The 144,179-nt window shown below is 39.1% G+C and overlaps 2 protein-coding genes across 2 annotated transcripts; one reads left to right on the top strand and one right to left on the bottom strand.

The window, feature by feature from the left end:
• Window positions 1–15,178: 15,178 nt before the first annotated feature.
• On the bottom strand, window positions 15,179–16,102 carry LOC126061514 (olfactory receptor 5AC1-like). The gene has a single exon (XM_049858088.1). It carries the CDS (start codon window positions 16,097–16,099, stop codon window positions 15,179–15,181), a length of 921 nt encoding a protein of 306 aa, XP_049714045.1. The 5' UTR covers window positions 16,100–16,102.
• A 39,970-nt stretch (window positions 16,103–56,072) lies between these two features.
• Window positions 56,073–143,848, top strand: GABRR3 (gamma-aminobutyric acid type A receptor subunit rho3). Its single transcript, XM_049857864.1, is given in 18 exon segments — window positions 56,073–56,126; window positions 58,963–59,071; window positions 89,300–89,367; window positions 94,510–94,605; window positions 94,608–94,701; window positions 94,704–94,740; window positions 107,209–107,268; window positions 108,986–109,008; window positions 109,711–109,851; window positions 112,796–112,804; window positions 122,788–122,835; window positions 123,046–123,141; window positions 124,011–124,013; window positions 136,107–136,215; window positions 136,217–136,280; window positions 143,562–143,680; window positions 143,682–143,814; window positions 143,816–143,848. Coding segments are annotated over 18 exon segments (1,296 nt in total).
• Window positions 143,849–144,179: the final 331 nt, after the last annotated feature.

The raw sequence follows: 144,179 nt of genomic DNA, 5'->3' as shown, positions 1-144,179 counted from the left end.
AGATGATTGCCTTCCGGCCAAGGTTTACTGGCTGAGTAAGGTGTCTCCAGGAATGTATCAGTGGAGCTAAAGAGCTTTGGAACACTTGCAAGAGTAGGGCGGACAAAGGGCTGCGCCAAGGACCACAGGGGCTGAGAGGTCAAGGAACCAGGAAGCAGAAGTTGAAGAGACAAGGATCACAGGAAGCAGAGCTGCCTCAGTCTCAAAGGGAAGTGCCACAGCTTCTGGGGTCTCAAAGGTTGGAACCATGGCCTGCTTGGTCTCAAAGGGCGGGGCCATGGCCTCCTATGTTTCAGAGTCAGACCTTCACATACTCAGCTCTGGAACGTGGGACTGACTTTCACAAGTCCAGCAGGATGGGGCCAGATCTGCTGCCCAAAGCTGAGGGAGCAGAGCTGCCATACCCAAGGAGCAGAAGAACAAGGCCTGCTGGTGCTGAGGGAGTAGGGTTCCACTCAGATAGACCAAGAGAATGTGGTCTCCCAAAGCCAAGAGAGCAGAGTTGCTATTCCAGTTGGTCTGGAACGCAGAGCTGAAGCCCAAGTCTAAGGATCATCCATTCAGAATCTAGAGAGTGTGGCCAACACCCAGAGTCTGGAGGGTAGGACCATTGCCTAAATGGTCTCAGAGAACAGAGAATTACTTTCAAAACTTGAGAGCTAATATAAATAGTTCTGCTGGGTTTTTAACCTGCTTGATGCCTGTTATTGCTTCTTTCCCTCCAATTTCTCCCATTTGTGATGGAAACGTCTACCTTGTGCCTCTTCCACCATTGTATTTTGGAAACAGATACCTTGTATTCTAGATTTTGCAAATGAAGAGGGTTTTTGCCCAGGATGGAATTTGGAATTGGAGTTGATTTAAGATTTTTTGCATGATATGACAGGGTGAATATGCTTTACGTGTGGTGAGGACATGAATTTTGGAGGGCCAAAGAGTGGAATTTTATGGATTGAATTGTGTCCCCCCAAAATGTGTATCAATTTGCCTAGGCCCTGATACCCAGTACTATGTGGTTGTCCACCATTTTGTGATCTGATGTTAATATCTTCTGTGTTGTTAATTCTACATCTATGATGTTAAAGAGGCAGGATTAGAGGCAGTTATGTTAATGAGGCAAGACTCAATCTAGATTGTTTCTTTAGTCTATCTCTTTTGAAATATTGAAGAGAGAATCAAGCAGAGAAGAGAGGGAACTCCTACCACCAAGAAAGAAGAGCTGGAAGCGAACCGTATTCTTCAGACCCAGGGTTCCTACACTGAGAAACTCCTAGACTCAGGGAAGATTGATAACAACAACCTTCCCCCAGAGACAACAGAGACAGAAAGCCTTCCGCTTGAGTTGGCACCCTGAATTCAGACTTCCAGTCTCCTAGACTATGAGAGAATAAACTCCTGTTTGTTAAAGCCATTCACTTGTAGTATTTCTGTCACAGCAGAACAAGATAACTAAGACAGATGTGGAGACTAGGGGTCACTTTTCACTGAAGGGGACAGGCAGGCAGAACCCCGTGCAAAATGTGATATAGTTGCCATACATGTTTGAGTAATGAAAGCAATGCATTCAGAAATAGATTTATCAGCAAACAGAAATTACTAAGTTAAACACAAACTATATGGTCACTGTGAAGATAGCCACTGAAATGGTGCTGTGTGCCATCAAGTTCATTCTGACTCATAGCAATCCCATGTGACAGAGTAGAACAGCCCCATAGGGTTTCCTAGGGTGTAATCTTTATGGAAGCGGATCACCAGACCTTTTCTCCTGTGGAGCTTCTTGGTGGGTTTGAACAGCCAACCTTTCTGTTAGCAGTTGAGTGCTTAACCATTGTGCCACCAGGGCTCCTTGTCACTGAAATCAGAGAGTGGATTTTCCAAAAATATAGCATAAAAGCACAAAGATACAGAAAATTCCAAAGAAAATTCCCCCAAACTAAAAAAAGATCTAAAAATCTCAACGTCTGTCTAGAAATATTAGAGAAACACATGAGATAACTGGCCAAATAAAATAATCTAAAAAATAAGAAGAAATAAAAAAGAAAAAAAGACCTTCTTGAGCAAGAGAAAAGGAAGAAGAATTGGAGAGAAGTCCCTATACCATGACATAACCTAGTCAAATTTTAGGATGAGGCTGTCATGAGTCACAGTCAACTCGATGGACACTGGTTTGGTTTTTGGTACATAGAAATAAGAGTAGGCTTGTCATCAGACTTCTCATCAGCAATAAGTCATTCTGGAATACACTGGAGAAATATCTTTGAAGTTCTGAAGGAAAAGGGTTGCGAGGCCTAAATTTAATAACCACCTAAACTAGGGCAGAAATAAAGACATTTTCAGACATGCAAGCACCCACAAAGTTTTCCATATACTGGCCCTCTTGGAAAATATTATTGTAATATAACAAATGATAAATGAATCCAAGGACAACAGAAAATAATCGAATAGAAATTTGCAAGCAGCATAGCTGCACATTAGGGAAAGAACAACAAATAATCACTATGAATTAGAATGATTGGTTATTTATTGGTATGGCAGAAAAGCATCTAACAGGAACAGTGAAGTTCAAATGAAAAATAAATCATCAAACTTTATAAGCATGAATAAGTAACAGCAAAAAGACAACCTGTAGAAACCAGGATAAAATATCTAGGCCAGGAATATAAAGCATGTTTCTAAAATAAACTTACATGAACACTTGCCCTAAAGAAGTAGCATTGAGCCTAACCAATGAAAAAAGGAATTATCTATATAAAATAAAATCAGACAAAAGAAAATTTTAAAGTTATAGTTTTGCTGCTCACAAACTGACGTTTACAAAATACGTTGCATTATTGACTTGTCTGAGATTACATTCTGTCATGCTGTCTGCTTTCCAGAACCAACTTATTGTGCTTATTTGGATTTTCCATACGAACAAAAATCGTGGAAAATATGGAGAAGGGAGCATCTAATGGAAATCAATTATAAACAAAAACATGCAAACAGTAAAGCTACAACCTAGGATGCCTTGTTAGAAGAACTGAGATAACTGTCCTAAAAGATTATTTTATGTGTGCTTTTCTAAGAATAGGTGCTGTCCTGTGGGGAATAAGCCAAAATCCTCCACATCACTGAAAATAGATAAAAGAAATTGAAGTAGAGTTACTAAAGTACATGATGAAAGATATCAGTAACACGGGGCACACTCACATAAAAAGGAATACCTGTAATTTTTTAATTAAACATAAAGATCATGGAAATATCCCAAGTAAGTTGTTGAAGGTGCTTATCATATTTGTTGGTGCTATTGTTAGTTGCTGAGTTCTTCCAGGGTATTTTATGTTAGTTAAACCACTAGTTAGCATTATCATCTTCACAGGAGAGCTTTCCAAGGTCAGGGTCTGGGTGATATTAACATGCCTAGCACATGGCGTTGAGTGGATGAATAAATAAATGAATAAGTAATGAATAAACAGACAATCCCAAATTAGTAATTCTTAGCATAATTCTTTTTATTTTTTGCCCTGAAAGTTATGTTAAGACTAAGTTTTGATGAGCTAGTGAGGAGGTCAGGAACTCCTCCACCCTAAATATTGTGAACTATCCAGATATGATCAGGTAGAACTAGTCCTGGGAATCAAGATACAAACTATCAGTATATGGCCTATATTTTAGACAATATCTATTTTTCTGACCAGTGTGTCCCAGAACTAGTAGAGAATCTGGTCCATGGTAAAAGCTAAATAAATACTAGTTGAATGAGAGAATGAGCAAATTGCCTTTAAAGATTCCGTATTCCTACGTTTCTTAGAAATTAAGTAGTTTACATTTCAGCCAGGATTTAACTTCAAGATCACATTTTTTCCTTTTCTAAAAAAATAGATACAAGTGTGTATTATGCAGAAAGAAACTGAAGGACTGAGCTCTCAATGCCTTGACAAATAAAAATGTATAAAATATCTATCTCTGAAACAATGAATCCCTGCTCTGTGAAAAAAAATTTGATGCAACTCTAGAAAGCTACTTCAACTCACAAATTTTTTTTCTCATCTTTAAAATGGATTATATCTGAGCTGTCTTTTAGCTCAAATAGTCTATGAGCAAGGTTATGATTCTTTCCAATATTATTTTAATTTCCACGTTGAGTTTTTGCTTCTAGTAATTACTGTTTATACTTTAAAATGTCAATAGAGTTTCCATTCTATATTATTTCAATGTCTGCATGTAAATTAAAAATCCAGTCAATATTATAGACATGCTCAAAGTTATAGATTTTATATTATATAGTGTGATCATTAAGGCTATGTGTCAATTTGGATGGGCCATGATTCTCAGTCCTTTGCCAGTTATGATGTAGTTGGGTAGTCAAATAATGATGTGATCACCTCCATCATGATATTTGATATAATGTGATCACTATCATGAAGGGATCTGCTGTGAGTAGCCAATCAGATGAAAGAGAATTCCCTTGGGGGTGTGGCATGAATAAAATATAAGTGGACTTTCTGGCAAGGCTTGTTTGCTTTTGCTCACACTAGATCCTACAGCTGGCTCCTGTTGGTCAGGCTTCCAGTTCATGGGACTTGAGCTAGAAACTTAGCTGCTGTCTTGCTTCTTGATCCTAGGATTCGTCTGTCTTCACAGCCTGTAAGCCAGAGCTCTGCACTCTGACCTACCGATCTTAGGTTCACCAGCCCCTGTGGCTACAGGAATTGGGAGAAGTCTCCAGCCTTATCCACGTTCCAGCCTCTATAACCGCATGAACCAGTTCCTTGATGTAGTTCTCTCCAAATATGTATTTATACACTTTACTGGTTTTGCTACTCTGGAAAACCCAGCCTAAGACATTTGGCACTGGAAGTGGTTCTAGAGAAACAAAAGTGTAAGGCTCAGTTTTCTAAGTTGGTGGGTCTGGTTAGTCTTGAAGATGTTGGTGACTCTGCTCCCAGTAGTAAAGAGGGTACTACTAATCCATGGCATGAGATGGCAATAGAAATACACAAAATATCACCACCAATAGATCAGATATTGGTGAAAGGAGATGCTGGAAGTAATGGTATGTTTAATACCTTCCTACAATTTTGTCATATGACAAGCATAAGGAAGCGGATTGGTTGGTCCTACTTTCACTAGACGAAGTGGTAAAAGAGAGAGATGAGGTCAGGGCTTAAGAATCAAAGCTCAAACCCTACATAAACAACCTCAAAATTTCCACTTGTGCCTTGAAAGAAAGCCTTATCCCTTGCAGTAACAGAGCTGATATTGTCAAACACCAAATCCAGAGTCTTACAGGAAGAGTGGCTAAACAACATCAACTCAATTCCCAAACTCAAGTGGTGTCTGAAGTTGAAGTGAGGGCACTGATTGGAAAGAAGTGGGATCCTGAAACTTGGGATGGGGGCATATTGTCAGGTAATGAGGAAGCAGGGGGCAGTGCGTCCCTCAATTCCATTGAATCATTACTGCCAAGAGAACCAGCCCTCTCACTTCCATCTGAAGAGATTACTCCATCTTTGTCTGCTAAGCCACCCTTCCCAGTAAAACCATTATGCCCACATTCCCATCTGATGAGATTAACACAGCTGTGTTTAAAGAGCCTTTGTCCGAGTCATTGCCCAGGACATCACCCAAGGCAGATGCCTTACAAGACAATGTTGAATGTTTTTATGACACATGCCCATCACCCATTTTGGCTTCTAGACCTATAACTAGACTTAAGTCCCAGTGAGCACCAAAAGGGGAAATACAAAGTACAAATTTACCAAATATCAAATGATGGTTAATTTCCTTCTTTTATTTGAGGGTAAAGGTGCAGATTTAATTTGATAAAGAACAACATTAATTTGATCATAATGTTGAGATCAGTTGTCATAATAACAATGTAATGTTTTGATAAAAATACCAGCAGTTACAGAATATTCGTGAAACTTTTAGCATCCATTGGTCAGAACTGAACACAAATAAGGGAGTATAAACTATATAGAGCAAATGAGTCACTACTTTGAGAAACAGTCAGTTACATGCTCTTCAAAGTTCCTTCTAGTGATAGTTTATGATCCTAGAATAAGATTCTACAGCGGTTTGGGTGTGAACCTAGCTGGTACACTTAGAAGTGCTTTTCAAACTTTAATGTGTGTATGAGTCATCTAAAGATGTTGATGAGATACTTATTCTGTGTCTAGAGTAGGGTCTGAGAGTCTGTATTTCCAACACGCTCCCAGGTGATGTCTGCTGCTGTCACATGGGCTGCATTTTAAGTAGAAAGATTCTAGGGAATATTGTGAGGCTTGTGGTAGCCCAGAATGTGGGGAGAACTAACTGTCTTTTGTTTGTTTGTTTTTCCTCCTTGGCTTGGCTAAAATTGATTTCCTGCTTCAGAAACTTCTCTGGGATAAAGGATATGAAGATGATTGAAGATAAGATTTTCCAAGATAAGAATCATTTTTATTCCCTCATCATAGTCAAGAATTTACTGCTTTTATGCTCAAATCATCCCCCAGAACTTATCATCTTCAAACTTGACTTAGAGTGCTGTGTTATAAAGTGAAATAGCTTCTTTGTTCTTGGCTATCAAGAGCCAAAGAGTAGGAGTCTCCCTGCCTTGTTTGCCTCTGTATCCCCAGCACTTAGAACAGTGCCTGGTACAAAGCAGTTTCTCAATAAATGTTTAAGGAATTCTCACCACAACAGATTGCTTAACTTACCCCAAACCCAGCATAGTTTGTACCACCTTTTTATCTTTGCTCAATTTGTTTCATCCACCTCTAATGCCCTTTCCTTCCCCAGGTTTTTGCCTATTCTTCCAGTTAAAAAGAAGATTACATAAAAGATAATTAGATAGAATTACTAACAGCATCTGGACAGCCTCGGAAATGTGCTTGAGATAAAGGGAAAGGAGGGGACATGGAGAACAAGTATGTGTATTTTGGAGATAGAGGTAGATATGGTGATATAGGAAAGAAGTGAAGGTGGTCCTCAATCAGGATAAATAATGATCATAATATAATGTGAACTTGGAAACTCTGAAATTTTCCTATGCTAGACATTTAGTGATCCCTGTTTGTTTTCCCAGAGAGACTGTCCTACAGTGCTTGAAAGAAAAAGTAACCCAATTTCCAGAATTTATAGAACACTCCACTCAACAACAACAAAATTCACATTCTTTTCAAGTACCTATTTTTTTATATAGATATATGTCAATATAGATCACATCCTGCATCATAAAACAAACGAACAAATTTAAAAGAATATAAATCATATTCCCCAACCACAAAGCACTCAGACTAGAAATCAGCAAGAGGAAAATCTCCAAACACTTGGAAAATAACAGCATACTTTAAGTAATTCATGAGTCAAAGAGGAAGTCTCAAGAGAAATTAAAAAAAAAAAATGCATTAAACTTAGACAAAAATAAAATACAGCATAGCACAATTTGTTGGACACGGCTAAGGCAGTGCCAGGGGGGAATTTATAGAAACAAACGCATAAACTAGAAAAGTAAGGAAGTCTTAAATAATCTAAGTTTTCACCTAAAAAAACTAGAAAAAGAGAAGCAAAATAAAGAAACTAGAAAAAAGAGAAGCAAAATAAATTTAAAGCAAGCAGAAGGAAAGAAATAATAAACCTGAGAATAAATCTTAAAGAAAAATCAATTATGTAACATCTGGGACTTTGAGGGTGTAGGGACAACATTATGTACAAGGAAACAGAAATATTTGACTAATTCTTTATAAGAAATAATGGAGCCTAGAAATCAATTGAATGGTACCTTTAAAGGTTGAGGAAAAACACTTGACAATTTGCAATTTAATATCCAATGAAACTATTTTTCAACAACGAAGAATAAATGAAGACATTGTCATACAGATAAAAACTGGAAGAATTTGCCTTCAACTGGTCCATACTATTTTTCTCCCAATTTTTACATCATATCCTCCTACTAATATAGACTAGCAAAATTAAGGCTCAAAGACAACGATGAGGTTTAAAAGCAATTTGGAAAAGTTACTTATATTTGTATGAATTTATTGAAAGATATTAAAAATAAAATAATTAAAGTAGTTAAAATAACTTTCTAGTGCTATAATGAGAAAAGTTCTGTGTTCTTTAAAAAATTTCTACCTTTAAAGTATTAAATAATCTTACCAGGCATCTTGTTCCAAATGCACATATAACAACTCAATACATGTTTTCTGGAACTGGTAGGTGTACGTGACCAGTTCATAATTATGTAACTTAAAATTTATTTTATCTTTACCAAAGCTATATATTTTTCCATCACACAATTTTGGCTTTTTGGCTTCCTGAATTTCTTACATAAGACCTTGTGAATATCCTGTGTAAAATAAAGATTTCTCTATGTACATAACACATTTCTCTCATCGCCAGCCTTTTTTTTTTTTTTTCCCCAAGAAAAGTAATTAGTCAGTGGGGCAGGCTGGTTGTAGGCACAGAGACACAGTTTGTTTCGGCTCTGTTTCCTCAGAAGCTAGTTCTTCTCACTGCATCTGAGCTGTGCCATGTGCTGTGTGGTTGTAACATCTCTGCAGAAGCTCCTGTCTCCATCTCTTAGTCTAACAATATTATTTTAATTTGCATATTGTTTGGGTCATTGTAGATATTTCCTAAAGAGGAGTTTTGAAAAATATCTTGTTTAAGAATTGTTTAGGAGGAGGCAGAGCCAACATTGCTCTATAGACAGAAGTCACATAAGGAGAGGAAACAATAAGAATAAGCTTTGATTACTCAGCAGAAACCATGCAGGCAAGAAAACAATAGGATGACATATATAAAACCTTGAAAGAAAAAAACTGTCAACAAAGAATAACATATCCTGCAAAACTCTTGCTCAAATAATGATGGTGAAATTAAGACATTTCCACAGAAACAGAAATTAAGAGAATATGTAAAAACAAAAGCAAACTTGCAAGAATTATTAAAGAGAGTCCTTTTTTAGTTAGAGAACCAACAATATCAGACAACAACGTGAATCTAGGATGCAAGGCTGCAACAGCCAGATACCAACCCAGGAAATGATTTCTCAAGGATAAAACAAAACTAAAAGGTTTACAGAATGGAACCAGAGAGATCCATCTGTAAATGACAATGTCAGATCAATAAAACAGGAAATAAATGGTATAGACATAGAACTTTCAAATCTAGAGGAAGTTAAGGGGACATCAAGTAATAAAAGACTAGTTCAAACACGGGAAAATAGGAGTAAACTTCAAGGTACAAAAATGAAAGAAATGAAAAAAAAAAATCCACAAGCAAAAGGAATTCAGCACAGGAGAGTGAGAATAAAGGAAACGTCAGCACCACAAAAAAAAAGCACTACAATATGATAGCAATAAACTCACACCTATCAATAATCACACTGAAAGTAAATGATTTAAATGCACCCATAAAGAGACACAGATGACAGAACAGATGAAAACACAGGAGCTATCAATATGCTGTCAACAACAGACACAGCTTAGATATATTATTATATGTTTAACAGAAATATATTAAAAATCTAAGAATGGAAAAAAAAATAGATAAAGCAACCAAAAAAGAACAGGAGTGGCAATACTAATCTCAGATAAAATAGACTTTAAGACAAAATCCACCATAAAAGACAAAGAAGGGCACTATATAATGATTAAAGGGACAATCCATCATGGAGACTTAACCATAATAAACATTTACACACCCAATGACAGGTCTCCAAAATACATAAAACAAACTCTAATAGCATTGAAAAGAGAAATTGACAGTTCCACATAATGGTAGGAGACATCAACACTTCACTCTTGGTAAAGGTCAGAACATCTTGAAAGAAACTTAACAAGGGTTTAGAAAATCTAATGGCCACAATCTACCAAAGTGAACTCATAGACATATATAGAACACCCCATCCAATAGGTGTACAGTAGAAATTCTTCTCCAATGCACATGGAATGTAGTTCAGAATAGACAACATCTTAGGCCACAAAGCAGCCCTCAACAAAATCCAAAACATTGAGATAATACAAAGTATCTTCTCTGATCACAATGCCATCAAAGTAGAAATTAATACAAGAAGAGCAAGGGAAAAAAAAACAAAAACACGGAAACTCAATAACACCCTGCTTAAAAACCACTGGGTAATAGAAGATATCAAAGGTGGAATCAAAAAATTCCTGGAATCAAATGAGAATGAAAGCACGTCATACCAAAACCTTTGGGACCCAGCAAAGGCTGTGCTCAGAAGTCAATTTATAGCAGACGCACACATCAAAAAAGAAGAAAGGGACAAAATCAAAACATTAGCTACACAACCCAAACAAATAGAAAGAGAACAGCAAAAGAAGCCTACAGCCACCAGAAGAAAGGAAATAATAAAAATCAGAGCAGAAATAAATGAAATAGAGAAGAGAAAAACAATAGAAAGATTGACAAAAACAAGTTAGTTCTTTGAAAGGATCAAGAAACTTGAAAAAACATTGGCCAAATTGATAAAAGAAAAACAGGAGAGGACCCAAACAACCCAAATAAGAAATGAAATGGGGGGATACTACAACAGACCCAACTGAAAGAAAAAGAATCATAATAGAGTACTATAAAAAATTATGCTCCAACAAATTTGAAAACCTAGAGGAAATAGACAAATTTCTAGAAACACACTACCTACCCAAACTAACACAAACTGAAATTGAAAACCTGAACGGATCCATAACGATAGAAGAGATTGAAAAGGTTAACCACCACCCCCCCCCCCCGGAAAATCCCTGGTCCAGATAGTTTCCCTGGAGAATTCTACCCAACATTCAGAGAAGAGCATACACTAGTACTACTCAAACTATTTCAGAACATACAAAAAGAAGAGATACTGCTGAATTCATCCTATGAAGCCAGCATAACCTTGATACCAAAACCAGGCAAATACATCACAAAAAGAGAAAACTACAGACCAATATCTTTCATGAATATAGATGCAAAAATTCTCAACAAAATTCTAGCCAATAGAATTCAGCATCATATCAAAAAAATAATACACCGTGACCAAGTGGGATTTATATGCAAGAATGGTGCAACATTAGAAGATCAATCAACATCCTCCACCACATAAATAAAAGAAATACATGACCATCTCTATCGACTCACAAAAGGCATTCAATAAAGTCCAACACCAGTTTCTGATAAACACGCTCAGTAAAATAGGTATATAAGGGAAATTCCTCAATATAATAAAGAGCATCTACATAAAACCAACAGCCAACATTCTTAATGGAGAGAGGCTGAAAGCATTCCCCTTGAGAACAGGGACAAGACGAGGATGCCCTTTGTCCCCACTCCTATTTAGCATTGTGCTGGAAGTCCTAGCTAGAGCGATAAGAGAAGAAAAAAGAAATAAAGAGCACACAATTTGGTAAGGAGGAAGTAAAACTGTCCCCATTTGTGGATGGAAAAAAAAAATCTTTTTTTTTTTTTATGATACTATACATAAAGAATCCAAAAGACTCCAAGAGAAAACTACTGGAACTTAATAGAAAGATTCAGCAGAGTAGCAGAACAAAAAATAAACATACAAAAATCAGTTGGATTCCTATACACCAATAAAGAGAACTACAAAGAAGAAATCAGGAAAAAAAAAATTTATAATACCCCCTAAAAAAGTAAAATAGGAATAAATCTAAGCAGGGATGTAAAAGACATATACAAAGAAAACTACAAAGCACTACTGCAAGACCAAAAGATACTTATATAAATGGAAAAACATACCATGCTCATGGATAGGTAGACTCAACATTGTGAAAAATGTCAATTCTACCCAAGGCAATATACAAATACAATGCAATCCCAATCAAAACATCAACATAATTCTTTAAAGAGATGGAAAAACTAGTCATTAACTTTATATGGAAAGGAAAGAGGTCCTGGATAAGTAAAGCTCTACTGAAGAAGAAGAATAAAGTAGGAGGACTCACACTACTTGCCCTCCGAACCTACTATACAGCTACAGTAGTTAAAACAGACTGGTGCTGGTACGACAGACACATTGACCAATGGAACAGAACTGAAAACCCAGATTTAAATCCATACCGCCTATAGTCACCTGCTCTTCAACAAGGGCAAAAAGTCCATCAAATGGGGAAAAGACAGTCTTTTTAACAAATGGTGCTGGCAAAACTGGATGTCCATCTGCAACAAAATGAAACAGGACCCATACCTCACACCATACACAAAAACTAATTCAAAATGGATCAAAGGCCTAAATGTGAAAACCAAAAACTATGAAGATCATAGAAAAAAAAAACTAGGGTCAATGCTAGAGGCCCTAATACACTGCATTAACAGAATACAAACCATAACTACAATACACAAACACCAGAAGATAAGCTAGATAACTAGGATCTTCTAAAAATTAAACACTTATGCTCATCAAAAGACTTCACCAAAAAAGTAAAAAGAGAACCTACAGAGTGGGGAAAAAAAATTTGGCTATGACAAATCTAGCAAAGGTCTAATCCCTAAAATCTACAGGAATATCCAACACCTCTATAACAAAAACACAAACAATCCAATTAAAAAATGAGCAAAGGATAAAAACAGACACTTCACTGAAGAAGACATCCAGGCAGCCAACAGACACATGAGGAAATGCTCCCGATCACTAGCCATTAGAGAAATGCAAATCAAAACCACAATAAGATCCCATCTCACCCCGGCATTACTGGCATGAACCAAAAAAAAGGGAAAATAACAAATGTTGAAGAGGCTGTGGGGAGATTGGAACTCTTATCTTATGTATCACTAGTGGAAATGCAAAATGGTACAGCCATTTTGGAAAACCATATGGCACTTCCTTAAAAAGCTAGAAATAGAAAATGCAATATGATCCTGTAAACCTACTCCTAGGAATATATCCCAGAGAAATAAGAGCTGTCACACAAATAGATATGTGCACACCACATTCATTGCAGCATTATTCACAATAGCAAAAAGAAGGAAACAATCTAGTTGCCCATCAGCAGATAAATGGATAAACTAACTATGGTACATACACACAGTGTAATACTATGCATAGATGAAGAACAATGATGAATCTGCAAAACGTCTCAAAACATGGATGAATCTGGAGGGCATTTTGCTGAGTGAAATAAGTCAATCACAAAAGGACAAATATTGTATGAGACCACTATTATAAAAACTCATAGAAAGGTTTACAAATAAAAAGAAACGACCTTCGATGGTTACAAAGGAGGGGAGAGGTGGAGAGAGAAAAATACTAAATAGACAATAAGTAAGTGGTAACTTTGGTGAAACCCTGGTAGTGTAGCGGCTAAGTGCTATGGCTGCCAGCCGAAGGGTTGGCGGATTGAATCTGCTAGTCGCTCATTGGAAACTCTATGGGGCAGTTCTACTCTGTCGCTAGGAGTCAGAATCGACTCGACAGCAATAGGTTTGGGGTTTTGGGGGAAGGGTAAGGCAGTACATAATACTAGGAAAGCCAGTACAACTTGATAAAGGCAAGGTCATGGAAGCTCTGTAGACACATCCAAACTCCCAGAGGGACCAAATCACTGGGTTGAGGGCTGAGGAGCATGGTCTTGGGGAACATTTAGATCAATCGGCATAACATACTTTATAAAGAAAATGTTCCACACCCTGTTTTGGTGAGTAGCATCTGAGGTCTTAAAAGATTGTGAGCAGCCATCTAAGATACTCCAGTGGTCTCACCCCATCTAGAACAAGTGAGATGAAGAAAACCAACGAGACAAGGAAAAGATTTGTCCAAAGGACACATGGACCACAAGTACTACAGCTTCCACCAGGCTGAGTCATGCACAAATAGGTGGTGCCTGCCTACCACCACCAACTGTGCTGACATGGATCACAATAGAGGGTCCCAGACAAAGCTGCAGAAAAATGTAGAACAAAATTCTAACTCACACACACACACAAAAGACCAGACTTACTGGTCTGACAGAAACTGGAGAAACACTGAGAATATGGCCCCCAGACACATTTTTAGCTCAATAATTAAGTCACTCCTGAAGTTTATCCTTCAGCCAAAGTTTAGACAGGCCCATAAAACAAAACTAAATGGACATACCAGCCAAGGGACAAGGACAAGAAGGCAGGAAGGGACAGGAAAGCTGGTAATGGGGAACCCAAGGTCTGGAAGGGGAGAGTGTTGACTTGTAGGGTTGGCAACCAATGTCACAAAACATTACGTGTATTAATTGTTTGATGAGAAATTAGTTTTCTCTATAAACCTTCATCTAAAGCACAATTAAATAAATAAATAAGAACTGTTTAGGAATGTATGAATACTTTTTAAATAGGATTTACACAGGCGGAGTCTTATTTTAAAAGACTAGAAGCTTGGAAACCTTTTTAACATGTGTGTCCATAAATGCAAGAGTTCATTCATGTTACAAAAAATAGTACTTTGGTGATTTGTTCATAGAAAACTAAGTTCAAGTTTTATGCTTGAGTATGGATTTAAAACAATGACAAAAAAAAATGAGTAGAGTCTATCCTTAGAGTTTTACAAACTATTTTAATAATAATTTATAATTAAGACAAGCTTATATAGCCCAATTTTTTTATTCATTTATTTAAGAACTATTTACTCATTCGTTTAAGAACACAGGACCAGTGCCCATTTCAATCAAGGATTCTATAGAGGAATTCTGATCAAAACGGGGAAAACGCAGACCCAAATTTAAAATTTTCATGGACTCCAAACATTCTGGGGCCCCTAAGGCGGGATGAACCCTTGAAACTATCACTCTGAGATAATCATTAAACCTTCAGCCAAAAATATCCCCTGAAGTCTACCTAAAACTAAACAATTGTTTAGCTTGAATGGTAAAGAATGCCTGCCTTGAGCAATATGCTCTTTAAAAAATACCTATATGGGATCAGATTGACAACTCTACTTAAAAGATTAGACAGGAAACTTAGGGCGGCAGTGAGTTTATGTTAATGGGGGAGGAGCAACTCAGAATAGGGAGGTAAGAATGGTTCCACAGCTCAAAGGATGTAATTGATGTCACTGAATTGTACAAGTAGAAACTGCAGAATTGGTGCATGTATTGTTGTGTGTGTCCTCAACAACAACAAAGTAAATGAAATACAAAGAAAAAAGGACACAGTACCAGGTATTATGATTTATTTAAGCAGAAAGTGAAATGAAAAAAATAGTAAAAATTTCCCTGAAAAATATTTATTTCTTTATGACTTTTCTCAGTGCAGCTAAAACTTCCTTGTTTCTTAGGCTGTAAATAAAGGGGTTTAGCAGGGGAATTATTATGGTGTAAAACAGTGAATACATCTTATCCTGATATTTATCTGGGCCAGACCCAGGATGCACATACATGAAGAAGAGAGTGCCGTAGAACAAAGAGACAGAGAGCAGATGGGCACTACACGTGGAAAAGGCTTTCCTTCTGCCCTTTTCAGACTTCTTTTTCAGGATAGCAAAGAGGACACGGGTATAAGAGACTACAATGGTCATAAAAGTAAAAGCTTGTATAAAAGCAGCAAAAATGAAAACCACTAATGCATTAATAGATGGGTCAGTGCAAGAAATTGTATATAGTGGCAAGATTTCACAGTAGAAATGATGTATTAGATTGGTCTGGCAGAAGGTTAATCTAAATAATAACCCTACATGAATTATGGGATGCAGAAAACCAATTACATAAGACATACTTATTAACCAAGTGCACAGCCTGTTGGACATCACCACTGGATACAGCAAGGGGTTGCATATGGCGACATAGCGGTCATAGGCCATCGCTACCAGGAGGAAACATTCTGTGGTTGAACTGAAACCAAAAAAATAATATTGGGCCATGCACTCAAAGAGGGATATCATCTGACTCTTGTCTAAGATATTGACAAGCATCCTGGGAGTCACAGAGGATGAAGTACAAGCATCTGCAAAGGCTAAACCACCAAGGAGTAAGTACATGGGTGTGTGAAGATGGGGGTCCTTCCAGATGAGAGCTATCAGTCCAAGGTTCCCCCCCATGGTGACAAGGTAGATCACCAAGAACACCAGGAACAGGGGGACCTGCAGAGAGGGATTATCTGTAAGTCCTGTGAGAACAAACTCTGTCACCAGAGTCTCGTTTGTCTCCATTGTATCCACCCAGGCTGATCACTGCATGAGAGAATAGGTAAAGAAAAAATCAATCAAAGTTTGTGTCAAATGATACTGGACTGCAATGTTATATTCCTCTGTACTGAATATCTGTTACTCAACAAATATGCAGAAGCAGTGTTTCTCTTTTGAAAAACACACCTAAAAATGTTATGTATTCTATACATGATTTTGAGAAATAAGGTTTAAATATATATATATATGTGTCTATATATACATTTTTTTATATACATGTACAGATTATATAATTTTAATAATATGTAATTTGAAGGGTTATGGGAGAGTAGGTATCAGTTGACATGGTCTAAAAACTTATAACTCAGAATATCTTCAAATTGAATGCATTAACAAGGAAATTTTATATAGAATAAGTAATAAAAAATACATACTCTATTTTATGATAAAATCTCTTAAAATTGGACTCTGGTTCTTGTTTAAAAGTGTTTTCTCACTTTCTTAGGAACTCTTTCATATCTTTTGTACTAAAAAAAAGGTATCTATCTTTGTTACTAATGATATATGTTCTTCATTCTTCCTTAAAATTCCTTGGACATTAATAAATTGACTAATAGGACAAGGAATTAAATTCCGTTTCTGCTGTCTTTTGTCTGTTGCCATTATGTTACTTAATTACACAGTAACCAAAACCATCACAAATTTTAAATAGACTTTTTAATTTCCCCCAATAAACCCTCATATGTGAATACAATAATTCATTCATCAACAAATATTTGTTGTTATATCATATTGAGTATCATATTAAATATTTATAGACAACAAGTTAAAGGCACTGTCATTCTTACTTCAGTCGCACACAGAATTTCCAATTCTGGCATTACACAAATGATGGGAAAATAACTTCTATTTTAAAAGGAGAAAAAAAACAATAAAACAAAGACACTTGCCAGCTTGTTTGCCAATTTTAGATTGAAGAGCTATCATTAAACACACTGATGTAGGTAATGATTATTCAGTTAACTAAGAATATCTTTTAATATTTCCGAGACACATAATTCTAAACTAATCTTAAGGCTTTGCTTTACTGCTCTTTTTAGTATTTTTTGAATATCAGGGCCAGGACTATCCAAGTTTTGTCAGGAAACATTACAAAAGACATAACAATGGAAACAATGGCCAGTGTTTTTAATATTTTGATTCAATTTAAATGATAAAAAATCATATATTTTGCTTAAATAACAAATTACATGAAGCGAAAAAATAAACCACATAATAGGCAATGACTGATAAAAAATAAGTAAGGCTGAAAAGGCCCCAAATCAAAAATGTATCAGTGAGTTGTACAAGCCTGTGGTATCAGTGAGAAATACACTGTGGAAACCAAAAGGAAAATATCTAAAAGTCAGCACCATTACAATTTATTTCTTTACAGACAAAAGTTGTGCCTAATTCCAGACAAAAGATGTGGTTCATATATTTAAATTCCTTCCTTAATAATCTAAAGCAAGATCTGCCAATTAGATACAGCTGATCAAAATATATAACCACTCAAGGGAATATTTACAAGTCTTAGATTCACAACGTCCAGGCTTTTATGACAAGATCAGCCAAGTAGTTATCACACACACACACATTACTACTTCTATAATTCACCACTTCTGTATAGACCCAGCTGAAGACTGCACTCCCCAATTCTAGCCTGAAGCTAATTTTTTTAAAGTACCCAGTTTTTATTGCAAATAGAAGGAACAATGGTGAAAATTTAAGAAACAGAGGGTTTGAAAAACAGAGTTCTGGCAGGAATAATCCTTAAACAGTAAACATTTTTTGCATATTTTTATATATGTAAAATATATTTACACATATTTTACACAGAAAGGCACTTAGGTTTTTTCCCTTAAGAAGAGAGTAACGAGCCAGTATCTTAGCACTTTTCATGGAAAGAATAATAACAATAAAATTAAACATTACATTCTCACCCAGTTCCTAGAAGTAGATGTACAGATGCCATGAAGGTATAAATTTTCATGAAGAGATCTTGAAATACAAGAGAATGAGGATGTCAAAGACAATTATTCTCCCCATATTAATTTTCTCTAAGAACTGCAGTAAAGAGGGAATGATATTTATTTCTTCTGACTTTCGTGCATATTTGTAAAGATAATATTGAAACTCCCTCAATGCCTCCAAAGGTTTCCCTGCAGGATAAAGTCAATCTACTGGGCATTGTAGACTAATCAACAAATCACCTTTGATAGACCCATGTGTCCATGTGTAACTATTATTTTTACTGTTTTTTTTTTTTTTCTTTTCTTTATTTTGAAAACAAAAGCATTTACGGTCATTGTAGGAAAAAATTGAAAATGTAGAAAGCACAGAAAACACTACTAATACTATAATCTCACTAACCACTGATAACTCTTCCAACTTTTTCCCAAACATCTACCTCTATTTATGAATTAGATATTATGTGTTATGTATGTATTTTTTTTATGTATTTGTACAGACTTTTAAAAATAAAATTCTGATATTTCTTTACATACTTTTTCATGAACTATTTTTAAATTAACAATACATTATTTTTTTACTTTTCCATGTCATTATTTTGAAAAAACACATTTGCTTTTTTATCTAGCTGTGTAACTTTTCATGAAGATATGGAATTATAAAGTCCTACAATTCAAATTAATTTGTCCAAGTATGTGAAACTGTTATGGATTTATTAGAAATATGCAACGGGCTCTCTAGGAAAGTTGTACCAATTTATACTGCAAATTTTGAAACAGCCCATTTCCTCCAATTCCCACTAGCCAAAAAAGAAAGAAACAAAGAAAACTACATGTGTGTACATATATATGTATAATTATATGCACAATTATTTTTTTACACATAATTATACACATATATGAAATATACACACATAGTTATACCTATATATGCACACATAATCATATATACAGGTAGATAGATGGAAGGGTGGATGGATGGATAGATATATAGAAACAATTAAATTTATCAAGAAGTATGCCCAATCTGTATGTATATGGTAAAAGCGTAAAACTTTACTGAGAAGTATAAAATGTGTTTAATTTATGGAAATGGAAAATTTTACCTAAATAGGAATACTCCCTCTAATAAAGATGTTAATTCTCCCAAATTAATATATAAATATGATGCACTGTAAAACAAAGTCATGAAGAGATAATTTAACTGGAAAATCCTAATTCATGTGAAAAAGAAAATAGATGAAAATAGCCAAAAGAATATTTTCAAAAAGAAAAAACAAGAGGAGAAGAGATGTTCCCTGTCAGGTATTGCAATATATCATAAGTTTGCTATAAAAATTGAAATCATGCTTAATGTCATCAAGGTTCACTATGGGTACAAATTCACTAAAATTTGAATGTCTGCTCCTAGAGGAAGGGGAGGAAGAATAGTAAAGTAGTTAAGAGCATAGACTTTGGAAAGACACATAAGTCAAATATTGGCTTTAACTCTAAGACTTTGGTCAAGTAACTTAAATTCTCTGAATCTTGACTTCCTCGTTGGTGAAATAGTTAATAATGTACACCTACAAGGTTGCTACATGAATCAAATGAAAGGATGAGTGTAAATCCTCAGCACTGTACTTAACAGATAGTAAGTGCTCATTGAATGGTACCTATAACTATTTTTGTTATTTTAGTATTAACACAAACTGGTTAAGCTCTTTTGTGAGAATTGTGTTTAGAGTGAGCAAAATTGAGATACACATTGTTATTTTGTGACAATGGCAATTTAACTGTGCACTTAAAATAACTTCTACATCTGGCTCATCATCCTCAAATTGGCACAGAGACCAGAAAAAAGTGAATTATGTGGAGGAACCATGACACATCTTCTGAAAAGAAAAAAAAACCTGTGGGTAAAACATGATTTAAAGAGAAACACCTAAATATTTTAATAAAAATTACAAACCTTTCAAAACTAAACACTTCAGACTGAATCTTTATAATATAAGGACATTTTCCTTCCCTACTACAATATCATTATGGCATCTGACAAAACTAACACTATTCCCCAAGGACTATCTAATAACTAGTCTATACTGAAATATGTCCAGATGATCGCAATTTGTCTTTTATATCATTGCATTACATTTGTTTGTTTTATATCTCAAGACTTACTTAATCCAGGACAGACTCATCTGCTTTTCCTTCCTTTACTTTTTTTTCCTAATAGCAATGATTTACTGAAGAGCCTGGGACAATTGTCTTGTGGAATGCTCCACACTCTGGATTTGTCTAACCAACTTATTTTTCTATTCCCAGTGAAAATTATATCTAAGGCTTGAGTAGATATTTTGGGCAAGAATATTTCATACAAAAATAGACTTCACTAAAAAAACCCAGTAAGTCATTAAACAAATAAGCAAGCAAATAATAACAAGTTTCAGAAGAGGGAGAAGAGTGCCCAAAGTTTCTACAATATGTTATATAAACTGTCCGGTTTCAAAAGAAAAATTATAAGGCATGCAAAGAAATATAAAAGCATAATCCATAAAATCAGAAAAAAGCAGGTAACAAAATTTGCTTGTGAGAGTGACCAGATGTCACATTTTACAAAGACTTCAAAGTACCCATTGTAAAGAACAAAAGGAAATCATGGTTAAAAAAGTAAAAAAAAAAAAAAAGCATGTTGACAAAAGGAGAGGGGAGGGCAAAAAAAGTACAAAAAATATTCAAAGAAATAATGGTTGAAAATTTCCCAAATATAAGAAAAACATTCATCTAAATATCCAGGAAGCTCAACAAACTCCAAGTAGAATAAACACAAAGAGGTCCACAAACAGACATGTCATAGTAAAAATGCTGTAAGCCAAGGACAAGGACAAAAATCTTGAAAGCAGCGAGAGAAAAACAACCCATCACTTGCAAGTGAACCCAATAAGATTAACAGCTCACTTCCAAACAGAAGCAATGTCAGCCAAAAAGCAGTGGGATTACATATTCGAATTTATCTAAGGGGTTAAAATAAATAAGTAAATTTTAAAAACCTGCCAACTAATTATTCTAAATACAGCAAAGCTGTTTTTAAAAAGAGTGAAATGAAGGCTTTCCAAGATAAACAAAAACTGAGAGAATTTGTTGCTATCAGACCCACCTTACAATACTAAAGGAAGTAAATCAGGCTGAAAGCAGATGACCCCAGAGGGTAATTTGAATGTATATGAAAAAACTAAGAGCACCAGTAAAGATAATTATGTAATTTAAAAAACAGTATAAATGCATGTTTTTCTTCTTTTCTTAACTGATTTTAAAACCAATTGTATAAATAATATATGTATATAATATATTGTTAGACTTATATAGATATGTAATACATGGATATTTACCAACAATAGCATAAAGGACATAGATTGAAGAAAAGCTGAAATGTGTTAAGGAAATTACTACAGATGGTAAAGTAATAATAATAAGAATGTATTGTTGGGTTTATAATGTAATTTTTATATATGTAATATGCATAGCAATAATATCAAAAAAAGGAGGGAAATGTATCTGCTTTGTTGAGTAGCTCATCTTACCAATGATAAGATGTGAAAAAAAAAAGGACAGTCATAAGGACAGTTAAGTGGTAACTGGAATATGTTGGAAGTTGGGACTACCTGTATTGATATTTAATAGTTCCTATTTTTTATAGCCAGATTTAAGAAGCCCTGGTGGTGTAATCATTAAGCATTTGACTGCTATCTTGGAGGTTCAATTGCACCAGCCCCTTTACCGGAGAAAAGACCTGGAGACCCACTTCCATAAAAATTACAGCCTAGGAAACCTATGGGGCAGTTCTACTTTGTCATATGGGGTCACTATGACCCAGAATCAACTCCATCGGCAAAAAAAAAAAAAGAGCAAAGCTACATTTATCAATGTTGTTATCATAAGGTGCCATGAGTCAGTTCTGACTTATAGCGACCCTATGTACAACACAATGAAACATTGCCTTGTCCTGCTCCATCCTCACAATCATTGCAATGTTTGACCCCATTGTTACAGCAACTGTGTCAGTCCATCTTGTTAAGAGTCTTTCTCTTTTTTTCTGAACCTCTACCTTACCAAGAGCCCTGATGGCACAGTAGTTGAGAGCTTGGCAGCTAACCAAAGGTCAGCAGTTCCAATTCATCTGCTGCTCCTTGGAAACTACATGGGGGCAGTTCTCCTCTCTCCTATAGGATTGCTATGAGTCAAAATTGACTCAATAGTAGTTTTGGTTTTGGTTTTCTACTTTACCAACCATGATGTTCTTTTACAGGGACCATCCCCAATGATAACATGTCCAAAGTATGTGAGAAGAAGTTTCGCCATCCTTGCTTCCAAGACGCACTCTTGCTGTACTTTTTCCAGGACAAACGTTTTCATTTTTCTGGCAGTCCATGGTATATTGAATATTATTCATCAATACCATAATTCAAAGGCATCAATTCTTCTGCAGTCTTCCTTATTCATTGTGAGCTTTCACGTGCATATCAGGTGACTGAGAATACAATGTCTTGGGTCAGACAAACCTTAGTCCACAAAGTGAAAGCTCAGCTTTTCAAATCTTTATAGAGGTCTTTGGCAGCAGATTTTCCCAGTGCAACACATAGTGCGATTTCTTGTCTGCTGCTTCCATGGGCATTGACTGTAGAACCAAGTATAATGAAATCCTCAACAACTTCAATATCTATCATGATGTTTCTTATTGGTCCAGTTGTGAGGATTTTTGTTTTCTTTATGTTGAGGTGTAATCCATACTGAAGACTGTAGTCTTTGATCTTCATCAGGAAGTGCTTCAAGTCCTCTTTGCTTTCAGCAAGCAAGGTTCTGTCACCTGCATATCAAAGGTTTAATGAGACTTCCACCAATCCTGATGCCAAGTTCTTCTTCATATAGCCTGGCATCTTGGATTATTTGCTCAGCATACAGATCGAATAAGTACAGTGAAAGGATACAACCGTGAAGGACACCTTTCTTGATTTTAAACCATGCACTATCCCCTTGTTCTGTTCGAACAACTGTCTGTTGGTCTTTGTGCAGGTTTCTTATGAGCACAATTAAAGTATTCTGGAATTCCTACTCTTCGAAATCTTGTCCATAATTTGTTAGTATCCATACAGTCAAATGCCTTTACATAGTCAATAAAACACAGGTAACCATCTTTTTAGTATTCACTGTTTTCAGCCAAGATCTGTCTGACATCAGCAATGATATCCCTCATTCCACATCTTCTTCTGAATCCTACTTGAATTTCTGGCAGTTCTCCGTCGATGTACTGGTACAACTTGTTTTTGAATTATCTTCCGCAAAATTTTCCTTACGTGTGATACTAATGATATTGTTCAATAATTCCTGCATTCTGTTGGATCATCCTTCTTTGGAATGGGCACAAATATGGATCTCTTCCAGTCAGTTGGCCAGGTAGTTGTCTTCCAGATTTTTTGGCATAGACTAGTGAGCACCTCCAGGGCTGCATTCGTTTACTGAAACATCTCAATTGGTATTCCACCAACCCCTGGAGCCTCGTTTGTCACTAATGCCTTCAGTGCAGCTAGGACTTCTTCCTTCAATACCATGGGTTCTTGATTGTATGTTATCTCCTGATATGGCTGAATGTCGACCAATTCTTTCAGTACAGTGACTCTGTGTATTCCTTCCATCTTCTTTTGACATTTCCTGCATCATTTAATATTTTCCCCCACAGAATCCTTTAAAATTGCAACTCGCAGCTGAATTTTTTCTTCAGTTTTTTCAGCTTGAGAGATGCTGAGTGTGTTCTTCCCTTTTGGTTTTCAAACTCCAGGTCTTTGCATATTTTATTGTAATACTTTACTTTGTCTTCTCAAGCTGCCCTTTGTTATCTTCTGTTCAGCTCTTTTACTTCATTATTTTTTCCTTTTGCTTTAGCTACATTCAAGAGCTACTTTCAGAGCCTCTTCTGACGTCCATTTTGGTCTTTTCCTTCTTTTCTGTCTTTTTAATGACCTCTTACTTTCTTCATGTTTGTTGTCCTTGATATCATCTCACAACTCATCTGATCTTGAGTCATTAGTGTACAGTCTGTGAAATCTTTTCTTGAGATGGTCTCCAAATTCAAATGAGATATACTCAAAGTTGTATTTTGGCTCTCGTAGATTTGTTTTAACTTTCTTCAGCTTCAACTTGAACTTGCGTATGAGCAATTGATGGTCTGTTCCACATTTGGTCCCTCGCCTTGTTCTGACTGATGATCCTGAACTTTTCCATTTTCTCTTTCCACAGATGTAATCGATTTGATTCCTGTGTTTTCCACCTAGAAGGTCCAAGTGTATAGTCCCTATTTATGTTGTTGCAAAAAGTATTTGCAATTAATAAATTGTTGGTCTTAAAAATTCTGTCACGCAATCTCTGGCATCGTTTCCATCACCAAGGCTTTATTTTCCAACTACAGATCTTTCTTCTTAGTTTCTAACTTTCGAGTTTCGATCACCAGTAATTACCAATGCATCTTGATTGCATGTTTGTCTTAGTCTGGAAGCTCCACTGAAACCTGTCTAACATGGGAGACTCTGCTGACATTTGAAATACCAGAGGCATAGCTTCCAGCATTGTAACAACACGAAAGCCACCAGAGTACAACAAACTGACAGATGTATGGTGGAATTAATCAGTACAGCCAGATTTATCAATATCTTGAAAAAAAATTTTTTTTCCACTTACTGATAGTCAATTGAAGAACTAAAATATACACTTTCCTAGCAAAAACAGTACACTTTGCAATCTGCATGCTGTTTCACTTGTAAAATTTAAACACGAATTTTATGATCTCATAAAATACGTGAATTAAAGTCATTCAAATTTTGTCTTTCAATGTGTTCTTACTGTTTATTCTGAATCGAACATTTAACTATAGGAATACGTAATACCACAGGGTTTGGAGACACGAAATGCTACTTAAATAATCCCAAACTTTTACAAATTTACTCCTTTGGGTGAGGGAACAGTCTATTTTACTTTTTTCTTAGTAAAGGCCTCATTGTAGAGAAAAGCAAAGGGTAGGGGGAGGAATTTGAATCAAATACCTTTGGGAGGAGGCCCAAGCTTCTCAGAACCCCTTGTCCCTCCCCACTTTGGGTGCTTGGGAATGGAGTGAGGGAGGGAAAGGGAAGAGGCAGGGCATTATTGAGAAAGCTAATGAGTAGAAAAAAAGTCCTGGTGGGTTATATTTTGAGTCCATAAGAGGGAAGGACATGGGCCAGGCCTCCAGAGAGCAGAGTCTGGGCCCTGCAGGTGCACTCCTGGAAACCCACTCCACACTTCTTGTTGCTGGAAGTGTAGGGGCCCCAGGTCTACTCTGTGCACCTGCTCCCTGAGCCAGCCTTATTAATCTTGTCTTTTTTTTTTTTTGGCCACAGTGGAAGTGAATGCCAGCAGGAGAATGAGGAGGGGGAAGTCTAGGTGCCTGCTGACTGTCTTACTGCTTTGCTTTCTCTTGCTCCAGGCCACAAACTTACTCTTAAAAGGGGTTCAGGTAGCTGAATCCCATTGGTCTGGATGAACTATAAAACTGAGAGTTCTCTGAATAAACTTCTAAATAGAATGGAATGTTTATTAATGTTTGAGTAATAAAACATGCTAATTTGAAACACACATACTAGTACATAAGTGAGATCTTTATATAAAAAGACAAGAAAAGGCAAATTATAGAGACCAAAGTTTATGAGTGCTTACCAGGGGCAGGGGGGAGGGGAAAAGGGGAGTTAATGATGATGGAAAAATCACATTGATTAAGGGTAGGTTTGCACAGCCTATTACGGTAATTGCTGTCAATAAGTTGTACTTCTGTAAAAAGTTGAACTGGACCAAAGGGACCACAACTACCACAGCCTCCACCAGACTGAGTCCAGTACAACAAGATGGTTCCCAGCTATCACCACCAACTGCTCTGACAGGAATCACAATAGAAGATCCCGGACAGAGTGGGAGAAAAATCTAGAACAAAATTCTAACTCACAAAAACAGTCTAGATTTACTGGCCTGACAGAGACTGGAGAAACCCCTAGACACATTTTTAGCTCAGTAATGAAGTCACTTCTGAGGCTCAGCCTTCAGCCAATGATTAGACAGGCCCATAAAACAAAACATGACTAAAGGTGCACACCAGCTCAGGGGCAAGGGCTAGAAGGCAGGAGGGGACAGGAAAGCTGGTAACAGGGAACCCAAGGTCAAGAAAGGAGAGTGTTGACATGCCGTGGGGTTGATAATCAATGTCATAAAACAGTATGTGTACTGACTGTTTAATTAGAAGCTAGTTTGTTTTGTAAACCTTCATCTAAAGTGCAATAATAAAATTTTAAAAAAAAATCACCTATATGAGACTAAACAGTCAACAACTACTTTAGAACAAAGGTGAGAATGTGAGGGAGCAGGGAAACTACATTAATGGAAAGGGAACAACCAGAATGGAAATAATGAGAATGTTCATGCATTGTGAAGAATGTAACCAACGTCACTGAACAACTGTGTAGAAGTGGTTGAATGGGAACCTAAACTGCTGTGTAAATCTTCACTGAAAACACAATAAAATATTATTTAAAAAAAAAACTAGAGCTGGCAAAAATTGTGTGATATATTTACAAAAAAAAAAAGAGCAGCTGCTGAGGCTGCTTATGTACAACCAATCACCTTATGGGATTTGGTTCCTTGGTCTGGAGGTTTAGGGTCATAGTTTCATGGGACATCCCAGTTAATTGGCATAATAACAAATGTAGTACTTCTACTTTCTAGTTTGTTGAGTACTGCCTTGAGTCTTAAAAGCTTGCAAATGGCCATCCAAAGTGCAACAACTGGTCTCCATTTGCCTAGAGCCACAGAGGAAGAAGAATAGGGAATAGGAGAAAATGGAATGTATGGCTAATTAATTGCCTCTATGAATAACTGCCTTCTTTACCATGAGACCAGGATAAACTGGGTGGTGCCCAACTACCATTACTGAACACTTTGATCAAAGATTCCATAGAAGAACCCTGGTCAAAAAGGGAAAAATGCAGAACAGAATTTCACCAAATTCTCGTGGACTTCAGACTTCCTAGAGCTACGGAGGGTAGATGAATACCTGAAACTATTGTCCTTAGATAATATTCTTAATTCAAAAATATCCCCTGAAGCCTTCTTGAAACAAAACATTTAGCTTAACCAGTGGAAAAAAAAAAAAGTCTGCCTTGAGCATTATGCTCTTTTAAGAACCATCTACATGGGGTCAAATTGACAACAGCAACTCAAATGATTAGATTGGAAACTTAGGAGGCAGTGAGTTTATGTTAATGGGGGAGGAACAACTCAGAAAAGGAGGGTGAGAATGGTTGCACAACTGGAAGAATGTAACCAATGTCACTAAAGTATACATGTAGAAACTGTTGAATGGTCTTTGTTTTGCTGTGTATATTCTTAACAAGAACAAAAACACGTGGTGTATATTCGTAGAATTCAACAGGAATAGTAGCAACCCTTTCAAATATAGACAAACAAAATATTTTTCCAGGGGGAGTGTTTCATCACTGACATTGTTTAGAATTGCTGACAAATAGTGATAATAAAAAGCAAGCTTGGAGGAGAATTTGGAATCTTCATCCATTGCTAGTGGGACTGTAAAATGGTAAAGTACTATGGAAACTGACAATTCCTCAAAACATTAAACCTAGACTTACCATATGACCCTCTTAGATATACAGTCAAAAGAATTCAAAGTAGGGACTCAAGCAGATACCTCTACATCAATGTTCATTGCAGCATTGTTCATAATAGCCAAAAGGTGGAAACTATCTAAATGCCTATCAGCAGATGAATGGATAAACAAAATATGGTACATACATACAATGAAACACTACTCAGCCATAAAGAGAAATGATGTCCTCATACATACTACAAAATGGATGAATCTTGAAAACGTGCTAAGCAAAATGTTAGTCACAAAAGGACAAATACTGTATGATCCCACTTATACATGAAGTATCTAGAATAAGCAAATATATAGAAAACACAGTTTATTAGTAGTTACCAGGGGCAGGAGGGAGAAAGGAAGAGGAAGCCATTGCTTAGGGGTACTGAGTTTCTGTTGAGGGTGGTGGAAGAATTTGAAACAGAATCAGACAGCGGTGATGGTTGCACAACATGATGAACATAATTAATAACATTGAATTATAAATGTGAAAAGTGTTGAAATGCCTTGTTATATATATATATATATATGTACACACTTACATATATGAGCTGGCCTATAGGGTTTCCAAGGAGCAGCTGGTGGATTTGAACTGCCAACTTTTGCTTAGGAGACGAGCTCTTAACCACTGTGCCACGAGGGTTCCAATATACATACATATATATATATATACATTTACAACAAAAAAGTAAACTTGGTTTTTACCGGTTTTATTGCTTTAAAATTCCGCACAGACAATGCATCTTCCTTATTGCTTACACACAAGACAACCACTCCCACAGTCCCATCCTTGGTACGCTGTGGTGCAAAGTTTAACTTTTGTACGTGCTAGGAGGGTTCATTTTTTTAAACCTGGCAGAAAACTGGACCAGTGACTCAAAGGATTAGGAAGGATTCTTAGGTCGGGAATAAGGAGTAGACATGAGTTCATTTTATAAACTGAGCACTGATTGTTCAGGAGACATTCTGACAGTCAATGAAATGTTCTCATCAATTCATGTCATAGTTGAGTTTTAAACAAGGCTAGGTTTCATGACACGGATAGAGCTCAGAAGTGAAAAAGAAAATGAGAGTCCACAGCTGACAGAAACCAAGTTTGAGTAAGTAAGTGTGAAACATGTGCTCCATTTTCCCACTCTGAATTGGTCATTGCCCCAAATAATTTGAATGTAGATGTAAAGTTTTTCATAATCAGCTCAAACCTCATTAACGGTTTGAGGACTGATAGGGATCCTACTTACGAGTAATAAGCTTTACTCCATGTGTGAGAACCAGAGAATTATTTATACATAGTGGTTTGTAATTTTCTCTCAGCGAGCTTTTACTAATTTACCTTGTGTACATTATCATCATGTCAAATGATTGTCATTCTCATAGAAACGTAATATTTTTTATTCCAAAAAAAGCAAAAGTAATCACCATCTAACCAAGGATGCAGCTAAAGGCTTTGAACACTTCAATCACTACAGTCAGTTCCATCCTTGGTCGAGCTGGTTTAGAGAGCACACTCAAAGTCCTAAAGTACTTTATTTACAAAATAGGGAGAACTCCCTTGTGATAACATCTCCTCAGTACAAGAGGCAAGTGATTTTTCCTGGGCCATTCTTTTTTCACTCACTAATTTAGGTGTTGGCCCCAAAGCAGTTTCTTGGGAGGTGAACTGGCATCTCTAAGAAGCTTCTTCAGCACCCTTTGTTGTTGCTGTTAGGTGCCTTCAAGTTGATGTCTACTCATAGTGACATTATAGGGCCTCTTCCTTTTTTTTTTTTTTTTATTCACTTCAGAACTTCTTTTGCAGTTTTCTGGTCTGTTATGGGTTAAATTATGTCTAAAATATTCAAGTCCTAATCCCTGACACCTATAAATGTGACCTTATTTGAAAATAGCTTCTTTGCCGATGTAATCCAGTTAAAATGAGGTCATACTGGATTAGGGCAGGCTCTAATCCAATATGGCTGGTGTCCTTGTAAGGTGTTTCCTGCGTCATTCAATATTTTGCCCATAGAATCCTTCAATATTGCAACTCGAGGTTTGAATTTTTTCTTCAGTTCTTTCAGCTTGTGAAATGCCTAGTGTGTTCTTCTCTTTTGGTTTTCTAACTCCAGGTCTTTGCATATTTCATTATAATACCTTACTTTGTCTTCTTGAGCTGCCCTTTGAAATTTTCTGTTCAACTCTTTTACTTCACCATTTCTTCCATTTACTTTAGCCACTCTATGTTCAAGAGCGAGTTTCAAAGTCTCTTCCGGCATCCATTTTGGTCTTTTCTTTATTTCCTGTCTTTTTAATGACCTTTTGCTTTCTTCATGTTTGATGTCATTACACAACTCATCTGGTCTTCAGTCATTAGTGTTCAATGTGCCAAATGAATTCTTGAGATGGCCTCTAAATTCAGGTGGGGTATACTCAAGGTCATATTTTGGCTCTCATGGACTTGCTTTAATTTTCTCCAGCTTCAACTTGAGCAATTAAGGGTCTGTTCTGCAGTCAGTCCCTGGCCTTGCTCTGAGTGATGATGTTGAGCTCCTCCATCATTTCTTTCTACAGATGTACTCAATTTGATTCCTGCATATTCCACCTAGCAAGGTCCACGTATATAGTTGCAGTTTATGTGGTTGAAAAAGGGATTTGCAATAGAAAGTTGTTGGTCTTGCAAAATTCTATCATGTGATCTCCAACATTGTTTCTATCGCCAAGGCCATATTTTCCAACTACGGGTCCTTCTTTGTTTCCAAATTTCGCATTCCAATCACCAGTAATCTGAATTTCAGACCTCAGAAGTTGATAAAAATCTTCAAATTCCTCATCTTTGGCACTAGTGGTTCATGCATAAATTTGATTAACAGTTGTATTAAGTGGTCTTCCTTGTAAGTGTATGGATATTGTCCTATCACTGACAAAGTTGTACTTCAGGATAGACCTTGAAATGTTCTGACAGTGAATGTGATGTCATCTTTCTTCAATTTGTCTTCAATTAGTCATTCCTGGCATAGTATACCATAAGATGATCCAATTCTAAATGGCCAATACCAGTCCATTTCAGTTCACTAATGCCTGGAATATCAACCTTTGTGCACTCCATTTCATTTTCGATGATTTCCAATTTTCCTAGATTCATATTTTATACATTCCATGTTCTCATTATTAATGGATGTTTGCAACTGTTTGCTCTCATTTTGATTTGTGTCACCTCAGAAAATGAAGGTCCTGAAAACTTTAGTCCATTCACATCATTAAGGTCAGCTCTACACTCTCAGAGGTCAGCTGTTCACAGTAGTATATTGGGTACCTACCAACCGGAAGGGATCATCTTCCGGACTATACCAGACAGTGCTGCTATTCATAAGGTTTTCACTAGCCGATTTTTTCAAAAGTAGACCACCAAGTCCATCTTCCTAGTCTGTCCTAGTCTAGAGGCATGACTGAAACCTGTCCACCATGGGTGAACCTGCTGGTGTTTGAAATACCAGAGGCATAGTTTCCAGCACCACAGAAAAACGCAAGCCACCACACAGTATGATAAACTGACAGACATGTAGCAATCACATACCTACCCGAAAACCTAGTACCTACTTATTTTATAGCACTAAACCTTGCATTAAGGAGCCCTGGTGGCACAATGGTTAAGCATTTGGCTGCTAATTGAAAGGTCAGCTGTTTGAACCCAGCAGCCACTCCATGGGAGAAAAAAACCTGGAAATCTGGTTCCACAAAGATTATAGCTTAGAAAACCCTATGAAGCACTTCTACTTTGTCCTATAGGGTTGCTGAATTGCGATCAACTCAACAGCACACAACAACAACAACTACCCTGTATTAGAGTTGTTTGTTTACGAGTCTATCTCCTCTTAAGATTGTGAACTCCTTCAGAGCCCTGGTGGCACAGTGATTAAGAGCTCAGCTGCTAATCAAAAGGTCAGCAGTTCGAATCCACCAACCTCTCCTTGGAAACCCAATGAGGCAGTTCTACACTGCCCTATAGGGTTACTATGAGTTGGAATTGACTCAACAGTAACAGGTTTGGTTTTTTGGGTTTTTGAGAGTGACTATGAAAAATTCTCTCCATAATCAGTGATGACCACAGTGCCTGGACCCTACCAGTCGTTCAGTAACTGAATGAGTGAACGAATTGGTATAGGTGGTACAATGCAGAAGTTCAGAGGGGTCAGTGGTCACAGCTGATGATCAGGCCTCTCAGGGGATTTGGAAGAGACAGAAATCAGGCTGAATCTTTAAAATGAATAGTACTGGGAGAAGCACAAATGATAAAGAGCTTTCCATTTGGAGGCAGAGGGAACAATGGGAGTCGAGTCAGGGACACAGGAATGGGTGAAGCCTCTGTAGTAGGCAACGTAGACCTAGGTAGCTAGGAAGCAGAATCCGGGTATGTGAGTGGTCGCTTTGTCTTGGGCTCTACACATACGTACAGACAACTGGAAAATATGTTCAGCCAGAGGAAAAAATAGAAAAAGCAGTGTCTTATTAATACAATTTTGGAAACAGTATATGGAAGAGAAGAAATTAGGGAGACTTGGATCCATGAGGCTGATTAAATTCTACCTTTGTTGTTATTGTTGCTAGGTGCCATCAAGTTGGTTCCAATTCATAGCCACCCTATGTACAACAGAATGAAACACTGTCAGGTTCTGCGTCATCTTCACAATCATTGCTATGTTTGAGCCCATTGTTGCAGCCACTGTGACAATCCATCTCATTGATGGCCTTCCTCTTTTTCTCTGACCCTCCACTTTACCAAGTATGATATCCTTCTCCAGGGAGTGGTTCCTCCTGATTACATGTCCAAAGTACATGAGACAAAGTCTCACCATCCTTGCTTCTAAGGAGCATTCTGTCTGTACTTCTTCAAAGACAAATTTGTTCATTCTTCTGGAAGTCCACGGTATTTTCAACATTCTTCACCAACACTGTAATTCTAAGATATCAATTCTTCTGCTGTCTTCCTTATTCATTATCCAGCTTTCGCATGCATAAGAGGCAATTGAAAATATCATGGCTTGGATCAGATACACCTTAGTCCTCGAGGTGACATTTTTGCTTTTTAACACTTGTAAAAGAGCTTTTGCAGCACATTTGGTAGTAATCTTGATCAAAATCACCATGTTGAGAATCCAAAGACTTTATCAATAGAGCTGAATGGGATTGTCGGCTAACAATATTGTGTTAACTAATATACTTACAATGTACCACACATTGTACTAAACACATAATATTACCTCATCAATTGTGACAATAATCCTAAGAGCACATACCCCTATTGAATATATAAAGTAACTGGCTCAGAAATATTAAGCCGTTGCCCATGTTCAAGCAACTAGTTAGTGGAAGAATTAAGACCTGCGCCCAGGAAATCTGATGCCAAAGATAATGTTCTCAATCACTATGTTTTATTGCCTTCTCAGGGACTCAAAAGTCACCTAAATTCATCTGCTTTATGAATATGGATCACTGGGTGGTGCAAACGGTTAACCCTCAGCTGCTAACGGGAAGGTTGGCAGTTCGAGTCTAACCAGAGATTTTTCGGAAGAAAGATCTGATAATCTGCCTCTGAAAAGCCAGCGACTGAAAACCCAGGGGAGCGCTGTTCTACTAGGACACACATGGGGTCGCTATGAGTTGGAATCGACTCCACAACAACTGGTTTCATGAACACAGAGGAGGAAATCAAAGTCCAGGGAGGCTAAGAAACTTTCTAAAAATCAGTAACTGCCACATCCAGTTCCAAAGCCAAGCCTTCTGGCTCCTTATCTAGTGCCCTTTCAATCTATTACCCTGGACAGACAGTTTATTTTGATAGAAACTTTACTTTTTCGTAGTGTTCATCTCTACCTCTTAACAATCCCAGAGATAAAACACCATTCTTAATTCTAGGTAACAGGTGAAACCTTAAACGTATGCTTAACATTCAATCAGAGAAATCAACAAACACCATTAGTCAATCGGTTCATTCAAGGTAAATAATTACATTTTCCTCAATAATACGAATGTTTTGCCTCAATTATTTGTCATTATATCATTCATCTCATTTAATTTTGCCTAATGATTTGTTGGCAAACCGCAAATCACTCAGCGTGCACTTCGTGGTTTTCCTTCCTCCCTTAAGGAACAGAATACTTAAGCACCTGCTCTTTTTTTTTTTCTGGGTAGGAATGTGTGTCCTATGCTTCCATCTAGTGGTCATATTGCACTACTACACTGTGATGAATCCTGCCCTGCTTAGCGCCAGTCAATTCCCTCTAAAAAAAAGCAAAATTCTTCAGCGTCCTCCATCAGGTATTCTCAGGAACCTAAAGGGAAGGGAATAAAATAAAGGTACTGGAAAAAAGAGATGCTCTATTGGGGCTCCAGTAGTTCTGAGAAATGAGAAGGAAAACATGATTTCAGTGAGTGCAAAGTGTTTTGGAGGGATAGCAAATGCCCCCAAATTGACTGCTTTAATTTGCATGACCGGGTTATTTTATATTTCCAATATACCAGTACAAAATAAATAGGAAAATGAATGCAAATTAATTGATCACTTAACTTCCCGAATCATAATTTCTTTACATATTAAAAAAAAAAGAGGAGGAGGGATGTAGTCGGAGGCCCTTCTGTATAATGTTCTATCACGCTGTGGTTGCCAGCTACAGGTACTTGGCCTACATGACATCATGCAGACACATTGGGAAGTTTCTGGAGCCTTGGAATTTCCTGTTGTTTTAAAAAAAATTTTTTTTTTTTTTTTATGTCAAACAATCTTGATGCAATCTAAATAAGACCTTAACTTTTCTTTTGGTTTCTGTTTTTAGGCAAAATAGTAGTTCCACATCCCAAAATGAATACTGGGAACTGAGCCTGTGCTATTCAAGTTTCCTCTTTGGCTCCTAGCCAGAATGGAATAGAAATTGGCTGACATCATCAGAGTAGAATAAGAGCAACAGGAGGCAATTTATGAGAAGGAGAAATTAAACTCTTACAAAATTCTCCAGTGACCCTGTGTTTCAATTTGTTACCTTATACTTACCATTTTCTAATATTGACAGGATGTGGCTTTCTGTTTTTTTATTAAGAAACTCTAAGAGCTAAGCTTACTTGACTTGCAAAGGAAACCATTAAAGGTATAACACTGGAGGCAGGGTCAACATGGCACTATAGACAGAAGCTCCAAGCCATCCTTCTGCAGCAAAGACCTGAAAAATTAAGTAAAACAGATACGTCAATCCTGGAACCCTAAGCACCACATGAAAGAATAAAAAACTCAGTCAGGTACCAAAAAGAGTAAGAAAGTGACAGAGAACAGAGAACGAGGAGAGCTATGGAGTGGAGGTCCCATACCAGCTAATTTGGCTAGATTCACTATCTTGGGCTACAGCCACCAAAGAACTCAGACTGAGAGTACAGGAAGGCAACTTCACGGAGGTGTCAACAGGAGACAGAGCACCTGGTAACCAGGGATACATGCTTTCCCCACCCCATCTTTCTTCCCTCTACACAGCCTTTGTTGCTTGCCAACGGGCCATGGTTGTTCAGGCAGAGAGACTCTAGCTCACTGCTGCCAGGGTCCACCCTGCCCCACCAGCCAGCCCCTTCAGTGCCATTTTTTTGTTCATTTTCTGGTTTGTATTTCTGTTTGTTTATATCTTTTTTTGGCTTTTTGTTGTTGTTGTTGTTTCTCTCTATTTCACTTCCTTCATTTCCTTTCTGCCACCAAGCTAGCCACGTGTACCATCCCCCCTTCTTGATGGACTGTGATTTTTTGGTTTGTTTGCTTCGTTCTTTTTGTGTGTGGGTGGGTGATTTTTTGTTTGTTTGGGGGGGCTTTTTTTTTTTTTTTTGGTTTTTGCCTGTTCCTTCCTTTTCTTTCTCCAGTTCAGCTAGCCCCGTCTGCCTTCCCTTCCCATTCCTGACAAGCTGTGATTTTAGGGTTTGCGTTTTTTGGTTTGTTTATTTGTTTGTTTTTGTTGTTGCTGTTGTTTCCTTTGGCTTTTTTATTGCCTTTCTCTCTTTCCCTTTCTTCCTTTTCTTTCTCCCATCCAGCTAACCCCTTGTGCCATCCCATCCCTTTCTTGATGGACTGTGATATTCTTGGTTTGTTTGCTTTGTTCTTTGTTTGTTTGTTTTTGTTTGTTTTTTTTTTTTTTGGCCTTTTTTGTTGCTTCTCTCTCTCCCTTTGTTCCCTTCCTTCTCCCATCCACCTAGCCCTGTGCACCAGCCTCACAACTTCTTGAGGGGCCCTGCTGTACAGCTTGGTTGGAGAGTCACTGCATGTGGCCTCCCCAGGTCTGTGCTGTCATCACTTAGTGCCAGCTATCTCTGCACCATTCTATTTATTTATTTAGTTTTTGTTTGTTTGGATTTTTTTTTTAAGTTTCTTCTCTCCCTCTCTCCTTCTCTCTTTTCCTTTCTCCAATCCACCCAGCCAAGTGCACAGCCCCCAACTTCTTGGTGGGCTGTGATGTACCACTCAGCTAGAGAGCCTTTGGTACATGGCCTCCCCAAATCTGCACTAACCCCACAGGCCAGCTTTCTCAGCGTGAATTTTTTATTTTTCATTATCTTTCCCTTTCTCCATTTCCTTCTTTCTCTCATCTAGGCCCTGTACTGCCTCCACCCCTTCCTAATGGGCTGTGTAGTGCCACCAGCCTGAAAGACATCAGCTTGTGGTCACCCCAATTCCACCCCATCCCCAACAGCTGGTGCCTTCACCATCATATTTTTTGTTGTTGTTGTTTTTATTTTTTACTATTTATTTTTATTTGTTTGATTGTCAGTTTCTTCTCTCTCTTTCCCCTCTTTCCTTACGTTTCTCCTGCGTGCCTAGCCCCAACCACGCTGCTTCTTGACAGGCCAAGTCACACCACTTGACTAGAGAGCCACTAAGACATGATCTTGCAGGTCTGCCCTGCCCCAACCCACCAAATTCTACCACACTGCCATTTCCCTTATTTTTTCCTTTTATTTACTTTTTTCACTTCATTTTTGGCTGTTCTTATTTTTTACTTATTTTGCCATTGTATCTCTCTCTTCTTTCTTTTCTTTCACCCACCCTTTTAGCTCTGACCGTCACATTCTCTCCTTTCCCTCCTGCCTATCTGCACCATGTGCTGAGTGACATGCCCCTGAATGGTAGGAATGCAGTCACCCAGATCCCATTCTACACTGCCTGCCAGCTCCACCCCATCACCCCTAGTTTGTACCACAAACTATCCATTCCCATCCCTCCAACGCTGCTGGACCCACCTGCAGCACCATAGCAGAGTGACTGGCCCTGCCCACCTGAACAAGGTGGTAAAAAGTCTTGTCCCCTCAGGCAAGCATGCAATAAAACACACCCAGCCTGCCTGCCCAGACATAACCAAATAAAACAAAAAAATCAGGACAAAACAATCAAATCTACAACTAATAAATGAGGAAAATAACTCCTGAATGTCCTGAATACTGTAGACAATATCAAAACACATTAAAAAAAAGGGGGGGGGAGGTTTTGGCTCCAGAAAGTGACCAAAATAAAACACCAGGTGATCTTCTGTGAAAAGAAAAGGCACTGCAACTACCTGATAGGGGATTCAAAACTCTAATATTCAGGGTTCTTCAACAGATGAAGGAAAATGCAGACAAAAATAAGGGAAAAATAGACAAAATTGTGGAAAATACAGAAAAATCATTGAAAAGGCAAACAAAACAATGGAATAAATCAGTAAAATACTACAGAAACAAAATGTCAAAATAAATAAGCATCTGGAAATCATAAAAAGAACAATTAGAAATTCAAAAGATAAACAACAGGATTTCATGGATGGATAATGCAATAGAAGACTGTAGGGGCAAATTTTAAACAATTGAAGACAGGATCAGTGAAATTGAAGACAAATCCTTGGATATCACTGTTTGAGGAAAAAGACAAAGAAAAATGAAGAAGCCCTTAGAACGATGTGGGATACAATCAAAAGCAAAAATTTACATGTGATCAGAGTTCCAGAACAGGGGGAGAAAACAGAAAATACAGAGAGGATCATTGAAGAACTGCTGACAGAAAACTTCAGTAATATGAAAGACGAAAAGCTGACTATCCAAAAAGCTAAACCAACCCCACATAGAAAAAAACCCAAAAGAAAAATACCAAGACATAGCATAATCACACTCATTAAAACCAAAGACAAAGAAAGAATCCTGAGAGCAGCTCAAAAAAACAAATGAAAAGTCACAAATGAAGGGGAAACAGTAAGACTAATCTCTGATTACTTGTCTGAAACCATGCAGGCAAGAAAGCAATGGGATGACACATATAAAATCTTGTAAGAAAAAACAGCCAACCAAGAATAATGTGCCCTGCAAAATTCTCCCTCAAATATGATGGTGATAGACATCTCCAGATAAATACAAATTAAGGAAATACACAAAAACCAAGCCAGACTTAGAAGAATTATTCGAGGGAGTTCTTTGTTTCCAGAACCATCAACATCAGACAACAATCTGAATCTAGCACATAAGACAACATCAGCTAGATACCAACCTAGATAATGAACACTCAAAGATAAAACAAAACTAAAAAATTTACAACAGGGAACCAGAGACTTCAATTTTTAAATGACAACAACATCAGCACAGTAAAAGATGGAATAAATGGTGTCGTTACAGAATTTTCAAATGCAGAGGAAGTCAAGGCATTATCAAGTAATAAAAGACTGGTTTAAACTTAGGAAGAGAGGGGTAAATTTCAAGTTAGCCGCAAAGAAAGCTATCAAATCTACTCATTGAAATAAAGAAGAAAAACACAAACTCTTAGTAAACACAAAATCTACAAAAATGAAAGAAACAAAAAAAAAAATACACAAACAAAAGGAATTCAGCACAGAAGAGTAACGGGAACAAAGAAAATAGCAGCTCAAAGAAAGCACTACAAAATGACAGCAGTAAACTCACATCTATCAACAATCACACTAAACATAAATGGCCTAAATGCACCCATAAAGAGAGAGTGTCAGAATGGAAATATGAATATGCTGTCTACAAGTGACACACCTTAAAAACAAACACATAAATTTATTAAAAATCAAGGAATGGAAAAAAATATATCAAGCCAGCAGCTATGAAAAAAGAGCAGAAGTGGCAATACTAATCTCAGATAAAATAGACTTTAAAGCAAAATCCACCATAAAAGATAAAGAAGGGCATTATATAATGATTAAAGGGACAGTCCACATTGAAGACATAACCATAAGTATTTACACACCCAAAGACAAGGCTCCAAATTACATAATACAAACTCTAACAGCATTGAAAAGAGAAATTGATAGTTCCACAATGATAGTAAGAGACTTCACCACATCACTCTTGGTAAAGGACAGAACATGTAGAAAGAAACTCAACAAAGATACAGAAGATCTAAAGGCCACAATCAGTGAACTTGACCTCATAGACATATATAGAACAGTCCACCCAACAACAGCAAAGTACACATTCTTTTCCAAGGCACATGGCACATTCTCCAGAGTAGACCACATCTTAGGCCACAAAGTAGCCCTCAACAAAATCCAAAATATTGAGATAATGCAAAGTATGTTCTCTGTTCACAATGCCATCACAGTAGAAATTAGATAACAGGCAGATCAAGCGAAAAAAAAAGCATGGAAACTGAACAACATCCTGCTTAAAAACAACTGGGAAATAGAGGAAATCAAAAATGGAATCGAAAAATTCCTAGACTCAAACAAGAATGAAAACACATCATACCGAAACCTTTGGGACAAAGCAAAGGCAGTATTCAGAGGTCACTAATTATACACACATCAAAAAAGAAGAAAGGGAAAAAATCAAAACATTAACTACACAACTTGAACAAATACAAAAAGAATGGCAAAAGAAGCCCACAGCCACCAAAAGAAAGGAAATATTCAAGATCAGAGCAGAAATAAATGAAATAGGGAACAGAAAAACTATAGAAAGAATCGATGAATCCAAAAAGTTGCTTCTTTGAAAGGATCAACAAAATCGACAAACCATTGGCCAAATTGACAAAAAAAAAAAAAAAAAGGGAAAGGATACAAATAACCCAAATAAGAAATGAAATGGGGACATTACAACAGACCCAACTGAAAGAAAAAGGTTCATAACAGAGTACTATGAAAAACTATACTCCAACAAATTTGAAAGCTAGAGAAAATGGACAAATTTCTAGAAACACACTACCTACCCAAACTAACCCAAAGTGAAGCTGAAAATCTGAACAGACCCATAACAAGAGATTGAAAATATTAGAAAAAAAAAAAAAAACTCCCTCCCCCCAAAAGCCCTGGCATGGATGGTTTCACTGGAGACTTTCACCAAACATTCAGAGAAGAGCATACGCCAGTACTACTCAAACTATTTCAGAATATAGAAATGGAAGGGATACTTCTATTCATTCTACAAAGCAAGCATAACACTGATACCAAAACCAGGCAAAGACACCACAAAAAAAAGAAAATTACAGACCAGTATCTTTCATGAATATAGATGCAAAAATTCTCAACAAAATTCTAACCAATAGAATTCAGCATCACATCAAAAAAAAAAAAAAAAAAGTACTACAACCAAGTGAGATTCATACCAGGTAAGCAAGGATGGTTCAACATTAGAAAATCAATCAATGTAATCCCTCACATAAATAAATCACAGCATCATCTCAATCAATGCTGAAAAGACATTTGACAAAGTCCAACACCCATTCCTGATAAAAACTTTTGATAAATAGGTATAGAAGGAAAATTCCTCAGCATAATTAAGGGCATCTATATGAAACAAACAATCAACATCATTCTTAATGGAGAGAGGCTGAAAACATTCCAATCGAGAACAGAAACAAGACAAGAATGCCCTTTATCACCACTCCTAAACATTGTGCCGGAAGTCCTAACTAGAGCAGTAAGGTAAGAAAAAGAAATAAAGGCCATCCAAATTGGTAATGAAGAAGTGAAACTGCCCCTATTTACACATGATACATTACTATACATAGAAAACCCAAGAGATCCCACAAGAAAACAACTGGAACTAAAAGAAAGGTTCAACAGAGTGGCAGGATACAAGATAAACATATACAAATCATTTGGATTCCTATACACCAATAAAGAGAGCAATGAAAAAGAAATCAGGAAAACAATACCATTTATAATAGCCCCTAAAAAAATAAAATAGGAATAAATCTAACCAGGGATGTAAAAAACCTATCAAAAAAAAAACTACAAAACACTACTGCAAGAAACCAAAAGAGAGCTACATAAATGGAAAAACATACCATGCTCATGGATAGGTAGAATTAACATTGTGAAAATGTGAATTCTACCCAAAGCGATTTATAAATACAATGCAATCCTAATCCAAACACCAAGTTCTTTAAAGAACTGGAAAAACTAGTCATTAACTTTATATGGAAAGGGAAGAGGACCCAGATAAGTAAAGCACTATAGAAGAAGAAGCATATAGTAGGAGGACTCATACTACTTGATCTCAGAATTTACTATACAGTTACAGTAGTCAAAACAGCCTGGTACTTGCACAAGGACAGACACATTGACCAATGGAAAAGAACTGAGAACCTGATGTAAATCCATCTACCTGTGGTCACCTAATCTTTGACAGAGCCCCAAAGTCCATCAAATGGGGAAAAGACAGTCTTTTTAACAAACAGTGCTGGCAAAACTGGATATCCATCTGCAAAAAAATGAAGTGGGAACCATACCTCACACCATACACAAAAACTAATTCAAAATGGATCAAATACCTAAATATAAAACCAAAAACTATAAAGACCATAGAAGAAAAAATAGGGTGAACATTAACAACCCTAATACACAGCATTAACAGGATACAAACCATACCAACAATACACAAACACCAGAGGATAAGCTAGACAACTGGGATCTTCTAAGAATTAAACACTTACGCTCGTCAAAAGACTTCACCAAAAGAGTAAAAAGAGAACCTACAGACTGGTAAAAAATTTTTTAGCTACGACCAATCTGACAAAGCTCTAATCTCTAAAATCTACAGGAAAATCCAACACTTCTACAATCAAAAGACAAATAATCCAATTTAAAAAATGGGTAATGATCATTAGCCATTAGAGAAATGCAAATCAAAATTACAATGAGACTCCATCTCACTCCAACAAGGCTGGCATTAATTCAAAAAACACAAAATAATAAATGTTGGAGACACTGGAGCACTTATACACTGCTGGTGGGAATGTAAAATGGTACAACCACTTTGGCGCTTCCTTAAAAAGCTAGAAATAGAACTACCATGCAATCTAGCAATCCCACTCCTTGGAATATACCCTAGAGAAATGAGAGCCTTTACACGAACAGATTTATGCACACCCATGTTCACTGTGGCACTGTTTACAACAGCAAAAAGATGGAAGCAACCAAGGTGCCCATCAGCAGACGAATGGATAAACAGTGGTATAGTCACACAATGGAATACTAGGCATAGATAAAGAACAATGATGAATCCATGAAAACATTTCATAACATGGAGGAATCTGGAAGGCATTATGCTGAATGAAATTAGTTGCAAAAGGACAAATATTGTGTGAGACCACTATTATAAGAACTCGAGAAATAGCTTAAATAGAGAAGAAAATACTTTCTGATAGTTACCACAGTATGGCGGGAGGGAGGGAGAGGGGTGTTAACTAATTAGATAGTAGATAAGAGCTACTTTAAGTGACAGGAAAGACAACACACAATACACAAGAGGTGAGCACAACTGGACTAAACCAAGAGCAAAGAAGTTTCCTGAATAAACTGAACACTTCAAAGGCCAGCATAGTAGGGGCAGGGGTTTGGGGACCATGGTTTCAGGGGACATCTAGGTCATTTGGCATAATAAAATCTGTTAAGAAAACATTCTGCATCCCACTTTCGAGAGTGGCATCTGGGGTCTTAAACCCTAGCAAGTGGCCATCTAAGATGCATCAATTGCCTTCAATCCACCTGGATCAAAGAAGAATGAAGAACACTAAAGACACAAGGTAATTATGAGCCCAAGAGACAGAAAGGGCCACATTAACCAGAGACTACAACAGCCTGAGACCAGAAGAAATAGATGGTGCCCAGCTACAACTAATTACTTCCCTGATAGGGAACACAACAGAGAACCCCTGAGGGAGCAGGAGAGCAGTGGGTTGCAGACCTCAAATTCTCATAAAAAGACCAGACTTAATGGTCTGAGTGAGACTAGAAGGACCCCAGAGGTCATGGTCCCCAGACCTTCTGTTAGCCATTAACCATTCCCAAAGCCAACTCTTCAGACAGGGATTTGACTGGACCATGGGATAGAAAATGATACTGGTGAGAGGTGAACTTCTTGGATCAAGTAGACACATGAGACTATGTGGGAAGCTCCTGTATGGAGGAGAGATGAGAGGGCAGAGGGGGTCAGAAGCTGGCTGAATGGACAAGAAAATAGAGAGTGGAGAGGAGTGTGCTGTCTCATTAGGCGAAGAGCAACTAGCAACTAGGAGTACATGGCAAGGTGTATATAAATTTCTGTGTGAGAGACTGACTTGATTTGTAAACTTTCACTTAAAGCCCAATAAAATTTTTTTAAAAAATGGGCAAAGGATATGGATAGACACTTCACCAAAGAAGATATTCAGCCAGCTAACAGACACATGAGGAAATGTTCACGATCACTAGCAATTAGAGAAATGCAAATCAAAACCATAATAAGATACCATTTCACCCCCGACACTACAGGTAGGAATTAAAAAAATAAAAAAAAAAACAGAAAATAACAAATGTTGGAGAGACTGTAGAGATATTGGAACTCTTATGCACTGCTGGTGGGAATGCGAAATGGTACAACCATTTTGGAAAATGATATGGTGCTTCCTTAAAAAGCTAGAAACAGAAATACCAGCCATCCCACTCATAGGAATATATCCTAGAGAAATAAGAGCCCTCACACAAATAGACTTATGCACACCCATGTTCATTGCAGCATTGTTCACAATAGCAAAACCTGGAAACAACCTAACGCCTATCAACAGATGAACGGATAAACAAACTATGGTACATACACAGAATGGAATAATACACAACGATAAAAAACAATAATGAATCTGCAAAGCATCTCAGAGCATGGCTGAATCTGGAGGGCATTATGCTGAGTGAAACAGGTCAATCACAAAAGTACAAGTATTGTATAAGATCACTACTATAAAAACTCGTGAAAAGATTTACACACAAAAAGAAACAATCTTTGACGGTTATGAGGGAAGGGAAGGGTGGGAGGGAAAAACAGTAAATAGACAATAGATAAGCAGTAACATTGGTGAAGGGTAAGACAGTACACGACACTGGGGAAGCCAACACAACTTGTCCAAGACAAGGTCATGGAAGCTTCATAGACACATCCAAACTCCCTGAGGGACCAAATTACTGGGCTGAGGGCTGTGGGGACCATGGTCCCAGGGAACATCTACCATAATTGGCATAACATAATTTATAAAGAAAAAGTTCTACATACTACTTTGGTGGGTAGTGACTGGGGTCTTAAAAACTTGTGAGTGGCCATCTAAAATACTCCACTGACCTCAAGGCCTCTGAGGCAAGGGAGAATGAAGAAAACCGAACACACAAGAGAAAGATTAGTCCAAAGAATTAATGGACCACAATTACCACAGCCCCCACCAGACTGAGTCCAGCACAACTTGATGGTGCCCAGCTACCACCATGGACTACTCTGACAAGGATCACAATAGAGGCTTTCAGGCAGAGCAGGAGAAAATATAGAACAAAATTCTAACTAACACACACACACACACACACACACAAAAAAGACCAGACTTACTGGTCTAAGAGATATTGGAGAAACCCTGAGACTGTGGCCCCCAGACACCCTTTCAGCTCAGTAATGAAGTACTCCTGAGGTTCACCCTTCAGCTAAAGATTAGACAAGCCCATAAAACAAAATGAGACTAAAGGGGCACACCAGCCCAGGGACAAGGACAAGAAGGCAGGAGATGACAGGAAAGCTGGTAATGAGGAGCCCAAGGTTGAGAAGGGGAGAGTGTTGACATGTTTTGGGGTTGGCATCCAATGTCACAAAACAATATGCGTGTTAATTATTTAATGAGAAGCTAGTTTTCTCCATAAAGCTTCATCTAATGTACAAAAAAAAAAGTGCAGAGCAAAAAAAAAAAAAAGGAGGGGGATAACATTAAGGCTCTGACTCAGCATCAACAGAAAAAGATGTCTTATTGTAACTAAGCTGAAACCCTAAGGTCTTTCTACGGACCAATTCTTTCTAGCCTGGGCCATTACCTTATTTTAATTTTTATCTAATCATTTCCCATTTAAAGTTCATAACTGACAGAATATAAACTGTTAATGTCTCCCGTAGTGTTGATATTGGCATTGGCAGATTGTCTAGCAAATATGGTCTAATAAAAAGGACAGGTGAAGATTTACATCACTGATTTATTCTTGTAATGTAGAGGGAGGCACTCCGAGCAATCGAACATGATATAAGTGACAAAGAGGAGACGTGTTTTGACAGGTATTTCTGAAGAACATGTGCCCTAAAAAGCTCCACTGCTGGTCCATAAAGTGAACAACTTCTACTTCAATGGTTCATTCCTTTGGGTCAAAGTATTGCTTTAAGAATTCCCCTGCTAATGTCATGCTTATTCTTTATCAGCCATCAAAATATTTCATTCTGAAATTAAAAGTTTAGTGATCATCAAAAGGTAATCTCAATTAAAAAAAAAAAAGGTAATCTCAAGATAATAGGACACAGAATTTTGATAAGAGGGGATATGTAAAACATGGTTTAATATAAATCAGAATTTCCTAAAATGGGTCCTCTGGCAGAGCACTTTTTCTGGGAAACAATAAGTATTGTGGGTTTTTTAAAAATACAATCTGAAATCAAACACAGAGTTCAGAAGATTTAAACAGACTTTTTTACTGAAGCCTTTAATGTGTTAATATTAATTCATCATTCAACAAATATTCAACATTAAACACTAACTACATCCCGAAATAGTTGTAAGTATGTAAAATTTACAAGGGAACAAAACCAAGGTCTCTTCCTTGTAAAGCTTACATTCTAGAGGGATTAGACAAAGAACAATAAACATAATCAGTAAGTAAATTATGTAGAACACGCTCACTTTGATGAACAATGTGGTAGTATTCTCTAAATTTGTAGATATGGAAACTGTTCAGTCTAGCAGTTTTCCTTGTGTGTATTTACCCTAAGTAGACTCTTACACATGTACAATAGGAAATGTTTACAAAAATTAATTGCAGAATTGTTTATAATAAAAAAGTCCATTAACAAAATAATAAATAAATAAAACGTTATATATCCATATATTGAAAAGCCATATAGTAGTTAAAAGAAATTAACTAGAACTACATCCATCAACATAATAAATCTTAAAGTATAACCAAAGAAAACATAAGTTGCAGAAGTAAAATATATGTCACCTTTTATGTAAAGTTTTTAAAACATGCAAAAATTCTGTACATGATTCATAAATACATACATATGTAATAAGAGTATCATTGCATATGATTATAAACACTGAATAGAGGATAAAAAGAGAGACAAAATCTATTATATCATTCTGTAATTTATAATAATTCATTCTAAAATTATATTTTTAAAGAGGAAAGACACACCTAAGAAACACAGGAAGATGTTTCAAGGCATGGTTTAAGAGAAGTCATAACTTACATCAAAAGAAATTAATGTGATAAAGCAATAACACAAGGATACAAGGTGTCAGGGACTCTCTGGTGGAGCCAGTAGTTAAGAATTTGACTACTAGCCAAAAGCTTGGTGGTTCGAGCTCATCAAGAGGTGCCTCGATAGACAGACTTGGCAATCTGATTCCAAAAGGTCATAGCCTTGAAAACCCGATGGAGCTGTTCTACTCTGCACACGTGGGGTTGCCATGAGTTGTGTAATGGACTTGACGGCAACTAACGACAACAACATGATGTCAAGGAGACAAATCAATTTGAAGAAATTTAGGAATTTCCTTTACAACAGTATATTTTTTGAAAGAGAACGGCATTCTTAAGCCGTAGTAGACAGATCAGCTGTTGCTATATGGCTTACCATGTGACTTTCCAGTTGGAGAAATTTCATTTCACTGACATGCCCATTCTTTGGTCCCTGGAATATTTCTACTCTACATATACAAAGTAACTTTAGGACAGCGTGTTGCCATAATTCAATAGTGATTATGTATGCCATATACACTGCCTAGGACTAATTTCTTTTTTAAAATCAGGCTGATTATTACATTAAATCTTAAGTAGAATCATTTTGATAACAATAGAATGAATCATCTTAAAATATGATTATTTACCTGACAATAATAATCGTATAATTTTTCATTTGTGCTATGGTAGTCTGTAAGCATTTGAGCATAGAAAGATTCATTTCTGGATGAAAAGGAACCATGAGATAAAGAAAAGGATCTTTAAATGTATAATTAAGATTAAATTAGTCATCTTTTTCTCATTAAGCACATTATTTTGTTGAGTAATGAAATATATTCACATGTATATTGTGTTGGATTAAGGGACTTCATGCCTAACCTCACTTTTCTGCCTCCCTAGGACTGCAGATGAGAGTTTGTTAAGTAGGGCATAGAGCATTCCTCTAGGAACCTTCCCTGGAAAAGGACTAAAAGGCTGAAGCTGAAAATGGAAAAACCTGCTTTGTTTTCATTAAATTGCTGATGACCTATACAGATGTTTGCCTGTAAGTAATGTGAATCTATTTAGTCTAGTGTAACAAAAGACAGCATTGAAGGCCATGTCTCTTCTTTTCTTGATATATTTTACCTGGCATGCTGTTTGTTTTTAAAAGCACAAGTGAAGAAGAAATATTGATAACAGTGTTAGTTGCTTCCACCTACATTTCCTTTCTTTTGAAAGAGATGATCCTGGCTTTCTACTTGGTCTCCTTCACCTGTATCTGGATGGCATTGATGCCAAATGCTGTGCTGCCTCTACAGGCAAGAAGCCAAGCCAGCACTGCTCCTTTTCAGTGAAATGAGCCCAGTAAGAAGCCATTTTATGCTGGGTTCTCTAGAGAAGCAAAACCAGTGAAGCACATATGTGTATAAAAATATATATAAATATATATAGAAAGAGAGAGAGATTTATATCAAGGAAATGGCTCATGCAGTTGTAGAGGCTAGAAAGTCCCAAGTCTGTGGGTCAGGTTGGAGGCTTCTCCTAACTCACATAGCTTCAGGGGCTGATGAATCCAAGATCAACAGGTAAGTTGGCAGGCCACTGGCTCACAGTCTGCTGAGGCTGATGAAACCTAAGATCAGCAGGTTAGCTGCTAGCTCCACTCCCAAGAACCAGAGATCAGATGAACTGGAGCCAAATGCAGGATTCAGAGCGAGCAAAAGCCCTTGAGATTTGCCAGAAAGTCCACATATATTGGATGCAGGCCACACCCCCAAAGAAACTCCCTTTCAACTGATCAGCTACTCATAGCAGATCTCATCATGGAGGTGATTACGTTACATCAGATCTCATTATGGAAGCGATTACAACATGACATAGCTGCCAAACTACATCATAGCTGTCAAACCACTGAGAATCATGGCCCAGTCAAGTCGACACACAACCTTAACCATCACAGATGCCCACAGTATAGTCCATGCAATTGTTGAACATTTTCTCTTACCAGATGCCTCAGATCTACTGGAAACCCAGAAACATCTCATTAATGGTCATGCAACCTTTGACAGTGTTTGTCTCTAGAGATAGCATTCACTCAACAAAATATTTCATCTCTGCTTACTATCTGAGAGAGTAGAATCTTTGATCTCTGCTGGCATTCGTATGCATATTTTTGGAAAACGACAGTTCAGTTGGGTTCGTGTAGGATTTCTCTTTCAGGGAATGTATTTCCTCAGTGAGTTAATGTATTTATTACTAATAGTGACACATTTTTAATTTTTCTTCAAAATATTTTCAGTAGAAATTGGTCTATGTATCAACTTCTTTTAATGTCCAATTACGGGGTATATACTATACCGATGAGATAGTATTGAAAGACGTTAAAGCCATTTCTTGTCTTTCAAGAATAGTTTCCAACCCTTTGAAAAATCATCCTAAATAACAACACATCATCATTATTATTTACTATCAATAATCAGGAAACCCTGGTGTCATAGTGGTTAAGTGCTACAGCTGCTAACCAAAGGGTCGGCAGTTCAAATCCGCCAGGCGCTCCTTGGAAACTCTATGGGGCAGTTCTACTCTGTCCTATAGGGTTGCTATGAGTCAGAATCAACTCAATGGCACTGGGTTTTTTGGGTTTCCTGGTTTTAGCACTAAAGTCGTGCATCCCAGGAAACCCTCAGTCCCAGGTAAAAAGGGAAAGCTGGTCAACCTACTACCTACATATCTTTAATAATTGCAGAATGGCCTCCTGTCTTTGGGAAAGTCTTCCCTTTTCACCAAGCCCAAGGCTTCCAGAAAGACACAGAAGGAGAAATTAAGGGATGAGGGTGAGCAGCATCATCCAGTCAGCCCTCGCAATCAATGCGGTGACAGGTGTTTCAGCCAGATTGCCCTCACATCCTGAATATTTATTAGGCCTTCCCAATAAGATCCAGAAAAGAATACATAAAAATTTAAGGAACACATTCTGGAGCCTCAAGTTTAAGTACTGAAAACAAAAGAGGTGTGTGTGAGGACGGGAGGTTACTGGATCCCTGATTCCTGCTCACCCCTTAAAAATCAAGAACTGCATCCCACACTTCCCTTCCATGCTTGTACTCCCAGATCCCAGGTCTCAGATAATATGAAGTCTTGCCCAGTTCAGCCACTTTCCGCATCTTCTTTAGGGCAATTAAGCAAGGAAATATTTAGGAAATGTAGGATTGTACCAGCAGACAGTATTTTTTGACACTGCCTATAAAAAGTACATTTTACCTAATTTTAAAACAGATCGAGACTGCTTAAAATATCATCTACCAGTCAAATAGTAGGAGATTTTTCCAGTCTGTATAGCGGATGTGTGGGTAAAGAGAAGAGAGATCATCACTGAAGTTAACTCATTCCACTGGCCCACCGTCAGTGGCTGAGTTGCTGCAGAAAAATCTACCGTGTGTATTTTTTTAAGTGTCCTTTTTAAGGGTAAGAGGAAAACATCAGCTGTTCATCGTGGCAGGGATTTTTTTTTTTTTTTTTCTTAACGTTAGATGTCTCATTTTTTAGTCTCTTTAAGTGGAGAGAACATTCAAGACTACTGAAAGCAAGATTTCCCCTGGAGATTTCAAGGATTCTGCTACATGGGGCCACATGTATTTGTTTCCTTTTCTGTGTATCCTAAGTGAGGTGCTCCTTTGAGCCACCAGCTGGAATATGATTTATTAGAATTTATTTCTGCTTCTTTGTTCTTCAAAGAAAAATCCTTCAGGGCATTGGGATTGAGTAAACCATAGGCCCCTGACTTAGGAGTCACTTAGAATGAAACCCAGGTGTTTTCCCCTAATGAACAGAGTAATCCAGCCAGCCAAATTCAGAGCCATCACTTGGCATTCTCTCATGCAGATTTCAAGGCATTTGACAAAAACACAGATATTACTGTATAGGGTAGTTTCTAAGTTAAGGAACACAGGTTTCTTCAGACCTTGGTATGTGAATAAATATACTGGGAGTTTTTGCTTCACATCCAACTTTATTGTCAATCAGTAAATAAAGTAATGAATTAATTAATTAATAATCCACTCTTTCATAATGAAGGATAACTAATAGAGTGAAAATGAAGGGAACACATGGTCTTTCTTCAAAAATTATGAAGTGGATTTATATACAGGATCTTGCATTTATGTGCATTATTTTCAGCCAGTTTTAATACAATCTGGCCCTTAAACACTTCATTATTATTTATTTTCATTCAGAATGTAACTTCACTTTTTATTATCCAAAGATTCTCTTTGTTTCTTAAAAACAAAGGGAGTGAAGCACTGGATAAAGTCAGTGTATTAGTTGTCTAGTGCTCCTACAACAGAAATATCACAAGTGGATGGCTATAACAAAGAGAAATTCATTTTCTCACAATCTAGTAGGCTAGATGTCCAAATTCAACCTGTCAGCTCCAGGGGAATGCTTTCTCTCTCTGTTGGCCTTCTTATCAATCTTCCCCCAGAATGGGAGATTCTCCATGCAGGGAACCTGGCTCCAAAGGACATGCTCTGCTCCCAGCACTGCTTTCTTGGTGGTATGAGGTCCCCCACTCTCTGTTTTATTCCCTTTCCTTTTCTCTCTTGTAAGATAAAAGGTGGTGCAGGCCACACCCTAGGGAAACTTCTTTTACGTTGGATGAAGGATGTGACCTTAGTAAAATCAAAAAACCAAACCTATTTGGACCCTATAAGACAGAGTAGAACTGCCCCATAGTGTTTTCAAGGAGCGCCTGGTGGATTCAAACTGCCAAGATTTTGGTTAGCAGCTGTAGCACTTAACTACTACACCACCAAAGTTTCCAAAGAACAGAGAAAGGGTGTTACAATTCCACCCTAATCCTCTCTAATGTAAAATTACAATCACAAAATGGAGGATAACCACACAGTACCAGGAATCACGGCTTAACCAAGCTGATACATATTTGTGGTGGGATACAATTCAATCCATGACAGTTATGGCAGGTGAAAATGTACCTGGTTTGCCTAGGGAAGAAATTTGTCTCCAGTAGTTAAGAGCTCGGCCTGCTAACCAAAAAGTCGACAGTTCGAATCCACCAGCTGCTCCTTGGAAACCCTATGGGGCAGTTCTACTCTGTCCCAAGGGGTCACCAGGAGTCGGAATCAACCTGACAGCAGTGAGTTTTTGGTTTCGTGAGACTAAGAGGAATAGGTATATACAGGCAGTCCCTGGGTTATGAACATCCAACTTATATCCAACTTACTTGCCCTTTAATGTTATGTAAATTTGCCCTCACTTTTTAAATTTACCCTCACTTTGAAACTCTGAACCAATGCAAACTAGGACCAAATTCTTAATCACAATCACCTTCATTTGCTTTGAGTGCAGCTTTTAAATCATCGAAAAGGCTTCAAGCCTTTTCTTGCACTAACCAAAAAAACCCAAACCCCTTGCCATCAAGTTGATTTTGACTCATAGCGACCCTATAGGACAGAGTAGAACTTCCCCACAGGGTTTCCAAGAAGTGGCTGGTGGATTCGAACAGCCAACCTTTTGGTTAGTAGCTGAACTCTTAACCACTGGGTCACTAGGGCTCTAATTCTTGCACTAAAGAAAGGCTAAATAAGAACCGTCTGCACCTCTTCCAACTTACCTACAAATTCTTAAAGACACACTCAGGCACGGATCTTGCTCACAACTTGGGGGCTGCCTGTACACTCATTGCATATTTATTCATTTCTTCAATGGTTGTATTGAATGCCCTTCATAGGCCGCGCCCTGGATTGGAGGCTAAGGATACTACGGGAACAGCACGCTCTCTGGCCTCAAGAATTATTAACAAAGTGCTAGAGTCTGCACACATCAGCCTGCAAGAGGCAACTGTTAAATTTTCAGGAAATATATGAGCTGGCTATTAAACATAATCATTATTAAAATCAAATAATATAAGGTTACAATTAAATAAGTTATTTTAAAAACAAAAGTGATAAATATTTACAACTTAATAGTTCCTAATTATTTTATTAACATCTATTGTTCTTGAAGTTATTTACGTCTTTCATATGTGTACAGTAGAAACCCCATATTAGACTGTACTACACTACACTATGCAATGGGCTACTGTACATCTTTATCATGTTGATAGCTTGAAATTGGACTTTTTGGGAGTATGTACACCATGGAAATCATCAAATACTACAATTGGGCTTTTTTTGTCCCCCCCCTGGAGAGCCACTGGTTAAACACTTGCCAAAACACTCTTGAAGCTAATGTAAAAGCCAGGAACATCATTAAAAAAAAAACCCTCTGCCGTCACATCAACTCTAGCTCATAGCAACCCCATAGACAGAGTAGAACTGCCCTCACAGGTTTCCAAGATTGAAATCTTTATGGAAGCTGACTGCCATACCTTTCTCACATGGAGCAGCAGGTAGATTCAAACCACCAACCTTTTGGTTAGCTGCCCAGCAATTTAACTGCTGCACCATAAAACTAAAAAAAAAGGAATTGCAAATTCAAGGGCTGCTGAAAGGAAGACACAACGGAGTGGCAGAGGCTGTACCAACTAAAGAGTGTGTGCCCCTCTGGGAGGCCAGGGCTCCTGCTGTTACAACAGAAGTTGAGCCCAGTGTTGCCAGGTTTTTATTTTTCAAAAAAAGCAAGAAACCCAGATTTCATGTGAAATTTTCCAACTTAATACACCATGTGAGCTACCCCCAAAAAATACTCCTACTCCAAGCCAGCTCCTAATTTCACAGATGAGGAAACTGAGGCCTCATCACTGAACTCCGGATCTGAGAGAGACCCAAGTGACACATAGGAAATGTCATGGCTCAGGTGGGGCCTTCTCTCTGGCTGGCTCTTCCTCAGCCATGTTTATCTGTGCAGGCTTTTCTTTTACAAGAGATGGACCATTGGCTAAAGTCTGGCAACTTCCACAGTCAGGAGTTCAGGAGCCGTTCATTCAGAGTCACAATATTCACTCCATCCAAGGTACCACATCATCTCCAAGAAGTCTCAGAAACATCCAAACCAAAACCCATTGCCGTCAAGTCGATTCCAATTTATAGCGATCCAGAGTAGAATTGCCCCATAGGGTTTCCAAAGAGTGGCTGGTGGATTCGAACTGCTGACCTTTTGGTTAGCAGCCGAGCTGTTAACGACTACGTCACCAGAGCTCCAAGATTACATAGCATCAGGGACCTGGAAACGAACATTGGATCCAGAATTATAAAGGGTTTTTTTTTTTATAGTGATGTACAGCAAACTGGATCAACGAATTTTTCCCATTACTCTACTGCAAGCAAACTGTGAGCTACTACAAGGAATCTCACAAATTCTTTGAATTTGCATCTCTGTGGTCTTAGAGAACATTTTTGCTTCATTTTGTATTTTTCTAAAAGAAAAAAAATTTAAGTCCACGAAATGGTCTCTAAATATTTCCCTACATTATTTGGGACTATAAGTTGGGCTTACAGTAAGCACTGGTTCATGATGGAGGCTCAGGGAGAAAAGACATCTATGTCAGCAAGAGGGCATGTTTCTAGAATGACACGGAGAGTAGAGTGACAAGGTGGACAGCCACAACTGGGCTCTTATTTGGAAAACAATTTAGGAGGAAAGTCCAATTTTGTCTGGATAATTTATAAAACATTTGTTATACAAATAACACTGTAGCAATAATGGACTCTTAAGTGCAAAAAGACATAGAGAATCTCAATTATGCTTTCCCTTTTCCAAGTTCATTTCTAATTCTTATTCATGTAAAACCAATTGCCATGGAGTCAAGTCCAACTTGTGGCAACCCCACGGGTGTCAGAGGAGTAGAAAATCATATGTGTGCTCCATAGGGCTTTCCATTGCTGATTTTTCAGAAGTAGATTGCCAGGCCTTTCTTCCAAGGTGCCTCTGAGTGGACTTGAACCTCCAACTTTTAGTTTAGCAGCCAAGCACCTTAACCATTCGCACCACCCAGGAACTCATTATTGATATACCTACATAATTTTTTGTGTTAAAAAATTACAGCACAAATACTATTTTTTTAACTTAAACATTTTCCACATTCCTTCATAGATACATAACGTTATTTTAATAGCTCTGTATTATTAAGTTGAACTGAAGGACGAGAATCACCTCCTTTATTGATGAACACTTATTTTAACATCGCACTATTATAAATAACAGCAATAAATATTTTCGCACATGTAATTTTTTCTTTGCCAAAAAAATTACAGTTTCCCTGGAATGGAATTACTGAGTCAAAGCCTGTAAATTATCTTCATAGCTCTCAAAATTTATTTCAAAAGGGATTTTACCAATATTTATACTCCCACCTGCAAAGTATAAATGTTCCTATTGTGTCTTATTTTTTTTATGATTGTTGGGTACTAACATTTTTTATTTTCTACTAATTAAATAAATAAGTATTAAGCTGCAGTAAAGATTTTATTTGGCGTCTCACTGTTAAACCCTCTGGATAGTCTATTCATGTCAGGTCGACTTGTTTTCAAGTTCTGATCCAAGTAAACTAATCCAATACATAGGCCTCGAATCCCTCAGGAAAGCAGTTTGGTAAAGCAGCCAGCTGAGCATTTGTGACTCAATTAAAATGACAGTGTTCGTCATCCCGCTTATTAAACCCCAAAGCATCAGAATGAGTTATGCCCATTTGCTTTCCCCCAACCAGTGCCGTCACTGCTGTTGTTGCTCTCGTGTACTGTCAAGTGGATTCCGACTCTTTTTAATTCTTCACCTAGTATGTCCTCTTCAAAGACTCTGAGACCACTCAAAATCCAGCCTTTCCTTTTTCTGGAACCCCACTTTTGTAGTCAAAAAATTCTAGTAGAGTTTCTGTTACCAAAAAAGAGAGAGGAGCATAAAAAATATGTCTCCTTTGTATCATCCAGGAAGGAAAAGTCCTAACTCAAAGAGAAAAACAATAACCATTACCCCGCTTACACCTACTGTTTCTCAAACAATGTTCATAGCATACACTTTGTGGAAAGATAAATAATGCTGGTGTAAAACTCTTTCATGAATTCTGATTTCTTTATTTTATCCCATCAGGACTCAGCTTTCTAAAAGTTATCCCAAAGCTTTCTTTCAGTAACTACTAAAACTCAAATTATTTTTAGAGGACAAAACAAAATGGCTTAAAATGACATATATATAGACTAAGACTAGAAAGCTCAAAGCCATATCTGATGCTGCATCCCATATTAGCCCCCCTTACTAGCCCCACTTTTTAAGCATATTTGCTTCTTTCTCCTTTGCTCTATTTCAGAGTCTATTAACCTTTATATGTTAGTCTTTTTTTTTTTTTTAATCAGCCAGGGGTCTTCAAACTGGGGCACCCATATTCCTGGGATGTAATGGGCCCCTAAGGTACATACCTGCTGTCTCTGAGGTATGTGGGCATGGATAGTTTTAAAACAATCCTTTTCTGCACCTTTAACTTCCCTATGTGCTCTCCCTTAAAATTGGTCTACCTGAAAACATGCCTGGAGTCTCCTCTTCCACCTCCCTCTCATGATTTCTTTGTCCCATTTGGCAAAGTAAAGGCATGGCCTTCTCCCTCCCTGAGTCTAATCATGTGTATTGCCCCAATGTATAAAAACTCCCTGGATGCAGAGACCATTAGAAATTTTGCTGTTGATGTAGTAATTCTAGTCTAGATAATACAACAATTACCAAATTTTGTGGTTTCCTATTTTTTGCTTACAACAACATTGAAAGAAGACCTAATCAATGTGTCAGTTTATAAATCATTAAAAGTAATTGTTGATGATAGAGCACAAATTTTGGAAAATAAGTCAGAAGGAATTTAAATAATTAAGTGACGTTGCTAAAACACTATTTAAATTCCATGTGCTTACATATATGTGAACAAACTTTCTGGATGGTTTTATCTATAAAAATAAACAGTAGGAATAAGATTTATGCAAAACTCTGCTTCATTCTAGTGGTAATATTCATCCATAGATACATGAAATAATGGGGAAAATGCGGCATTTATCTCACTAAGAGATATATTTCCAATTAAATTTTACTTTATAAACTGAATCATTATTTACCAGCATATATATAACTTTCGTTTTACTCAATTTTTAATGGTCATAAGAAATTTAAAAAGTTAATTTCAATGTATATACATATATGTCTTGTAAAGAAGTATGAATGGATAATAAAAATCTGTGGAGAAAGTAGAATGGACGTACAAGTTCAAATGAAAAAAGGAGCGATATAAAATTTGTGATTTTTAAAGAAGAGCTTAGTCATATATTTATATTTATAATTAAATGGCACGTAACAGTTTTTTTTAACAGTTTTACTTTAAATTAACAATACTTGAATAATTTTCAAATTTATGATGAAAAATTGTAAATGTCTACTTAAATATATGTGAAGGAATACATAAATTTTCAAAATTATCTTAGTAAAATGATCCTTTTTGGAAACAGAAGAGTTAGAAATGAAGTAAAAAATAAATGCATATAGAACATCACACTGTGCATTAGAAGAGACCCCAGGTAAGACCAGTGAACTTGCTTTAAATAGAACAGAGAGCACATTTCATAGCAGGCTCTGTGTTCAGTGTCCTTAGGATTCTTAATTAAGATTTATTCCCTCTAATCTCAGTGTAGAGGCTTCTGAAAGCCACATTAATGATCTGCCACCTAGTTGTATTAAAATAATACTGTTACTGAAGGAGTTCACACATCTTCATGAGTTTCCACCCAAAGTTACATTTCCATTTTTCTTAAACAATAGCTAGCAACTAAAAGCTTCTATTAAATGTGTATATATTCTTGGCTGGTGGCTTGTCCTGAGAAATTTTTAGAAATGCAAATTCTCAGACCCAGACCTACTGGATCAGAAATCCTGTCCATGAAGAGGGCAGAAGTCACAAAGCAGGTGATCTGATACATTCCAAGGAAGATGTTTACAGTACACCTGGCTTCGTACCTAGACCATACTAGGCATTTAATAAACACTGGCTGCTATTATTATTTTTTAAAGTAAATCATTAATTCTAACTCCTTGGAAGAAGGTCTCTAGTTCAGTCTTACTCCTTGGAAGAAATAGATCTGTATGTTCAATTATTTATAGGCTATAATGACTTAACAGGATTAAAAACAACCTCATTGCCTTCTACCCAAAACAGATTCCTTTTCCCAACTTCCTCGTATCTATCAACAGCAAAAATACATCCATAAATCTCCGACGATTCCAGCCAGAAACTGCCCTATTGAAACACCAGACTGTGTGATCTCAGGTGCCCATTAGGCCTGGAAATATCTCTCTTCCCAGCTGCTTCAGGGTTTGAAATTCTCATCATCAAAGTCCCTTTATTGAGTTAAGAAATTGCCTCAAGTCTCATGTTTAAAGCTTACATTGATCTCCTAGAGAAGACATTTATTAATGCAAAAACATATCAGATATTCAGAATAACAAGAAATCACCCAGTAGACCCGTCAGGGTCTTGCTTATGACTGTTTTGTGTTATTGCTGCTGCTGATGATGATGGTGGTGGTGATGAGAGGTACATTGTTCTGGAAGGGGAGCTGAGCAAGGTCTCCAGCACCTTGGACGTGAAGACTGCTGCGCATCACAGCGGAGCTGCGCTTTCACAGACATTCTGGCTCCACACTTGCAGGAAGGTCCACAACTTGCCAGAGTTCACAGACCCAGAGAATGACAGGCCTCTGTGCGCTCAGATTGGTGCTTTTTACTCACACCACAGAGGCCACTCCCCACTTGTTTTGCCTTAGAGCACTGTGGGTGAAAACAGACTTCACCTGCTCCACAATTTGGCTGGGCATCAAGTACAATCAATTGTCGGAAACATCATTTCTCCTCTGGATTCCTCTCTACTCCCCTTGCGCTCCCTCAAAATCTAGAACCTCCTACAAGGATTCTGCCTCTGAATTCAACCTGCATCCATACTTTCTGCTCCTTCGTCTTTGTAAAATTATTTTCATCAGTTTATAATTTTGCTGTGTTTTTGTTTTTGTTGTTTTTTTTTTTTTCACTTTCTTAATGCAGTAATTGTCTAACTTCAGTGGCCCAGTAACGTAGGCTGCTTGTTAAAATGCAGATCCCTAGGTCCTGTTTCCTTGGGTTAAGACTTAGTTAATCTAGGGGTGGGGCTCATGAATCTGAAATTTGACAAACTGTACCCAGGTAACACAGATTACCAGGTCTAAAGACCATATTCTAAGAAACATTGCCTTTTAGTGCACTAAATGTAAATTCAGTTTGTCATTTAACGTGTTCTTAATTTGGTTACCTTACCTCTCCCCCCACCCCCTTTTGTATAATAAAAATCAAATATTGGCAGATCATTGGCTATGTGTGATATGCACTGAAAAAATGTGTTTTTATAGATTTATTTCATAGTATGCTATGTTAAGCACACATGGTTAACCTAAATCAAAATATCCAGAAGCATATGTATCTCAGAATTATTATTCCCCCCTTTGGTGGAATGGCAAGCAAGAAACTAGAATGCGGAATGATGACAATACCAAGGTATGGCCCCTGAAATACATGCAATTGCTGCACGTAGAGGACCATGATTTTGCAATGAGACCTGGATTTGGAGGTGAGTATTGGCTTTACAAGACTCTTGTGTCACAATCCATTGTACTGTCAATAGGGAATCGAAATTTGAAGCAATTGTTTAAGACCAAAATCCAAATAAAAACCATCAATAAAAAAATAATAAAAACCCTTTTCAATCGTCTTTCCTTGAATAAGAATAGTTGATAATTTACCCATTTTAAATTGACCAGAAAGCTTATTTTTCTACTATTACACAGTTTTGTGTGTATAGTAAAAAAAAAAAATAGTGTTCAATAAATACTGGCTGAATAAATGGATACATCCTGCCTATATACAAATTTATTCTTTCAACTAAAATTTACCTATAGGCTGGACTACATGTTGATATTAGTAAAATCGTGTTGAATATTCTTATGAGCTATTACTTCAAATGCCTGGATTTTATGGAAGAACTTGTATGCCAAATGTTATGGCTCCCTATAAACAAACTATGCCGACACTTTTTTTCTTCTTTTTGTCTCTTCTAGCAACTAAAATGGATGGAAATTTGAGAGAGCCAGGCAGTGTTCTAAGCCCTTTAATGCACTATCTGCTCCCATACTCTCAGTGTTCCTAGGAAGTAGGCACCATTATGATCCCTAATATACAAATGTGGAAACTGGGATTTAGAGAGGTTAAGAAATTTTCCCAAGAAGCAGAGCCAACATGGCACTACAGACAGAAGCACCATGCCATCCCTCTTCAGCAAAGACCCAAAAAACCAAGGAAATGAGGTACAAACGTCAATCCTGGAACCCTAAGTACCAAATGAAGGAATAAAGAACTCGATCAAGCACTGAATGGAATAAGAAACTGACAGAGTGGGGGTCCCATACTAGCTAATGTGGCCAGATTTGCCATCTTGGGCTATAGCTGCCAAAGAATTCAGACAGGGAGTATGGGAAGGCAACTTCACAGAGCTCCCAACAGGAGACAGAGCACACGGTAACCAGGGATACATATTTTCCGACCCCACGCCCTTCTTCCCCATACTTGACCTTTGCTGCTTGCCAACAGGCCACAGCCTCTTGGCCAGAGAGACAGTAGCTCACAGCCACCTAGATTCACCATCTTGGACCTGAGCCACCAAGGACTGTGGACAGAGACTACGGGAAGGCAACTCCACAGAAATCTCAGCAGGAGACAGAGCCCCCAGTAAACAGGGATACACACTTTCCTACCCCTCATCCTTTTTACCTATGCTTAATGGGCCATGGTTACTTGGGAAGAGAGACACTAGCTCACTGCCACTGGGGTCCACCATGTCCCCACCAGCTAGCCCTTTCAGCCTCACTTTTTTTGTTTATTTGGTTTGGTTTTCTGGTTTTTATTTTTGTTTGTTTGCTTGCTTATTTTTTCCCCTCATTGGATTTTTCTGTTGTTGTTGCTTCTGTAGTCCCATGTGCCATCTCCTCCCCTTCTTGACAGGCTGTGATTGTTTGCTTTGTTCTTTTCTTTTTTTGGTTTGTTTTTTGGCTTTTTTATTGTTTTTCTCTCTCTTCCTTCCTTCATTCTTTTTCTCCCACCCAGTTAGCCCCACGTGCTATCCCCCCCCCCTTTCTCGACAGACTGTAATTTTTTGGTTTGTTTGCTTTTAGAGACTCAGTTGTTTTTTTTTTAGCTTTTTTTTTTATTGCTTTTCTTCTCTCCCTTCCTTCCTTCCTTTTCTTTCTTTTGCCCAGCTAGCCCCTTGTGCCATCCCCTCCCCTTCTGGGCCGACTTTTTTGTTCGTTTGCTTTTTTTTTTTTTTTTTTGGTCCCCTTTCTTTTCTTCTTTTTTTTTTTGTTTGTTCTCTCTCTCCTTTCCTTTCTCTTGCCCACCCAGACTTGTGCACCACCCCACCCCTTCTGGATGGGCCATGCTGCACAGCTCAGTTGAAGAGTCACTACGCTCAGCCTCCTCGGGTTTGTGCCACTGTCACCCATGGGCACCCTCAGCACCATTTATTTATTGCTTCTTTGGGGTTTTTTTGGTCTTTTTTTTTTCTCCTCTCTCTCCCTTCCTTCCTTTCTGCTCTCCAATCCACCCAGCCCTGTGTGTCACCCCCAACTGCTTGGTGGGCTGTGTTGTACCACTTGGCTGGACAACCTCTTGCACATGGCCTCCCCAGCTTTGCACCACCCCCAGAGGCCAGCTCCCTCAGAGCCATATTTTATATTTTTCTTTATCTTTCCCCTTCTCCATTTCCTTCTCCCTTCCACATGGACCCTTTGCTGCCTCTGTCCCATCCTGATGGGCTGTGATGTACCACCCAGCAAGAAAGACATTAGCTCACCACCACTCCAATTCCACCCAGGTCCCAACAGCCAGAGCACCCACCTCCATATTTTTCCATTTTGTTTTATTGTTTCTCTGATTGTAGGCTTCTTCTCTCCCTATTCCCACTTTCCTTTCCTTTATCCCGCCCACCTGGACTTGTGCACCACCCAAGCTGCTTCTCAACAGGCTGAGCCAAATGCACAGCTAGACAGCCAACACCACACAGCCTCGCCGGGTCTGCCCTACACCCATGTGCGGAATCCTACAGCACCACCATTTTATTTACTTTTTTCTTTTTATTATTTTTTACTTCATTTTTCTTTTCCTTTCTTTTTCTGCCTTTGTTTCTCTCTCCTCTATCTCTTCTTTCACCCACCCACTTAGCTCTGCACATCACCTCCTCTCCTTTCCCTCCTGTTTATCTACACCTCACACCAAGTGCCACACTCCTGAGTAGCATCAATGTGGTCCCCCAAACCCTGCCCTGCACCTTTCCCAGCACTGCCCCATCACCCCCAGTTCATACCACAAACTACATATTCCCGCCTCTCCGCCCTCGATGGCCCCACCCTGCTGCACCACAGCTGAGTGACCAGCCTTTCCCACCTGGACAAAGTAGTGAGAAGTATCATGCCCATAGGTGAGCAGGAAACAAAACACACACAGCCTGCCTGATAAGATATAACCAAATAAAACAAAAAAGCAGGATGAAACAATCAAATCTACAATCAATAAATGAAGAAAATAATTCCTGGACATCCCAGAGACAGCAGACAATATCAAAATGTATTAAAAAAAAAAAAAAAAAAAAAACAGGAGAGGATGGCCCCAGAAAGCAACCAAAATAAAACAGTAGATGACCTTCTGCTAGAAGACAAGGCAGTGGAACTACCTGGTAGGGAATCAGAACTCTAGTATTCAGTGTACTACAACAGATGAAGGAAATGCAGACAAAGATAAGAAAAAAAACTAGACAAAACCATTGACAATACAGAGAAAATTATGTAAAAGACAGAAAAAAAAACTATGGAAAAACTAGAAAAATAGTACAGGAACAAAATGCCAAACTAAATAAACTAGAAATTGTAGAAAAACAGAAATTAGAAAAAGATAAACCACAAGATTTCAGAAATGAACAGTGAAATAGAAGGTTGTGGGAGCAAACTTGAAACAATGGAAGACAGGATCAGTGAAATTGAAAAAAAAGAAAACCTTGGATGCCACTTTGAGGAAAACTCAGAGAAAAGAATGAAGAAAAATGAAGAAGCCATGAGAACCATGTGGGATACAATCAAAAGCAAAAATTTGTGTCTGATAAGAGTTCTGGAACAGGGAGAAAACAGAAAACACAGAGAGGATCATTGAAGATTTCCTGACAGAAAAATTCCCTGCTAACATGAAAGAAGAAAAGCGGACTATCCAAGAAGCTCAAAGAACCCGGTATAGGATAGACTCCAAAAGAAAAACAGCAATGCATGTCATAATCACACTCACTAAAAAGACAGGCAAAGAAAGAATCCTGAGCACAGCTCGAGAAAAATGAAAAGTCACATACAAAGGGGAAACAATAAGACTGAGCTCTGATTACTCAGCAGAACCCATGCAGGCAAAAAGGCAATGGGATGACATGTATAAAATCTTGAAAGAAAAAAACTGCCACCTACGAATAATATATCCTACAAAACTCTTACTCAAATATAATGGTGAAATGATGACATTTCCAGAAAAACAGAAATTAAGGGAATATGTAAAATCCAAACCAAACTTGCGAGAATTATTAAAGAGAGTCCTTTGGATAGAGAACAAACATCAGACAACAACCTAAATCCAGCACATAAAACAGCATCAGCTAGACACCAACCCAGATAATGAACTCTCAAGGATAAAACAAAACTAAAAGATTTACAGTTGGGAACCAGAGACCTCAATCTGTAAATTACAACAAAGTCGGTACAATAAAAGAGGGAATAAACATTGGAAGTATAGGAATTCCAAATGGAGAAGAAGTCAAGGAAATACCAAGTAATAAAAGACTGGTTCAAACTTGGGAAAATAAAGGCAAATTTCAAAGTAATCACAAAGGAAGTTAACAAACTTACTCATCAAAATAAAGAAGAAAAACATAAACTCTAAGTAAACAGAAAATCTACCAAAAAAAAAAATGCAAACAAAAGAAATTCAGCAGAGAAAAGTAACAGGAACAAAGAAAATGTCAGCACCAAAAAAAAAAAAAAAACTCACTACAAAATGATAGCAATAAACTCACATCTATTAATCGCACTGAATGTAAATGGCTTAAATGCACCCATAGAGAGACACAGAGTGACAGAATGGGTTTAAGAAAAAAAAAAGGACTCAGCAATATGCTGTCTACAAAAGACACCCATTAGAAACAAAGACATATATATATTAAAAATCGAAGGATGGAAAAAATATATCAAGCAAACACCTACCAAAAAAGAGTGGAGTGGCAACATTAATCTCAGATAAAATAGGCTTTTAAACAAAATCCACCATAAAAGACAAAGAAAGCTGTTATATAATGATTAAAGGGAAATCCAATATACATAACAATAATAAATATCTATAAACCCAAAGACAAGGCTCCAAAAGACATAAACTCTAACAGCACTGGAAAGAGAGATGCTAGTTCCACAATTATAGTAGGAGACTTCAATACGTCATTCTCGGTAAAGAACAGAACATCCAGAAAGAAACTCAACAAAGATACAGAAGATCTAAAGGTCACAATCAACCCACTTGAACTCATAGACATATGTAGAACACTCCATCCAACAGCAGCAAATTCTTTTTCAGTGCACATGACGTTCTTCAGAAGAGATCATCCCTTAGGCCAAAAATCAACCCTCAAAATATAAAACATTCAAATAATACCAAGTATCTTCTCTGTTCACAACCCCACCAAAGTAGAAATTAACAACAGGAAGAGCAAGGGAAAAAAAATCAAATACATGGTGTCTTCATCATCTAGTGGTGATATAATAGAAATACCACAAGTGGATGGCTTTAACAAAGAGAAGTTTATTTCCTCACAGTAAAGTAGACTAAAAGTCCAAATTCAGGGCATTGGACCCAGGGGCAGGCTTTCTCTCTCTGTTGGCTCTGGAGGAAGGCCCTTGTCCTCAATCTTCCCCCGGTCAAGGAGCTTCTCAGTCAAGGATGCACTGTGCTCCTGGTGCTGCTTTCTTGGTGGTATAAGGTCCCCAACTCTCTGCTTGCTTCCCTTTCCTTTTTATCTCTTGAGAGATAAAAGGTGGTGCACATCACAACTGGGGAAACTCCCTTTATATTGGATCAAAAATGTGATCTGGGTAAGGGTGTTACAAGCCTACCCTTATCCTCTTTAACATAAAATAACAATAACAAAATGGAAGACAACTACACAATACTGGAAATCATGGCCCAGCCGAATTGGTACACACATTTTTGAAGGGACATAATTCAATCCATGACACATGGAAACTGAATAACACCCTGGTTAAAAACCACTGGGTAATAGAAGAAATCAAAGATGGAATCCAAAAATTCCTAGAATCAAACGAGAATGAAAACACATCATACCAAAACCTCTGGGACACAGCAAAGATAATGCTCAGAGGTCAGTTTATAGCAATAGATGCACACATCAAAACAGAAGAAAGGGACAAAATGAAAACATTATTTACACAACTCAAACAGAGAACAGGAAAAGAAGCCCACAGCCACCCAGAAGAAAGGAAATAATAAAGCTCAGAGCAGAAATAAATGAAATAGAGAAGAAAAAAAACAATAGAACCAACAAAACCAAAAGTTCCTTCTTTGAAAGGATCAACAAAATCAACAAACCATTGACCAAATTGACACAATAATAACAGGAGGGGACATAAATAACCCATATAAGAAATGTTATGGGGGACATTACAACAGACTCAACTGAAAGAAAAAGGATCATAAAAGTACTCTGAAAAATTATATTCCAACAAATATGAACACCTGGAAGAAATGGACAAATTTCTAGAAACACAATACCAACACAAACTAACAGAAACTGAAATTGAAAATTGGAACACACCCATAACAAGAGAAGAGATTGAAAAGATAATTGAAAAAAAAAACTCTGGCCCAGATGGGTTCATTGGAGGATTCTAACAAACATTCAGAGAGGAACTTATACCACTACTACTCAAACTATTTCAAACATAAAAATGGAAGTGGTCCTTCCAAACTGATACTACGAAGCCAGCATAACCCTGATACCAAAACCAGGCAAAGACACCACAAAAAATAAAATCACAGACCAATATCTCTCAAGATTAAAAAAAAAAAAAATTCTCAACAAAATTCTAGCCAATAGAATTCAGCATCATATCAAAAAATTATACACCATGATAAGTGGGATTCACACCAGGTATGCAAGGATGGTTCAACATTAGAAAATTAATCAACATAATTAACCATATAACCAAAAGAATCACATGATCATCTCAATCAATGCAGAAAAGGAATTCAACAAAGTCCTGATAAAAACTCTCAATAAAATAGGTATAGAAGCAAATTCCTCAACATAACGGAAACGCCACTGGCATAGTGGTTAAGTGCTACAACTGTTAACCAAAAGGTCAGCAGTTCAAATCCACCAGGTGCTCCTTGGAAACTCTATGAGGCAGTTGTATTTTGTCTTATAGTGTCATTATGAGTCAAAATTGACTTGATGGCAATGGGATTGGTTTTTCTTTTTTTTTAATATACAAAACCAACAGCCAACATAATTTTAATGGAGAGAAGCTGAAAACATACCTCTTGAGAACAGGAACAAGACAAGGATGCCCTTTATCACCACTCATATTTAACATTGTGCTGGAAGTACTAGCAAGAGCAATAAGACAAGAAAAAGAAATAAAGGGCATCTAAATTTTAAGGCATAAGTAAAACTGACCCTACTTGCGGATGATATGATACTATACATAGAAAACCCAAAGACTACACAAGAAAACTAATGTAACTAATAGAAATATTGAGCAGAGTAGCAGGATACAAGATAAACCTACAAAAATCAGTTGGATTCCTATGCACCAATAAAGAGAACGATGAAAAGGAAATCAGGAAAACAAGGCCATTTATAATAGTTCCAAAAAAAAAGAAAAATACTTAGTAATAAATCTAACCAAAGATGTAAAAGACCTATACAAAGAAAACTACAAAACACTACTTGCAAGAAACCAAAAGAGACCTACATAAATGGAAAAACATACCATACTCATGGATAGGTAGACTTAACATTGTGATTATGTCAATTCTACCCAAAGCAATTTACAAATACAATGCAATACCAATTCAAATACCAACAGCATTCTTTAAAGAGATGGAAAACCTAATCATTAACTTTACATGGAAAGGGAAGAGGCCTGGATAAGTAAAGCAATATTGAAGAAGAAGAATAAAATAGGAGGACTGGCACTACCTGGCCTCAGAACTATACAGCTATACTAGTCAAAACAGCCTTATTCTGTTACAACAACAGACACATTGACTAATGGAACAGAATTGAGAACCTGATCTTCAACAAAGGCCCAAAATTCATAAAATGGGGAAAACACAGTCTTTTTAACAAATGGTGCTGGCAAAACTAGATGTCCATCTGCAAAAAAATAAAACAGGACCCACACCTTACACCATACACAAAAACAAACTCAAAAAAGATTAAAGACCTAAATATAAAACCAAAAACTATAAAGCTCATAGAAGAAAAAATATGATCAACACTAGAGGCCCTAATACACAGCATTAACAGGATATAAACCATAACTAACAATACACAAACACCAGAAGATAAGCTAGATAACTGGGATCTCCTAAAAATTAAACACTTATGCTCATGAAAAGACTTCACCAAAAGAATAAAAAGAGAACCTACAGATTGTGGCTATGACGATTCTAACCAAGGCTTAATCTCTAGAATCTGCAGGAAAATCCAATACCTCTACAAGAAAAAGGCAAATAGTCCAATTAAAAAATGGCAAAGGATATGAACAGACCCTTCACCAAAGAAGACAGTCACACAGCTAAGAGATACATGAGAAAATGCTCTCAATCCCCAGCCATTTGAGAGATGCAAATTGAAACTACAATGAGATACCATCTCACCAAACATTACTTCCAGGAATCAAAAAAAAAAACAGAAAATTACAAATGTTGGAGAGACTGCAGGGGGATCGGAGCTCTTATGCACTGCTGGTGGGAATGCAAAACGGTTCGACCATTCTGGAAAATGATATGGTGCTTCCTTAGAAAGCTAGAAATGGAAAAACCATAGGAGATGGGAAGGAATAGTCAGACATTTCCTGTGGTCCCACTTACAACAAAGACCCAAAAAAACAACTGAGTTGGTTATATATGACAATCTAGGAGTCCTGAATGTCAAAGACAAAGTTGACGAGTTGGACTGAGTGGCAGGGGAAGGGAGAGAGCTGGCCGGCACCCTGCAGCCTAGATCGGCCAGCATGTGTAGGCTAAGGCAAGCAGTAGCACTTGGAATGCATTTTCCACACCATGATAAACAGAGCAGCTGAGGGTATCACATGCCTGCAGAACCAGGGGAAAACACTGCTAGATCTCTGAAAGTTAAGTGCAAGTGTAACGTATAATGCGTGGGATCAAAAACACCCTTTCCCCTCTTGGAAGTGTCTCTCTCCCACTTACTTACCCTGCTCAGCTCTGGTCCCAGTCCAGCTTTAGCCATTGCCAGGCCCCCTGGGCCAGAAGTGGGACTCGTCTTTTGCCCCAAGCCATTCTCTCAGCTTTGGAAAGGGAAAAAACAACAAACAGGAAAAAATAATCTTCCAGCTTTCCTAAGCCAGTACCTCAGGGCAGGCACAGCCCCTTTGCCTAGGCACAGGCATAAGGGATACAAGGACTTTGAATGCCTTTCACACCTGCCTAGACCTATGTAGCCCCGTTTTAACAGTCTAGGCCCTTATTTGCATAGTAAAACAGGGTATAAAACTGAGAAGCTTATTTCAACTGCAATAGCTAAAGGGAAGTGGCAGGTTCCTGACATTTGACACCACCCTTCCCGTTAAGCAGGGTACTCACCTACCCACATCATGGACCTGAGGACTGGTGGCTCCACCCCCTCCACCTAGCCACCCTTGACAGGGGCCCTAGAATAAGTGGTGCCTCCCAGTCCTTACAGCCAACAGCACCGAGTGCCCAAAGTCCGGCTTCAAAATGCACCCACCTATGAGCTCTAGGGAACAGGGTCATGCCTTCCACCCAGGCACCCAGGGCAGTCATCAGACACCTACCTTGCTCGTGAGAACTTCAAAGTCTCCGATAATCAAAGTAGCTCACATGACAAGCCTATTTGGGTGTATCAAAATAAAACAAAACAAGAAGCTAGGACACAGTAAGCAAACATAAAATAAATAAATATAATAATTTATTGATGGCTCAGGGATGACAGTCAATATCAAATCACATAAAGAGGCAAGCCATATGGCTCCAGCAAGCAACCAAAACAAAGAACCAAAAAACCTCCCAGAGGAAGATAAGGTCTTGGAAGTACTAGAGAAAGAATTCAAAAGATTAATATACAGAACTCTTCAAGAGATCAGAAAGGCAATCAGGCAAAATGCAGACCAAAATAAGGAACACACAGGCAAAGCAATAAAGGAACTTTAGAAGGTTATATAAGAGCACAATGACAAATTTAACAGATTACAAGAATCCATAGAGAGACAGCAAATAGAAATCCAAAGATTAACAGTAAAATTTCAGAATTAGACAACTCAATAGAAAGTCATAGGAGCAAAATTGAAGCAATGGAAGTCAGAATTAGTGACACTGAAGATATAGTACTTAACACCAATTTATCCAAGGAAAAATCAGATAAAAGAACTTTAAAAAATGAAGAAACTCTAAGATTTATGTGGGACTCTATCAAGAGGAATAACCTACGAGTGATTGGAGTACCAGGAGGGGGGAGGATGACAGAAAATAGAATTGTTGAAGATTTGTTAGCAGAAAACTTCCCTGATATTGTGAAAAACAAGAAGATATCTATCCAAGAAGCTCATTGAACCCCACGGATGGTAGATCCCAAAAAAGTCACCAAGACATATTATAATCAAGCTTGCCAAAACCAAAGGTAAAGAGAGAATTTTAAGAGCAACTAGGGATAAATGAAAATTCATCTACAAAGGAAAGTCGATAAGACTAAACTGTGACTACTCAGTATAAACCATTCAGGCAAGAAGGCAATGGGAGGATATACACAAAACCTTGAAGGAAAAAAATTGCCAACCAAGAATTATACATCCAGCAAAACTGTCTCTCAATATGATGGCAAAATTGGGATATTTCCTGATAAACAGAAGTTAAGGGAATTTGTAAAAACCAAACCAAAATTACTAGAAATATTAAGGGAATCCTCCAGTTAGAATACCAATAACATCAGATAACAACCCAAGACTAGAACACAGGACAGAACAACCAGGTATCAACCCAGATAGGGAAGTCACGAAAATAAATCAAAAGTATAACACTGAAAATAGGGAAACAGAGATGTCAATATGTAAAATATGACAACATTAAAACAAAAAAGAGAGATGAAATAATGTAGTCATAGAACTTTCAAATAACCTGAATAAGAAGTCAGATGGGTGACATCACAACAGACCCAAATGAAATTAAAAGAATCATAACAGAATACTATGAAAAACTGTACTCTAACAAATTTGAAAACCTAGAGGAAATGGACAAATTTCTAGAAACACACTACACTACCTACCTAAACTAACACAAACACGGTAGAATAACTGAATAAACCTATAACAAAAAAAGAGATTGAAAAGGTAATTTAAAAACTCCCACCAAAAAAAAAAAACCCTGGGCCTGATGGCTTCACTGCAGAATTAGACCAAACTTTCAAAGAGTTAACACCAGTACTACTAAAGGTATTTCAGAGCATAGAAAAGGATGAAATACTCCTGAACACAGGCTATGAAGCCAGCATAACCTTAATACCAAAACCAGGTAGAGACACGACAAAAAAAGAAAATGACAGGCCAATATCTCTCATGAACATAGACACAAAAATCCTCAGCAGAATCTAGCCAATAGAATTCAACAACATATGAAAAAAAAAAAAAAAATTCACCATGACCAAGTGAGATTCATCCCAGGTATGCAGGGATGGTTCAACATTAGAAAATCAATCAGTGTAATCCATCACATAAATAAAACAAAAGATAAGAACCATGTGACCTTATCAATTGATGCAGAAAAGATATTTGACAAAGTCCAACACCCATTCCTGAAAAAAGCTCTCAGCAAAATAGGAATTGAAGGGAAATTACTCAACGTAATAAAAGGCACTTATACAAAGCCAACAGCCAACATTCATCGTAAATAGAGAGACTCTGAAAGCATTCACCTTGAGAACAGGAACCATACAAGGATGCCCTTTATCACCACTCTTATTCAACATTGTGCTGGAAGTCCTAACCAAAGCAACAAGGCAAGAAAAACAAATAAAGGGCACCCAAATAGGTAAGGAAGAAGTAAAAGTTTCCCTATTTGCAGATGATATGATCTCATACACAGAAAATTCCAAAGAATTCACAAGAAAACTACTGGAACATAGAAGAATTCAGCAAAGTATTAGGATACAAGATAAACATACGAAAATCAGTTTGGATTCCTCTATATCAATGAAGGGAACTTGAGAGAAAAAATCACCAAATCAATACCATTTACAATAGCCCCAAGAAGGTAAAATGCTTAAGAATAAATCTAACCAGAGATGTAAAAGACCTATACAAAAACAATTATAAGACACTACTGCAAGAAACAAAAAGAGACCTACATAAGAGGAAAAACATACATTGTTCATGGATAAGAAGACTCAACATCATGAAAATGTCAATTCTACCCAAAGCTATCTACAGATACAATGCAATCCTGATCCAAATTCCAAAGACATTTTTTAACAAGATGGAGAAACAAACCACAAACTTCATATGAAAAGGAGAGGCCACGGATAAGTAAAGCATTGCTAAAGAAGAAGAACAAAGTGGGAGGCCTCACACTACCTGATTTTAGAACCTATTATACCACCATCGTAGTCAAAATAGCCTGGCACTTGTACACAACAGATACATAAACCAATGGAACAGAATTAAGAATCCAGATATAAATTCATCCATCTACGAGCAGCTGATATTTGACAAGAGCCCAAAGTCCATTAAATGGGGAAAAGACGGTCTCTTTAACAAATGATGCTGGCATAACTGGATATCCATTTGCAAAAAAATGAAACAAGACCCATACCTCACGCCATGCACAAAAACTAACTCAAAAACACAGAAGAAAACATTCTTTGATGGTTATGAGGGTGAGGAGGGAGGGAGAGAGGATTTCACTAACTAGATAGTAGATGAGATTTATCTTAGGTGAAGGGAAGGACAACACACAATACGGGGGAAGTCAGCACAACGGGACTAAACCAAAAGCTAAGAAGTTTCCCGAACACAACCAAACACTTCGAGGGATAGAGTAGCAATGGGTGTCTAAGGACCATGGCTTTGGAGGACATGTAGGTCAATTGGCAGAAAAAAGTTTATTAAGAAAATGTTCTGCATCCCAAGTTGGTGAGTGGTACCTGGGGTTTTAAAACTAGTGAGCAGCCATCTGAGATGCATCAGTTGGTCCCAACCCATCTGGACTAAAAGAGAATGAAGAACACCAAAGACGCAAGGAAAACATTAGCCCAAAAGACAAAAAACCAAAAATGAAGCCTGCTGCCATCAGGTTGATTCCAACTCATAGCAACCCTATGGGAGAGAGTACAATTGCCTCAAAGGGTTTCCAAAGAGTGCCTGGTGGACTTGAACTGCCGAACTTTTGGTTAGCAGCTGTAGCTTTCAACCAGTGCTCCACCAGGGTACTTTCCCAAGGGACCAAAAGGCCACATAAACCAGAGACTGCATCAGCCTGAGACCAGAAGAACTAGACAGTGTGTAGCTACCACTAATGACCGCTGTGACAGGGAACACAACAGAGAGTCCCTGACAGAGCAGGAGAAAAGTGGGGTGCAGAACTCAAACTCTAGTAAAAAGAGCAGACTTAATGGTGTGGCTGAGACTAGTGGAACCCCAGAAGACGTGGCCCCAGACTCTCTCTTAACCTGGAACTAAAACCATTCCCAAAGCCAACTCTTCAAACAAAGATTAGACAGGACTATAAAACATAAAATAATACTTGTGAAGAGTGTGTTTCTTAGTTCAAGTATATAAATGAGACTAAATGAGCCGTTCCTGTCCGGAGGCAGAATGAGAAGGCAGAAAGGGATAGGAGCTGGCTGAATAGACTCGGGAAACCCGAGGTGGAAAGAGGGTTATAGGGATTGCAACTAGGGTCACATAAAAATATGCATATAAAATTTTGTATGAGAAATTAACTTGAGCTGTAAACTTTCACCTAAAGCACAATAAGTAAATTTAAAAAATAAAAAGAGAAATACCATATGATCCAGCAATTCCACTCCTAGGAATATATATCCTAGGGAAATAAGAGACGTCACACGAATAAACATATGCACACCCATGATGACTGCAGCATTGTTCACAATAGCAAAGAGATGGAAACTACCAAAACGGCCATCAACAGATGAACGGATAAACAAACTATGGTACGTGCACACAATGGAATACTACACAAAGATAAAGAACAATGATGAATCTGTGAAGCATCTTACAACATGGATGAATCTGGAGGGCATTATACTGAGTGAAATAAGTCAATAACAAAAGGTCAAATAGTGCTGTTATAACAGAAATACCACAAGTGGATGTCTTTAACAAAGAGAAAATTATTCTCTCATAGTCTAGTAGTCTACAAATCTAAATTCAGGGCATCAGTTCCAGGGGAAGGCTTTCTCCCTGTGTCATGCCTGGAGGAAGGTCCTTGTCATCAATCTTCCCCTAATTCAGGAGCTTCTCAGGTGCAGGGACCCCAGGTCCATAGGACACTCTCTGCTCCTGGTGCTGCTTTCTTGGTGCTAGGAGGGCCCCAAGTCCCTGCTTGCTTCCTTTTCCTTTTATCTCTTGTAATATAAAAGTTGGTGTAGGCCACACCCCAGAGAAATTCCCTTTACATTGGGTCAGGGATGTGACCTTAGTGAGGGTGTTACAATCCCACCCTAATCCCCTTTAACATGATCTAATCTTGCCTCATTAAGCATGCACAGAGATTAGAATTACAACACATAGGAAAATTACAGTCACAAAATGGAGGACACTGGGAATCATGGCTGTCTTTGGGTTCTCTACAGAAGCAAAACCAGTAAAGCATATAAATATATATAGACATAGATTTATATCAAGGAAACAGCTCACGCCATTGTAGAATCTGGAACGTCCCAAGTCCATGGAGCAGGATAGAGGCTTCTCTCAATTCACATAGCCGCAGGGGCTGGCAAACCCAAGATCGGCAGGTCAGAGAGCAGGGCTTTTGCTCACAGGCTGTGAAGATTGATGAATCCCAAGATAAGCAGATAAGCTGATAGCTCAAGTCCCAAGAACCGGAGGTCAGACAAACACGAGGCAGCCACAGGTTCCAGAGTGAGCAAAAAGCCAGAACGTCTGCTTATATTCAAATGTAGACCACGCCCCCAAAGAAACTTCCCTTCAACTGATTGGCTACTCACAGCAGATTCCATCATGGGAATGATCATATATAAATGCTAAGAATCATGGCCCAGCCAAGTTGACACACAACCTTAACCAACAATGGCCCAACCAAGTTGACACATATTTTGGGGGGACACAAGTCAATCCATAACATTGTGTAAGACCACTACTGTAAAAACTCTTGAAAAGGTTTACACACAAAAAGAAACAATCTTTGATGGTTCTGAGGGAGGGGAACTGGTGATGGAAAAACCCTAAATAGACAACAGATAAGTGGTAACTTTGGTGAAGGGTAAGAGAGTACACAATACTGGGAAACCCAGCACAACTTGAACAAGGCAAGGTCATGGGAGCTTCATAGACACATCCAAACTCCCTGAGAGACTGAATTACTGGGCTGAGAGCTGAAGGGACCATGGCTCAGGGAAAATGTTCTACATCCTACTTTGGTGAGTAGCATCTGGGGTCTTAAAAGTCTGTGAGTGGCTGTCTAACATACTCCCCTGGTCTCACCCTGTCTGGAGCAAGGGAGAATGAAGAAAACCAAAGACACAAGGTCCAAAGGACTAATGGACCACAACTACCACAGCCTCCACCAGATTGAGTCCAGCACAACTAGATGGTACCCAGCTACCATCACCAACTGCTCTGACAGGGATCATAATAGGGGTCCTAGACAGAGCTGGACAAAAATTGTAGAACAAAATTCTAACTCAAAAAAAAAAAAAAAAAAAACAGAATTACTGGTCTGACACAGACTAGAGAAGCCCCGAGAGTATGACCCCTGGACACCCTTTCAACTCAGTAATGAAGTCACCCCCGAGGCTCACCCTATAACTGAAGATTAGACAGGCCCATAAAATAAAACAAGACTAAAAGGGCACACCAGCCCAGGGGCAAGGATTAGAAGGTAGGAGGGGACAGGAAAGCTGGTAATAGGGAACCCAAGGTTGAGAAGGGAGAGTGTTGACATGTTATGGGGTTGGCAAGCACTGTGAAGAAACAATAGGTGTATTAATTGTTTACTGAGAAACTTGTTTGCTCTGTAAACCTTCATCTAAAGTACAATACAAATAAATAAATAAATAAATATTTTCCCAAGGCCACAAAGGTACTAAGTAGTGGAACCAAGATGCAACAGCCAATAAAGAGGAGCAAAACCAAAAAACCAAACCCGTTACCACAGAGCCGATTCTAGCTTAGAGTGACCCTATATACAGAGTAAAACTGCCCCAAGGGGTTTCCAAGGAGCAACTAGTGAATTCAGACTGCTGACCTTTTGATTAGCAGCCAAGCTCTTAACCACGTCATCACCAGGACCCCAAAGAGGAGTAAAGAAAGTCATATTAGAGGTGCATACTTGGAAGGAAGACTTTTCTGCCTCTCAGTTTGGTCAGTGTGAACATAGTTGCATCACTCAGGGTGCCAAGGTTTTCCAGAGATGCACAGGGTGGGGTCAAGTCAACCATTTAAATTAACCTCTCCTTATTCTTCCTGAATCCATCCAGACCCTTTGGCCCAAAGTCTCTCACTCCCACAATTCCTGAACTGACAACTTTTCAGAATATTGGAGATGTAGAAAAAGAGGAAACGGTCCCTGGGTGGTACAAATGGTTAAACTGCTTGGCTACTAACCAGAACGTTGGAGCTTCAAGTCCACCCAGAAGTGCCTCAGAAGAAAGGCCAGGCAATCAACTTCCCAAAAATTAACCATTAAGAACACTGTGGAGCACAGTTCTACTTGGACACTTGGGGTCAGAGTCAACTGCAAAGCAACTAGTTTGGGCTTTTTCATGTGGAGACGAGGGAAGTGGGCATGAGGGTAAAGAGGACAAATCCTCAGACAGTAGAACTGCTGCAACTTTTTGATAAATAACTAATACTTCAGGTACTTAGAGTGGGGTAGAGAGAACTTAATGCTCTTGTCATATCTTGGCTATGACCAACAGAAGCACAACAAGCATGTTCGTACCACATAGAACTACTTTGTTAACATAAAATTTAAAAAGTATGTCAGGTAATTGTAACACTGAGAGTTTCTTTGGCTTTTGTTGTTGTCGTTGTTTTGTTTTGCTTTTAATTTCGTGGAACCCATTAGGTTGCAATTATAAGGGTCTGCCCTTGACTTCAGAGCCCTGGTAGTGCAGTGGTTAAGCAAGCATTCAGCTACTAACCAAAAGGTCAGCAGTTCGAATCCACCAGCCACTCCTTGAAAACCCTATAAGGCAGTTCTACTCTGTCCTGTAGGGGTCACTGTAAGTGAGAATCGACTCAATGAGTTTGGCCTTGACTTCATTAGTGAGGATGAGAATCACCGGAGGGCTTGTTAAACCAGACTCCTGGGCCCACCCTTGGGGTTTCTGACTCTCTAGATGTTGGTGGGGCCAGGAATTTGCTCTCTAATGAATTCCTAGGTGATGCTGATCTTTTGGTCCGAGAATCACGTTGAAAAACACTGCATTAGATTAAATCTCGGTGACAGTTTCTTCTTCTTCCAGAGCACTTCTCACACAAGGAGCCTTGAATAAGCGTGTGTAGAGATGTATTCTTTTTGTTTCTTTATTTCTGAGACTCCTTTTCTTTAGCTTTTATTTTCATTTTATCACAACTTCTCAGATATGTAATATTTACCACAATTTTCTTAGAGATGCCTGAGCCCTTAACTACCATTCCAAATAAACCTTTGTTTCTCCCCATCAAATTTGTTCAATGCTTGGACAATACCTACAACTACCACACAGATATCCTTCACCTTGGTCTTTAATATTCTCAAAAAAGTTTCAAAAATCTAGTTGGCGGAATTCAGCTTGGGAAAGAAAGGCTCGGGAGATAAACTTTACTGGCTATGGATCTCTTCCACCACTAGGGGGCCCCAGCCACCCAGGAATGGCTTGGAACTGGCATCTTGGGAACAGCAGTTAAAAGCTCAACAAGATGTACTCTTTTCAATATCAGTTCAAAAAGCTGCCCTAATTCCTGTCAGGATAGACTCCTCAACTAAATTAATTCTTATCCTAGAGGAAAGAATTCCTATGGGGTCTATTTTAGGCCGTTGAAAGCCAGAAAGATTGAAAGAAAAATGACCGTCCTTGAATTGGGACCTTGGAACAAGCAGCCTGGAGGCCCGTCACACAAAGTATGGTCAAGGACCTGCAGAAGGATCACCTGACAGTTAGTGAGAAATGCGGGATCCCAGGCCCCACCCCAGGCCCTCTGAATCAAGTTCTGCATTTTAACCAGCTCCCCAGGTGATTTGTGTGCACTTCACAGTTTGAGAAACACTGCCCTAGACAACCCTCTTACCTTAAAACATTTATGTTTTCTTTCTCCATCCCTTACACCATCCCCATTCCCCTGAAAAACATAAAATTGACCCAAAGTTTCCAGTGTCTTGATCTGTTAGAGGTGTATATTGATTTTTTTTTTTTTTTAAGTAAGAATGCATTTTTTTTAATACAATTTTTTCCTGAGGCGACTTCTTGGGGTATTAAAAATGCAATTGAAATGTGCTACTTAGTGACAGGTGACAAATCATACTATGATTAAGAAATTTTTCTGACAATCATGGACTGGGGCTAGATGGTGTCCAAATACTTTGTGTGTTCAGTCACTTCAGGCAGAAAAATCCATAAATTCAGTCAGAAGTGTCAGTCTAGTAGCTCTATGAAATACGAGCATTAACCTTCTCTAGCCTGTCTTGATCAGAACAGCTTATTATACCAATGACCCATTTCTTTGTTCTTCTCAAGTCTGCCTTCATGGGGAAATCAGGCTGCAGGATATAAAACACAAGCTTCAATTTATCTTCTTTTTTTATACTTGTCCATAACACACATGCACACACATACTTTTTTCCTCTTGAGCTAAATGTAACTTCAGCACTTCTCTTGCCTTAATGTGTTTTCCTAATTAGCTTTAACATTAAAACCAGCTGCTACTGCAGTGTTTTTTATTTTTATAAAGCATTAGAAGATTAATTGACTCATTATGTGGAAACAGGAGAATATAAATTTAGGGGAGCTTTTTGTTTAACTTGGGTTATAAATTGCAGCTCATTTTCTTTATTTATGTTTTCTCTACGCTCTACGTCTTCCATAACTAAGGACTTTTTTGTTTCAGGCTCATACATGATAATTTCTTTGTTTCTTTAAAGTGAAATCAATTCAGCATCTAGATACTGGCTACTGAGCCAAGACAAAAGATAGAGTTATAAAGTCCACTTGTATAGTCTGCCTGCCAAACAAGAGAACTAAGCTGGGAGACAGAGGAAAACGTCAAAGAGTAAAAACACATACTCTGTTAAAATAAAAGAGATTTACCGAGGAATAAACAATTTCCAAAATGGGCAGTAACCTTGTAGAGAATACAAAGTTGCTCCTAAATATGGAGGGAGATGTGTGCTCCTATAGTAAAAATGGAGAAGAGGAGTGTTTGATGGTCACATGGTTATAGCCACAAGGTGGGTACATCATCAGCAATTCTATTTCAACTACCTTCTTCCTGGAACATCTCGAATAAACTCATTCTCCTACAGTCACATCCCTTATTTACTAAGAGTGGCTGAACTGCATTCTTGAGCCCCACCCTTATTTGCTAAGAGTGGCTTGGGGCAAAAACCAGGCTGTTTAAACAAGATGATTGACAGGGGGGTGGGGGGGGCAGGGTATCCCGGTTCCACTCAGCCAGGGGGCCAAGGCCATATGTATATGAGTGAGAAGAAGTCAAGGTTACATTCTCAGGAATGTAGAACCAGTAGCTTATAACAAAATGGAGTTTTGATTCAGACCTTATGTCAGCCATTTTATTATGCCAAGTACCTCGTTTTAGAGGTTTGCTAGCACATTCCCTCTTTTTTGTTCAAGCCTGCATTAGGAGGGAACTAAACACCCACAAAGGAGTTACCTTTCTTCTGTAAGAACTTCTTGGGTATGTTGCAGGTCCAAGTATCGAGAGTACCAGATCTTAAGGTCATTGGGCTAATTTTCCTTTTCACCTTGCCATATTGCCAGGTCTCATCATCAGGGTCTGTGCTGCAAACAAGTCCGAATTTGGAGGAACAACTTGGCAATCAAATATGCTAACTCAAGGTGTGAAATCAGTTACTTAGTTTCTGTTGTAAATTTGTTTTCTTTTAAATATGTGATTCTTTGCACAGTGAGGGGAGTTGTAGTGGAGTTACATATGTTAGATGAACATTTCAAAATACACTTCATTATATGTACAATGATTATTACAATGATTTAGATAATTATTCTGGTCTGTACCAGCAAGCGTCACCAGGAAAAAATACCTTCAGGCAACCAGCTAAAAATATCAAAAAAGGGAGATCTGGACATGGGAGCTATTGAGTACACTCAAGCAGCTTTCTTAAAAACCTTTGTAATATCTTATTCTATTTCTCTTGTGTTATTTATCCAAGTACAACAGAAGGTGTTTATAATAGCACAAACTTCTTTTTGGACTAAAAGGAAATCAAGGACCAATATACAATCCAATACTATTTTAACAAGAGCTTCTAAGGATTTTTGTTAAGCTGACATTCCATCAGCAGTATCATCAGCAATTTTGGTTATAGTGGTAGATAAATCACAGATGGATTTTTCAAGTTGGGAATGCTGGGCCAAGAAAGAAAGACTCAAAGAAGTATTCACCCCATACCAGGTCTGTCTGCCACTGGATTTCCAGGATCTTCCCATCCTCTTCTGTGATGGGTCTTAGGATTAGCAGAATTAACAAGAATCTCTAAATTGTTTCTCCAATGAGTGCTTTCATAATAAGGATGAATATCTATCTGAAGGAACACCTAGATGTTCCAAGGTGCATTGACGTATCAATCTCCAACCGTCCACACAAGGTAGTGCCCAAGCATATGGTTCATCACTTGGATTTTGTTCATATTCTTTAGAGTATTCTGATCACACACACACACACACAAATACACACTCATAAGGGGCTTGTCATGGATTGAATTGTGTCCCCCAAAAAATATCTGTCAACTTGGCTGGGTCATGATTCCCTTTTATAATTATATGACTGTCTACCATTTTATCTTGTGATGTGATTTCTCCATATGTTGTAAATCCTATCACTAAGATGTAATAAAATGGATTAGCTGCAGTTATACTGATGAGGTCTACAAGATTAGGTAGTGTTCTCTTTTGAGATATAAAAGAGAGAAGTGAGCAGAGAGACATGAGAACCTCATACCACCAAGAAGGCAGTGCCTGGAGCAGAATGCATCCTTTGGACTTGAGGTTCCTGTGCTGAGATGCTCCCAGACCAAGGGAAGACTGATGACAAGGACCTTCCTCCAGAACCGACAGAAACAGAAGCCTTCCCCAGGAGCTGATGCCCTGAACTTAGACTTGTAGCCTACTCAACTGTGAGAGAATGAATTTCTCTTTGTTAAAGCCATCCACTTGTGGTATTTCTGTTATAGCACCACTAGATGACCAAGACAGGGCACACACCATACTCTCTCTGTCATTGCCATGGGAGGATTCATTAGTTTGTTTGAGCCAGTTTTCCCTTTAAGGAATTGTTACAAACAGATAATTGACCCACAAATACCAGCATTAGTTTCCTGTAGGAAAACAACTTGAGATAACTGATGCAAGGAGAGTAGTCTGTTTGTGTGGGTCTGGTGTAGTATCTAGGTCAGCCATACCATTTTTTGGTCAAATTAGAACAGGGCATTTGAGGTGGGTATAATACTCGGTGGGGGGGAGGGGGGAAGGGGAGGAGGGATGCCATAATCTGACATGTATCAACCATTTCACAATGGTGCCACTGAAATAACTGTAGAGTCAAGCACAACGCTGTCATCTGATAGAGGTAATGCTAGTGGATCTGAATTTTTATGCACAGACTTAGGGCAAAGGTGGAAACGCCGACAAAATTACCAGCAGAAGCTACTGAGTGGGCTAATATAACAAATGCACTTTTCTTCCAAGGATTAATGGGGATATTGAAAATGTTGTTGTCGCTGTTGTTGTTAGGTGCCGTCTAGTCGGCTCCGACTCATAGCAACCCTATGCACAACAGAATGAAACACTGCCCAGTCCTGCACCATCCTTACAATCATTGTTATGCTTGAGCTCACTGTTGCAGCCACTATGTCAATCCACCTCGTTGAGGGTCTTCTTCTTTTCCGCTGACCCTGTACTCTGCCAAGCATGATGTCCTTCTCCAGGGACTGATCCCTCCTGACAACATGTCCAAAGTATATAAGACACAGTCTTGCCATCCTTGCCTCTAAGAAGCATTCTGGCCGCACTTAGTCTAAGACAGATTTGTTCGTTCTTTTGCCAGTCCATGGTATATTCAGTATTCTTCACCAGCACCACGATTCAAAGGCGTCAATTATTCTTCTGTCTTCCTTATTCATCATCCAGCTTTCACATGCATATGATGTGATTGAAAATACCATGGCTTGGGTCAGGAGCACCTTAGTCTTCAGGGTGACATCTTTGCTCTTCAACACTTTGAAGAGGTCCTTTGCAGCAGATTTGCTGCAAGAAAGGCTTCATACTGAAGGAAAACTATTCAGAAGTAATGTAATAAAGCAAATAACCTAAGAATGATAGCTGCAATAAAGTCCATAAATTTCAATCAACTGCATAAGAATAAATCTTACTGGGAAATAAGACCACAAGAACATAGTACAGTGATTAACATAAAAATGGCTATGACTATTAAGCAAAGTCCAAGAACTTCAACAGCTTGCATAGGGACTTGTTCCATGACCTTGGGAGGATCTGTCTACACCTGACACCATCTGCTTCTGGCCAATGGGGCATTTGAACTTTAGTTTAAGTCCCTCAGTTGGCTGGACAGTTCAAATAAAAAAAAAAAAAACAAAGCTCATTGCCAACAAGTCAATTCTGATTCATAGCCACCGTATAGGACAGAGTAAAAGTGCCCCATAGGATTTCCAAGGAACACCTGGTAGATTCAAACTGCTCTACCTTTTTTGATTAGCAGCCAGACTCTTAACCATTGTGCTACCAGGGTTCCTAGTTGAAGTAACCCTTTACCAACAAAGTAGGTAACTTTGTTAGGGGTATTTGTACTCTTCAACTGGGAATGGTGAATCCAAGTCTTAACTCCCTGCAATATAGTGGCACAAGGGTTAGTGAGGAGGACCCAATACAATCCTTTCCAGTGGGGCTCAAGAGAATCTTTCAATTGCTGTCTTTTCCTATAGGTATAATCTCCAGGTAGATAATTGTAGTACATCAGGCTTTTTATTGTCAAAGGCTTCTTTAACCTGCGAAGAGTTCTCTTCACAGTACTGGATTAAGGACTGGCAATATCTTAATAATTAAGGTGAATCAAATTAGAATCAGTAGAGACAGACAAAAAAGAGAGGGTCATAGGCCATCCAGTGATAATTTAATATGGGATTAATTTACGTGCCCCAAATGAAGTAGATCTTAAATTCAAAAGGATGAAAAGCAATACTTTAACCCAGAACAGTTGTAAGAATTTAGAAAGTTTGGCTAATTGAATCTTTATTATGCCATTAGTTCTCTTTACAAGACTGGAAGATTGAAGGTGGTAAGGGAAATGGAGCTTTTGAAAAAGAGGAAAAATTATACATATTTCTCTATCTGTCCAGAAAAATGAGTCCCTTGGTCACTTCAAAGAATTTTGGGGGCAACCCATGTGGGGATAATATTTTCAAGAAGCTTTTAGTTACAAAAGTATCAGTAGCTTGGCAACAAGGAAAAGATTACCCCCAGTGTGAAAACCTACAAATCATAACAAGGACATATTTATAGCCATTTGAAGGTGGAAACTGAATAAAATCAATTTTCCATTCAAGCATGGGCCCTGAAAGCAAAGGCTATCACCCTGGTGGAGATTTACAGGGCTTGCCTGAATTGAATTGAGAATAAATGAAACAATGAGAAGTAACATACTTAGCAGCTTCAAAAAATTGTCCCCACCAGTATTTCTTTAAAGTTTCCATCATTTTATCTCTCCCCAAGTGAGAGTGAATGTGTAACATTTTCATCATAAGGATATGGAGAGGTTTGGGAAGGACAGGCTTCTGATTAGGTGCTACCCACATCCCAGAAGTAGATTGCTGGGAACAATCATATTTCTTCCGTGTCTCTATTTCATCAGTTGAAACTGCTTTGTGATGTTTAAAGAGATTTTCTGGAGTAACATTTTTAGGGGTGCTGTCCTCTATAAATAAACCCAAGGGGTCTTCTTCACTATGCTCATGGCTAAACATTTCCTCAGCTATTACAGGAGACGTGAAAACCTGGGAAGCAAACTCTTTGGGCAGATGAGGCAATAGGAAGCTACACGTTCTGCAGCTTCAAGGAATTTTCCCCAATACTTTTCATGGTTTCAGTCATTTGGTCACATCCCACATGGGTGCTCTCATGTAAATTTCAAAACATAGGGACATGCAGGAATTTGGTTAAAACAATTTTTCCATTAGGCCTTGTCCATAGGTTAGTTATCAAGTTCTTAGAACATCCACTATTCTCTCGTATTTTAATTTCATCCTTAAAAAAAAAGAAACCAAGTCAAGTCAATTTTGACTCACGGTGACCGTATAGGACAGAGTAGAACTGCCCCACAGCGTTTCCAAGGAGCACCTGGTAGATTCGAAGTGCTGACATTTTGTTTAGCAGCCATAGCTCTTAACCACTATGCCACCAGGGTTTCCAATTTTGTTCTTGAAAGCCAAACCCAAAATAACAAACCCACTACAATCGAGTCAATTCCAGCTCATAGCAACCCTATAGAACATAGTAGAACGGCCCCATAGAGTTTCCAAGGAGTGCCTAGTGGATTCGAACTGCCGATCTTTTGGTTAGCAGCTGTAGCACTTAACTCCTATTCCACCATGGTTTCCATTTCAACCTTAGGGGCCAAATATTGGCATTTGAAAATCAGTTCTAGAGCCACATGCAGGTTAAGGTTGTCACGAGTAAATTCATTTGCCTCCTTTTTATCTTCCTCATGACTGATTACGAGGGAAATGAGAATTTAGGCAGCAGCTTGTTTGGCTGCTCTGTCAGCCAAGTTGCTTTCTCTAATCTCTTCTCTTTGGGACACTCATTTGGGCTGATGGGATTGTATTTTAATTACAGCAACCTTGGAAGGAAGCAAAAGGGCTTCTAGAAGGTCTGTCACTAAGGGACCATTTTTAATTTGTGTTCCAGAAGTCAGGAACCACTTTGTTTCCATAAGTGTCAAAATCATGGACTATCCAGGAGCCATACGTCAAGTCCGTGTAGACATTTACTGACCAACTAGAAGCCAATTTGCAAGCCCTCGTGAGTGCAATCAGTTCAGCTTATTGGGCCAAAGTGACTTCAAGAAGGGCACCACTTACAAGAACTTCAGTGGAGGTAGTAATAGTGTATCCTCCCTAATAATTAGAACTGGTAGGGTCATATCTTAAGTATGACCCATCCACAAGCAAAATTAAATCTGAGTTAGTAAGAGAAGTTTCCTGTAAATCGCTTCTGGGAAATTAAAGCTGTCCTGTTAAGTCTAAATAATTATGAAGGGGGTATTCATTATCGTCATGAAGAGGTAAGAGGGTAGTGTGGTGTCAACAGGATACTGTGTGTAGCCAAATGTTAGAGGTAGCCATGAGGAAGACTTTGTGTGAAGTCAGCTAGCCGAAAGGTGTTGGGCTAATGTGGAGTTTAAAATGGCAGACACTGCATGAGGAACATAAACATCAATAAATTTCCTAAAACTATGTCTGCTGTTGCCTCTACTAATTTTGCAGAGGTGTCCACTGCTCTAAGGAAAAGAGAGTAGCCTCTGGCAACTGAATCTATTTGTAGACTGTAATACCCAGCTGGTCTTTGTTGTTCTCCATGCTTTTGGGTAAGCACTTGTGATGGTTAAGGATTGTGTCAACTTGGCTGGACAATGATTCTCAGTGGTTTGGCAATTATGATGTAGATTGGCATTTATGTAATGATGTAATCACCTCCCTGATAAGATCTGGTATAATGTAATCACCTTCCTGATGAGATCTGCTATAAGCAGCCAATCTGTTGAAAGGGAGTTGCCGTGGGGATGTGGTCTGTCTCCAATATATATGGACTTTCTGGCAAGGCTCGCTGGCTTTTGCTCAGCTCTGGGTCCTGCAACTGGCTTGTCATTATCTGACTTCCAGTTCTTTGGACTTGAGCCAGCAGCCTTCTCTCTTACCTGCTGATCTTGGATTCATATCCCTCCACAGCCCATGAGCCAGTAGCCTGCTGTCTGACCTGCTAATCTCGGGTTCTTTGTCAGCCCTTGCAGCTACGTGAGTCAGGAGAAGCCTCCAGCCTTACACTTGACCCACATACTTGAGACTGTCCAGCCTCTACCACTGTGTGAGCTATTTCCTTGACATATACCTGTCTGTCTCTCTTTCTCTCTTTCACCTTTAGAAAATCCCCCGTATGCCGTCCAGTGACCTTCATTCTAATTTAGGCTGGGCTGGCTTCCCAACACTCGAGACACTCTCTGGAAAGGGCCAGTATTTCTTGGGGGGATGTGTGGAACTCTTCAGAGCCTAAGGTTCTTTGTGAGCAGGTAGCAGAGAGAAGCCTGTGAACTTTGTATGCAGATATTAATGGGCCTTCATTTCAATCAAAGACTGAGGAAGAAAATGTTGGGTCACTTACATCAAAAGGACCAAACTATATAGGGAACTTGTTTGTCAGTTTGTCATACTGTGGGGGCTTGCATGTTGCTGTGATGCTGGAAGCCAGGCCACCGCTATTGGAATACTAGCAGGGTCACCCATGGCATATAGGTTTCACCTGAGCTTCCAGACTAAGACAGACTAGGAAGAAGGATCTGGCAGTCTACTTCTAAAAAGAATTAGCCAGTGAAAACCTTATGAATAATAGTGGAACATAGTCTGATACAGTGCCGGAATATGACCCCTTTAGGTTGGAAGGCGCTCAAAAGACAACTGCGGAAGAGCTGCCTCCTCAAAGTAGTGTCAACCTTAATGACATGGAGGGAATCAAGCTTCCAAGACCTTCATTTGTTGATATGGCTTGACTTAAAGTGAGGAGAAACAGCTGCAAACATCTGTTAATAATTGGAAGGTGGAATGTATGAAGTATTAATCTAGGAAGACTGGAAACCATCAAAAATGAAATGGGAACCATAAACATTGATATCCTAGGCATTAGTGAGCTGAAATGGGCTGGTATTGGCCATTTTAAATTGAATAATAATATCATCTACTATGCCAGGAATGACAACTTGAAGAATAATGATGTTGCATTCATTGCGAAAAAGAACATTTCAAGATCTATCCTGAAGTACAATGTTATAAGCAGCAGTCAAGAAACCAAATGACGCATTGCTTTGGGCAAATCTGCTGCTTGGAAATGGAAGACCATCTCTTCAGAAACAGTATAAAACTGGAAGGAGAGAAGAAATCCAAAACATCTCCAGGAACTCACTCCTAATAGATAAGCCTGTGTTTTTATCCCATTGACTGACCAGCCTTCAAACAACCCTGAAGCTGGTATGTGGCCGCAGTGGCATGAATGTGTCCTTGTATGGAGGCTTTACAAGGCTGTCCCCAGGTCTGCAGAAACAGCCATCAGCAACTAGGATCTAGTTATAAGTCAAAAGATCCTAAGTCCAAGTCATTCCCTAGTTTTCTTCATAAAATAAGTGATGAAAAGCCCTGTATCATTTTTTAGTAAGGAATAGACCGGTTCTCTAAATTTCAGAATCTGGAATTGGGAATAGTGGCTTGCATTCCTAAGGGACAGATTTGCATTTTTACTTAATTACAGTAGTGATAACATTTATCTAGTACCGTTTATTAAGTTCACTAGCTGTGCATTATTTCTAGTCCTCAAATGAGTCTACCAAGTGAGTATTATTAGTCAGATTCTATAGATAAAAAAAAGCTAAGCTTAGAGATGTTACTTACCCTAGATTATATAATAGTGGTGGATCTGGGTTCAAACTGTAGTCTATGTGACTCCAATCCCAGGACTTTAGCCTGGACATTCTGCCACTTCTCTAAGACCTTCCCAAATCTTTTATTACCTTAGAGTATTAAAATTAATGGGAAGATTTAATCACCATGAAGTGCCAGGTAGAGAATGAATTTCCATGATTTTTGTTTTGGTATCTCTACTAGTTAAAGAAAGGAGCCCTGGTGGCACAAGGGTTAAGCTGCTAACTGAAACCTTGGCAGTTCAAACCCACCAATGGTTCCAGAGGAGAAAAAACCTGGAGATCTGCTCCCATAAAGATTACAGCCTAGGAAACCCTATGGGGAAGTTCTACTCTTACATAGAGTCACTGGGAGTCAGAACTGACTCCACAGCACATTTGGTGGCACAGTGGTTAAAGCCTTCAGCTGCTAACCAAGAGGTCGGCAGTTCAAACCTACTAGCCACTCCATGAGAGACAGATGTGGCAAGTTGCTTCAGTAAAGATTTACAGCCTTGGAAACCCTATGGGGTAATTCTACTCTGTCTTATAGGGTCACTATGAGTTGGAAGCAACTTGACAATGGGTTTTGGGTCTTATGAGTTGGAATCAACTCCACAGCACACAACAACTAATTAAACAAGAAAGGCAAACAAAGAAACGAAGAAAACAAAAGCACTAGAGTTGAAACATATGAAGTAATAACACTGAGTTGTTCCCAAGTTAATTCTTACTTAGCGTTATAAATAAAAACAATTTTATTTATAGATCTGTCCTTATTAATGTTGTAGAATAGAATTTGGAAGCAAGGGCTGGTGATCTACTTCTGAAACATCCATTGACAAACCTATAGAACGCAGTTCTTATCTGACACGTAGGGTCACCATGAGTCAGAATCGACTTAACTACAACCAACAACAACAGAATATAATTGATTCAAATAAAGAAGTTTGTGGTTAAGATGCAAGTAAAATATTCCTGAAGCCTTAAGCAGGAATGTATTTGAGTGACTGGTCCAGTGCCTGGCCAGTAGGAACCCTTCAAAGCAAGGAATAGTATTGAGGGTATGGACTTAAGGAACAGAAAAGGGATTCTGATGTCGTTGAAGAAAGGCAGTATTAGACAATTAGTGGCAGGAGTCGTAAATGAGGGACAGGGACTAGCAAGGCATACTTTGTGCATTTAAGATATTAACTGAGATATTAATTAGCCTCTATAAGAAAGCTTTCCTGGCCTCACCCTCTAAGCCCCAGAGTCTTGACTAAAACAAGGAGCAGCAACCCATTCAGGTGGGATGTCTATCTTTTTCTACAATAGTTGGAAGCATTTTTTTAACTTGGGACTATATAGAGACAATAAATTATGTTTATTTAACAAAATAAAGAATGTAATTGAGAAAGGCTCACTCTGGAAAGAAAATTATATGAAGACTATAGGTATAAATACATAAATTATTTTAACACGATTATATATGTACCAAATACAAACACAATACAGCATGAGTCTGTTATTAATATCAATATCCTCTCATGCAAAAACTGGTGAACCTCTTTGTCAGGTGTAACTAGAAAATGTCTTGGTCCTGATCTGGCCTGGATTTTCACGTGTCATCATTCAGGTTTCTGAACCCATGAATCTGTTTCCGTGAATTCCAACTGCAGACAAATCCTGACAGTTCTCTGCCTGAAATGGCTTCAGTTCTGACTTTTGGTATAGTCTCATCAAATGCATTTCTAAAACTGTTTGCTGCTTCCCAAATGCAGGCTCTTACTGATGTTCTGGGAAGGGACATTTCTGAATCTGTTGCTCCTATGTGCAGCACTATACTATCTTCTGTGCTCCCTACCCTCCAAGTACTGCCCAAGTGAAAATGGCTGATTTTGGGCTGGAAATAAAGGGCTCCCACACAGCCCAGGGTCACGGACTCCATGACACTTCTTGACAATAAGCCAACCATTGCCAAATGGAATACACACTCCTACCTACTCTTAGGCATGTTTTCAAAACATCGTTCCTTTTGAAATAACTACTAGTCAAAAAAAAAAAAAAAAAAAATACTGGAGACACCATTTTTACAACGTAGTAAAGAAATACACTGAAATATTCACAAGCAAATGTGTAATGATCATTGGAATGACATGTAATCACAGATGTGCCCTTATCATTATTACTGAATGTATAATGATAACTGACCCAATAGATAGTGGGAAAATTCTGTTATTTAAAAAATCTTGTAAACTAATTCCACTGTAATCTACAAATCCCAATCATGCTCTGCTTTTAATGTTTTCAAAATAGTTATAAAGCATTTCTCAGCATATTATTCATTCCTTTTGAAGGGCTCCCAGTGCCAGTGGGAATAGATGTCCAGGTTGAAAGTATAGACAGCATTTCAGAGGCTAACATGGTAAGTTATTCCATGAGAAACTGAGTTTTTTTTCTGAAATGATAGACGCTAAGGCCCAAATCAATGGTGTTTTAACACATCATTTTATTTATGTATGTTATTTTAATTTGACCCTTTTATATTGTGTATATTTTTTAATTTGATCTTCATCTTTCCTATTCAATAGGGTTTTAGTTCCTTTACTCTCTTCCATCTACTTTTTCTGCCCTTCTTTACAATTCTTATTCCTGTCCTATTCTTTCCTTCTAATGGTTTTATGGTGGTGGAGAACATCATGATATAATTAGCTATGTAATATGAACCAGAAATAACTGTAGAAGAAGAAAGGATGATCATGATATATATGCAATATGAAATCACAACCATGACTCCTTACGCATGAAAATGTAGTCCATTTAACCAGGCCTGATAGACTGTTTCAAACATTTTAATTAATATTAAATTTTGCTTACATATTGATGAAGAGGCTAAAGGATTAAGAAAAATTCATGAGACTAGGAATTTAAGGAGCCCTGGTGGCCTGGTGGCCAAAGGTTGCAGTTCAAATCCACCAGCTGCTCCTTGGAAACCCTATGAGGCAGTTCTAATCTGTCTTACAGAGTCACTGTGAGTCAGCATTGACTCAACGGCACCTAACAACAACAGCAAGAATTTAAATTTAAAAATATTTTTTGTCCATTCCTTTATATTTTCTAGAAATCTAAAAGAGACTGCCATTATTTATTTTACAATGCAACACTTGTATTTTTGTGGAGTATGTTGACAATCATTGCCCCAAGCCTGCTATTACCTTCAACCTTCCTTTTAGCCCTTTTCTGTCTTCCATGCCATTTTGTATCGCTCTGCTATTTTTCCCTCTCCCTTCTCTTAACCTGGTTTTACTATTTTTTTTTTAATTTTTATGTTTCAATATCCTATAATTTTTCTAATTTATTTTCTCACCTTCCAATGTAGGACACCTTCCTTGTCTGCCCAACTATCAGAACTGTTTTTCATTTAAGTAATTTTCAACATTTCTCATGGTTAACTTATATGCACAAGCACCTACATAATTGTTTTTAGATATCATTTCCTTTTTCCAGTCAACTGTTCTGTTAATTTACTAATGTAGTCTCAGGGTTCTGTTTAGTCTCTTTTAGTTTATTTTTCTATGTCAAATGAGGAACATTTTATAGTTTCTCAATTTCAGTGCCCATTTCCTTGTCCTTGCCTAATAGTGTATGTTCTTATATTTGAATCACTGTTTCCATCTAATTTCAGACCCTTGATTTGTGCTGTATTTTTACATTCTCTTTTGTGTTTCCTATCAATACTACACCACCAAAAAACCCAAACCAAACCCACTGCCATTGAGTCGATTCCGACTCATAGCGACACTATAGGACAGAGTAGAACTGCCCCATAGAGTTTCCAAGGAGCGCCTGGTAGACTCGAACTGCCGACCTTTTGGTTAGCAACCATAGCACTTAACCACTACTATGCCACCAGAGTTTCCATACGGCACCACACACCACTACTAATAACAGGGGCCCTAACAGGTACCCCCTGGTAAGATGCAGCCTATAAGTATGTTTGGGTTTGGGTTTCAGCTATGGTTTTGATTTGAATTCTTATTTTGCTCACCTCCCTCCCTTGGAAAGTATTTAAAAATTTAACTTTGAATGCTTTTAGATGGGGCTTGTGTGCTCCAGTTTGTCTTGGGACCCATGTCTTGCTTTTCTCTTAGACTCACCCTGCTTCATTGAATCATTGATGTTACCCACCTGATTCTCTGAGTCATTTGAGATTGCAACCATTAGCCAGATGCTTATTGTCCTTAATTTTCTACTTTAAAGGTGGCAGCCTAGTATTTCTATTTTTTTTCTTTTAGTAAAAGCAAAGAGTGCCTCTTCTATGAATAGGGAGGGTTTGAACTACTTTCTTTTTCAACTCCATTTTCCATTTGCAAATATTTGGTTAGTTGTTTATCCAATCTAGTAATTTAATGTACATTTTTATGTACCCTAACACACATTATTCCCTTTTCTGGAATCTTTGATATGTGTTCTTGTGAAATTTTAAAGAGTTGCTTTTGAATACTTCTTGGAATAAAGTATTTTTTATAAATAAACTATAGCATATATATAGTGGTTTTCATAATTAAGTTCTAAAATTTAAGTTCCTCATACTTTTTTTGTAATATGCATATACCATAATTAAAGACAAAAAATGTTAAAAAAAAAAAAAAAGAGAGAACAAAGTAGAAGCCCCTTAAGGAAGCAAGGCCTAGAAAATATAAATATAAGTAGGAAGATTAAATGATCTTTTAATATGTATATTAATAAATGTTTTTATTTATAGTGATTCCTCCAACTAGTCATTGCCATCCAAATGCTAACTGAACAAAAAGTCATAGGACACATAAAAATTGCAGAAAGATCTAAACAAAATCTTCTGTGACTCATTACATCTTGTTTCGGTCTGTAAATTCTTCAGCTAATGACCCTTTTGACCTTTATCATTATCTAATTCAATATTTATTTCAGTTCAATAACAAGCCTTAAATTAAACTTACTTCTTTAACCACCCTAGTCCCAAAGGGAATAGCACCAAAACTACTCACCAGTCAAAAAGACCTGGTTCGGAAGGCATTGGCTCTTCCCCACCCCAAAACAGCTCATACCGGCACTTCCTTGAGTCTCCTGTGCTCCAGGAGCAAGCTCTTACCTCCCCTCTACTTGTAAAATCTCCAAGTCACTGAATGACCCAGTTTGCATTTAAATTTTTTATTGTCTCTACCTTGCAGCCTCCAGAAACAACCTCATCCTTCTCTTCCTGAATAAGGTTAGCTTTGGCACTGGGTTTGGGTTGGAACTCAATTATCAGCTAAAACTGAACTGGCTTCACCATACCTAATATGAGAATGCTTTCTAATTATCAGTGACCCCAAATGTTAGCTTTTTTTTCTTCTTCTTCTTCTTCATCTTCTCACCCTCTCTTGTCCCACCCCTATTTCACTTTCAACCTCATTAAGTTTTGTCCCTCTCTCCTCCCCGCATGCTGTGCAGCCAGCCTCTCATGATAGTGCCACCTAATGATGACACTGATATATCACTGACAGGCACCAGTGTCTGCTATTTGATTTCATGGGCTCAATGTCCAGTGATCTTCAGATGAGACTGAGCATCTAATTCTAAATACATGCTTATTAAAGAAATCCATGCAGTGACCTACACAATTCCTTATAGTATTATGCCAATGAATGGCTCATTATATTTATTCACCCTCACCCTAGCCAAAATTACACATGGTTGATGCTCCCAGACTAATCCAGAGCAATAATGCAATGTACCTCTATTCTGAACCTAAGAAAAACAAGCTAGCCCATAATTAATTGGAGACTTATTTGTAGTTTACTGAGATGCATCCTTTGCTTGTATAAGTCCTAAAGTTCTATAATATGTCTTAGTTCAAGAACCGTTTCACTGCTGTTGGGAAATCAAGGCAGTAAGACGTAAACAATTGTGAAAAGTGAAATATATTTTCATTGCTCACATCCGATGACTTGGATGGAGCTAGGAGAGCTTCTGTTCAAACAACTAAAATATTAAATGTAGCATCTGAGAGCCAAACAAAACACAAATAATTGGCTATCCAAATTTTTTCCTGCTAATATAATGTTCATATAGTTTGCTTTTGTTTTCTCTCCCACTTATTTCCTTTCAAATGGGCTGTTTGTTAACTATTCAAATTCTTGGGATCTACTGAATCAGTATCTCCGGGAACTATTTTCTGGGGAATGTGTGGTTTAGCTAACTTCACAGGTGATTCTTTTGCACACTAAAATTTGAGAACCACTATTTCATGCTATTCTTTCTATCTGTCTAGCTGAGGAAGGTCACTGTTTCTGTTCTAGGACCTCTGACAACTTGCTTTCCATTGACTCCCTAATAAATGCTGGATCCATGTTTTTGTGGAAACCATAAGAAAAATAATGCAAAATTATTTATAAAAAATTAATTATGAAAGCCAATATTTATATATAATCACAAAAGAAATCACAATAAAATACTGGACCACGGAGTTCCAGGTGTCTTTCTTCTGAGATTTCTTTAGGCTATTTACCCTAGTGCCTCTAAGAAAATGCTTCCTGACTGAAACCTAGATTCTGCTCCACAATTTGAACACTCTATAGCTCGCCAAAACTCTCAACATTTGCTGGAGTCCATGTAAGGAAGACACCCTCAAGCTTAAGCTCATTAGCTTTATCCTAAATCTACCTAAAAATACAATAAATGTCACTCACTTAAAATCCATTAACTCCCATGGCAATCAACCCCAGGACTAACAGTATCGAAGCAGTGTCTTAGGCAAGGCTCTCTAGAGAAGCAAAACCAGTGAAGTGTATACATGTATATATAGAGAGAGTGAGTTATCTCAAGGAAATGGCTCATGTGGTTGTAGAGGCTGGCAAGTCCCAAGTCTCAAGTGGGTCAGGCATCAGGCTGAAGGCTTCTCCTACTCATGTAACTGCAGGGGTGAGACCCAAGATCGACAGGTCAGATGGCAGGCCACTGGTTCACAGGCTGTGGAGGTTGACGAATCCCAAGATCAGCAGGCAATACAGCAGGCCACTGGCTCATGTCCCAGGAACTGGATGTCACACGATGATGACCCAGATGCAAGATCCAGAGCAACCAAGCAAGCTTTGCCAGAACATCCGTGTATATATATATATATATATACACACACACATATATATGGAAACCCTGGTGGTGCAGTGGTTAAGTGCTACAGCTGCTAAGCAAAAGGTTGGCAGTTTGAGTCTGCCAGGTGCTCCTTGGAAACTCTACGGGGCAGTTCTACTCTGTCCTATAGGGTCGCTATGAGTGGCAACCGGCTCGAAGGCAGTGGGTTTGGGTTTTATACATATATACATGCATATATAGATATATATTTTTTATAGATGTAAGCCACACCCCTAGGGAACTGATTGGCTGGTCACAGCAGATCATATCAGGGTGGATAACTACGTCATTACATAACTGCCAAACCACTGAGAATCATGGTCCAGCAGAGTTGACACACAACCTTAACCACCATAAGTGGTCAATCTGAATCATATTTCTATTGGCTTTGACTTGTCTCTTCCCCTCTGCCTAGGATTTTACAATGACTTTTTATCTCAGGTCTACTAAAAAGATGAGAGGCTCCTTTCCTAGCACAACACACAAAAGCATGACCTTTGACCATAAAAAAAAAAAAGATTGATCAAAAATATTTGGGTGCTGTTATCTTTTTTTGTCTATTCTAAAAGGCCCTTCATTCATGATACAACTATGGAGAACATTATGCTGTGATACACCCTGATGGAAACATCCCCTTCAATCTCCGGTAAGGAAAAGTCTCTATTGCTTTTGGTTTCCTTATACTACAGTGTTGATGTTGTTGTTAGGTGCCGTTGAGTCAGTTCCAACTCATAGCAACCCTACGCACAACAGAACAAAATACTGCCTGGTCCTGTGCCATCCTTACAATCATTGTTATGCTTGAGTTCATTGTTGCAGCCAGTGTCAATCCACTTCTTTGAGGGTCTTCCTCTTTTCCACTGACCCTGTACTTTGCCAAGCTGGATGTCCTTCTCCAGGGACTGATCCCTCCTGACAACATGTTCAAAGTATGTAAGACGTTGTCTCGCCATCCTTGCTTATAAGGAGCATTCTGGTTGCACTTCTTCCAAGACAGATTTGTTCATTCTTTTGGCAGTCCATGGGTCCTTGGTATATTCAATATTCTTTGCCGACACCACATTTCAAAGGCATCAATTCTTCTTTGGTCTTCCTTATTCATTGTCCAGCTTTCACATGCATACGATGTGATTGAAAATATCATTGCTTGGGTCAGGAGCACCTTAGTCTTAAAGGTGACTTCGTTGCTTTTCAACACTTTAAAGAGGTCTTTTGCAGCAGATTTGCCCAATGCAATGCGTCTTTTGATTTCTTGACTGCTGCGTCCATGGCTGTTGATTGTAGTTCCAAGTAAAATGAAATCCTTGACAACTTCAATCTTTTCTCCATTTATCATGATGTTGCTTATTGGTCCAGTTGTGAGGATTTTTGTTTTCTTTATGTTGAGGTGCAATCCATACTGAAGGCTGTGGTCTCTGATCTTCATTAGTAAGTGCTTCAAGTCCTTTTCACTTTCAGCAAGCAAGGTTGTGTCATCTGCGTAATGCAGGTTGTTAATGAGTCTTCCTCCAATCCTGATGCCTCGTTCTTCTTCATATAGTCCAGCTTCTCGTATTATTTGCTCAGCATACAGATTGAATAGGCATGGTGAAAGGATACAACCCTGACACATACCTTTCCTGACTTTAAACCAATCAGTAACCCCTTGTTCTGTCCAAACAACTGCCTCTTGATCTATGTAAAGTTTCCTCATGAGCACAAGTAAGTGTTCTGGAACTCCCTTTATACTACAGTGGTCTACACCAAAGCCAGTGTGTCTCACTTCAGCCTAAACTCAAAACAGTGTTATCTGTTGTGATGGTTAAGATTGTGTGTCAACTTGGCTAGGCCATGATTCTCAGTGTTTTGGCAGTCGTGTGATGTTACGGTAACTTTCCTGTGGAGATATATGTGATCACCTACATGATGTGATCTGCTGTGAGTAACTAGTCAGTTGAGGGAGAGTTTTCTTGTGCATGTGGCCTGTATCGAGTATGGGTGGACCTTCTGGCAGGGCTCAGGGGCTTTTGCTGGTTCTAGATCCTGCAGCTGGCTCCTGTTCATCTGATCTCCAGTTATTTGAATTTGGGCTAGCAGATTACCCGCCGTCTTGCCTGATGATCTTGGCATTCATAGATCTTCATAGCCTGTGAGCGACAGCCTTGCTCTTCGACCTAGTGATCTTGTATTCACCAACCCCTGTGGCTATGTGAATCAGGAGAAGCCTCTATCCTGACCCAGGGACTTGGGATGTTCCAACCTCTACAACCACGTGAGCCATTTCCTTGATATAAATCTTTTATATATATATATATTTATATGCCTTACTGGTTTTGCTCCTCAAAAGAACCTAGCCTAAGACATTTGGCACTGAGAGTGGCTCTAGAGAAACAAAATTTTAAGGATGAGTTTTCTAAATTGGTTCTCAAGTCTGGTTAGTCTTAAAGATGTTGATGACTCTGCTTCCAGTAGTAAAGGTGGCATTGCTAATCCATGGTATGAGGTGGCAATTCAAATACACAAAATATTGCCACCAATAGATCAGGTATTGGTGAAAGATGAGGCTCTGGGTGACTGCATTTATGACACTTTCTACAAATTTGTCATAATGAGAAGTATAAGGAAGCTGGCTGGTGGTTCCTAATTTCTCTAGACAAACTGGTGAAAGAAAGAGATGAGCTCAGGGCTTTGGAGTCAAAGCTCAAGCACTGCATAAATGACCTCAAAGTTTCCACTTGTGCCTTGAAAGAAAGCCTTATTTCTTGTAGTAATAGAGTTGAAGTGGCTGAAAATAAAACCCGGAATCTTACTATAAGAGTGAGTGAATTACAACACCAACTCAACTGCCAAACTCAAGAGGTGTCTGAAGTTAAAGTGAGGGCATTGAGTGGGAAGAAATGGGATCCTGAAACGTGGGATGGGGACATACGGGCAGATAATTAGGAAACTGGAGACACTGAGCCCTTAAATTCCATTGGATTACTCCTGCCAACAGAACCGTTAGCCCCTCTACTCGCTTAACCCAGCTGCATCTAAAGCTCCTTTGTCTGAGTCATTGCCTGGGACATCACCTAAGACAGATGGTTTACAAGACAATGCTGAATATTCTCAAAACATTTCCCCACTGATTTTGGCTTCTAGACCTATAACTAAAGTCCCAGCAAGCCCCAAAATGTGAAGTACAAAGTGTAACCCAGGAGGAGGTACACTACACTCTGAAAGAACTGCTTGACTTTTCTAATATGTACAAACAGAAACCTGGGGAATATGTGTGGGAGTAGCTATTAAGCGTTTGGGATGTTGTGCAAGAAACATAAATACGGATCAGTCTGAGTTTATTGATATGAGAACACTAAGCACAGATTCTTCATTCAATGTTTCAGCTCATGAAGTTAGGAAAGGATCTAATAGTTTATTTGGTTGGGTTGCTGAAGCATGGATTACATGGTGGCATACACTAAATCAAGTTGAAATACCAGACCTATTTTGGTATACTGTAGAAGAAGGTATCCAAAGGCTTAGGGAACCTGACATGCTAGAGTGAATTTATCAGGCTAAACCCACAGACCCAGAGGTGGAGTGCCCAGAGGACACATCTTTTACCACAGTGGTGAGGAACAAATTTGTGAAGGGAGCCCGAGCATCTTTGAAGACTGTTGTGATTGCGATTTTATGTAAGTCATATTTGTCAGTAGGAACTGCCCTGACTGAATTAAGACACCTAACTACAATAGGGCTGATTGGAATCCATGAGGTAAGGGCCAAGTGGTGGCACTCAATTGACAAAGACAAGATGGGCATGGTTACTGTAATGGACAGCAGAGTCAAAGCAGTAATCAGAATAGTCTGACCCATATGGACTTGTGGCATTACCTACTTAGTCATGGTGTTCCTAGGAATGAAACAGATAGGAAATCTACTAAGTATTTACTTGATCTGAACAAGTGGAAGAATTCTAGGTCAAGTGAACAGCAGTCTAACTTGAATCTCCAGAATAGAATTACAGCCTCTCAATCAATTACCAGTCTTGAGTGAGTTTAGAGACTCACAACCCCTTGATTCAAGGGGAGGCCTGGTCTCCTTGAGGAAGAACTCCAATACACTGCCAAAATCTTATGCTGTTGATCTGTCTCCCAGCCTTCCCCAAAGAGATCTACAGTCTTTTACGAGAGTGACTGTCCCCTGGGGAAAAGCAAATAATCAGACTTTTTGAGGATTCCTCAATACTGACTCTGAACCGACGCTAATTCCAGGAGACCCAAAACATCACTGTGGTCCACCAGTCAGAACAGGGGCATATGGAGGTCAGGTTATTAATGGAGTCTTAGCTCATATCAGTCTCACAGTAGGTCCACTGGGTCCCTGAACCCATCCTGAAGTGATTTCTCCAGTTCCAGAATGCATAATTGGAATAGATATACTCAACAACTGGCAGAACTGCCACTTTGGATCCCTGACAAATGGAATAAGAGTTATTATGGTAGGAAAAGCCAAGTGGAAGCCATTAGAACTGCCCCTACCTAGGAAAATAGTACACTAAAAGCAATACCACGTTCCTGGAGGGGTTGCAGAGATTACTGCCACCATCAAGGAGTTGAAGGATGCAGGGGTGGTGATTCCCATCACATCCCCATTTAACTCAGCTATTTGGCGTGTGCAAAAAACATGGATCTTGGAGAATGACAGTAGATTATTGAAAACTTAACCAGGTGATAACTCCAATTGCAGCTGCTGTTCCAGATGTAGTTTCATTGCTTGAGCAAATTAATAAATCTGCTGGTACCTGGTATGCAGCTACTGATCTGGCTAATGGCTTTTTCTCCATACCTGTTTTGAAGGACGATAAGAAGAGGTTTGCCTTTAGCTGGCAAGGCCAGCAATACACTTTCAATTGCCTACCTCAGAGCTACATCAACTCTCCAGCCCTATGCCATAATTTAGTCCACGGGGAACTTAATAGCTTTTCCCTTCCACAAGATGTCACATTGGCCCATTACATTGATGCGTTATACTGATTGGACCTAGTAAGGAAGAGTGTCAATGATTCTGGACTTACCGGTAAAACATTTAGGTGCTAGAGGGTGGGAAATTAATCCCATAAAAATTCAGGCTCCTTCCACCTCAGAGAAATTTTAGGGGCCCAGTGGTATGGACATGTCGACATATTCCTTCTGAATTGAAGGAAAAGTTATTGTATCTGGCTCCTCCCACAACTAAAAAGGAGGCACCACACGTAGTCGGTCTCTTTGGATTTTGCAGGCAGCATAATCCTCATCTGGGTGTGCAGCTCTGGCCTATTTATCAAGTGACTCACAAAGCTGCTAGTTTTGAGTGGGGCCCAGAGTGAGAGAAGGCTCTGCAACAGGTTAAGGCCGCTGTGCAAGCCACTCTGCCACTTGGGCCATACGATGGCTGATCCAATTGTGCTTGAAGTGTCCGTGGCAGATAGAGATGCTGTTTAGAGTCTTTGGCAGGCCCATACTTGTGAATCACAGCACACACCCTTAGGATTTTGGAGCAAAGGCCTGCCATTCTCCTTTTGAGAAACATCTTTTGGCTTGTGTTTTGGTCATCTAGTGCTGCTATAACAGAGATACCAAAAGTGGATGGAATTAACAAAAGGAAATTTATTCTCCCACAGTCCAGTAGAAGTCCAAATTCAGGGCGCTGGCTCCAGGGAAAGGTCTTCCTCCTCCATTGGCTCTGGAGGAAGGTCCTTGTGATCAGCCTTCCCGCTGTCTGGGAGCATCTCAGCACAGGAACCTCAGACTCAAAGGATGCACTCTGCTCCCAGCACTGTTTTCTTGGTGGTATGAGGTCCCCATTTCTCTCTACTCACTTCTCTCTTTTATATCTCAGAAGAGATTGGCTTAAGACACTATCTAGTCTTGTAGATCTCATCAATACAGCTGCCACTAATCCATCTCATTACATCTTAGTGACAGGATTTATAACCCATAGGAAAATCACATCGGATGACAAAATGGCAGACAATTATACAATACTGGGAATCATGACTCAAAGCCAAGCTGACAGATATTTGGGGGGGACACAATTCAACCCATGACAGCTTGCTACTGGGCCTTAGTAAAGACTGAACGCTTAACCATGTGACATGAAGCCACCATGCAGCCTGAGCTTCCCATTGTGAACTGGGTGTTATCTGACCCACAGATTCATAAAGTTGGTTGTGCACAACAGCACCCCATTATTAAATAGAAGTGGTATATACTAGATCAGGCTTAAGCAGGACCTGAAGGCACAAGTAAGTTACATGAGAAAGTGGCCCAAATGCTCATGGTCTCCACTCCTGTCACATTATCTTCTGTCTCCCCAGCTGTACATATGACCTCATAGAGACTTCCTTACGATCAGTTGACTGAAGAAGAAAAAACTTATGCCTGGTTTACAGATGGTTCCGCACAATATGCAGGTACCACTCGAAAGTCAACAGCAGCAGCACTACAGGCCCTTTCTGAGACTTCCCTGAAGGACAGGAGAGGGGAAAACCTCTCAATGAGCAGAACTTTGAGCAGTGCACCTGGTTGTTCACTTTGCTTGGAAGGAGAAATGGCCAGATGTGCAACTGTATACCTATTCATGATTGAGGCCAACAGTGTAGCAGGATGGTCAGGGGCATGGAAGGAACATGATAGGAAAATTGAAGATAAGGATTTATGGGGAAGAGGTATGTGGATAGACCTCTCTGAATGGGCCAAAAAAGTGAAGATATGTGTGTCTTATGTGAATGCTCACCAAAGGGTGACCTCAGCAATCAAGTGGATAGGATGACAAGTTCTATGGAAACCACTCATGCTCTTTCCCCAGCTACTCCCTTAATTGATCAATGGACTCATGAACAAAGTGCCCCTGGTGGCAGGGATGGAGGCTATGCATGGGCCCAGCAACATGAACTTCCCCTCACGAAGGCTGACTTTGCTACAGCCTCTGTGGACTGTCCAATCTGCCAGCAGCAGAGACCAACACTGAATCCCCAATATAGCACCATCCCTCGAAGTGATCAGCCAGCAACCTGGTGGCAAGTTGATTACATTGGACCACTTCCATCACTGAAAGGGCAACATTTTTTCCTTACTGGAATAGACACTTACTGTGGATATGGATTTGCCTTCCCTGCATGCAATGCTTCTACCAAAACTACCATTCATGGACTTACAGAATGCCTTATCCACCGACATGGTATTCCACACAGCACTGTCTCAGATCAAGGGACTCACTTCACAGCAAACTAAGTGAGGCATCTGAAATGTACCACATTTTCTTTTCCTCTAATGAATCCTATGCATGCTGAATGGCTTATCATAGACAATTCCAAAAAATGTTTGGTAAATTCAAGCAATTCAATTTTTTTTCCCATGTCTTAGAAATCCCTGAAAGATTCTTTAGAAAGCTGAAAAATGAACCTCCAAAAGATACCCATGTTCTAATTCATGGATTAGCACACAAACTAAAGGTTATTATCTGTGAGTACAGTGTTCTATTAAAAAAAAAAAAAAAAAGCTATAGGAGACCAAAAGGTCAGCAATTACTCTAAAGCAAAGATGAGAAAATAAGGGGTCAGGGAAACTAGAGTACCAGAAATGGAACAAATAGAACTTAATGAAAAAGAACGTTGATTTATCATAAAAAATGTGACTAATGTCACTGAACAAATTCTATAGAAATTGTCAAATGGGAACATAATTTACTGTGTAAATGTTCAACAAAAATACAATAAAATATTAAAAGAAAGAGACAGAGAGAAGCAAACAGAGATTTAACACACACAGAAGAGGAGAAGGCAATGTGCCCACAGAGGCAGAAACTGGAGTGATGCAGCCACAAGCCATGGAATTCCAGCACCCACCATAACCTGGAAGAGACAAGGAACAGATTCTTTCCTAGAACTTCTGGAGGGAGCATGATCCTGCCAACACATTGATTTAGACCCAATGATACTGATTTCAGACTTCTGGCCTCCAGAACTGTAGGAAAAGAAAATTTCTGTTGTTTTAAGCCACCAAGTCTGTGGTAATTTGTTACAGTAGCAATAGGGAACTAACACAGATTCTCTTTCGTTCATTAAAAATACCTTGCTTATCTTGAGTGGAGGCTGCACTCACAACCAACAATCTACTGAGGGAACTATGATAGCAACAAGGCAGACCTTCATGGGAGCATGACACCCCCTCCCCCATTTGATAATTGTTGGTTGCCAGGCACTTTTTTTAGGCTGTTGCAAACTGCTACAAAAGGCCTCCGCAGTGTAGTCTGCTCCCATAGTTAGCACTCTCTGTGCCTCCCTGTGTGCCCCATGACTCAGACCTCTGAAACCAAAAGGACAGGCCTTCCTGGGGATCGTTTGGGTCTGTTTGCTCCCCATTATTATCAGTGCTGAGGACTGCAGGTATCTTGAATGGAGGCTACACCCACAGCCAACATACTACAGGGTGGGCTCTGATAGCAACAAGGCAGACCTCCCTGGGAGTCCATTTGGAGTGTGACTATCCCTCCCCCAACTAGTAGCCATCAGCTGCTGGACTGACACAAACTTCTGCAGAAGATTCCCTAGAGTGGAATCAGGAGGTAGGTCACCTAAGTATACATTGCTCACCTAACCACACAGGGCTACTGGGGCTCTGAAACCAACAAGACAGATCTCTTAGAGATCCTTCTGTGAAATGCCAGCGCTTCCTCCTCCTGAAACAGAGGAAAGTCTGCTTTTGCTTTCCCTGAATGCCCACTCAGATATAAGCAGTCCCCAGAGAGCATGGAAAGAAACCTCAGACAAAATCGGAGGGTAAAACCCTGTTCCAAAGGAACTTACTGAGTGTAGGTTTTCTGACTAAAGCGTGACTGCAGAAACAGTGAAGGGAAGGGAGTAATAACCAGAGAGAGAGGGGACTGCTCTCCCTGCTGGACAGGTTAATTAGCCCATGATATCTCGCCTGACTGGCCATACAGACAGGTGAATAGACTGACCACAGCATGTTCTCTGGTATGTTTGGGAGAGGTTGAAAGTCGAAAAAAGAAAAATGGATCTTTCAAATCCCAAATAAACAAACGAGGGAGATGGAGCTATCACAGAGAGTCCTCTTCACTTTCGCAAGCAAGGTTGTGTCATCTGCATAACACAGGTTGTTAATGAGTCTTCCTCCAATCCTGATAACCCCATTCTTCTTTATAAAGTCCAGCCTCTCAGAATATTTGCTCAGCATACAGATTTAATAAAAAACGGCATGGTAAAAGGATACAACCCTGATGCACACCTTCCCTGACTTTAAAAAACCATGCAGTATCCCCTTCTTCTGTTTGAATGAATGCCTTTTGATGCATGTACAGATTCCTGATGAGCACAATTAAGTGTTCTGGAATTTCCTTTCTCCACAATGTTATCCATAATTTGTTATGATCCACACAGTTGAATGCCTTAATATAGTGAATAAAACACAGGTAAACATCTTTCTGGTAGTCTCTGCTTTCAGCCAGGGTCCATCTGACATCAGCAATGATATCCCTCATTCCACGTCCTCTTCTAAATCCAGCTTGAATTTCTGGCAGTTCCCTGTCTATATATTGCTGCAGCCACTTTTGAATGATCTTCGGCAAAATTTTGCTTGCTTCTGATATAAATGATATTGTTTGATAATTTCCGCATTAGGTTGGATCACCTTTCCTGGGAATAGGTGTCAATATCGATCTCTTCCAGTCAGTTGGCCAGGTAGCCGTCTTCCAAATTTTTTGGTATAGATGAGTGCGCACTTCCAGTGCTGCAATCGTTCGTTGAGACATCTCAACCAGTATCCCATCAATTCCTGGAGCCTTGTTTTTAGCCAATGCCTGCAGTGCAGCTTGGATTTCTTCCTTCAGTACCATCAGTTCCTGATCATATGTTAGTTCCTGAAATGGTTAAAAGTTGACCAATTCTTTTTAGTATAATGACTGTGTATTCCTTCAATGTTCTTTTGATATTTCCTCCATCTTTTGATATTTTCCGATAGAATCCTTCAATATCGCAACTCGAGGTTTGAATTTTTTCTTTAGTTCTTTAGCTTGAAAAATGCTGAGCCTGTTCTTCCCTTTTGGTTTTTTATCTCCAGGTCTTTGAACATGTCATCATAATGCTTTACGTGGTCTTCTTGAGCCACCCTTTGAAATCTTCAGTTCTTTTACTTCATTATTTTTTAATTTGCTTTAGCTACTTGATATTCAAGAGCAAGTTTCAGGGTCTCTTCTGACATCCATTTACATTTTTTCTTTCTCTCCTGTCTTTTTGATGATCTCTTACTTCCTCCATGTATGATGACCTTGATGTCATTCCACAACTCATCTGGTCTTCAGTCATTAGTGTTCGTTGTGTCAAATTTATTCTTGAGATGGTCTCTAAATTCAGGTGGGATATACTCAAGGTTGTACTTTGGCTTTTGTGGACTTATTCCAATTTTCTTCAGTTTTAACTTGAACTTGCATATGAGTAATTGAGGGTCTGATCCAAAGTGGGCCCCTGGCCTTGTTCTGACTGATGACATTGAGCTTTTCCATCATCTCTTTCCACAGATGTAGTCAATTTGATTTCTGTGTATTCCATCTGGCGAGGTCCATGTATATAGTTGCCATTAACATTGGTGAAAAAAGGTATTTGCAGTGAAGAAGTCATTGGTGTTGCAAAATTCTATTATGCAATTTCCTCATCATGTCTATCACCAAGGTCATAGTTTCTGACTACTGATCCTTCTTATTTGTTTCCAACTTTCACATTCCAATAACCAGTAATTATCAGTGCATCCTGATTGCATGTATGATCAATTTTGGATTGTAGAAGTTGGTAAAAATCTTCCATTTCTTCAAATTTGCCCAAATTTGATTGGTGTGTAAGTTTGAATAGTCATATTAACTGCTCTTCCTTGTAGGCTTATGGATATTATCCTATCACTGATAGCTTTGTATTTCAGGATAGATCTTGACATGTTCTTTTCGATGATGAATGCAATGCCATTCCTCTTCAAGTTGTCATTCCTGGCATAGTAGACCATATGATTGTCTGATTCAAAATGGCCAATACCAGTCCATTTCATCTCACTGATACCTAGGATATTGATCTTTATGTGTTCCATTTAATTTTTGATGATTTCCAATTTTCTGAGATTCATACTTCATGCATTCCAGGTTCTGATTATTAATGGATGTTTGCAGTTGTTTCTTCTTATTTTGAGTTGTGCCACATGAGCAAATGAAGGTCCCAAAAGCTTGACTCCATCCACGTCATTAAGGTCAACTCTACTTCGAGGCAGCAGCTCTTCCCCAGTCATATTTTGAGTACCTCCCAACCTGAGGGACTCATCTTCCGGCACTATATCAGACAATGTTTCACTGTTATTCATAACGTTTTCACTGGCTAATTCTTTTCAGAAGTAGACTGTGAGTCCTTCTTCCTAGTCTGTCTTAGTCTGGAAGCTCAGCTGAAACCTGACTGCCATGGGTGATCCTGCTGGCATTTGAATACTGGTGCATAGCTTCCAGCATCACAGCCACACACAAGCTCCCACAGTACAACAAACTGACAGACACATGGGGGAGTCTACGCTAGCAATGTGATTTTGATGAGGGCGTTGGGCCACATGGTATCAACTTGACCTCTTGAGAGGCTGGAGACTAAGGTCATCATGCAACCTACAAGATTAGCCCTCCAATTAAAACCCTAGGTGAGCTTCCCTTGTTGGCAATACTCCATGTGTGTTGTCACACATCATTGCTGGGGGAATTAAGTGCTGTTTTTTTTTTTTTTTACATGATTACCATGGGAGAGGACATTGGAAGTTTGTACCTGGTGTCTCTTGTCCTATGTGCCTTTTTCTATTGCTGATTTGAATCTGTTACCTTATGCTGTAATATATTGAGACCATGAGTATAACAGCTTTGCTGAGTTCTGTGAGTCTTTGTAGGGAATCATGGCACTCGAAGATGGTTTTGGGGAACTTTGAATATGGGGAAACTTAATTTTTTTAATCTGCATAGCTATTCCAGCTTATAGCAGAGCCAGTCCAAGCCCAGAACCAGGTGATTTGACACCACCTAGCCATCTAACCTCTTTGGGCATTAGTTTCTTCATGTATAGTGTGAAGGAGGTGAGCTCAAGAACCTCAGAAGTCCCTTCCAGCTATAAAGCACTAGGAATACACCAACATGAGTATGTTTTGTGACACAAGGTCATCTAGACACATTTCTGGCTTGGTGTTTTGCTATATGACTACTGACAGCAGAATTCAGCCCACAGAAGATAAATAGGTTTTGCTTCTCTGATTAACTCAGGAGCACCAAGCTAGGAGCATCTGTTGCTTTTGTTTTTTGCAGATTGCTCAAGGGCCTTTTATGAACTTCTGATCTGCTATTGTGGCTACCAAAGTTTCTACTTTGAGGCAGTATCACACTATAGCAGTCTCTGCCTGAAGCCAGGAAAATGTAGGAGAATATAGAAATTTGAAAAAATAGTCCTCATCAGTATGCAAACCTTTGACATAATAGTACTTGAATTATGTATTGTGCACATAGATATATAACTAAAAATGCTCTGGGCTTTCTCTTCACTGCTGGAAAGGGATTTCCCTCTGGTAAGCTTACCTTGCGAGGGAAACCTTTAACCAAAGGTTTTTATTAACACCATCCCAGCCCTTTATTATTATTAAAAGCTGTTTAAATTTTGATATTGCAAAAAAGCAGATCCAAATACTTAAATTTATTTAAAAGCTTTCTCATTTTGAGCTGTATTTTTTCTGAAGCATCAGAGCCAGAAAATACAGAGGGTGCTCACCAGGAAATGGTGAGATCAGAAGCAATTATTAGAGCTGTAATTCATTCATTAAGCCTGTGTCTTAAGGAAATCACCCACCTTTCTGGATTTGCTTATTGTTGTTGTGTGTGGTTGAGTTGATTCTGACTCATAGTGACCATATAAATAAATCTACTGGTTAAAGGGTTTGCTTGATTATATGTTGTTTGAATGGAAGATGGTAAAGCCTATTTTGCATCCTTGAAAAGTACTCGAAACAAGAAAGTAAAGAAAAGCTTCAAAGTTGCATGTTTATTTGGCCATATGGTTAAATGATCTCCCATTTTCTTTTTCTCATGCTTTTTATAGGATAATAGTTTCAGCCATGTGCTCTATGGATTTTAGCAGGTTTCCTCTTGGCATTCAAAAGTATCCCCTTGAAAAGATTAGCCCAAAGGACTGAAGGACCACATCTTCCACAGCCTCCACCAGACTGAATCCAGCACAACTAGATGGTCCTTGGTGACCACCATTGACTGTTCCGACAGGGATCATAATAAGGGGTCCTGGACAGAGCTGGAGAAAAATGTAGAACAAAATTCTCACTCACAAAAAAAGACCAGGCTTACTGGCCTGACAGAGACTGGAGAAATTCTAAGAGTATGGCCCCTGGACACCTTTTTAGCTCAGTAATGAAGTCACTCCCAAGGTTCACCCTTCAGCCAAAGATTAGACAGGGCCATAAAACAAAACAAGACTAAAGGGGCACAACAGCCCAGGGAAAAGGACTAGAAGGCAGGAGGGAACAGAAAAGCTGGTAATAGGGAACCCAAGGTCGAGAAGGGAGAGTGTTGACATGTTGTGGGGTTGTTAACCAATGTCATAAAACAGTATGTGTACTAAATGATGAGAAACTAGTCAGTTCTGTAAACCTTCATCCAAAGTACAAAAAAAAATTTTTTTTAATAAATTTATGGAGAAAGATTAAAAAAAAATTTTTTTCCCTTGAAGCCAAAAAACTGCAAGTCTGACTTCCTGATGGAGTGGGTATACACGATCCCAACGCACCAGCACACACTTAGGTGTAAATCAGCATGCTCTGAACAAGCACTGAGAAGTCTTGATATCAGTGAAATGCATTTATCCAAAACAGCTGATTTTTATTTTTACTAAGAATAATGGAAATTTGTCTTTCAAATGAGAAGATTCAGGGGAAAAAAAAAAAGCTTTGATAATTATATATTCTGCAGTTTCCACAATGGTTATAAAGAAATAGCTCCATAAAAACGTTGTTGCTGTTGTTACCATAGATGAACACATATTTTCAAAATTCTGAAAGTTCTAGAATTCATATTCCTGTATTTATCATAATCCTCCATTAAAGGTGAAAACCCAGCTTTAGACATAGACCCCCTAATCAAAGCACCATCAAAAGTCATCTGAGCCGGCTCTCTATCAAACACTTTGACTCATTAGCTATTATTGACGTGACATCTTAAAAGCTAACTGTAATTTTTCACAATGTATCTAAATGCTGGGGAATCTTAATGGTTGTCTCCTACACAGATGCTCCTCCCCAACTTCATCGGAAACTTTCTATACCACTGTCTTAATTATCTAGTTCTGCTATAACAGATATACAACAAGTAGATGACTTTAACAAATAAATTTATTTTCTTACAGTTTAAGAGGCTGGAAGTCCAAATTCAGGGTGCTGGCTGTAGGAGAAGGCTTTTTCTCTCTCTGTCTGCTCTGGGCGAAGGTCCTTACCTCTTTCCAGCTTCTGCTCCTTCGTTCCTTGGTGGTCATGTGGCATATGTCTTCCTCTCTGTTTGTGTTTGCTTGCTTGTTTAATCTGCTCTTTTATATCTCAGAAGAGATGGACTTAAAACATACCCTACACTAGTACTGCCTCATTAACATAACAAAGAAAATCCATTCCCAAATGGAATTATAACCACAGGTATAGGGGTTAGGATTTACAATACATATTTTAGGGGGACACAATTCAATCCATGACAACCACTACTTAATTTTAGGAGAAAATTCTGGATGAGCTAGGCCCATTTTTGGAATTCCATCTAAGAGAGCTACAAAAGTGAAGACACTTAAAAACCTGGACCAGGCCCATGACTGTAAGGCCAAGTTGTGGCATCACTTTAAGGTCTGGCTGAAGAGACCTGTAAGTCAGAGAATGCACATAGATTTGGGAGCAGCTATTTAGATAGTTTTAACTCATTATGCAAGCATATGAAAAGCTTCCATACTGCACCTGTCATTGGGGTCTAACTAATGGAGTTTTTTTGTGTGTGTGTGTGTGTGGAAGATGTGGGTATTATCAGTCTCTCAGCAAACATTTTTGTTCAGTACCTACTGTATACATGTCATTGGGCCAGGCACTGGGGACATAGAACTATATAAAACATGACTACCACCCATCTGTCGGTTTGTCATATTGTGGTGGCTTTTGTGTTTCTATGATACTGGAAATTATGTCACTGATATTTCAAATACCAGCAGGATCATGAAGATGGATAACTTTAAGAGGAACTTCTAGACTAAGACATATTAGGAAGAAAGGCCTGGCAAACTACTTCTGAAAATTAGCCAATGAAAACTTTGTGGGCCACAACAGAGTATTGTTCATATAGTGCTGGAAGATGAACCCCTAGGGTGAAAGGCACTATACAGTGGCCACAAAAATGGACCCAAACATGCCAACAATCATGAAGATGGTACAGAACTAGGCAAAGTTTCATTCTGTTATACATAAGGTTGCCATGAGTTGGAGCCAACTTGACAACTAACAAACAACAACATAGACTTCATAGAGTTTGCCATTCAGTTACAAGAATATTTTTCTTGTTTTAGGTGGCTACAGTGAGGAAGATCTAATGCTGTACTGAAAACATGGAAACCAGTCCCTGAACACCAATGACCATTTTTCCTTTTCTCAGTTCTTCGTTGAGGAGTTCAGTGCATCCAGTGGATTGACTTTCTACAGCAGCACAGGTACAGCATTTTCTGTGGCCCATTCATCAGCAAGGACCCCTGGTGGCACAATGGTTAGGTGATCAGCTGCTAACTGAAAGGCTTGTGGTTCGAGCCCACCAGCTGCTCTGCAGGAGAAAGATGAAGCAGTAGGCTCCTGTAAAACTTACAGCTTTTGAAACTCTGTGGGGCAGCTCTACCCTGTCCTATAAGGTCTCTATAAATTGGAATTGACTCCACAGCAATGAGTTTGGTTTGATTTTTATTCATCGGCATTGATTGGGGATCTACTGTGCAAACCACCACATTGTGTGAAAACACCTGAATCCTAACAAGTGACCCATTTGTCCAATAACATACTATATCATCCCTCTCCTTTTACAGGCAGCCACCTTCCAAATACCTCATCTCTCTCCTTTTCATGGAATTGATTCTAACTAGAAGCCCTGCTTCCACTGTTGGCCCCTCCAGTCTGCTCCCCATAGAACAGATAGATGATCATTTGAAAACATAAAGATCGCAATTCTCTCCTGCTCAAAACTCTCAATGGGTTTTCCATCACACTTAGAACAAATAGATCTAGTCCCTTCCTAATGCTCTGACCTCACCCAGAGCCACTGCCCCCATCACCGCATCCTGTCCCCCTATACTGGCCTTCTTGTTTGTCCTCAAATACACCCAACTCTGTCCTTTCTCAGGGTCTCTGTTTTGGCTTTTCCTCCGTCTGCCTGAAATGTTCCTCCAGGTCTTCTAAAGGCCAGTTTCTTCACTTCATTCAGGGCTTTGTTCAAAAATCTCCTCAAAAGGGCCTTTCTAATCATGATATCTAAAATAGGCCTCCTCCCTCGCCATTCCTTATCTCTATTTGTCATCAGGGTACCTTGCATTACCTGTTATCATATTTTGTTGGTTACTTTATTGTCAGCGTGCCTCACTAGAACGGGGGTAGGGAATCTGTCTGTCTTGTCTACCACTTCTTCTCCTGACCTGGAACATGCCTACTGTGTGATAGGTGCTCAATAAATAATCAGCTGAATGAATCAATTCACAAAGTGCATTGTTGCTCCAAATAGAAAATCCATTTAAAATTGGGTTTATATTTTATACTCGTTACTATGCTGCATTTGTCATGAAAAGAATATTTCAAGATCTATCCTGAAGTAAAACGCTGTTAGTGATAGGAAAATACCCATACGCCTACAAGGAATGCCAGTTAATACAACTACTTTTCAAATTTACACACTAATCACTAATGCCAAAGATGAGGTATTGAAGATTTTTACCAACTTTTGCAGTCTGAAATTGATCAGACAGGCAATCAAGAATTGCTAATTACTGGTGATTTTAATGTGAAAGTTGGAAACGAAGAAGGATTGGTAGTTAGAAACTATGGCCTTGGTGACAGAAATGATGCCAGAGATTGCATGACAGAATTTTGAAAGACCAACAACTTCTTCATTGCAAATACCCTTCTCAATGACATAAAAAGCAACTATACACTTGGACCTCACCAGATGGAATCTACAGGAATAAATCGACTACATCTGTGGAAACAGACAACGGAAAAGCTCACTATCATCAGTCAGAACAAGGCCAAGGGCTGATGGTGGAACAGACCATGGATTATTCATGTGTGAGTTCAAGCTGAAGCTGAAGAAGATTAAAAGCATCAATTACTCATATGTAAGCTCAAGTTGAAGCTGAAGAAAATTAAAATGAATTCATGAGATCCAAAATACAACCTTGAGTGTATCCCACTTGAATTTAGAGACCATCTCAAGAACAGATTTAATGCACTGAGCACTAATAACCAAAGACCAGATAAGTTGTGAGATGACATCAAGGACATCATACATGATGAAACCAAAACATCATTAAAAAGGCAGGAAAGAAAGAAAAGACCAAAATGGATGTCAGAAGAGACTCTGAAACTTGCTTTTAAAGGTAGGGTAACTAAAGCAAATAGAAGAAATGATGAAGTAAAAGAACTGAACAGAAGATTTCAAAGGGTGGCTAGAAAAGACAAACTAAAGTATTACGATGAAATGCGCAAACCTGGAGTTAGAAAACCAAGAGGGGAGAATACACTTGGCATTTTTCAAGCTGAAAGAACCAAAGAAAAACTTCAAGCCTCAAGTTGCAATTTTGAAGAATTCTATGGCCAAAATATTGAATGATGCAGGTAGCATCAAAAGATGGAAGAAATGCACAGAGTCACTATACCAAAAAGAATTGGTCGATGTTCAACCTTTTCAGGAGGTAGCTCATGATCAAGAACCAATGGTGTTGAAGGAAGAAGTCCAAGCTGTACCAAAGGCACTGGCAAAAAACAAGTGATTGATGGAATTGATAGACTACCAGTTAAGGTGTTTCAACAAATGGATGCAACACTCGAGGTGCTCACTTGTCTATGCCAGGGAATATGGAAGACAGCTTCCTAGCCAACTGACTGGAAGACATCCATATTTATGCCTATTCCCAAGAAAGGTGATCCAACCAAATGTGGAAATTATAGAAAAACATCATTAAAATCACACACAAGCAAAATTTTGCTGAAGATCATTCAAAAATGGCTGCAGCAGCATATTGACAGGGAACTGCCATAAATTCAGGCCAGTTTCAGAAGAGGACGTGGAACCAGGGATATCATTGCTGATGTCAGATGGCTCCTGGCTGAAAGCAGAGAATACCAGAAGGATGTTTACCTGTGTTTTATTGACTATGCAAAGGCATTCAACTGTGTGCATCATAACAAATTATGGATAACCTTGCAAAGAATGGGAATTCCAGAACACTACACAAAGACAAACAACCCAATTTAAAAAAGGACAAAGGATATGAACAGACACTTCACTAAAGAAGACATTCAGAGAGCTAACAGATACATGAGGAAATGTTCACGATCATTAGCCATTAGAGAAATGCAAATCAAAACTACAAGGAGATTCCATCTCACTCCAACAAGGCTGGCATTAATCAAAAAAAACACAAAATAATAAATGTTGGAGAGTTTGGAACACATATACACTGCTGGTGGGAATGTAAAATGGTACAATGACTTTGGAAATCGAATTGTCACTTCCTTAAAAAACTAGAAATAGAACTACCATAGAATCCTGCAATCCCACTCCTTGGAATATATGCTAGAGAAATAAAAGCCTTTACATGAACAGATACATGCACACCCATGTTCACTGCAGCACTGTTTACAATAGCAAAAAGATGGAAGCAACCAAGGTGCCCATCAACGGACAAATGGTTAAATAAATTATGGTATATTCACACAATGGAATACTACGCATCAATAAAAAAAACAATGATGAATCCATGAAAACATTTCATAAAATGGAGGAATCTGGAAAGCATTATGCTGAGTGAAATTAGTCAGTTGCATAAGGACAAATATTTTATGAGACCAGTATTATAAGAACTTGATAAATAGTTTAAACAGAAGAAAATATTCTTTGATGGTTGCAAGAGTGGGGAGGGAAGGAGGGAAAGGGGTTTTCACTTATTTGATGGTAGATAAGAACTATTTTAGGAGAAAGGAAAGACAACACACAATACAGGCAAGGTCAGCACAACTGGCCTAAACCAAAACCAAAGAAGTTTCCTGAATAAACTGAATTCTTTGAAGGCCAGCATAGCAGGGGCAGGGGTTTGGGGACCATGGTTTCTGGGGACATCTAAGTCAATTGGCATAATAAAATCAATTAAGAAAACATTCTGCCTCCCAGTTTGGAAAGTGGTGTGTGGGGTCTTAAACGCTAGCAAGTGACCATCTAAGATGCATCAATAGGCCTCAATTCACCTGGAGCAAAGAAGAATGAAGAACACCAAAGACACAAGGTAATTATGAGCCCAAGAGATACAGCCACATAAACCAGAGACTGTACCAGCATGTGTGTCAGTTTGTCATACTGTGGGGCTTGCATATGGCTGTGATGCTGGAAGCTATGCCACCGGTATTCAGATACCAGCAGGGACACCCATGGAGGACAGGTTTCAGCTGAGCTTCTAGACTAAGACAGACTAGGAAGAAGGACCTGGCAGTCTACTTCTGAAAAGCATTGGCCAGTGAAACCTTATGAATACCAGCAGAACATTGCCTGATATAGTGCTGGAAGATGAGCCCCTCAGGTTGGAAGGCACTCAAAAGATGACTGGGGAAGAGCTGCCTCCTCAAAGTAGAGTCGACCTTAATGGCGTGGATGGAGTAAAGCTTTTGGGACCTTCATTTGCTGATGTGGCATGACTCAAAATGAGAAGAAACAGCTGCAAACATCCATTAATAATTGGAACCTGGAGTGTACTAAGTATGAATCTAGGAAAATTGAAAATCATCAAAAATAAAATGGAACACATCAACATCGATATCCTAGGCATTAGTGAGCTGAAATGGACTGGTACTGGCCATTTTGAATCAGACAAACATATAGTCTACTATGCTGGGAATGACAACTTGAAGAGAAATGGTGTTGTGTTCATTGTCAAAAAGAACGTTGCGAGATCTACCCTGAAGTACAACGATGTCAGTGATAGGATAATATCCATACACCTACAAGGAAGACTAGTTAATACAACTATTATTCAAATTTACACACCAACCACTAGAGCCAAAGATGAAGAAATAAAAGATTTTTATCAGCTTCTGCAGTCTGAAATTGATCGAACATGCAATCAAGATGCATTGATAATTACTGGCAATTGGAATGCGAAAGTTGGAAACTATGGCCTTGGTGATAGAAACAATGCCGGAGATCGAATGCAAGACCAACGACTTCTTCATTGGAAACCTTCTTTCACCAACATAAACAGCAACTATGCACGTGGACTTTGCCAGATGGAACACACAGAAATCAAATTGACTACATCTGTGGGAAGAGAAGATGGAAAAGCTCAATATCACCAGTCAGAACAAGGCCAGGGGCCGACTGTGGAACAGACCATCAATTACTCATATGCAAGTTCAAGCTGAAACGGAAGAAAATCAGAGCAAGCCCACAAGAGCCAAAATATGACCTTGAGTATATCCCACCTGAATTTAGAGACCATCTCAAGAATAGATTTGATGCATTGAACATAGTGACCAAAAAATGGATGAGTTGTGGAATGACATCAAGGGCATCATCCATGAAGAAAGCAAGAGGTCACTGAAAAGACAGGACAGAAAGAAAAGACCAAGATAGATGTCAGAGGAGACTCTGAAACTTGCTGTCAAACATCGAGCAGCTAAAGCAAAAGGAAGAATTGATGAAGTAAAAGAACTGAACAAAAGATTCCAAAGGGCATCTCAAGAAGACAAAATAAAGTGTTATAATGACATGTGCAGAGAGCTGGAGATGGAAAACCAAAAGGGAAGAACACACTCAGTGTTTCTCAAGCTGAAAGAACTGAAGAAAAAATTCAAGCCTCGAGTTGCAATAGTGAAGGATTCTATGGGGAAAATATTAAATGACACAGGAAGCATCAAAAGAAGATGGAAGGAATACACAGAGTCATTATACCAAAAAGAATTAGTAGATGTTCAACCATTTCAAGAGGTGGCATATGATCAGGAACCAATGGTACTGAAGGAAGAAGTCCAAGAAGCTCTGAAGGCATTGGCAAAAAACATGGCTCCAGGAATCGATGGAATATCAACTGAGATGTTTCAACAAACATATGCAGCGCTAGACGTGCTCACTCGTCTATGCCAAGAAATATGGATGACAGCTTCCTGGCCAACTGACTGAAAGACATCCATATTTATGCCTATTCCCAAGAAAGGTGACCCAACTGAATGTGGAAATTATAGAACAATCTCATTAATATCACACACAAGCAAAATTTTGCTGAAGATCATTCAAAAATGGCTGCAGCAGTATATCGACAGGGAACTGCCAGAAATTCAGGCCAGTTTCAGAGCAGGACGTGGAACCAGGGATATCATTGCTGATGTCCGGTGGATCCTGGATGAAAGCAGAGAATACCAGAAGGATATTTACCTGTGTTTTATTGACTATGCAAAGGCATTCAACTGTGTGGATCATAACAAATTATGGATAACATTGAGAAGAATGGGAATTCCAGAACACTTAGTTGTGCTCATGAGGAACCTTTACATAGATCAAGAGGCAGTTGTTTGGACAGAACAAGGGGTTACTGATTGGTTTAAAGTCAGGAAAGGTATGTGTCAGGGTTGTATTCTTTCACCATACCTATTCAATCTGTATACTGGGCAAATAATCAGAGAAGCTGGACTATATGAAGAAGAACGAGGCATCAGGACTGCAGGAAGACTCATTAACAACCTGCTTTATGCAGATGACACAACCTTCCTTGCTGAAAGTGAAGAGGACTTGAAGCACTTACTAATGAAGATCAAAGACCACAGCCTTCAGTATGGATTGCACCTCAACATAAAGAAAACAAAAAATCCTCACAACTGGACCAATGAGCAACATCATGATAAACAGAGAAAAGATTGAAGTTGTGGAGAATTTCATTTTACTTGGATCTACAATCAACAGCCATGGACGCAGCAGTCAAGAAATCAAAAGACGCGTTGCATTGGGCAAATCTGCTGCAAAAGACCTCTTTAAAGTGCTGAAGAGCGAAGATGTCACCTTGAAGACTAAGGTGCACCTGACCCAAGCCATGGTATTTTCAATCACATCATATGCATGTGAAAGCTGGACAATGAATAAGGAAGACTGAAGAAGAGTTGATGCCCTTGAATTGTGGTGCTGGCGAAGAATATTGAATATACCATGGACTGCCAAAAGAACGAACAAATCTGTCTTGGAAGAAGTGCAGCCAGAATGCTCCTTAGAGGCAAGGATGGCGAGACTGCGTCTTACATACTTTGGACATGTTGTCAGGAGGGATCAGTCCCTGGAGAAGTACATCATGCTTGGCCGAGTACAGGGTCAGGGGAAAACAGGAAGACCCTCAGCGAGGTGGATTGTCACAGTGGCTGCAATAATGAGCTCAAGCATAACAACAATTGTAAGGATGGCGCAGGACCGGGCAGTGTTTCATTCTGTTTTGCATAGGGTCGCTATGAGTCAGAACTGACTCGACGGCACTTAACAACAATAATACATCAGCCTGAGACCAGAAGAACTAGATTGTGCCAGGCTACAACCAATTACTTCCCTGATAGGGAACACAACAGAGAACCCCTGAGGGAGCAGGAGAGCAGTGGGATGCAGACCTCAAATTCTTATAAAAAGACCAGACTTAATGGTCCGACTGAGACTAGAAGGACCCCAGAGGTCATGGTCCCCAGATCTTCTGTTAGCCCAAGACAGGAACCATTCCCAAAGCCAACTCTTCAGACAGGGATTGGACTGGACTATGGTATAGGAAATGATACTGGTGAAGAGTGAGCTTCTTGAATCAAGTAGACACACGAGACTATGTGGGCAGCTCCTGTCTGGAGGGGAGATGAGAGGGTAGAGGGGGTTAGAAGCTGGCCAAATGGACACAAAAATAGAGAATGGAAGGAAGAAGTGTGCTGTCTCAGTAGGGGGAGAGCAACTAGGAGTATATAAAAAAAAAAAAAAAACATATAGCAAGGTGTATATAAATTTTTGTATGAGAGACTGACTTGATTTGTAAACTTTCACTTAAAGCACAATAAAAATTAAAAAAAAAAAAAAGATTTATAGCCTGTGGGGCAGTGCTATACTGTCCTATAGGGTCTCTGAGTCGGAATCAGCTCAATGGCAGTCAGTTTGGTTGGATTCATCAAAAGACACAATAAAATCAAATAACAACCCTAAAAAAAGGAAAAAACATTTCTAATCTCATTGTTGCCAGCATCTCTATATGCCTTTAATTGAAGGAGGTTCTTGGCTTTCACTGGTAAAGAATGACCAGGTGAGGCACGGAGAATTTTCCACAGGAGGAAAGCTTTATTGAAGAGGCTTGCAAGGGGAGGTGAGGAGGGCCAAGGCAATGCTTACCCCCATCTCCTCGAACAAAGAATTTGCACGGGCTTTTAAAGGTTTTTTTTTTGGCGGGGGGGTTTAGGGAGCATATTCACGGTCATAGGTGGGGTTTTCCAGGAAGTGGCCTGTCTGGGTGGGGATTTGTTAACTACAGGGCATGCATGCATGCATACGTAGCAGCTTTCTAAGATGGCTTTAAGAGGGCCTCTGTCTCGGAGGCCTCTGGGATTCAGTGCAGGAGTTATTATGGGCTGTCACGCCTGCACAGTCTCTCTTGTGGCACCGGTTTGATTCCGGTGGCGGGTAATTGCATCAGGCAGAAGTCATCTGTTGGTCCCTTGCAGTTATCTGTGATTGCTCCAGGGAGCAGATCGGGTTGGTCCTTCTGAAAAACGTCTTACAGGGGAGCACATTGTTTGTTCTTTCCTTATGGCACATTCCAGGATGGGGGTTTTGCATTAGCCAAGCACATAGTATTGCAAGCAAGTTGCAAGTTGCAGCTGTTGCAGGGCTCCTTGCCTAGGGGCTCAGTCCTTGTTTCTTCCCTATCTCACCACCTCATAGAGATAAACTCTAATATTATTTTGATTTATTTTTTCTGCTCATTCTTTTGTCTCTCTATATATAAATAAATAATATAAATAACATTTAAATAAAGGAATGCAAGCAACGAACAATGGTAGTTATTGAAGTATAATTCATAGTTTTGTTTTATTTTCATTTTACCATTGTTATGCTGAAATAACTTTGGCACTTGACGAGTTGTGAATAGGATTTTGGAATGTTTAATGCTATTAAAATGTGAGCCTCGTGAAGCATAGAAATCTAAGAGCATTGTTTCCTGCACAGAATATATACAATTTATATAGCAATAATGTTAGCAATGACATTTCTTCATATTTTCAAGCTCAAGTATCCGTTAATATACATCCAGCTAAAGAATGGGTGGAATTTCATTTCCAGATTCTAACGTCACCACTAAACCATTCCATTGGCTCCACTGTCTGTGTCCATGTGTTTGTTAACCTTGTTGAGCCCTACCAAGCAGGTCCAACATTATTTGATTTTATTTTCTTCTAGTCGTGTTTTTCAGTCTGTCCAAAGCCAGACAGAACACTTGGTTGAAAAACTTACTTCTCAGAAAGATGCCTTTAAGTGTTTTAACATGAACTACAAATTCTTAGTATTGAAATATAGTCACATTTTTGAGAAATAGCATTTTGGTTTCTAAGAAAAATGAATAAAAAATAGAAATAAGTTCAAATGTACATGTTTTGTGTGGCATGAGATGGAGAGTAATCTATGTCAAAAACCTAAATGCACAGAGAAACACCAAAAATTAGTGTAACAGAATATATTTACTGTGAGTAGGTAGGATTCAAAGTGAGCAGGATTAACCCAAAGGCACTCCGAAGAGGGGATTCTGAAAGCAGGTTGTATAGAAAGGTGGGTCCGGGCAGGGCAGTCTGCTGAGAAAACAAAAAAAACCCGTTGCCCTCAAGTCGATTCCAACTCATAGTGACCCTATAGGACAGAGTAGAACTGCCCTGTACTGTTTCCAAGGAGCGGCTGGTGGATTCAAACTGCTGACCTTTTGGTTAGCAGCCATAGCTCTTAACCACTGAGCCACCAGATGTGAAAACCAGATTCCAAATCATAGCCACCCTACAGGACAGAGTGGAACTGCCTCATAGGGTTTACTAAGGTGCAGCTGGTGGATTTGAACTGCCAAGTTTTTGGTTAGCAGCTGAGCTCTTAACCACTCTCCAAAGGAACCCAATGCCAAAGGCAAAACAATTTCTGCTAAACTGTTTGCTAGGCTATTGTTTGACTTGAAGGTGACTTCAGAAAAACCGTTCTGTAAAAGGTTCAAAGTTTAAAAGCACACCTAAGGGCAAATGGCCTGGGCAGGTTACCCTAACTCTGTGGATCAGAAATCTGTATTCCAGGGGAATTAAAGTGATTTCTCATCTGTGATGCATTACAATTTTAAAAACCAAGCTACAGAAGAATGCATATAATATAATCCCAGGGAAGCCTATTGAAGAAAAGACCTGGCGATCTCCCCCTGTAAAGATTATAGCTTAGGAAAACTTATAGAGCAGTTCTACCCTTGTCATATAGAGTCACAATGAGTAGGAATTCACTTGATGGCACACAAACAACAACATATGGGTTTTAAATTAACAATGATTACCTCTGAGCAGTGGGTATAAATTGGGAAGACTCTTAATTTTATTTAAACACTTTCATATTTTTGAATTTATTACAACATACACATTTCTTAACAGGAAAGTTTAAAATGGGCTCTAAGGCTAGAAAATATGCATGAGTAAAGCATTTTGGAAGTTGTACTCAAATATCAAATTAATAATCCTATCTGGGTTTGTTCCACCACTCCTTAGGTTTCAGAAAGATCAGTATTTAGAAAGTTATCTTACTTTACAAGTATGCGATAGTCCTGTCTTTCACATTGTCTGTGAATTTTTAAGCATAGTCTCCTGAGAGCCAAATGCAAGTGTTTTTCTCAGATCAGATCCTATTTAAATATACATGCTTCATGAAAAATCATTTTTATTAATTTTTTCTTTATTCCTATCATTACAACTACCACCATAACCACTACACCCAAATCAGCTATAGAAAACATGGTTACAAGAGTCAAAAGTATCGCTGTAGTTATACAGCCTTGGTTTCCATTTTATAGCGGAACCACAGGTTGGCAAATCAAATCCATCAGGTGCTCCTTGGAAACCCTATAACCAAAAAAACCAAACCCAGTGCCGTCGAGTCGATTCCGACTCATACCGACCCTATAGGACAGAGTAGAACTGCCCCATAGAGTTTCCAAGGAGCGCCTGGCAGATTCGAACTGCCAGCCCTTTGGTTCGCAGCCGTAGCACTTAACTACTACGCCACCAGGGTTCTACTCTGTTCTGTAGTGTCCCTATGAGTTGGAATCGACTGGATGGCAAGGGGTTTGGTTTGACAACTAGTCTTTTCTAGCATGATAAGACAAATTTACATTGTTATAGATCAGTTTCTGGCAGGCATTTGCAGTTTGGGTCAGGCTTTTTATGGTTAATATTTAGTTTCCTGTGTAAGAAAAACCTCAAAATCAAAGGTAAGAGGTCTGTTATTAATTTTCCTATTCAACAGTAGTTAGTAGCTGTTATCATCATCACCACCATTTTCATCAGCACATTTTCTTGATCCTTTCAACATAGACTGGAGACCTAGGATCAACAGGTCATTAAAGGTCAGAGTGCCCAGTTATACAAATCTTCTTTTTTTTTGTATAAATCTTGAGTCTTGTATTGGGACTGACTCTCCAAATATTGCCCCTCTCCTCCGTTTTCCTGACTGCCAACTGTCCAACCCTTTTCTGTCTTTCAGAAGCTTCTTCCCACCACTGTAGTCTGCTGGGAAAGGCAGGTCAGAACCCCCATCACCATGGGGAGGGGCGGCGGGGAGGATTGGTTCAGATTTGAAAACTGATGACACCACATATGCACCAAGAGGGTATGAGGAGATTTATTACTCACATCATGAGGTTTTCTGGAGAGCAGGGTAGGTTCCTAAGCAGGTCTGGAAATGGATTGAGAGGAGAATGGGGAGAGGTGACTGGCTTGGGGTTTTATGGTGGTTGGGGGTGAGGCAGGGTTGAGGATTTGTCTCTTGCCAAGGGCTCGAATGGTTTAAACACCCTCATTAGCACCAACAGAGGGGGTACCTGGGCTTTTTTTTTTTTTTTTAATCAGTTTGCCCACATGTGGGACAGGATAAGCAGGCAAGTAGTGGGGCTTGAAAGCAGTCAACAGTCCAACATTAAAACTGGAATCGGAATGGTTATTATGCTACCCAAACTGGAGCTGCACATTTTTCCAAGGCAGCACCCCCTTTCCTGGCAGGTAAAGGGGGCTCCTCCCAGCCTGCAGCTCAAGCCACGAGACCACCCCTCGTCGTCTTTTCCCAGCAGAACCACAAGACAGGGCAACATTTCTCCTGCCTTGTTTCTTAAAAGAAAACAACCTTTCTTCAGGAATTTTTGTGTAAAGAAAGATTGCTGTTGCCTAATTTTATTCCAGGATGTAATAATGAACAGAAAATCATATACATCATATACAGTGTCTTTCATTATTAAGTGCTTTTACAGCTTTTCCTTATGTCTTCTAACCTCACAATAATTACACGTGTGAACCTCTAAGTTCGGAGATGCTGTTATTCCCGCTCTACAGCCGTAATCAAAACTTTCAGTTGCACACAGTAATACAGTGGGGCCGTGACACTGTGTATTAGTTCCCTAGGGCCACAACAAAGTGAACGGCTTATAAGAAGAGAAATTTATCGTCTCACAGTTCTGGAAGCTGGTAGCTTGATATCAGTTTGTCAGTAGGGCCAAGTTCTCTCTGAAGGCTCTAGGAGGAAGATCCTTTCTTGTCTCTCCCAGCTTTTGGTAACCCCACGTGTTCCTTGGCTTGCAGCTACAGCATAACTCCATGCTCACATGGCCATTTTCCCTCTGTCTTTCCTCAGTGGCTCTTCTTTTTTATAAGGTTGCCACTTAGATAGGATTCCAACCCACCCTACTCCAATATGACCTCATGTTAACTTATAACATCTTCGAAGACCCTATTTCCAAACTAGGTCACATTGACAAGTACCAGGGGTTAGGACTTCAACATATCTTTTAAGGGGACACAATTCAACCCATAATATGTGAGTAATACAGAACAATGAGGAGCTTACAAAATAATGTATACCGGCACAGTGGTTAAGAGCTACAGCTGCTAACCAAAAGTTCAGTAGTTCAAATCCACTAGCCACTCCTTGGAAACCCTATGGGGCAGTTCTACTCTCTCCTATGGTGTCACTGTGAGTCGGACTCGATGGCAACAGGTTTGGTTTTTTGAGTTTATGTCCCTTAAGAGCTCAGAGTCTAAAGAATCATGTTGTTTCACAAAGTGTGTTATTTCTAAGAGGAAGTTTGTTCCAATGGAAACTTTCACTTTTCCTCACAACAGGCTTTTCATCAACTTTGTGCTAAGAAGGCATATTTTCTTCTTTGTGCTGCAAGCAGGGACAGATTACCCAATAAGCAAGGTACTCACGGGCTTCTTTGTGCTTACTTACTAATCTGTAGTGTACAATCAAAGCTGTGGTGAAACCTACGTGAAATTGTGCACTGCAGATTGGTAAGTAAACACAGTTAAGCCTGTGCGCACCTTGCTTACTGTAAGCACGTTATGCACACCTTCTTTACTGGTTAATCCACCCCTGCTGCAAACTGATTTCCCAGCCATGTTGATGGTGATGATTTCATGGGTTTCCTTCTGGGTTGACCGAAGAACTATCCCTGCAAGAGTTCCTTTGGGTAAAATCTTCCCGCATCTTTGTGAAATGTTAATACAGGAGGAAAGGTCAAGAAGAGAGGTAAATAAAAACGGGTGAGGAGTAGAGAGGAAAAGAGATTGGTATAGTAGGGATAGAGGTGTGTGCTCTGGTTAGGAGTCCCTGGGTGGTGAAAATGGTTAACTGTCTTGGCTACTATCCGAAAGGTTGGTGGTTCGAGTCCATTCAGAGGCTCCTCAGAGGAAAGACCTGATAATGTACTTTCAAAAAACAGCCGTTGAAAATCTTCTGGAGCATAGTTCTCATGAGTCAGAGTTGACTTGGCAGCAACCTGGTAGGTATTCAGGTTAAAGCACGTGTCTCGGCAGCCTCAAGGGAAGTTGTAACTGGGCTCTTCTCTTGGAATCAGGACATAAGGGATGAAGACTGCACTGACTGACCTGCCCTTGTACAACAGTAAAGAGATAAGGTGAAATTATGAAGTATAAATGTCCTCTCTTTAGCAAACCTCATCTTTTCCCTTTTCAGGAAACCTCCCTAGCTTTGTATGACTAGTATCTTAGAACAAAGAACATTCAAATTAATTAACACTATGGTGTTGGTGTCTTAATAAATTACTTCTTGGGGGATACTTGAATTTGGAAACAAGAGTGCTGATTAGGAAATTGGGGGTTAACCCGAAGGCCCAAATCAGAAGCTACCATGGTGGAATTTTAGTCACTGTGGCCGTTCAGCTGGGAAGAGGTTTCAGGTGAAGAGACGTTGCCAGTCCTCATTAAGTCACCACACATGGGTGATTATCTCCTCCATCTAGCGTGTTATATGCCACTGTCACACACGCCGATTTATGGGAACCATTTCAGATCCACTTAGCCGTTATTGAGTCCTTAGGAAGTGGAAGGTGCCAAGCTAAGCACTTAGATAACATGTTACTTAATGAGAACCCAAGAGTCAATCCCATGTACCTTTTTGGCTGGTTCCCTCGTTTCGTCTGATTTTGTTCTTTTAGCTGAAATGCTCTATCCAGAGAGAAGACTGTTATAAGTGGTTCACAATGATTATAATTATCACACAATTCCTTCCAGAAAGGGTGGTTTCTAAGGTAATGCTTGCAAATTATATGCATACTTCAAGAAAGCATTTGAAAGACATAAATTGTTATTAATATTAATAATTTGTTCACTTCTCATCTCTATTAAAATTTTCAATCTATAAGCATTTGAGCCTTAAATATTTCCAAGGAAAAGATACCATTCTGAATGGGTAATTACATTATTTTGATGGTGTCTGTACATCAGAGAAAGCGATCTAGTGGTAGAGTGGTTAAGTGCTGGGCTGTGAACTGAAAGGTCAAATGTTCCAACCCACCAGCATCTCTGTGGGAGAAAGATGTGGCAGACTGCTTCCTAAAGGTTACAGCCTAGGAAACACTACAGGGCAGTTCTACTCTGTCCTACGGTGTCACTGAGTCAGAATCAACGGGACGGCAGTGGATTAGGTTTTGGTTCACATCAGAGTATCAGTGCCCTGACTGACCTCAGTACTGCAGCAGGGCCAGCTCGGTCCAGACAGGAAACTAAAGGTGTGTTTCCAGCCCCCAAGACAGGATGAGAAAGACACTCAGTCTCTAAATGTTTATGAGCATGATTTTTGATCAGGCTCCTAAAGCTGACTGCTTAGCTTTTGCACTTTGAAAATGACAAGAATAAAAGCTGGTTTCTTAGCAGGTTAGGGGTGAATGAAGAAATGTAAAATGCATTTAAGTTGCCCATGAAATTCTGTCCTTCTTGCCTTGACATCTGATCCCTTAGGGTTAGGAAATTACTATGCAGATTTATGTAAAATCATATGCAAATCAGGAGCACACCTTCCCTTTTTTAACTGCAGCATTCTTATTACATTGCTGTCCTCCCAGGCTTCTGCTTCCTCCTACCCTCCAGTTTTTTTGAAACGTTTTTTGAAAGATACTTCCCCACTGGTTTCTTCCTGAGCTACTTGATTCTCTGGAAGATACTGTTGCCTACCCATTCACCTAATCCACTTGCCTTTTCTCAGTTGTTCTTTTTAACTCTGTCTGCAGCATTTGACATATCAGAAATTAAAACAGAATTTAAAAATATTTGTTAATTAATACAAAGATAATAAACTTATCTAAGTAAACATGAAAACTGTTGTACGAAAAAATAATTTAAATGTTTAGTGAGAAGAGTGGCATTGTTTTACATTTTCCCAAACCTCTTTATCGGGCTTTATAGAAGACAGATGGATTCTTATATCTGCTTCTGTATTCAGCCTGTTGCAATAGGTTTTGGTTGAAACAGAGGAAGAAATCTGGTCTCACAGATAAATAGTTAGGGGGGAAAAAAAACTGTTGCCATCAAGTCGATTCCAACTCCTAGCAACCCCATAGTGTTACCGGAATAAGGTTCTTGCCTCTCACTGGTCAAGAATGAGCAGGTAAGGCACTTAGAGCTTTCCACACGAGCAAATCCTTATTGAAGAGGCTTGCAAGCGGAGACAAGGAGGGCCTAGAGCAACACATTCCACCCCCCCGCCCTCCACCCCGCCCCCCGCCAGCCTCATGAGAACGAAAGACAGGCCTGAGTTTTTAAAAGTTCTTGGGTGGTAAAAGATTCATGCTTATTCGTAGACACAGGCAGGGATATGTTAACTAAGGTGCCCACTCAGCAGCTTTCCAAGATGGCTCCTGTCCCCGAGGCCTCTGGAATTTGTAGCAGGACCTATTATGGGGTGTTGTGCCTGTGCAGTCTCTCACTCCCTAGGTTGGATTCCCTGGCTGGGGCTGCTCACACCCCCTGGTGGAAGGTCACACAGCAGTCACAGGTGCATGTTCTGCGCATGTCCCTGGGCCTGGTTTTCTCCAGCTGCTTCTGAAAGGCAACTTTAAAGAAGTTTGGGGGCTATTTTTAGATACCCTGCTCCATTGTTCTGGGGAATGGCTTTGTTTCCATGCCCTGGCCAATTTCTTGTTACTTTACTTGCAGATTTGGGGGCCTTTCTGTTCCCTACCTTCCTAAGGTCTCTAGGTTCCACACTCAACCCACTATTAAAAAACCTCCCTGTTAATATAGTCTATTTCTCTTTTACTTGTTTCTCCTCTAACCACACCAGTCTCTTTCCCCAAACAGACACCCTCCAATCTCAGGGCCTTTGCTCCCTGTCTTACTAGGACGGAGTAGAACTGCCCCATACAGTTTCCAAGGAGCAGCTAGCTGGTGGAGTCAAACTGAAAAGAGAGTAATATTTTAATGATCTTTTGAGATTACTGTGAATAGTCTTGACACTATACTAAAACGTAATTTCTTAATGAACAATTAGTTGCACTCTGGAATCTGAAACCATATTAATGAACTTTTTGTTTTCTACTGGATTAAAATTCTTCCGTCTATTTTGCACTTTGAACAGATCCTTTGCCCATGCCTCAGCCATTTGGAAAATACTGGTTCACTGAGTTATACAGAGCTTCCAAATATTTATATAACTCATTATAGAATATCAAAACATCATGTTGGTTAATATCACTACAATCCTCACCAAAAAGCCTTGAAGTTTAAAGCACAACAAAATTAAAAAAAAAAAAAAAAGGTCTTAAGGTAGTGGGAAGCTGTCAAGCTCACAGAGATGTATACAAGCTTTAAAAAATTCTAATTTGGCCTAAAATTTGAAATTTTATCGCTGGCAACAAATACCCTTAATCGTTTACTTGAGGCTATTTCACTCAGTTTTGAGAAAATGTCTACCAAATACCCAAGTCTGGGCAGCCATAGTTTGTCTGTCTGTCAGTTGTTCTTTCAAGTGAAAATGGCATTCCATTTTATTTTTTTTGGTGTTCTATTTTAAAAAGCAGCTAGCTCAGCTCACGATTGCCTAGGTGCTTTTCCTCAAGATAGCCACTGTGCCTGGGTATATAGATATGCTTTGTCTATAGTACTTCTAATTTCATCACACAGAATATTAAAAAGGTATGTACCCAAGTGATGCAATTTAATAAAATTAATAATTTTTACCGCTTTTTTTTTTCCTTTAACTGTGAGTGCTCAGAGGTGAAGAACACCATGACTACTAGGTGAGTCTGGCGCTAAGGCAGCAGCAGTCCTACCCACCTTTGCACCATCAGTGCCAATGTCAGCACAGTGAAAAAGATGAATAATGTCTTCGTATTATTATCAAGGATCATGAAGACGGTGCAGGACTGGGCAACGTTTTGTTCTGTTACACATAAAGTCACCATGAAGTCTGAGCCGACTTGACGGCAACTAACAACATTATTACCAAACTCGTTTTCACTATACCACAACCCATTGCCATCGAGCAGATTCCAACTCATAGTGATCCTACAGGACAGAGTAGAACTGCCCTATAGGGTTTCCTAGGCTGAAATCTTTGTGGGAGTAGATTGCCACATCTTTTTCCTGTAGAGCCACTGGTGGATTTGAACTGCTGACCTTGCAGTCAACAGCTGAGTGCTTAACCACTGCACAACCAGGGCTACTTCCTTCATCACACAGAACCTCTGAAAATGTCTTGGACACCCCTAGGAGGTTCACAGGTCATACTTTGAGAATCGTGGCTATAGGATATCTGAATCTTTAGAATCAGTCTTCTTCATAAGTCCTCAAATCTGGCTTTATGGCACCCAGCCCAGAGGTGAGCGGGGAACAGAAATTCATCTCAAGCTCCAGGAGACCTGGTTTGGGGTGGCATGCTTCAGAGAAAGGGGCACCTTTTATTAATTACACAAAGCTGTAGTATGGGCTTGCAGAGGGCTTGTAACTGCTGGTTTTGTTTCCTGCCCTTCTTGCTGCAGTTCAGCCCAGCTACGAGAGTAAGAGTGCCAAGATGCAAATGTGATCACAAAACTCCCCGCCTCTCAAATGCCATTGAAGTAAATATTCTCAGCTTAGAATCTAAGGTGCCCCTGATGGTTTCCAGATGAAATATATGACACCCAGATAAATTTCAATTTTAGATAAGTAACTGTCTTAGTTATCCAGTGAGGCTATAACAGAAACACTACAGGTGGATGGCTTTAACAAACAAGATTTATTTTCTCACAGTTTAGGAGGCCAGAAGGCCATATTCAGGGTGCTAGTTCTAAGGGAAGGCTTTCTGTTTCTGTCAGCTACGGAGGAACGTCCTTGTCTCTTCAGCTTCTGCTTTCTGGTTGCTTGGAGATCTCCGTGTGGCTTGGCTTCTGTCTTCCTCCATCTCTGCTCTGCTCACTTGTTTAATCTCTTTTATATCTCAAAAGAGGTTGACTCAAGATACACTCTATACTAATCCTGCCTCATTAACATAACAAAGACAACCCATTTCCAAATGGGATTGTAACCACAGGCATGGAAGTTAGGATTTGTGACACGTATTTTGGGGGGATATAATTCAATCCACAACAACAATAATATTTCATAATTATTATAAGTATAAGTATATTATAAGTATTATAATTAGTATAAGTATGTACCAAATATTGTATGGGACATACCTATACTAAAAAAGATTATTGTTTATCTAAAATTTTTTAAATTCAAATTTAACTTAATGTCCTGTATTTTTACTTGCTAAATCTGTAACCCTACCACTGCCCCAATATACTTACTATGAGCATCAGCCAGTTTGAATATTCAGTGTACTGAAAAAGACTCCTGCCCCTAACTGCTTATCTCACCTCTGGATATCTGTTCTTGTTCCAGCCTGCCTAGAATGCCCTCCCTACCTGTCTCTTTCTGTCAAAATCCTGACCTTGCACCACAGCCCTGAAGCCTTTACTGGTCTTTTCCAGCTTTGAACCTCCATAGTGCTTTGTATTGCTCCTAAAGTATCTTACTTCCTCTATTTCCTGTTTAACTATAGAACAGGGGTAGCTTGTCTCCTCTACTAGAATGTGAACTTCTTAAGGACAAGGTTTCATTAGTGCAGTCTTTTCCTTTCCTACAGTGACCAGCACAGTGCCCTGTGCATGTTTCACGCTGGATACGTAGTTGTTAAATTGAGCAGTGTTTAGCCTACCATGTTTTTTTTTTTTCTTCCTTGAATAGCTGTGCATTGTTACTAACTGGAAGCAATGTAGGATGATTCATTAGCTGGTTAATATCCTTTCACATTTGTCATGTTTTAGATTACTCCCCTTCCAAGATATGACTCTAATACTCCACAACATGTTTTTTCCTTCTCAAAATAGGAGATTGAGAGCTTGACATAACGAAAGACATGAAGAGCCTGTAAGTTTTTTTTTTCTTTTTTTCTGCCTGCCTTCTCCTTTCCACATACTTTTGTTAATGACTTTGTTCTGTTCTGTCCAGCCACCTGTGACTTACGACCCTCCACATGAAGATTAGTGCCCAGATGTCTGGCGTGTATCTCTTTAGTCTGATAAAGGGTCTCTTGTAATTATCTTGTTATGAATAACTCATCTGGCCATGCCATGTGTGGGCTACGTGCCAAAAAGACACCTCTAACCATTGTAAAAGCCATATATAAGCTCTAATATAAAATTCCCTTTCAGGACTCCATAAAGATAGCCTGCATTGCTGTTGGACTATCCGCTGGTGCCACCTCTGGAATAAATTTTCTCTGTCTTTCTGACTTGGAGTATGTTAGTTACATTGGCTTGACTGCTCCAGGGTAAAGACCCTAATCAGGCAACACAAGATAAAGAACACTCGAGGCTGAAGAGCATACAAGTATCAATTGTGATTAAAGCATCCTCATAAGAGATAATAGCTATCATAAGTTGGAATGTATGACGAGTTAAACATGCCGTTATATGCCTTCATTTGGTTTTGTGTGAAGAGAGCGTGGGACTATTATAAAGCTGTTCAAGGATGTTTTAACCTTAATGGAGAGAAAAGTGGTATTGTACTTTGTCCTCCCCTTCCACCACCCTCCTTTTCTTCCCTATATCACTCTTCCTTTACCCTTCTGCATGGGGTATGCCATTCCTTGTACAGTGTATTAAGTAGTATGTTCAATTACCTGGAAACAGATAAGGCAGAGAAAGACAACCAATGCTTTCAAGCCTGTAGTCACTCATAAAGAAAAATGCCTCCCAACAGAAGATATTCCATATGCCTAGAAAAGTGAATACTTAGGGAATGAGACAAGAGCAATTCGTTCAATCATCACAGAGGTCAGCAGAACTTCTAGTTACAGTTACTGGACTCTGGAACCATCTTTGTGGGAAAATAGTTATTACTTTCTGACTATAGAGCAGCATTGGAATATCCAACCCATCTTTCTTTCCATCATATCACTTATTTTCTTTCTGCCCAGGCTTACAAGGAAAGGATTTTATTTAAAGGTTACTACGGACACCCAACTCTTCAAAAGAACGATTCCCTACACAGCTACTGAAAGGATGAAAAAACTCAATAGTTCTGTAAGTGAGGCCTGTCTGCCCTACAATTATCATACCTATCAATTAACTTCTCCATAATATATGGCCAAATATGGCCAATGAAAACAAAAAGATAAATAATTCTCCCCAGACTGAAGGGTTCTTAACCAGTTGCCATTCAGTCAACTCCATCTCATGGCGACCCCATGTGTGTCAGGGTAGAACTGTGCTCTGCAGAGTTTTCAATAGCTGATTTTTTAGAATTAGATCACCAGCCTTTCTTCCAAGGTGCTTCTGGGTGGACTCAAACCTCTAACCTTTTCGTTAGTAATGGAGCACATTAACTGCATCACCTGGGAACTCCAAAGGGTCCTTACCCATTGTCGATCCATTGCCCTGGAGTTGATTCTGACTCATATCGACCCTACAGGACAGAGTAGAATTGCCCCATAGGGTTTCCACACTGACACATCCTTCTCCCACAGAGCGGTTGTTGGGTTTAAACCATTGACCCTTTAGTTAACAGCAAAGCACTTATCCACTGAGCAACTAGGGCTTCTTGAAGGATCCTTAAAACCCCAAAAAAGCCCATTGCCATTGAGTCAATTCTGACTCATAGCAACCCTATAAGACAGAGTAGCACTGCCCCGTAGGGCTTCCAAGGAGCAGCTGGTAGATTCGAACTGCCGACCTTTTGGTTAGCAGCCAAGCTCTTAACCACTGTGCCCCGTAAATCCTTAGAAGTTAATATGGTACAGCTGCAAGGGCTCCGGGAAACTGAGCCAAATGGTCAAAATCTTGACACTTTCACCAAGAATTTATATCTGTGAGTGGGAAGATAATTTTCTGATCGCAATACATGACCTTTCTTTGGCTAAATGGTCACTTCGTATAATTCAAAACTTCTCTATAGGGATGTTAACTTTAATGGGTATGGAAAGAGTACTATTCGTCAAGATTAATGTATTTCTGAGGGGTGATTCGAGACATAAGTGTGTTTAATGTAGCTGTAATACATTTGAGTTCAAGTTCTATTGCTTTGGGAATTTATACATCAGTTTCTCATCATTCACTCCCCCTATCTAATAACCCCTTCTCCCTACTCTCTAATTCTTTTTCTTTTTTATTGCTCACATTAAACAAGGAAAACCTTGAATTCTGGTTTCAAAATAAATAAAGCTATAGTAAATTAGCTAGACTAAGCACCCTTTTAAAGAAAATGACTGATGTTCTATTGCTCTCTGAGAAATACAGATAATGCAATTCCTTTTTATTAGCCCAGTAGTCAACAATTTAAAATACGTGACAAAACCTTTCTCCCATGTAAACTCATGTGTTTATTCTAAACCCTTATTTTGTCCACTAAGCCCCATACTATGGTCTATAAAAAAAAAAAAGAATCGAGTTCTATGTTGCATATCAACTAGTAAGTAAAAAAAAAAAAAATTAAAAATTTTGAATTAACAAGGTAAGTTAGCAAGTAGGAATATTAGTTAGTTTTACCAGTGAATCTTGCAGGAAATAAGACTTTTGGCCTGTTGAAAAGCACAAAGTACCTCCATGCTTCCTGACATAATTTCTCAGCTTTGTAGCATCTTGTCTCTGAGATGCTCCATACACAAAAATGGATTTATTATCTTAAAAATAAAAGGAAATTCCCTTTACAAGCCTGGAATGAGAGGCAACACTCTGCATATATGAAGCAGAGCTTGTGCACTGGAGGAGGGTTAAAATCCTGCTCCTGAAAAAAACTCAGGCTAATTATTTAACTACTCTAAGCACTTATTTCTTTCCTGAAACACGTGGCTAATAATATTTACCTAGGATTGGGGTGGGTAAACATTCAATAAAAGGAAGCAGGTGTCATTTAATACTCTTCAGCTACACACCTGTAACATTAATAAAGATCTCACATATCCATGTTTATGTAGCAGGTGTTTTTGAGAATAAAGGTTTGCAAACAGCATCCACTGATATGCAGATTGTTGGTATTACCATTGTTCAGGGGAAGCCTGGGTCTCAGGGAGTTAGTGGTCTGTGTTTGATAAGGTAGAACGGCCTTTGGGTTTCTTACTCTGATTCTTAAGGTTTCTTCATTTTTTTTTTAATTCTTTTATCTGATTTTTCTTCAAATATATTGGTGCCAAGTGCTATATCTTCAAGGTCACCAATTCTGCCTTCCACTTGCTCAGTTCTTCTCCTCTGACTTTCTATTGAGTTGTTTAATTCTGTAATTTTATTGTTAATCTTCTGAAATTCTGATTGCTGTCTCTCTATGGATTCTTGCAGCTTATTAAATTTTTCATTATGTTCTTGAATAACCTTTTTAATTTCAACTATGTTATCTGTGTGTTCTTTGGCTTGTTCTGCATATTGCCGGATCTCTCCTTCCTGATGTCTTGAAGAGTTCTGTATATTAATCTTTTGAATTCTGCATCCGGTAATTCCAGGAAGACACCTTCATCCAGAAGATCCTTCGATTATCTGTTTTGAGAGCTTGTTGAAGTGATCATGGTCTGTTTCTTTATATGGTTTGATACTGTTGTCTCTGAGCCATCTATAAGTTATTGTATTAGTTTATTTTATGTTTGCTTACTGTATCCTAGTTTCTTGCTTTGTTTTGTTTTTTTATATGCCCAAATGGGTTGCTTGAGTGAGCTAGCTTGATTATTTTCACCTTTGGAGTTCTGACATCCCGTAAACAGATGGCTAGAGCTGTTATCAGGTATATGAGCTTATGACTCCATTCACTTTTCTTATATGGATTCAGCTCAGGTGCCCAGGTAGCTGCTTATCAAGTGTGTGGTACAGGCTCTGCCCTACAGTCTTAGAGGGGCAGGGGTGATTGGTGTAGGTACCAGTATCTGGTTGCAGCAGGGAGTCATGCTCTGAACAGGGCAGGAGGCTGAGAACCATCCCCCGAGTGCCTCTGAAGAAAGCAAGTCCCTGTTCCCTAGGGCGTACAGGTGGGTGGTTCTGCAGACAGATCATGGGCACCCAATGCTTTTGGTTGTAAGGACTGGGAGGTACCAGTTATCCTTGGACCCCTGTTGCAGGTGGCTGGGTGACCTGAGTGGAACCACCAGTCCTTAGGCCCCTGATGTGCATAGGTGAGGACCCTGTTTAATAGGCAAACCAGTGTCAAATATCAAACACCCACCTCTCCACCACACAGCTTAAACAGTTGCAGTCTGCAAGAAGGGTCTATTCTCCTAAAATAGGTCCACACAGGTCTATGCAGGGGGTAAAGGTATTCAAATTCCATGGACCATTTATGCCTGGACAGGAGCTGCTTCTGTCCTGAGCTCCCAAGGTTAGTGGAGCTGGCAAATTATCTTTTCCCCCTGTTGCGAATTTATTCCTTCTCCAAGTTTGGGATCATGGCTCAGAGTGCAAATGGGCCTATCTCAGGCCCAGGGAAATCAGCCACTGAAGCTGCCTTGGTGGTGGTGGGGCACAATAAAATATACTCAAGTACTTAGCTTTTGCGGAAACCACCGTTCTTCTCGGGTCTGGAGGTGTGAGTAGGCTGTGCAGCTGGCTGCTTCGGAGGAAACTGTGGCCGAACGCTGCTACCAGCCCACTGCAGCTGCTCCTGGGAATGGTGCCTGAGGGATCCCAGCAATTCAGGTCCAGTAACTCCTCTCCACTTCTGAGCTGACTGTCCCTCCCCCTGCCACTCAGTCCATTTTCTGACTTTGCCTTTGAGGTTCAGGGCTCTAGCTTGTCCTAAATATAATCATTTCACTTGATTTTTTGGGTCTTTGTTGTAAGAGGGGAAACCCTAGTGGTGTAGTGGTTAAGTGCTACGGCTGTGGACCAAAGGGTAGGCAGTTCCAATCCACCAGGCGCTCCTTGGAAACTCTGTGGGGTGGTTCTATTCTGTCCTATAGGGTTGCTATGAGTTGGAATCGACTCGACGGCACTGGGTTTGGTTTTGGGTTTTGTTGTAAAAGGGATCACTGGAAGCATCTGCCTACTCCACCATCTTGGCCCCACCTCTAGGTTTCTTACTCTGGAGCTCAAATCAGTGTGAAGGTTAGATCTGGGCCCTCCCATGTGGTTGTCATATTGTCAAGTTGTGTTGGCATTGATCATCAGATGGAAACTTTTCATCTGAAATTGAATGGCTTTGTAGGGATGTTGCTGTCTTTGATATGGGCTCCAGTGCATGAACCTCACAGAATTAATGTAAGAAAGATAGAAATATGTTGGTGAAAGCTGTCTGCATGCTGAGTCTGTGCATTTGGGAGTGAATTACGGGTTTCTTCCTGCTGTTTGGAACTCCGTCTGTTGATATTAAAATATCCTCACAACTTATAAAAATCATTAAGGATTCCATTTGTACCTCCCTGGTGGGAAATAAAACCACCCCAGCCAGTGAACATTTCAAATATTTGTAATACTATACTTTCTCTCCAAGCAGTATGGCTATGATTTCCCTCAGAAATTTGTGTAGACACTGGATAGCCCTCCCCACGGCCAGCATTTTATTAAGGAAATCTCAGAGTCACTTCTTTCTCCATTGTCCCCCAGAACGCTGATCTCCTCACCTCTGTTCTTGATGCCAGACAACAAAGAAAAGGAAGGGAAAGGGAGGAACAAGAAAGAAGAAGGAAGAGGAAGAAGGGAAGGAAAAGGAAGGAGGAGAGAAACCAAGGGAAGAAGAAAAGGGAGAGGAAAGGGAAGAGAAAGAGAAAGACAAACCACTTGCCTGTGGAACTGAGCCAACCCATGGCACCTCATATATGTCAGAGTACAACTGCATCCATAGGGTTTTCAATGGCTGTGATCTTAAAGAAGTTGGCTGCCAGACCTTTCTTTCTGGAACCGCTGGGTGAATTCAAACTGCCAACCTTCCATTTAATGGCTGGGTGCAAACTGTGCCACCCAGAGACCTAGAAAAAGGGCAGGGCAAAGCAGAGAAGAAAAGGGTGGAAAAGTGACTTCCATTTAACAGTTGCTCAGTGAATGTTTACAAAGACCTGACCCTCCATCAGCACACTTACACTCTGAATCTCAATTGATCTGCAAATTTGAAAACAGAAGACAAAGAGATAGAAAAGATGATAGCTTTTATATATTCCGTATAAAATCATAATATGGAGAACAGCAATCTTTAATGCTACTAAGGACCACTCAAGAAGAAGCGAGCTCACTCTGACACATGAAAGATTAAAGGAATATGAATTGTTAACAGTAAGAACTGTACAATAACAGAAAAGATAAGTGGAAATGGTTTTGGAATTTCTTTCCCAGGAGAGTTTTTAAAGCAGAATACATTTTTACCTTCTGGGATGGCTGGGAAGCAGATCTGAGGACATTTGAAGGCAGGAAGCGATGAGTCCTGACTCTGTGAGCCAGTGCTATAAAGTCCTGGGATGGTGAAAAGGAAACATTATGGATAACAGGCGCGAGGGCAAGAAAAAGAGATGGAAAGAAAAATCCAAGGAGAGCTTCTTACTTAGGCTCAAGATGCGTACTAGGTTAACATGCAAGAATTTCTCCCTGATTTTTTTGTTCATCAGATGGACAGTGTTCTAGAAATGTCATCTTGTGTAATCCAGCACCAGATGCTGGATCTCAATGGTTTTGTGACTGAGGTTGTTGCTCTTCTGGAATGGCAAGAGTTACCACAGTGCTGACCATGTCCATGATCATTATGGGTGTGAGTGCCTCCATGCACCAGGTGTCATATGTCAAGGCCACGGACATGTACTTGTGGGTCAGCTCCCTCTTCGTATGCAGCCGTGAATTCCCTCACCACAGCAGAAGAGTGGAAACAATTCAGGAAGACAGGGAAGGTACTGACTTGTTTTGTCTATCTGACCCCTTTGGAAGTGAACAAGTCTATCCTCATCTGTAACCCTCTCTTGACAGCATTATAAGTCCTTGTATTAAGTCCATATGCTTTAGCAAGATGCAAGTTTACAGGATGGTGTCGACTTAATTGAGCTTTAATTTCTGCTCTGTCCTGGCCAGTTTCATCAGCATCCTTTTTCACCTATGCTAGGAGATTTTTGTTTTTTGTGGGAAGAATTTCTCTTACTATTCTCCTGGACCCTAACTCTACACTTTGAATAGAATAGAAAAGTTGTGCACAAACCACAACTTTTCAAGTGGATGATAATAATAGCTAACATGAAATGAGTGTTTACTATGTGCTGGCATTATGCTAACCATCTTCAAAAATATTATGCCATTTCCTTCTCTTGTATAATGACCCTAAGGATTTGGTACTTGATCCTCATCATTTTACAGAGGTGAAGCTGAGGTGTGTGGCCAAGGTCACACAGCTAAAGAGGAATCAGGATTCGCTCCCAGAAAGTTGTACTCTCAAGCAGTAAATGATACCATGTTTCTCTGCACCAAGAGTAAAGATTTATTTTTCTCTTCTTGCCACTTGGAGGCGAGACAGAGAATAAAAGAAGGTTCTTCTCCTTAGAGTATACTGGGAATATGTTGGCTTCTGGGCTCTAAATATTATCACACCTTCTTTTGTGACAGTGCTTGAAGAATATGGATAGATGGATCTCTACCTGCTCCATTCCACAAAGGATGTAGGCACCAGTTCCCTGTATTACGAGAACTGACATAAGAGATCGTACTTCAGCAGCCCAACCAGGCAAATTCATTCATTCATTTGCTAGCCTGAGATACCATATATAATTCATTTTGGTTTAATGAAATGTATTCACAGTCATTTAAGAAATTCCTATATGAGCATTTATATGCACCCAAAACAGTATTTAATATTTTTTATCCTTCTAGTTTTTAGTGAGAGCATCTCATACTTCTCAGGGTGTTTTTATATCCTCTTCTTTCACTGAACCGTCATGTCGACCCCCTGATGTAAGCCTTTCAGAAATCATTGTCTCCATTTTCTAAATGAAGAAGCTGAGTTTTAGTGAAGTAAAGTGACTTGCCAAATGAGTCACAGCCAACAAACAGAGCTGCAGTGGCAATTCAGATCTCCTGCGATGCTAATTTCATTCTTTTCCTTTGTGTATCCTCCGAGTCAAAGCCCTAATAGGAGCTGATTTTGTTTTATTGCAGATGCTTCCATTTTCGACAGCATCTGAGTACATGTCCCTGACACATACACGCCCACAGTGACTGCTGTGCAGGTGTGAGAAAACTGGGAGCTGTAAACCAGCACACATGCAGCAATCAGTACATGCGACTCATCTGGGATCTCGTTAAAATGCACATTCTGATTCAGTAGATCTGGGGTGGAACTTGAGATTCTAACAAGTTCTTAGGTGATGCCGATACTGCTGATCCATTGCTCTCACCTCGAATAGCAATAATTTAGGTACCATGTTAAGTGGAAGGTGACAGATAAAGAAAAATATGGGGAAAGGGACAGGCTTTTTGTTGTTGTTTTGCTTTTAGGTGAGGAGAGGAAGAGGCACTGAAGTAATATTGTCTCACCTCCATTTGGTTCTTCCGCTCCAAAATTTCACATCTCACCCCCCACCTGCTACATGTGTCCACACTATTTGAATTTTTTTCCACTTGATTATGTTGTACACAATCTTCTTGTGTTCCATCAAGCGTTTCTTTTGAGTTAACAAGCATTCTCTTTTAAAGGTGCAAATATCTCAAGGAAATGTCCTACTTGTCCTGACATTTATGGGGCGGAAGAAAAACAACACAGGATTTGGAGTCGGAAGTAACAGCAGACTGAACTCTACCACTTCCTGGCTCTGTTGCAAGCTGTCTTCTAAACCGTCCTGATATTTGGCATTTACAAAAGAGTGTAATTTCTGCCCTATTTACCCCACAGGTGGTTGTAAAGATCAAATAATATAAGAACTGATTTTTAAACTTTCGCAAGCTGTAAAGTGCTACACAAATGTAAAGTTCTTATTATGATCTGTATCCACAGCATATACTCTAAAAGAAAGTTGTCATATCCCATGGAGTTGATTTCAACTCCTAGTGACCCTATAGGACAGAGTAGAATTGCCCTACAGGGTTTCCTAGGCTGTAATCTTTACGGGAGCAGGTTGCCATGTCTTTTCAGCCACTGGTAGGTTGGCCACTGAGCGCTTAACCATTGTGTCACTAGGGTTCCTTAGGAAAAGGAGTTTTAATAGTGATTGTAGAGACAGGCCTTCTGAGACTAGAGGCCTTCCAGGGGACAGGATGCCCTAGGGAGGGGCAGGGTAGGATGATATATGGTGAAACCTGTGAGAGCTGGAACTCGTCAGACTGCCTTGTTTTTCCGGGTCTCAAAAGTTTTCTGCCTTTCACAGGGTGCAGTTTTATCAATTTCTATCACTCATTTTAGTAGGAACCATGAGTTTTCCTTCTCTTACAGGTTTCTGTCTTATACAGGTTCTGGCTTTTGCAGGTTTTACAGTATCTATGGGCTTTTTTTTTATGGGCTTAGGGGCTAATTGAATGACCCCTGTCTCCTTTATACTTGAGTTGGAAACCAGTTTTAGAGAGATAGGTACGAAGTCCGGCAGATGACTTATTATGGATTGAATTATGTTCCCCCAAAACATGTGTTGTAAATCCTAACCTCTATACCTGTGGTTATAATCCCATTTGGGAATGGGTTGTCTTTGTAATATAATGTTAATGAGCCACGATTATCTTGAATCACTCTCTTTTGAGATACAAAAGAAATTAAACAAGCAAGCAGAGCAGAGATGGGGTAAGAGAGATGCCAAGTCACATGAAGGTCATCCAGGAGCAGAAGCTCAAAGGGACAAGGACCTTACCTCAAAGCCAACAGAGAGAGAGAGACTTCCCCTAGAGCCGGCACCCTGATCTCAGACTTCTAGCTTCCTAAACTGTGAGAAAATAAATTTGTTTATTAAAGCCATCCACTTGTGGTATTTCTGTTATAGGAACACTAGATAACTAAGACATGTATATAACAATGTTACATTTATTACTGATAAAGCAGTTTGGAGAATGTGGCTTAGATCTATAGGCAGGAGAGCTTACTAACACTCCATCTCTGAGTGAAATGTACTTACTGTCGTGGTCACTGCAAAAGCTAGACAATTCAGAACTCTCCTTGGAGGGACCATCTCCTTTTACCTTATTACAGAGAACAGACCTGGCTATCAGTGCAGATCCCAAAGTGAAGACTCACATGTGCCAGGTCCTTCTCTCAAATCCCTAGGGTGGGCTGATTGAGGGGTGATGAGAAGGGCCAGGAATGCTACTCTAGTGGAGTTCCTCCATATGAAAACATAAAGTCAGGGAAACTTGTTTCCTCCCACAACCACCACCACCACCACCACCATCACACACTCATCTCAACCACACATGGGATATCCACAGAACAGAAAGCATCATGGGAAACCATAAATTTAATCAGCTTCAAAAGCATTCCTAGTGCTGACTTTTGCCTAAAATGAAAAAGCAAAATACTCTTTTCTTGATCCCTTTGAACCCTCTATTGAGACTTTGCCCCACTCCTCCAAGGTTCTCCCCACCTTGAAGCCCACCAAGCCACGGCTTCTAACTGCAGTTTAGCCTGACCATGCTGAGGCCCTAACCACAGTCTGAGTTTGGTGCCAGAATCCCAGGCACGTGCAAACCAGGATTTTGGTGCATGCTCAGGACCTGAAGAGCTGTGTCCTCAATCTGTCCTTGCACCTGAACATCACTGACATGATTCAACATCTGGACCTCCAAATGTGGATATGGGAGGGCTACGAGCAAAGAGTTCCTGGCACCAAACCCAACCCCTAGATGGCATTGGAAATAAAAAGCTCCCCAACTCCCCAACCCCCTCAGACAGGGTGCGTGTAGTCTTTTAGCTGCTAGGCCCCATGATGCTCCCTATTTGTTCAAACAGTAAATTTCCAGTTTCTGTTTCCCTTGCAACTGGTGGTGTGGCATCCGTCTTATTTTGATCGGTAATAGGACAGGATAAAAACCCTCATTTGGTTACACCTTCATCCAAACGTTTTTCTAATTCTAGGAACTAAAATTCAGTCAAAAGAGTTAATCTATAGTTTAGATACAATATGACTTGTTCCTTGTTGTTGGTTGCCATCAAATCAGCTTCAACTCATGACAACCTTATGAATAGCAGAATGAAACGCTGCCTGGTCCTGTGCCATCTTCATGATCTTTGGTATGTTTGAGATGATTGTTGTAGCTATAGTGTCAATTTATCCATTGAGAGTTTTCCTCATTTTAGCTGACCCTCTCCTTTACCAAACATGATGTCCTTTTCTAGCAATTGTTCTTCTTTGGTGACATATACAAAGCAAGCAAACCAAAGTCTCCCCATCCTGGTTTCTAAGGCACATTCTGGTTGTATTTTTTCTAGGACTGATTTGTTTGTTCTTCTGGCAATCCCTAGTATATTCAATGTTCTTCACCAACATCACAATTGAAATGCATCAATTCTTCTTCTGTCTTCCTTTATCATGGCCTAGCTTTTTCTTTCACCATACTTATTTAATCTGTATGCTGAACAAATAATACGAGAAGTTGGACTATATGAAGAAGAACGGGGCATCAAGATTGGAGGAAGACTCATTAACAACCTGTGTTATGCAGATGACACAACCTTGCTTGCTGAAAGTGAAGAGGGCTTGAAGCACTTACTAATGAAGATCAAAGACCACAGCCTTCAGTATGGATTGCACCTCAACATAAAGAAAACAAAAATCCTCACAAGTGGACCAATGAGCAACATCATGATAAATGGAGAAAAGATTGAAGTTGTCAAGGATTTCATTTTAATTGGATCCACAATCAACAGCCATGGAAACAGCAGTCAAGAAATCAAAAGACGCATTGCATTGGGTAAATCTGTTCCAAAAGACCTCTTCAAAGTGTTGAAGAGCAAAGATGTCACCTTGAAGACTAAGGTGCACCTGACCCAAGCCATGATATTTTCAATCGCATCATATGCGTGTGAAAGCTGAACAATGAATAAGGAAGACCAAAGAAGAGTTGACGCCTTTGAATTGTGGTGTTGGCGAAGAATATTGAATATACCATGGACTGCGAAAGAATGAACAAATCTGTCTGAGAAGAAGTACAACCAGAATGCTCCTTAGAAGCAAGGACGGCAAGACTGCGTCTTACATACTTTGGACATGTTGTCAGGAGAGATCAGTCCCTGGAGAAGGACATCACACTTGGCAGAGTACAGGGTCAGCGGAAAAGAGGAAGACCCTCAACGAGGTGGACTGACACAGTGGCTGCAAAAATGAGCTCAAGCGTAACAACGATTGTAAGGATGGTGCAGGACCAGGCAGTGGTTCGTTCTGTTGTGCATAGGGGTCGCTATGAGTCGGAACCGACTCGACGGCACCTAACAACAACAACAACAACAAGCTTTTGCATGCATAATATGTCTTAGCTATAAGCTTATTTGTGGGTTGAACTGAAAAATTAAAGATCATTTTGAAAACTGTTCATTTTCAAAAACTTGTGGAAAATAGCAGCCCATAGGCAAACTGAGGGTTGCTAGTAGTTGTCTGCAAGGTTGAATCCATTATATAGATGATTCTAGATTATCATAATGGAGAAGGAAAATGGCACTCTTGTGCTTCATAGAAGATATGTCTTCTTTAACACACCAATGATATGTTTGTTAAGGATGACAGAAAAACAGATGGCGAGAGGGATGACTCAGCAGTGTTCTGGGTGGCTAGGGAACCCAATGAAGAGACTACACATGTTAATTTTATCCTCAGATCATTCATCAGTTGAATATATCATTGACTATCTGAGGTTACTATTTAGTATTGCTGTTTCGTTATTTTTTTCCATCCATTTTCATTTATTATGGCACATTCCTACAATTAAAACAAAAAAGAAACAAAGTTCAAGTAGGAGTCCCTGGTGGGCACAAAGAGTTAAACACTCGACTACTAGCCAAAAGGTTGGTGGTGCGAACCAACCTAGAGGTGTCTTGGAAGACAGGCCTGGGGATCTGGTCCTGAAAAGTGACAGCCTTGAAAACCCTATGGATCAATTTTACTCTGCGCACATGTAGTCGCCATGAGTTGGAATCGACTAGATGATAAGTAACCATGACAAAAACATGGATCCCCTGGTTGCTTAAAATCATCTCCATGTCTTTCGAATTCAGTAAAATATTACATTTTTAAATACAGTCTGCAGCCTCTGATTTTAATCCTGATTAGTTCCATCTAGTGGTAGCCTCTCCATATTTGTTCATTCTTCAGCTTCCCCATAGATTAGGCAGTGATTTTGTTTTCTCAGAAAGCAATTAGTGGCAGCTGCTTCCTAGACACAGCTCTGCACCAGCGAGAGCCTCTATGTCCCCCAGAGTAAGACCTTAAAGGAAATTTTTAGTTTAGATCCAATCAGGCACTGGAGCCAGAAACCACTGATAATTTGCTCCTTCAAAAAAATAAGCCAATTTCAGGTTGCTTAATTGGACTACGCTAGCATCATTTACAGGCACTTTCAGCAAAAATGGGGAGGTCTGGCCTAATCTGCATTTAAAAAAAGCAGCTGAAATTGTTCCTGACCCCCATCTCCAATTTAATGGATACCAGATGAATATCAGATGAATTTGTTCTGTTATTGGATAAAAGACACTGACTGGGCAAACTGCTCTGTTTTCTCTGAAGAGGAAAAATAAGTTGAAAAGGAAATCCAATTGAATTAAATCGCTGTTCTGATAAATCATATTCAACTCACAAACTTATGGCAGAAATTCATACTATTCAGAAACAGAGGAAAACCTGAAACAGTGTTTTCTCTTCCAGGAAAACATGCATTGGGTTTAACAGTCTATCAAGCCAGGACTAAATTAGAAAACATGGACATTTAATATGTATACCATTTTTTTTTGTATAGTGCTCAAATATATCTTTATGGAAATAGTCATAAACCTCACACTAAATCCCTATTAAAAACAGGATCTCCAAGATGACGCTTTCCATTTATTACCAAAATGATGTGTAGTCAAACAGCAGCAGCAAAGCCAGAATTCTATTCCTTAAAATACACAACATATTCTTAGCATCTATTGAAACTATCTGTTTTTAACATCTGACCATTTGTATTTTTACTGTATTTCTTATTTATAAAACCGTATTTCAGGCTTATTAACAAAAAAGCCTTTTTGACATATTTCTGGAATGTATAATATTGATGCAGTTCAAGTCATGGCCTTTGACGGGTGTTACCATGACAATGAGACTTCCTTTTCTCTGCACTCTGCTCCTGAGAAGGAGGCCCACAGGCAGTGCCAGTACAGAGTCATCTCGGTGAATGAGAACAAAGTCCCTAGGAGGGCACACTGGTCGAATCATTCTGGAAAACACCATGTTATGGACACCTATGGTTTTATTTCCCATTAGGTATATTGTGTTATAATTTGTTTTACCGGGGCATGTATGTATGAAGAAGAATCCTTAATGTATAAAACTTGTTTTAGAGTCAGATTAGGTTTTAAAAAAAAAAAAAAACCCTCTTGAGTATGAGTTGCACAATACTAAACTGAATTGGGAGTGAGTCGATCATGCCTCTTGGCCTAAAGAAGATTTGAAAGTTGACCAAATTATAGCGAAGAAATAGTTTAAGGTTCTAGGAGAATCTGACTCAATACATAAGAGACATAGGCATGGATATTACGGAAGAACAATTTCTCTAGGGAAAGGCTCTGTAACTCCTTCATCTGGACGCTCCTTGCTTTTTAAGGGTGAATTTTCTGCATTTAACTAAGGAATACGTCT

Source organism: Elephas maximus, chromosome 18, assembly GCF_024166365.1.
Source record: "Elephas maximus indicus isolate mEleMax1 chromosome 18, mEleMax1 primary haplotype, whole genome shotgun sequence".
NCBI lineage: Eukaryota > Metazoa > Chordata > Mammalia > Proboscidea > Elephantidae > Elephas > Elephas maximus.
This window is presented reverse-complemented; position numbering and strand designations above follow the sequence as displayed.

Coding starts and splice junctions, on each gene's coding strand:
- LOC126061514 (XM_049858088.1), bottom strand. CDS start 16,099: ATGGAGACAAACGAGACTCTGGTGACAGAGTTTGTTCTCACAGGACTT.